The sequence below is a fragment of the Saccopteryx bilineata genome, chromosome X (assembly GCF_036850765.1).
Source record: "Saccopteryx bilineata isolate mSacBil1 chromosome X, mSacBil1_pri_phased_curated, whole genome shotgun sequence".
NCBI classification, from domain to species: domain Eukaryota; kingdom Metazoa; phylum Chordata; class Mammalia; order Chiroptera; family Emballonuridae; genus Saccopteryx; species Saccopteryx bilineata.
The window spans coordinates 95618056-95738411 of NC_089502.1; the positions used below are offsets into that span (position 1 = coordinate 95618056).

At 37.7% G+C, this 120356-nt stretch overlaps 2 pseudogenes; both read right to left on the reverse strand.

The window, feature by feature from the left end:
* Nucleotides 1-66056: 66056 nt before the first annotated feature.
* On the reverse strand, nt 66057-109185 carry LOC136317732 (citrate synthase-lysine N-methyltransferase CSKMT, mitochondrial-like; annotated as a pseudogene).
* Nucleotides 76651-76769, reverse strand: LOC136317902 (U2 spliceosomal RNA; annotated as a pseudogene).
* Nucleotides 109186-120356: the final 11171 nt, after the last annotated feature.

Below are 120356 nucleotides of genomic sequence, written 5' to 3' on the forward strand. Positions count from 1 at the left end.
CATAAATTAGTTTGACTTCACTGAATTGATGAACCATTTTTGTTACGTGGATATGACCTTTAGAAGTTCCGTGAAAGAACTGCAAATTCAGGCACACTTTGCATAAACTTTTCAAACTGAAAGTGTAATCAATTGAGAGCATGACAAAAAGTTTGAAGCAAATATCCAAATATTTCAGAAAACTGCTTAGAAAAGAATTTTCACATTTGAAGCTTTGTTAACATAAACGCATAATAATGAACCTTATGTCTTGGTAACAGTTTCAAAAATTGAAGGGAAAAAGCAGTAACTTGTCCAATGTTTCTGTAGCAGATGCATCCTGATGACATTTTTCCAAAGCAGATATTACAATAATTTTCTTTTTTCACCCTTAAATTCTATGCAAGCTGTTAACCAGCTATACAAATTTAAGATCATGGAAAATCTAGACAAAGATATTAGATGAAATTTCTCACTAAGAAAAATCACGAATTAGTAAAGTCGATGGGTTAACATTTAAAATCTTAAAGACAATCATTAGAAATCCCATGAGAAGCACTATTGCAGTATGCGGATATCTCTTTACCCCTTCTCCTCCTGCTCTCGTCTCAGAAGGCTGACCTGAATAGAGCACATTAGTGGCACCATTGCTCTCTGGCTTTGAGCTTAGCCAACAAGCAGTACAAAAAGATCAAAGGAAGGAAGGAGAGTGAAGTTATGGTTCTTATTCTCCTAGCACTCTCCTTATAGGATCACCTTAGGTTAACTGGGTTCCTCAACAGAAGATTCTGTTCTTCTCAAGGTGCCCCTCTCTTTCCCTCTCTCTTCCTCATCTCACTGGGCCTAAAGATGGTAAAGGCTCACAACTGTCAACAGCTTCAGGGTACCGCACTCTCTCTACTTCTTGCCCCACAACTTTGTTGACAGCCAGCTTATTAAATCATCCTCAAATTATCTTTCTTAGAGAATAAATGCTTTTTGTTTCTTGCTGGGACCCTGACTGATACACATGGAATAATTTACATGGTAGTAAATTTACATTCCATTGCTGAAAATTATAATTACAATTATAAGCAAGATGGTTATACCTATAGTTAAGTGTTGTTAATCATTTGGGTTCTGGGGCCAGAATGCCTGGGTTGAATCTCAGTTCTGATACTTCCTAGTTGTCTGAGTTTTGGTAAATCATCTAATTCAGTGATTCTCAATCCTAGGGCAGTTTTGCTGTAAGTAGAGACCAAAGATGCTGCTAAGTATTTTACAATGCATAGGATAGCCCCACAGCAAAAAAATTACCTGGTTCAAAATATCAATATGCTGAGGTTCAAAACCTTGATGTAACCCTGTGTGCCTTGTGGGTGCAGTGCAGAGTGCATTCCTAGCAGCTGTGGCTGATGCAATGCTGTGAGAATACTCCAGCTCACAGAACCCTCCTGGGCATACCCAGGAAGGAAGCTTGCCCGCTATAAGGAAGTGACTTAGCGTCAACCATGCAGCTCCCTGATTTTTTCAGCCATTGGCTATGAAGGATATGCTGTAACATCCTATTGGCTGAACTCATGTATATAAGCTAGCTTACTTCCTGAATAAAGTGGATCTGCGTCACCGAACCTGGTGCCCGGAGTCGGGTCTTTGCATCTCCGTCATCCTCACCCCTGGCAGTACTTGTCCACAACTGGTGCCCAACATTGGGCAGGGACCTAACCAGCATCCAAGGGATGGGTAAGTGACCCTCTGCAATGGGAAACCTTCTCCCTCACTCCCGAGCCCCCAAGCTTGAGCCCTCTATGCCCTATTGCAGAGTAGGCAAGTTAAAGTTAGTGAAAAGGACCTCTGTACTTACTGGGAAATTCTCTCTGGTCTCAATCCCTGGATTGAGGACGTGCCACTCTGGGACACGAATACTTGGGCCTGAGCTCTCCGATGTGTTCATTTGGCTGAGGTACATGAAGAACAAACCTTCCCTCTCGGCCTCACTCCTGCCTTATTGGCAATACACGCCTGCTTGACCGGTGCTCCTGCTGGGGACCCTCCGCCAGTCCCTAAGGTCCTACAGGCTACTCCTCTTTCAGAGGAACCCCTACCTCTGTATTTGCCTCCCTCTGTAGAGGAAAATAAGGGTTGGGCCTCCGAGTTTGATGGACTTACAGCCGAGCGTGCAGAAACAAAACTAGATACATTAGAAACTACACCATCAACTCTACCACCCAAAGTAGCAGAAGTCGCTACTTCCGCATTCCCTGCCGGGGCTCAATGCCCCACCCCAGTCTCTCAGATGCCATTTTCTCCAACACGTGTTCCTGTTGCAGACCCATGGGCCAGCCTATATGCCCCCATGTGTCTTTTTTCTTTGTCTGTCTGTCTTGTCTATTTTTCTGTATCTCTCACCCTCTCTCTCCTCTGCCCCTCTCTCTGAAATGATGCTGGAAGGACCCAGCCACGGCACAGTGGCAGGGATCACACCCTCTTCTAATGCAAGGGAGAGGTTATGCTTGTGTTTTTCAGCCAATTTGGATCCCAGGAACACCCCAACCTGCTTGACAGGGTTTCTTGGGCACCCACTAAGTGCTTCAGTCTTCACCCATCCAAAGCCACAGCCCTGGCCTCCTCCACACCAACTATGCCTGAGGGGAGGAGGTCCTCAGTGCTCCAGAAGAAGACCTCACAACTGGCATGCATGCCCCATCACCTGGGGGGATATGGAGGCTTTGACGGGGAAGGCCCAGAGAATTGCCCCTGATGGGCCCCCAGAACCTAGTGCTCTGTTCTTGCTTATGTGTGCTATAGTAACTGCTGACTCCCAGACGCAGGCAGCAGCAGCCTGGGGCTCAAGCCTGGCAGCGTGAACTGGTGTTTCCAGTTCTTCATCTTTGGAGGATGAGGAGAATTGGGCTAGAGTTGAGATTTGCAGACTCCAGAGGTAAACATTGGCAGCTGCCACGGGAGGCTGAACGGAAGCCAGGCTTGCATCACCAAGTGGCTGCTGGAATGGCAGGGAGTCCCTGCTAAGCTGCTGGTTGGTTTGCTGACATTTTGGGATATAGAGGTGCATGCCATCATGCTCTCCAGAGCAGAGATAGAAATGCTGACTGCCATTGCCATGTGCTCCTCTTTGGGACAGTGTAAGACCTGCCAGGATGGCAGGGATGAAGGGGGTGGCTGAGGCCTCATGTGCATGGACTGATTTCCTGGACTATGACCCGAGTGAGCACTGGCTCCTTTGTTGGATGGACTTATGGATTTTGGACAATGTGAAATGCTCTGATGGGGGTGGGGGGCAGCTTTCCTGGAGGCCCTTTCCCTGCCCCGGGAAGCTTTTCCCATGGCTAGAAAGAAGTCCAAGGGCATTTTGTGCTTTTGGCAAAGTGCTCAGAGACTGGTGAAGTGTACCTCTGTAATTGTTGAAATTGTATGATTTTTCATGTTGTTGTAATTTGTGTAATGTGCCTTGCAACCATATGCAGTACGCAGCCCATGGCAAGTCATCCATTCTGTGTTGGGACACTGGTACCTTTGTGGGAAGGGGGCATGCATGGACCTACGTCCATTTTTTACAATCAAAATGGAACTGTGTTTAATGGCACCTAGAAGGTCTCTGTAACACAATGGGAGGAAAATGACATCCCGACCCCTAAGAGGAATCCCCTGTTTAAGACCCCCCATTCGATTTCCTAACTAGTCAAACATTACAGAAGCTTGCCTCATTGTTTAATCCAGCTAATCTATTAGCATATAGTATAATAAGTATTATAGTTGTTTTAGTTCTACTAGGATTCCATTGCATAATGCGTAGCATTCAGAAGCTACAACAGCATTTGTCATTCATCAAGTCCAATTGGCCTTAATTAAAAGAGAAGGGGGAGATGTGGGGGAGTGCAGAGCGCATTCCTAGCAGCTGTGGCTGATGCAATGCTGTGAGAATACTCCAGCTCCCAGAAGCCTCCTGGGCATACCCAGGAAGGAAGCTCACCCGGTATAAGGAAGTGACTTAGCGCCAACCACGCAGCTCCCTGATCTTTTCAGCCATTGGCTTTGAGGAACACGCTGTAACACCCTATAGGCTGAACCTGTGTATATAAGCTAGCTTACTTCCTGAATAAAGCGGGTTTGCATCACTGAACCTGGTCCCCAGAGTCGGGTCTTTGCATCTCTGTCATCCTCACCCCCGGCAGGACTTGTCCACAATGCCTTAGTTTCTTAATCTTTAAAGTGGAGTTAATGTTAACATATACTTCACAAGATTGTCTAAGAGTTGAATATGCTAATACATGTGTAACACTTAGAACAAGGCCTGGGATGTAGTATATGCTCAATAAATGTAAGGTGGCATCACCATCTTCATCATCATCATGGGGATCTCTAAGAGTCAAAGCACAAAGACAACTTGTTCAAAGGCAGATAGTTATAAATTCATTATAAAAGACAACTAATTCCACTATAGCACTAAGAAAGCAGAGATTTTATCTGGCTTTATTCTACTGCATCTCAAGCACCTTCATGTCAACATATATTTTATTTGATGACTATATTCAATATGGCATAAAATTCCTAGCATTCAGTAGATAGATTCTCAATAGTAGTGGTGGTTGTGGTTATAGTGAATGTTATGCTAATATATATTTTGAGCCTAAAAATAAGCACTAGTATATATCCTCTTTCATTTTTGCTCAAATCTTATTTTTATTCACTAACTGTTCAATAACTCAAGGCCAAGAAGAAACTGACAGATAAGCTATATGATTTCTTTTTTTCTTTTTTAAGTGAGAGGAGGGGAGATAGAGATAGACTCCCGCATGTGCCTTGATTGGAATTCACTTGGCAACTGCCATTGGGGCTGATGCTTGAATCAACCGAACTATCCTCAGCACCTGGGGCCAATGCTCAAACCAATCCAGCCACTGGCTGTGAGAGGAAAAGAGAGAGATAAGGGAGAGAAGGAGGGGAAGAGAAGCAGATGGTCACTTTTCATGTGTGCCCTGACCAGGGATTGAACCAGGGATATCTGCACACCAGGCCAACACTCTGTCCATGGAGCCAACCAATCAGGGCCAAGTTATATGATTTCTTAAACTACAGAATGCATGTTCATGTTATTCATGTATTTTTAAAAGTTGTTGATTTAGAATATTTCAAGTAGCAGTTTTTAAATCTTTAATTTTACCTTTCTTCAGTCCAACAAAAGGATTTAAGCTGGATTGACATTTTGAAAAATTAAGCAAGATGATAAGGGAAAGGGAAATAAGGGTAGAAAAAATTGATGAAATAAGAATTTAAGTTAGAATCCCTCCAAAATATTCTTTAGGACCCGGTTCACTTGATATATGGCCACAAATTTGGCAGATAAATGCCCAGAGTCATTTCTGATCCATCATATATGTCACAGGGCCATATAGTGAAAAAATTATCAGAAAATAATTATTATTCTTAGCGATGAAACATAAGACAGTGTTTTTCCAATACAGAGGACAATAAATTAATCTCTTTAATCATGAGTTTTAAGTCTATAATTCCTGGAGCTATTCATTCTTTTTTTATTGAATTTATTGGGATAACATTGATTAATAAAACTATATAGGTTTCAAATGTACAGTTCTATAATACATCATCTGTATGCTGTATTGTGTGTTCACCACCCCAAATCATCTCCTTCCATCACCATTTCTCCCCCAATACTTTCTTCTACCTCTCTCCACTCCTCTTTCCCTCTTGTAATCCCTATACTGTTGTCTATGTCTATGAGTTTTTTGTTTTGTTTTGTTTTTTGCTTAATCCCTTCATCTTTTTCATCCAGCCTGGGGCTATTCTTTATAATGTCTTGCAGTATAAACCAAAGGTGTAGTGCCACAGCACAGTCCAATAAAAGCAACTCTACAAAAGGCTAAAATAACACAGTTCACATAGAAATCTCTCTCATAGCCTCCCTTTGGACTGGGCTCAAAGATCATTTTAAGGAGTGGCCAGATAGGATGTTTTTGAGACAATCCTCTTTAAGCCATATTGCTCACACACAAATTTAGCTAAGGCTTACGGAATTTGTGGTCATAGCTGGTGTGATGACATTGGTGACAAACAGGTGCAAACAAATGTTCTTTAGTGGTCAGCTCATTAGGTGATAGAGGTGACAGCAGCTGATGGAATTGAGCAGCTTAATGATGACAAAAAAATTATTTCACCCTGACCAGGCGGTGGCACAGTGGATAGAGCATTGGACTGGGACATGGAAGACCCAGGTTTGAAACATTGAGGTCACCGGCTTGAGCAAAGAGTTACTTGGTCTGCTGTAGCCCCCCAGTCAAGGCACCTATGAGAAAGCAATCAATGAACAACTAAGGTGCCGCAACAAAGAATTAATACTTCTCATCTTCTCTCTTCCTTTCTGTCTGTCTGTCCCTATCTGTCCCTCTTTCTGATTTTTTCTGTCACACACACACACACACACACACATACACACACACACACACAAATTACATTTATTAAGTATTTCTTTGTGCCAGCCATTGTTCCAAGGGTTTTTATAAGCTGTTAAATCCTCACAGCAATCTATGAAAGGAGTACTATAGTTAAATTTCACATTTCACAGATAAGGAGATTGAAGAGTTAAGGTAAGTATTTGCCCAAAGTTATAAAGTTACTAAGTAACAGCACAAGAGTTGGACATGGCAGCCTGGCTGCAGAGCCCACATGTATAAGATCTATATCATGTGCATCAGAAAGATGCACGTCCACTTCATCAAGTGGTTAGGGCTCCAAGGTCAGCTCAAGTCCTACTTATCTTAAAGCACTGCTACAGGGTCTAGTGCACAGCAAACTTTCACTCAATTTTTTATTTCAAGAAAATATGCATACACTACAGAGACAGCAATGCAATTGTTGTGTATCTTTATACAAACAGTCACTGCCTTCAAGAGGCAGAATGGAATCTCCAGAAAGTTTAGAGACCACAAAATTCAAGGTGAAATGTCAAATTCTCCAGACAGGATATTGGATAAAGAAGACTTAGATGAGTGAGAGTTATTAAATCAGGAAACTGTGTGGAAGGTGTGGCTCCAGATGGGCTGAGAGAGAAGGAAAGAGAAAAAGAAAAAGAAGCAGAGGGAATATTCAAGCAAAAACTTAGCACAATGCCAGGCATGTTCTAAGTGCTTTACACACATTAACATATTAATGTTCACTACCACCCCACATGAAATAGGGGCTATTACTTCTCACCTTTCATATGAAGAAACTAAATACAAATAAGTTAAGCAACTTGACCAAAGTCACACAGCTAATATGAGGCAGTCTTTTTCCAGACAGTGCTCCTAATGTCCAAGCTGTACTGCTCTCTAGAAAGTGGAAAGTGGGTTTCCTGCAGTGGAGCAGACAGAGGTAGAGATGGAAAGGTAATAGACAGTAGAGAGGCCAGATTAAGTTGTTGCTAAATATGGATGTTTTAAAAGGCAGAAAGTCAAAAGTCAGGAGAGCCTCAAGCCAGAGGTTCTCTAATGCACATTCCCTGCTCTTAGGTGATAGGATCAAAGGAACTATTGCTGCATAACAAACCATGTCCAAAACTAGTGGCTTAAAAAAATAACTATTTGTTTTCTCACTGTTCTGCAATCTAATTGGAGAATGGCAGAGATGGTTTGTCGGCTTTATGTACTGTTACATGGGGTCAGTCATACAGCTACATTGAACAGGAAGCTGGTCTGAAGCTGGAATATCCAAGATGGTCTCATTCACACATTTTATATAAAGATACACCACAATTGTATATCCAGCCCCTCAGCCTGAGTGGCAGGAGTAACTGAACACCTTAGTTCTTCTCTATCTAACCTCTCACTCTTTCTCCATGTGGTCATCCATCATTCAAAAGTCTAGCTCAAGTTTCTCTATGTAACAGTTGGTTTCCAAGAGGATGAAAGCTGGAGTCAACAAGTTTCTTGAGGCCCAGGCTTGGAATTGGCACATTATTTCTGCCATATTCTATTGGTCTAAGCAAATCCCAAGGTCAGCACATTTCAAGTGAAGGAAAATAGACCTCCCTTCTTAATGGCAGGTGCAACAAGCATATATGAGAAGAAGAAAGAATGTTGGCAGCCATCTTTGCAAACAATCTACTTTAAAAACCAATGACACCAGAGGCCTCTGGATATTTTGCTCTTGTTCTCTCACTCTTTCATGCTCTGTCATGAGTGACATTCTCTCCGTGGATCCATAATTTCATTGAAGGACATCATATCTATATCCGCAGTATGCTCAGTCTCATCTAAAAAACTTCTGAGCTAAGAAGAAAGCATATCCAGGCTGTCATCAGTAAAAGTCATTTCAGATGTTACAGCTGTTCCATGAGAGAGCTTGGCTCAGGTCAGGGAGAGTCAGAGCACTAATGGCCAGTAAGCACTCTATAGCTTAAACTGAGAGTGTACTGTGAGGATTCTGATTTTATTCTAGGGTACCAGTGGGCCAACTAAGCCATCTGGAAAAATCCTGCTACCTGCCCCTTTTGTATATAAAGTTTTGTTGGAGAACAGCCATACTCAGTCATTTATGTACTGTCTATGGCTACTTTAGCACTAAAATAGCAGATTGAAGTAGTTGCAAAAGGAACTGCATGGCCCCCACACCTAAACTATGTACTAACTGGCCCTTTAGAGGAAAAGTTTGCCAACCATGACACTGGGATAATATTAAGTGATGGCACGCTTTCTTATACACTGGTACCTTGAGATACAAGTTTAATTCATCTGTAACCGAGCTCGTAAGTCAGTCAACTCGTATACCAAATTTCTCCCATTTAAAATACTGAAATAGATTTAATCTGTTCCAGCCCTGTGAAACATCCCCAAACCATCCTAAATTATGAAAAAAGACATGTTTTTAATAAAAAAACACACATGTATACTTTACCAATGCATAACAAAATATACGAAAAAAAGAAAAGGTGTTATTTAGTACTGTATTCTTACCTTGGAGACAGACGAGTGTGGCTAACGGAGGTGAATGGCGGAAGAGAAGGGAGGGTGGAAGGGATGCAGGCACTGTAGACACATAAACTAAAACTGCACTTTCTTAACACTAAATGTAAACTAAAACTGCATTTTCTTTTCTTTAAACAAAACTAAAGCTGCACTTTCTTTACTTAAAATGAAACCACAAAAACTTAATTGTAAAAAAATGCACTTTCTTAACTTTAAACTTAACCTAAGCTTAACATTACACACAATATTTTTCATTTAATCATCACCTGTTTTTGCCTTTTTGGCTGCACTTTTGGCACTTTCACTTGCAGGACTTTTGAATAAAAATCTATCCGAACAGGTTTGCTTTTGCCTGCCTTTTAAAATGTTACAGAAATGTGACAAACAAGTGTCATTAAAAAGTGCTGAAGCACGACCAGTTGAAACTTTTTCTGGATGTTTCTTTTCAATGAAACTTGAAAGCTTCTCCCACATTGCCAGCATGTCTTTAATTTCACTTGTAGAAATCATTTCCTTCGACTCTACCTCCTCCTCACTACTAATCTCTTGCAGAAGCTCCATATATTGCATCATCTGTAGCTCCTTCAACTCCTTAGTTGAGAGTTTCTCCTCATGTTCCTCGACAAGCTCCTTTATGTCACCCTCATCTACCTCCAGACCCATTGACTTTCCGAGGGACACAATCTCCTCCAACGCTTATACCTCGGTCTCGATCTCTGGTTTGAATCCTTTGAAGTCCCTGTCTACAACAACATCAGGCCATAACTTTTTCCATGCCAAGATCAAGGTTTTTCTTGTAACCTCTTGCCATGCCAAGTCAATAATGCGTAAACATATCACAATGTTGTAGTGATCTTTCCAAAACTCTTGAAGGGTTAGAATTGTATTCTCAGTCACCTCAAAGCAGCGGCAGAACAAGTGCTTTGTGTAAAGCTTTTAAAAGTTGGAAATGTTTGATAGGTGGCAAGATTGAAGTCATGTTGGGTGGGAGGTAGAGGACTTTCACGAATTTGAACTCATCAAGAATATCATCTTCACAGATATATGAAAAGATGCTCATCTTCTTTAGTTATTAGAGAAATGCAAATCAAAACTGCAATGAGATACCACCTCACACCTGTTAGATTAGCTATTATTAACAAGACAGGTAATAGCAAATGTTGGAGAGGCTGTGGAGAAAAAGGAACCCTCATACACTGTTGCTGGGAATGTAAAGTAGTACAACCACTATGGAAGAAAGTATGGTGGTTCCTCAAAAAACTGAAAATAGAACTACCTTATGACCCAGCAATCCTTCTACTGGGTATATACCCCCAAAACTCAGAAACATTGATACGTAAAGAAACATGCAGCCCCATGTTCATTGCAGCATTGTTCACAGTGGCCAGGACATGGAAACAACCAAAAAGCCCATCAATAGATGACTGGATAAAGAAGATGTGGCACATATACACTATAGAATACTACTCAGCCATAAGAAATGATGACATCGGATCATTTACAGCAACATGGTGGGATCTTGATAACATTATACGAAGTGAAATAAGTAAATCAGAAAAAACCAGGAACTTCATTATTCCATAGGTAGGTGGGACATAAAAGTGAAACTAAGAGACATTGATAAGAGTGTGGTGGTTACGGGGGGAGGGGGGAAAGGGAGAGGGAAAGGGGGAGGGGGAGGGGCACAAAGAAAACTAGATAGAAGGTGACAGAGGACAATCTGACTTTGGGTGATGGGTATGCAACATAATTGAAAGACAAGATAACCTGGACTTGTTGATCTTTGAATATATGTAACCTGATTTATTGATGTCGCCCCATTAAAAAAATAAAATTATAATAAAAAAAATAAAAATGAAAATAAAAAAGAATATCTTCTTCAAGACCAGGCGGGTGGGCTGGAGCATTTTCAAGGATTAGTAATGCTTTCATAGGGAGTTTATTTTCTTGAAGATATTTCTTCACTGCAGGACCAAAGACAAGATTTACTCATTCAGTAAAAAACTGCCGTGTAACCCATGCCCTAGCATTGGCGCACCACATAACCTGCAGTTTTTCTTTAAGAATCTTGTGAGTCTTAAAGGTTCGAGGATTTTTGGAATGATACACTAGCAGCGGCTTTACTTTACAGTCACCACTAGCATTTGCACACAATGCAAGGGTCAGACGGTCCTTCATGGGTTTATGGCCTGACAGCTTCTTCTCCTCTGCAGTGATGAAAGTCCTCCGGGGCATTTTTTTCCAAAACAATCCTGTTTTGTCATAGTTGAACACTTGTTGGGGGATGTAGCCTTACTTTGCGATAAGCACAGCAAAACATGCAATGTACTCCTCAGCTGCCTTAACATCAGCACTTGCAGCTTCACCATGCCTCACCACCGAGTGGATGCCAAATCTCTTTTTGAAATTTTCAAACAGCCGTGACTTGCCTTAAACATATCTTCTGCTGCCTCTTTTGAGGTTGATGTTTTTTTCTTCTTTAAGTCGCCGTAAATAATACATGCCTTTTCGCATATTACAGTCTCTATCCCTGTGTTCCCTGCCAGCTCTTTCTTTTTCACCCACACCAGCAGAAGCTTCTCCATTTCTTCATGGATATTTGTCCTTAATTGGGACAGAATTGTAGTTCCTTTCACTGGATTTGTGCTTTTGATAGCATCCTTTTGTTTTAAGGATGGTACAAATTGTAGATGTATTGAGGTCCTACAGCCTTGCCAGTTCAATTACTCATACACCACACTTATGTTTTTCTATTATTTCTTACTTTACTTTTATCAACATCATTCTCTTCTTCTTCTCACCACTGTTCTTTACACTCACTTTTTTCAGCGCCATGATAGCACACAAAAATGTTAGTAAAAAATGCAAAAATGATGCAAGAATGAGTACAGTGCATGAGATTCAAGTTGATTTTGTGGGTAACACGTGAGAAATAATGAGATGCTGGTGTTGTGCTGCTGATACTGGACCTGTGTGCCAACGTGCCAACTAGTGGCAGCTTCCCAAATCATGATTCATATCTTGGAATTTCACTCGGATCTCGAACAAAAATATGGACCCAGTTGCAGCTTGTATCTTAAAAATTTATATGTTGGTCTGCTTGTATCTCAAGGTACCACTGTACTTGATTTTGTTTCCAGAAATTGAACTAATCTCAATGTTCACATCTAAGCTGGCAGAAATAGGCAGTGTTTGGGCCAGTTCATACAATGCCTTGAAGAGGAAGAGAATGTAAAACTTTCAGTTATAGAATTTTAAGGTACAAATCTAAATGATGCTTTTAAGTCAAACAAATTTTATGCCCTTTGCACTTTTAGAACTTGCCCTCAAGGCGTCATGGAGTGTTCTCTCCGTGTAAACCTCACATTCTTTCCAGAAAAGAGAGTTGCAGTTAAGTTTTCTATGCTCAGATTGTCTTTTTAAGTCACTCATTAGGAAAACTGGCTATACTCAGTGGATAGTCACCAAATCAATTTACAACGCACAGAACACAACAGAGCTCTTAAACTCTGTTAACCTAGTAGTACTTGAACTTTCTCAGGAAATGCAAGGTAATTATATAAGCCTTCCCTTTTGCCTTCACTTAGTTGTATAAATGAAAGGTTTAAACAAAAGAACCCTAATTTTTAAAGAATATTTAAAAGTGCAAAATTGTGTTTTCCCATTGAAAAATTATTTTGACCATTTTTTCATATGCAAAATAAACTCAAAGATAAAAATTAATATCCCACTATCTTGAAACCCTTGAAGTTCTGCTCTCATGCTATAATCATACAGGGTGAGGCTGACTGTAGAGCCTGGAGCCAAAGGAAGTTATAGCAACTACAGGAAACCCTACTAAAGCATGATGGAGAGAAAGAAACACATTGGCTCTACCCTCCTCCCAACTCCAGTCTTTGCTAGTGTCCCTCTTCTCATTGCCTGAAGCTACCCAGGAGCCATCAGGCAAGGGAGCCTGGGAAATGTAGTTTCTTAAAGTACGGTACAGAGCAGACAAAGGTCAGTGAATGGTTTGTGAAGACTACAAGCATTCCATTCCGTTCCTCAGTTCACTATGTTCATTAGATTCCGCATATAAGATCATATGATATTTGTCTTTCTTTGCTCGGCTTATATCACTTAGCATAATAATCTCCAGGTCCATCCCTGTCATTGCAAAAGGTGAGGTTTTTTTCTTTTCCACATCCACATAATATTCCAATGTTTATACATACCACTGCTTTTTTATCCATGCATCCACTTACAGACATTTTGGCTGTTTCCAGATCTTGGCAATTTTAAGCAATGCTGCAATGAACCTGGGGGTATATATCTTCTTTTGAATTAGTGTTTTGGGATTCTTAGGATATATTCTTAGAAGTCAGGTAGCTGAGTCATAAGGTAGTTACATTTTTAAGTTTTTGAGTAAATGCCATAGTGTTTTCCACAGTGGCTGCATGAGTCTGCATTCCCACCAGCATTGCTGCAGGAGGGTTCCCTTTTCTCCACACCCATGCAAGCATTTGTTGTTTGTTGATTTGTTAATGAGAGTTATTCTGACAGGTGTGAGGTGGTATCTCATTATGGTTTTAATTTGCATTTCTAGTGACAAACAGTTTTTCATATACCTACTGGCCATCTGCATGTCCTGTTTGGAGAAGTGTTTAGTTTTGGAAGTTCTTTATAAATTTGGGTTACTAACCCTTTATCAGACATATCAGCGAATATATTCTCCCACTGAATGGGTTGTCTTTTATTTTGTTAATAGTGTCTTTTGCTGTGCAAAAGCTTTTTAGTTTGACATAGTCTCATTTGTTTATTTTATTCTTTATTTCATTTGCCCAAGGAGATATATCAGCAAAAATATTGCTACAAGATATATTGAAGTCTACTGCCCATGGTTTTTTTTATTTTTATTAATTTTAATGGGGTGATATCAATAAATCAGGGTACATATATTCAAAGAAAACATGTCCAGGTTATCTTGTCATTCAGTTATGTTGCATACCCATCACCCAAAGTCAGATTGTCCTATCTCACCTCCTATCTAGTTTTCTTTGTGCCCCTTCTCCTCTCCTTTCCCCTCTCCCTCCCTCCCCCCCTCCCCTCCCCAGTAACCACCACACTCTTGTCCATGTCTCTTGGTCTCGTTTTTATGTCCTACCTGTGTATGGAATCATACAGTTCTTAGTTTTTTCTGATTTACTTATTTCATTCTGTATAATGTTATCAAGATCCCACCATTTTGTTGTAAATGATCCGATGTCATCATTTCTTATGGCTGAGTAGTATTCCATAGTGTATATGTACCACATCTTCTTTATCAAGTCATCTATTGAAGGGTGGCCAAGACATGGAAACAACCAAAAAGCCCATGGTGGGGTGTTTTTTTTTTTTGAAGATTTTTATAGTTTTGTGACTTTCATTAAGTCTTTTATCCATTTTAAGTTTGTTTTTGTGAATAGTGTAAGTTGGTAGTCTAGTTTGTTTTTTTTGCATGTACTTGTCCAGTTTTTCCAACACCATTTATTAAAGAGACTGTCTTTGCTCCATTGTGTACTCTTGCCTCCTTTGTAAAATATTAGTTGAACATAAAGGCGTGGGTTTACTTCTGGATTCTCTGTTCTCTTCCATCAATCTGTACGTCTATTCTTATACCAGTACTAGGCTGTTTTGATTACAATGGTCTTGTAGTATAACTTGATATCAGGAAGTGTGATTCTTCACACTTTGTTCTTCACTTTCAAGACTGTAGAGGTTATTCAGGGTTTTTGTTTTTGCTTTTGTTTTTTGGTTCCATATAAATTTTTGAAATGTTTGTTCTAGATCCATAATGTATGCCATTGGCTTTTTAATAGGAATTGCACTGAATTTATAAATTACTTTGGGTAGTGTAGACATTTCAATGAAGTTAATTCTTCCTATCTATAAACACAGTATATGCTTCTACTTAAACTACCTATAGTTTTTTTATGTACTATTTTCTAGTAGCTGTGTCTCTTTTATATTTCTGTCAGTTGTTTTTGTTTGATGGTATTCCATATTTCTCTCTTCTGTTTCTTCCTTTTTAAGCTATGTGTTTCAGTATTGGGTATTTCATGTGTAATTACTGTTAGGTTATAAAGAAAAAATATGTATACAACAGTCCTTTGTTTTATGATTGCTTCTGCATTCCATCCTCCTTTACTTCCTCAGATGTTTATACTTTCCCTTTTTATATTTTAGTTGTCAAAGATTATTCTTATTTTATTGTAACTTTGTTGAAGCTCTTACTTGTAGTTTTTTGATTGTTTATTTGTGTGTGTGTGTGTTCTTTGTATCCAGCAGAATAACTTTCTTGAGTATTTTCTTCAGTGAAGGTTTTCTGGTGATAAATTCTCTCAGATTCTATATACCTGGAAAAGTATTTATTTCTCTTTCCCATTTAAAAGATAACTTTGGTAGATATAGTTCTTGGCTAGTAATTCCTCTTTTTCAATACTTTTTTCTATTTTTTATTGATTTTAATTTATTGTGTTTACATAGATTCTAGTGTTGCCCCTTATGCATCCCCCTCCCCCATATTCCCCTCAACATCTCCCTTACCCCCCTCCCTACAGTGCCCTCCCCCCTTCCCTTCAGGATTATTCAATCCTATCATCCCCCTTCCCTCTGTCCTCTTTTACTCGGGTCCCTTTGATCCCTCATCTGTCTCAATTCTGTTCCTCAGTTCACATTGTTCATTGGATTCCTCAAATGAGTGAGGTCATATGATATTTTTCTTTCTCTGCCTGGCTTATTTTACTTAGCAAAATAGTTTTCAGGTCCCTCCATGTTGTTGCAAAAGTAAGATTTCCTTCTTTTTCATGACACCATAGTATTCCATTATATATAAGTACCATGGCTTTTTAATCCACTCGTCCACTGATGGACACTTGGGATGTTTCCAGATCTTCGCTATTGTGAACAATGCTGCCATAAACATGGAGATGCATTTCTCCTCTTGAATCAGTGATATGGTGTTCTTGGGATATATTCCTAAAAGAGAAATGACTGGGTCAAAAGGCAGTTCCATTTTTAATTTTTTGAGGAATATCCATACTGTTTTCTACAATGGCTGCACCAGTCTGCATTCACAACAGCAGTGCAGGAGGGTTTCCTTTTCTCCACATCCTCACAAGCACTTATTCTGTGTTACTTTGTTGTTGAGCACCTTTCTTACTGGTGTGAGGTGATATCTCATTGTGGTTTTAATTTGCATTTCTCTAAGGATTAGTGATGCTCAGCATTTTTTCATATGCCTATTGGCCATCTGTATGATCTCTTTGGAGAAGTGTTTATTTCTTTCTTTTGCCCATTTTTTGATTGGATTGTTTATCTTCTTGGTGTTCAGATTTACAAGTTCTTTATAAATTTTGGTTATTAACCCCTTATCAGACATATTGTCGAATATGTTCTCCCATTGTGTAGTTTGTCTTTTTATTCTGTTCCTACTGTCTTTAACTGTGCAAAACTTCTTAGTTTGATATAGTCCCATTTGTTTATCCTGTCTTTTATTTCACTTGCCCGTGGAGATAAGTCAGCAAATATATTGCTGTGAAAGATGTCAGAGAGCTTACTGCCTATGTTTTCTCTAAGATGCTTATGGTTTCATGGTTTACATTTAAGTCTTTTATTCATTTTGAGTTTATTTTTCTGAATGGTGTATGTTGGTGGTCTAGTTTCATTTTTTTGCATGTAGCTGCCAAATTTCCCCAACACCATGTATTACAGGGACTGTCTTTACTCCACTGTATGCTCTTACCACCTTATGGTCAAATATCCATTGACCATAAAGGCATGGGTTTATTTCTGACTTCTCTGTTCTGTTCCATTGATCTGTATGCCTGTTCTTAAGCCAGTACCAAGCTTTTTTAAATACAGTGGCCTTGTAGTATAACTTGATATCAGTCTGTAATGCTATGAACTTCCCTCTCACTACTGCTTTTGCTGTGTCCCATAAATTTTGATTTGTTGTATGCTCATTATCATTCATTTCTAGGAATTTTTTATTTTTTCTTTGATTTCATTTTAACCCTTTCATTATTTAATAACATGCTATTTAGTTTCCAAGTATTTGAGTATTTTTCAGTTTTTCTGTTGTGGTTGATTTCTAGTTTCATGTAATTGTGATCAGAGAAAATGCTTGATATGATTTCAATCTTCTACAATTTGTTGAGACCGCTTTTGTGCCCTAACATGTGGTCTATTTGAGAGAATGTACCATAAGCACTTGAAAAGAATGTATATTCTGAGGTTTTAGGGTGAAAGGTTCTGAAGATATGTATTAAATCCAGTTGATCTAATGTATCCTTTAATTCTGCTGTCTCTGTTAATTTTCATTCTTGAGGATCTATCTAGTGATGTTAGTGGGGTATTGAAATTCCCTACTATTATAGTATTGCTATTGATCTCGTCCTTTATATCCATCAAAGTCTGCTTTATATAGTTGGGTGCTTCTATTTAGCTGCATAGATATTTATAATGGTTATATCTTCCTGTTGGATTGCTCTCTTTATCATTATGTATGACCTTCTTTATCTCTTACTATATATAGCCTTTGATTTAAAGTACATTTTGTCTGATATAAATATTGCTACCCTAGCTTTTTTTCATTTATATTTGCATGAAATATGTTTTCCACTTTTTTACCTTCAGTCTATGTGCATCTTTTATTTTGAGGTGTAACTCCTCTAGACAGCATATGTATGTGTCCTGTTTTCTTATTCACACAGCTATCCTATATCTTTTGATTGGATCATTTAATCCATATACATTTAAGCTTATTATTGATATGTAGTTGTTTATTGCTATTTTATTCTTTAAAGCTATATTTCTCTTTTACTATATATTTTTACCCCTTTGCCATCTGTTTAGAACAGCCCCCTTAACATTTCTTGCAGCATTCGTTTGGTTGTAATGAATTCTTTGAGGGTTTTTTTGTCTGGGAAGTTTTTTATTTCTTCTTCAATTTTAAACAATAGCCTTGCTGGATAAAGTAGTGTTGGTTGTAGGCTCTTGTTCTGCATTACTTTGAATATTTCTTGTCATAGATGTCATCCTTATGGGGGCTCCTTTGTAGGTGATAGCCTTTTTTTCTCTAGAAGCTTTTAATATTTTCTCTTTATCTCTTTGCTTTGGTATTTTAATTATGATGTGTCTTGGTGTAGATTTCTTTGGGTTCCTCTTTAATGGAATTCTCTGTGCTTCTTCAACTTGTGTGTCTTTTTCCTGCATCAATTTAAGGAAGTTTTCAGCTGTGATTTGATTGAACAAGGTCTGTATCCCTTGTTTTTTCTCTTCTTCTTTAGGAACCCCTATGATACAGATGTTATTTCCCTTCATGTTGTCACAGAGCTCTCTTAGAGTTTCCTCAAACTTTTTGAGTCTCTTGTTTTTGCTGCTCTGCTTCCGTGCCTTTGTTTATCTTGTTTTCTAACTCACTGATTCAATCCTCAGCTTCATGCATCCTACTTTTAATCCTTTCAGTGCAGTCTTTATTTCTGATATTGTATTTGTCATTTTTGACTCATTTTTTATTATTTCAATGTCCCTTTTTATACTTGCTATCTCTTTATTTAAGTGCTCGTTATGTTCATCTATTGTTGTTCTAAGATCTTTGAGCATCCTAACAATCATTATTTTAAACTTTGCATCCAATAATTTGGTTATATCAGACTCATTCAAGTTCTTCTCTGGTGATTTCTCTTGATTCATTAGAATTGCATTTCTCTGCCTTCCCATTTTGTCTGTGTATAAGAAGGGTGTGGCCACAGGAGTCCAATCAATGTGGCCTCTGTTACTTAGGTGTGGTCTGTCTGCAGGCTCTCCACCCCCTCTGCCACTGCCTTGGGCATTTGGGTAAGGGTGTTGCCGGCACCAGAATGCTACAGCTGTCGCTGTGGTTTCCACCTCTCCTCCGTGGGTAGGGCCATGCACCTATGCTCTGCCGTGGGTCTCTGCCTGTTCCCCAGCTTTCATCCCACCCCCATGGGCAAGGCTGCACTTGCACACTGTGCTGCAAGCTCTGGCTCTTGGGGCAGGTCTCTGCAGTTCCCCTTTCACCTTTCCCCTGCAGTTGGAAAGGGACTACTCTTGCTTACCCTGCCTGCAGCCAGGTTGGACTGCTTTCATGTGCCCCTTCTGCCCCTGCCAGTCAGGAATGAGCTCACACCAGGCCTTAGTCATGGCTGACCTGGCTTCTACCCCCACCAATGGGACAGTGCTTCTGTGTCCCAACACCGCCTGCCCTCTGGTGAGCCCTCCGCAGTGTGAGTGGGGGCAATGCTGCTCAGACCTTAGCACTCAATACTGTATTCCTGAAGGCTCCCTCCTTCTAAGTGACTCTGCTCTGAGTGCCGCAGGAGAGCTTGTTTGGCTGACGTCCTGCTTCTTTTTGCTGGTATTGCTGTTTCCAGGGAAAATATTCACTTTAGATTTGGGGGGTGACTCAGCCCAGGGGTTAGGGTAGCTGTTCCTCAAAGTGTTTCTCCCTGTGTCTCCTAGATTACATTCTCTTCTTGCTACTCTGGTCCTCTCAACTCTCCTAGTCTCCCAGAGTTCTGGTTGAGTGGTTGTGGAAGAGGTTTTCTGCACAGTCCCTTTAAGAAAAATCTTGGGTCTGAGAAATCTGTCTCTTTCTCACAAACAGTATCCTGGTTTGTTTGGTTTTTTTTTTTGCAGCCAAATCCTGTCCATACACCTCTTCTAGTCTCTGGGGTTGTAGGCTGGGGCTTTGTTCCTGGTACCCAGGACCCTCCCCTCTCTGCTAAACTCACTTCCTGCCATGCGAGTCCCTGTGGGCTTCCATTTGCTCCTGGGAGCTGGACAGCCCTCTTTGTGTTTCTGCTTTTCCTACCAGTCTCAGTGTGGCTTCTTCAGTGTTCCTTGGTTAAAGAATCTTCTTATTATAGTCCAAAGTTCATTTTTCCATATAATGGTTCTTAAAATTAAGTTGTAATCCACTTTGGTTCTGGGAGATGGAAGTTGGTACATCCACCTACTTCATTGCCAACTTGCCATTCCCCTCAATACTTTTGAATATTTGTGTCTACTCTCTTCTGACTTGTAAAGTTTCTACTCAGATATCTGATGATAACTTGATGGGCCTTGTTTTATACATTATGTTATTTTTTTTCCCTAGCTGCTTTAAGAACTCTTTCTCTGTCATTGATTTTTGACAGTGTTATTATGTTGTGCCTTGGAGAAGGTCTGTTTGGGTTAAGGTAACACAGCAGTATTTTTACTTCTTGAATTTAAGAATTTAACTCTTTCCACAGGCTTGGGATATTCTCATCAATTATTTGTTTGAATAAGCTCCCCATTCTTTTCTCCTTCTCTCCTTCTGATATGCCCATTATTGTTATATTGCTTTTTCTGATGGAATCAAACAATTCACATAGAGCTTTCTCATTTTTAAAAATGTTTGAGTCCCTCTTTTCTTCCATATTTATCTTTTCCAGATGCTTAGTTTTTATAATCACTTTCCTTTTTATTTTATTTTTTAATTTATTTATTTTACAGGAGAGAGAAAGAGAGAGAGAGAGAGAGAGAGAGAGAGAAGGGGTGAAGGAGCAGAAAACATTAATTCCCATATATGCCTTGACCAGACAAGCCCAGAGTTTCAAACCAGCAACCTCAGCTTTACAGATCAACACTTTATCCACTGAGCCACCACAGGTCAGGGTCTAATTGCCTGCTTTTTGATGTCACTGATTATCTCCTGTATTTTACCTCTTCGATTAACTAAACTTGATGGTTTATTTTTCAATTCATGTATTGAGTTCTTCATCTGTGTTTTTAAAGTTTCAATCACCTTGGTGCAGTACTTGGTTTGTTTTCTGAGCTCATTAAATTGCTTATCAGTGTTATCTCAAATGTCATTATATATTTTCAGAACTTCAGTTTTATATTTTCTATCATTTAATTCCAAGGTTTCAATGTGATTGAGATTACTTTCTGAAGATTTTTTATTATCATTCTGGACTGTGTCTCTTTCTTGGGAAGTCATGGTATTAGTTTTCTTCTGTCTTGATGGTATTTCAGAGTGGTATTGTTAAGAATTCAAGCCAAAAACAACAAAAAAATTAAAATAAAAATTAATGAAAAAATAAATAAACAATGAAAAGGAGAAAACCACAAATCATCAAAGAACAAAAAAACAAAAACTCAGAGATAAACAAAACAAAGAAAAAAATGTAAAACAATAGAAAACACAAAAAAACCCTAAGCTGACTAAGGATTGGTTTGCATTTGCAAGAGATTTTATTATTTTTTCCAGTAGGTAGCACTGATTACAAGCTTTAGCTCTGTAAAATCTCGAGGCTAACCTCCACTGAGATGTTGCTTTTGCAATGGTGAGATGAGATGTATTGTGAGAGTTTTATGGCTTTAACAATGGCTATCTCAGGCCTCTAGGCACTCTTTCCTTTATCTCAGTAGACCAGGGGGACAAGACATAGAACACCTTGGTTCTTTAGAAGAATGAGTGTCCCTGTATAACTAGCTGTGAGGTGTGTCTCTGTCACCCTCTATAGCTTACAAGGGGTGGAAGGGAAAGTCTGGGAGGCTGGGAACCCCTACTTTGTATTTCTGTGTCTCTGTCCTAAGCCAGTTTCCAGCAGATCCTGAGAACACTGACAGTGACCCCATGATTTGCTGCCACTTTGGTTGAGTATCTCTCCAACTGCCCCCCAATGTCTCTGCTCTTCCTGGCAGAATACAACTCAGACACTCCAAGTTTCTCCCCTTTCCAGAGCCCCACCATGAGTGCTTCTCATCTTCTGCTCCTCCACTTTGTTTGTACCCTTCCCACCTGCCCAGGTGGAATTCCTTCACTGCATTATAATGGTTCAATTTGTTGAAAGTTCAAGGGGAAAAATCAAGTGTCTCTCATGCCACCATTACTCTTGAGTCAATATTTTTTTAAATACTCATTTGTACAATTCCAATACAGTCATTTAGAAAATGAAAAACCAAAGATTTTCTTATATTTAATGCTAGACATTTTAATGATGAATATTTGTAAAAAAAAAATTGTATGAATAGCATGATTTCATACATAGAAGAAGTACTTCTAAGTGAGAAATGGAAATCTCCAGATAAATAAAACAAAGACAGATCTAAAGAGAAAAATGATCTGATTGTTAGATTTGAGTTTTAACATTAACACAGGCATAACAGAAGGAGGCCAGAAGGGAATACAGAAGATTTGGGTCCTGAGGAAATTGCATTGAAGAATCCCTAATTTAACCAACCCAGTACCACTTATCTCTGGATTTCATGTATAAGATACACCCTGTTTCAAAAAAATTTGGAGTCTAAAAACGGGTGCATATTACATAGTGGTTATCACTCATTTGAGAAGTATGACATGCCCTAACTGGTTGGCTCATCAGTAGAGTGTCAGCCTGGCATGTGGAAGCCCCGGGTTTGATTCCTGGTCAGGGCACACATCTACTTCTCTACTCTTATCCCTCTCCTTCATCTCTGTCTCTCTCTTCCCCTCCCGTAGCCAAGGCTTCATTGGAGCAAAATTGGCCCAAGCGCTGAAGGCAGCTCCATGGCCTCTGCCTCAGGCACTAGAATGACTTCTACTGCAACAGAGCATCACCCCTGGTGGACATGCAGGATGGATCCCAGTCGTGCACATGTGGGAGTCTATCTGACTGCCTCCCTGTTTCTAACATCAGAAAAATACCAAAAAAAAAGTGAGACATTTCAAATGCCATAGATGGAACTGAGAATGAGGCAGTATATGAAGACAGTGATTCGTCATGAGACACAGATGAGGACAAGCGAATGCATGGACATTTTGAAAGTGATGAACGGTTGTATGAATTTTATGATGAGTAAAACTTGAGTTCAATAACTTTATGTAATACATTTTTTCCCAAATTTTGGGCCCCAAAATTAAGGTGTGTCTTATAATGGGAGCATCTCATGCATGGGGAAATACATTATTTTTTCTGGATTTTTAAGCCAGCTGTAATTGTGTGTTCTGCTACATTTTAATCTTATTTGATATGATCTCCATTTTACATACTGTTATTGTCCAATATCTTAATCTCATTATATTATAATGCCCTTTAATTAATCATCATTAAAAATAAGAAGCCATTATTTAGCTTACTTACATATTTACCAATTTTTTTGTTTATATGCTTCTATCTAATTTCTTGTTTCTTTATTAAAATATCTTTCTTCTCATAAAAATACTTTGTTTTTTTCTCTGCAATAATTTGTTAGTAGTAAAATTGTCTGTCTTTGTCAATAAATGTTTTTTAACCCTCTTGATTGAATGGTGGTTTAGCTGTATAATGAATTCCTTTGATTTTTAGGAGGCAAGAAACTAGAATTGTCATATTCTATATAATTTCAGAGCCTTGAAAAGATGGACAATTAGTAATAGGTAAGAAAAGAAAACAGTCAGCTGCTGGCACAACTGACAATGAAAAGCCTTTATTTTCTCTCTCTCTCTTTCTCTCTTCTTCCTTCCTTCCTTCCTTCCTTCCTTCCTTCCTTCCTTCCTCTCTCTCTCTCTCTTTTCCTTCCTTCCTTCTTTCTTTTCTCTTTCCCTAGTTTCAAAACACAAAAAATGTCCAGGAACCCCCAAATGAACATTAACATAAAAATTCTTCCCAGGCTCTATTGCTTTGCAGAAACAAATAAAAAAATGCTTTGAAGGCTTATATCCCAAGTCTGAGATGCAGAGGATTGCACAGCTAAAGCTCCACTGACATTGAGTTTAAACTTCAAATTACAAAACATAAAAGAAAAAAATTTCATTATAAGTAGAAGTGAGCACACAAATAGCAACTCTATATTCCCAAAGTACTTCAGATACTAGAATAACTTAATGCAAAAATAAAATAAGAATGTTTAAAATAATTAAAGACATAAAGCAAGCACTGTATCCATAAGAACCAGTCACTATTTAAAAAGTAGCAAGCAGATTTTTGAACCAAAATAACTTCCTATGAAATAAATATATAATTATTAAAATTTAAATCTCAATAGAATTTTAAATCAGATTTAACACTGCTGAAGAGCATTATTCAACACTCTGGAGAGTATATATGAAGAATTTACTCAAAATACAGCATAGCAAGATAAAAAAATAGAATATATGAATTATAGAGTATATAAAAAAGAGGTTATAAGATATCAAGGATAGCATTAGATAGTCAAATATATCTTTAACAAGAACTACCCAAGAACAAAATAGGAAGACTGTGGGGGTGGTAGTATAATGAAGCTTTAATATTTTAAGACATAATGGCTGATGATTTTCTCTATAATCATTAAAGTCATAAATCTCAGTTTTAAGAAGCACATCTATGCCGAGAGGAAAATATAAAAACAAACCCAAACCTAGACACATTGCAAAGAAATATCAAAAGACCAAAGTTATATAGATCTTAAAAGCCAACATTGAAAAATAACAAAGGATCTTTAAAACAACAATTAAATTGAGAAGCAATATTACAACAGTAATGTTAGTGGCCACATGATAATGAAATAACATTTTCACAGGGCTGAGAGATGATATCTATCAGGTTGGAATGCAATATTCAAACTAAATCATCATTTAATCAAGACATTTTTAGTGAAAGACTGAGAGAATCTAACATAAAAAGATCTTTGCTAAAAATGAAGCAAAAATTATGCTACCAGAGATGAAGACAGACATTTCATATTGATTAAGAGGTCAATTCATCAAGAAGACATATATTCTAAATGTATATGCACAAAACAACAGAGCTTCTAAAAAGATGAAGCAAAACCTAAAAAGAACTTTAAGAAGAAATAGACAAATTTACAGTTATTATTCAAGAAATCAAGTATACAGAAAATCAGTAACAATATCAAAGATTTAAATGTCATAGATCTACTTGACATAACTTATATTTATAGAAAACTATACTTAACAACAGAATATATATTCTTTTCAAGTGCACATGGAAGAGTCATCAACACTGATCATATGCTATACCATAAAAGTCTCTATAAATTTAAATGGATTTACCTCTGACTACAATGGAATAAAATTAGAAATAAGTAATGAAAAGAGAACTTTAAAACTTTCTTCAATATTTGGACATTAAACAGTATACTTTAAAGAATCCCACAAGTCAAAAACAAAATCAAAAAGCAATTCAAACTGAATAAAAATAAAATAAATTTGTGGAATACTGTTAAAACATTGCTAAGAAAAAGATCTATAGGTATAAATACTTATTTTTAGAAAAAAAGAAAAATTTTTAAATCTATTATATGTTTCCACCATAAAAAGCTAGAAAAAGAAAACAAATTAAAAGAAAATGACAAAGATAAGAACAGAAGACAGTAACAATCAATAAACAACTGGAAACTAAAATGTTAAAAAATACAACTTACAAGCAGCAACAAAAAATAAAATATGTAGGGACAATTTTAACAAAATGTTATAAACCTCTACGCTGAAAAATGAGAAAATATGGTTGTAAGAAATTAAAGAAGACATAAATGTAGAAAGATAAAATGATTACTGTTTGGAACATTCAATACTGTTAAGGCCTAATTGTCACTAAAATGATCTAGTGATTTAATGAATCTCCATCAAAATCCAAGCAGACTCTTTATGACAAACTGATAAACAATTATAACATTTATATGGAAATGTACAAAGACTGAGAATATCCAAAATATTTTGGCAAACATGAATAAACTTCAAGATCTTACAAGATTTGTAATAAAATTATTGATCAAAACAACATTTTATTGGACTGAGGAAAGTCATATAGATTAATGGGACATGCAAGAGAGTCCAGAAATAAGCTCACACCTATACGGTCAATTGATCTTTGGAAAAGATGACAAAGTAATGTTGGAACAATTTTATATATCCATATTTTAAAAAGTAGAACTTAGTGCCCTCTACATTTATAAAAACTAATTCTAAATGAACGATATATTATAATATGAAAGTTAAACTATAAGACTTAAGGAAGAGAACATAGGAAAATGTTGATAAATTGAACTTCATCAAAATTAAAAATTACTATTTAAAATAAATCTTTAAGAAAATAAAAAGAGAGGGCAGCAAGATGGCAATAGAGTAGACGAACATACCGACTTCCAATTCTCAGAACCAAAGTGGATAACAACTTAATTTCAAGGACAATCATCTGGAAAAACCAACTTTGGACTAAATTAAGAGGACTCTTTAAGCAAGGATAACTGAAGAAGCCATACTGAGACTGGTAGGAAAAGTGGAAACACGGAGAATGCTGCCAAGCTCCCGGGAGCAAGCAGCAGCCCAGAAGACTCGTGTGGCGGGAGATGAGTTTAGCGAAGAGGGGAGGGTTCTGAACCACAGAAATGAAGCCCCAGACTGCAGCTCCAGAGCCTAAAAAAGGCATATGGACAGTATTTAGCTGCAAAACAAGCCAGGATACTGTTTGGAAGAAAGAGACAGGTTTCTCAGACCCGGTATATGTCTTAAAGTATCCATGCAAAAAACCTCTTTCATAGCCACTCACTGGGAGCTCTGGGGGACTAGGAGAGTTGAGAGAACTGAAGTAGCAGAAGGAGAATGTAATCTAGGAGGCACAGGGAGAAACATTTTGAGGGACAGCCACCCTAACCCCTCGGCTGAGTTACTCCTCAAATCTAAAGTGAATGTATTTCCTAGAACCACCAATACCAGCAAAAGGAAGCAGGTCAGCAGCCAAACAGAAGCTCTGCTGCTGCAGTCAGAGCAAGGAATCGCTTAGAAACAGGGAGCCATCAGGGAAAAAGTATTGAGTGCTAAGGTCTGAGCTGCATTGCCATACCCAAACTGCTGAGTGCTCGCCAGAAGCTGAGACTTGAGAATGGAAGCAGAAGTTCAGCCCCTACTGTGGGTCCAAGGCTTGCAGCCCTGGCACATGAGAGCAGACTTGCCTGTGGGAGCAGGGTAAAGGCCAGGGGAAAGCCAGAGCTTGCAGCTCAAATGTGTGAATGCAGTCCCACCTGCAGGGGCAGGGCAAAGGTTGGAGGCTGACAAGGGCTTGCAGCCCAGGCACATGAGAACATTCCCGCCCTCAGGGGCAGTGTGGAGGCTGAGCCAACCAAGGCTTGCAGCCTGGGCATACAAACACAGTCCCACCCATGGAGGTGATGTGGAAACTATGGTGACTGCCACAGTGGGCAGGCGCCAGTAACACCCATACCTGCATTCCCAAGGTGGTGGCAGAGGATGTGGTGGGCATGCAGACAAACCACACCTAGGGAACACAGAGGCCACACCCATTGGACTCCAGTGGCCACACTCTTCTTATACACAGACAAAATTGGAAGGCAGAGAAATGCAACCTCAATGAATCAACAAGAGAAATCTCCAGAAAATGGTTTGAATGAGACAGAAATAACCAAATTTCCAGATACAGAGTTTAAAATAATGATTGTTAGGATGCTCAAAGAACTTATAGCAACAATAGATGGACATAACAAGCACCTAAATAAAGAGATAGCAAGTATATAAAAGGACATTGAAATAACAAAAAAGAATCAATCAGAAATGACAAACACAATATCAGAAATGAACACCACACTGGAAGGAATTAGAAGCAGGATGGATAAAGCTGAGGATCAAATCAGCTAGTTAGAGGACAAGATAAACAAAGGCAAACAAGTAGAGCAGCGAAAACAAAAGAGACTCAAAAAGTTTGAGGAAACTCTAAGAGAGCTCTGTGACAACATAAACAGAAATAACTTCTGCATCATAAGGTCCTTGAAGGAGAAGAGAGAGAACAAAGAATAGAAAATCTAATTGAAGAAATCATAGCTAAAAACTCCCCTAAATTGTTGAAGGAAAAAATCACACAAGTTCAAGAAGTACAGAGAGTTCCATTAAGAATGAACCCAAAAAGGCCAACACCAAGAAATATCATAATTGAAATACAAAAATTAAATGATAAAGAAAGAATACTAAAATATGTAAGAGAAAAGCAGTCTATTACCTACAGAGGAGCCCCCATAAGGACAATATCTGACTTCTCAACAGAAACATTAAAGACCAGAAAGGAATGGCAAGAAATATTCAAAGTAATGCAAAACAAGAACCTACAACCAAGACTTCTCTATCCGTCAAGGCTATGATTTAAAAGTGAATAAGAAATAAAAAGCTTCCCAGACAAAAACAAAACAAAACAAAACAAAAACCTCAACAAATTCATTACAACATAACCAATGCTACAAGAAATGTTAAGGGGCCTGCTATAAACAAAACAAAAACAAAGGGGGGATCTAGTAAAAGAGGAATGTACATTTAAAGAATAAAATGGCAATAAACAACTACATATAAATAATAACCTTAAATGTAAATAAATTAAATGCTCCAATCAAAAGACATAGGGTATCTGAGTGGATAAGAAAAGAGGACCCACACATATGATTATAAAAGACATACTTCAGTACAAAAGATACACATAGACTGAAAGTAAAGGGATGGGAAAAAAATATTTCATGCAAATGGAAATGAAAAAAAAAAAGCTAGGGTAGGAATACTTATATTAGACAAAATAGACTTTACAACATGCTATACTAAGGAATAAAGAAAGTCACTACATAATAATAAAGGGAGCAATCCAACAGGAAGAGATTACCATTATAAATATCTATGCACCTAACATAGGAGCACCTAAATATATAAAGCAGATTTTTATGGGCATAATGGGTGACATCAACAGCAATACTATAATAGTAGGGGATTTCAATACCCCACTAACATCACTAGATAAATCCTCAAGAAAGAAAATTAACAAAGAAATAGCATCTTTAAAAGACATACTAGATCAGCCCTGGCCGGTTGGCTCACTGGTAGAGCATCGGCCTGGCGTTCGAGAGTCCCGGGTTCGATTCCCAGCCAGGGCACACATAGAAGAGCCCATCTGCTTCTCCACCCCTCCCCCTCTCCTTCCTCTCTGTCTCTCTCTTCCCCTCCCGCAGCTCCATTGGAGCAAAGATGGCCCGGGCGCTGGGGATGGCTCCTTGGCCTCTGCCCCAGGTGCTGGAGTGGCTCTGGTTGCGACAGAGCGACGCTCCGGAGGGGCAGAGCATCACCCCCTGGTGGGCAGAGCATCGCCCCTGGTGGGCGTGCTGGGTGGATCCTGGTCGGGCGCTTGCGGGAGTCTGTCTGACTGTCTCTCCCCATTTCCAGCTTCAGAAAGATACAAAAAAAAAAAAAAAAAAGACATACTAGATCAACTGGACTTAATAGATATCTTCAGAACCTTTCACCCCAAAGCAGCATAACATACATTCTTTTCAAGTATTTATGGTACATTCTCTAGGATAAACCACATGAATTTGTTGAGATCACTTTGTGATCTCAACAAATTTCAGAAGATTGAAATCATATCAAGCATCTTCTCAGATCACTATGGCATGAAACTAGAAATCAACTACAATAGAAAAACTGAAAAAGATTCAAACACTTGGAAACGAAATAGCATGTTATTAAATAACAAACGGGTTAACAATGAGATCAAGGAAGAAATAAAAAAATTCCTTGAAGCAAATGAAAATGAACATAAAATAACTCAAAATTTATGGGACAGCACAAAAGCAGTCCTGAGAGGGAAGTTCACAGCACTACAGGCATACTTTAAGAATCTAGAAAAAGCTCAAATAAACTATTTAACCCTGCATCTAAAAGAACTAGAAAAAGAACAGCAAATAAATCCCAGAGGAAGTAGAAGGAAGAAAATAATAAAGATCAGAGCAGAAATAAATGACATAGAGGATAATAAAACAATACAGGAAATCAATAAAACAAAGAGCTGGTTCTTTGAAAAGGTAAGCAAGACTGATGAACCTTTAACCAGACTCACCAAGAAAAGAAAGAGAGGAATCAAATAAATAAAATTAGAAATGAGAAAGGATAAGTAACAACTGACACAGCAGAAATACAAAGATTGTAAGAAAATACTGTGAAGAACATTATGCCATAAAATTAAACAATCTAGGCAAAATGTATTAATTCCTCAAAATATATAATCTTTCAAAAATCAATATACAAGAATTAGAAAACCTAAACAGACCAATTTTATCAAATGAAATTGAAACAGTTATCAAAAAACTCCCAACAAACAAAAGTCCTGGGCCAGATGGCTTCACAGGCAAATTTTACCATATATTCAAAGAAGAACTAACTCCTATTCTCAACCTATTTCAAAAAATTCAAGAGGAGGGAAAACTTCCAAACTCCTTTTATGAGGCAGGCGTATACTGATTCCAAAACCAAACAAAGACACTACAAAGAAAAAAAAGTATAGGCCAATAACCCTGATGAACTTAGATGCTAAAATTCTCAACAAAATATTAGCAAACTAGATCCAGCAATACATGAAAAAAATCATACATCATGATCAGATGGGATTCATTCTAGGGAGACAAGACTGGTACAATATCCACAAATCCATCAATGTGATTCAACACATAAACAATGAAAGGATAAAAATCACACAATAATATCAATAGATGCAGAAAAAGCATTTGATAAAATCCAGCACCCATTTATGATCAAAACTGTCTGCAAAGTGGGGATACAGGGATTATACCTCAACATGATAAATGCCATTTATGACAAACCTAAAGCCAATATCATAATCAATGGGCAAAAATTAAAAGAAATCCACTTAAGATCATGAACAAGGCAGGGGTGCCCCCTTTCACCACTCTTATTCAACATAGTTCTGGATGTCCTAGCCACAGCAATCAGACAAGAAGAGATAAAAGACATCCAAATTGGAAAAGAAGAAGTAAAACTATTATTATCTGCTGGTGATATGATACTGTGCATAGAAAACCCTAAAGTCTCTGTGAAAAAACTACTGGATGATAAATGAATTCATCAAGGTACAGGATATAAAATAAATATTCAGAAATCAGTGGCATTTTTATGCACTAACAATGAACTGTCTGAAAGAGAAATTAGAAAAACAATTTCCTTCACTACTGCAATAAAAAAATTAAAGTACTTAGAGTAAATTCAACCAAAGAGATTAAAGACTTGTGCTCAAAAAATTATAAAACATTGAGAAAGGAAATCAGGAAAGATACAAACAAGTGGAAGTATGTACCATATTCATGGATAGAAAGATTAAACATCATTAAAATGTCTATATTACCCAAAGCAATCTATAAATTCAATGCAGTTTCTATTAAAATACCAATGACATACTTCAAAGATATAGAATAAATATTCCAAAAATTTATATAAAACCAATAAAGAACACGAATAGCCTCAGCAATCCTGAAAAAGAAGAATAAAGTGGAGGGGTATCGCACTTCCTGCTATCAAGTTATACTACAAGGCCTTTGTACTCAAAACAGCCTAGTACTGGCATAAGAACAGGCATACAGATCAATGGAACAGAACAGAGAACCCAGGAATAAACCCACAGCTATATAAACAATTGATATTTGACAAAAGGAGGTAAGAGCTTACAATAGAGTAAGGTAGTCTCTTTAACAAATGGTGTTGGGAAAATTCGACAGGTACTTTCAAAAAATGAAACTGGATCACCAACTTACAGCATTCACAAAAATAAACTCAAAATGGATAAAACACTTAAATGTAAATTGTGAAACCATAAACATCTTGGAAGAAAACATAAGCAGTAAACTCTCTGATATCTCTGGTAGCAATGTTTTTGCTAATTTATCTCCACAAGCAAGTGAAATAAAGGACAGGATGTACAAATGGGACTATATAAAACTAAAAAGCTTTGCACAGCAAAAGACACCATTAACAAAATAAAAAGATAATCCACAGAATGGGAGAACATATTTGCCAATAAGTCTGATAAGGGGTTAAGAACCAAAATTCATTAAAAACTTGTAAAATTTCACACCATGAAGATAATCCAATAAAAAAATGAGCAAAAGAAATGAATATACCTTCTCCAAAAAGATCATACAGATGGCCAATAGGCATATGAAAAAATGTTCAACATTACTAATCATTAGAGAAGTACAAATTAAAACCACAATGAAATACCACCTCACACCTGTTAGAATGGTGCTTATTAACAAAATAGCACATAATAAGTGCTGGAGAAGATGCGGAGAAAAGAGGACCCTCTTTCACTGCTGGTTGGAATGTAGACTAGTGCAGCCACTGCAGAAAACAGTATGGAGATTCCTCAAAAATTAAAAATGGAACTGCTCTTTGACCCAGCTATCCCACTTTTAGGAATATATCCTATGAATTCCAAATCACTGACTCAAAATAAAAAATGCACCCCCATGTTTATTGCAGCATTGTTTATTTACAATAGTCAAGATCTGGTTACAGCCCAAGTGTTCATAGTGGTCCAGTGGATTAAAAAGTTGTGGTACGTAAACACAATGGAATACTACATGGCCGTGGGGAAGAAGGAAATCTTACCTTTCTCGACAACATGAATGGATCTGGAGACTATCATGCTAAGTGGAGTAAGCCAGGAAGAGAAGGAAAAATATCATATGACCTCACTCATTTGAGAAATCCAATGAACAATGTGAACTGAACAATGGAACAGAGGCAGAGGCAGGATCAAAAGGACTAGAAGGAAAGTATAAGAGAAAATGGAATCAAAGAAAAGAAAGAAATTAATGAAATTATATATACATAACACAGCATTATAGAGAACAGGACAGCAAATTCTGGAGGGGAGGGGGGGAGGTATTGAAGGGAGGGTGCATAAGGGGGGCCCAGGGGAATAAGGGGCTGAGGGGAGATATATTTGGTGGGACACTTGAATCTATGTAAACACAGATTAAAATCATAGATAATAAAGGAAAATAAAAAGATAAGCCACAAACTTGGAGGAAATATTTACAATTCAAATATCTGACAAAAGACTTTTTATCTAGAATACATAAATAACTCCTACAACTCAATTATAAGAAGAAAAACAAACCTCTTTTTAAAATAAAAAAAATATTTGACTAGACCAGGAATTCTACTCCTAGACATTTGTACAAGAGAAGGAATATGTCCATACAATGCTTTATACATGAATGTACGTAGAAGCTCTATTCATAATAGCCATATAATAAAAACAACTCAAATATGCATTAATTGGAATGAATAAGCAAATACTACTTAGTAAAAAGAATGAACTACTGATACATACAACAATATATGTGAATCTCAAAATTCTTAGGCTGAGTGAAAATGGCTAGACACAAGACAGCAGAATTCTGTATGCTTCCATTTACATAAAATTCTAGAACTATCAAATTTAATCTATATTGACAGAAAACAGGTCAATGGTTGCCTGGAACTAAGAGTGAGAGGGGAATGAACTACAAAGAGTCAGGAGGGAACTCTGGAGTGGGGAGAATGAAAATATTCTATATCCTGATTGTGTTGGTGATTACTGGTTCCAGTAACAATTGTCAAAACTCATCAAATTGTACACTTAAAATACTGTTGTAAATTACAACTCAATAAAGTTGATTTTTTTTTCAAAAAAGAAATTTTTGTGGTGGGGTTGTTACTAGTCAACTTGGCTAGGCTGAACTCTATTTTCCAATATTCCATTACTTGTATGTTTTCATTTAGAGTGACCCACAAAAGAGATTTTTTAATTTTTATTCTTTAATGTTTATAACAGTTTTATTTGTAATAGTCAAAAACTGGAAACAATCCTTGTCCCAAATGGAAAATGGTTAAACTAATCATGAGCCAATCATATCATGGAATTCTACCCAACAATAAAAAAGAACAAACTATTAATACATGCAAGTTGAATCTCCAGAAAATTATGCTGAAAGAAAAGCCAATTTTGAAGGTTATATACTATATAATTCCATTTATGTAACATTCTTGAAAAGAGAAAATTATAGAAGTGGAGGACAGATTAGTGGTTGCTAAAGTTGAAGAAGGTGGAAAAGAAGTGAGTATGAATGTAAAACAGCAATATGAGAAATTCTTGTGGTGATGGAAATGTTCTGTATCTGTGTCAATGTTAATGTCCTAGTTCTGATATTGTATTATATAAATGTTATTCTAAAATGTTACTATTGGAGGAAACTGGGTAAAATGTAAAAGGGATCTCTCCATTATTTAGTACAACTGCATGTGAAATGGATAATTATCTCAAACTACAGTTTTAATTAAAAAAGAATTACTCTAGCCTACTAAATTGACATTACTATATTGTGTTCTGAACTTAAAAATTTATCATAGGACTTGAACTATTTGTGAAAACTACAGAAGTGGATTAAGTACAAACTGGGCTACACATAACACTGTAATGCACATCAGTTTACACAAGTGGCACCAGCAACCATGAACCTGTCCAGTTCCTTTGCTGAAGGTTATCCCTGGTCAGACACACTTTTTTAAGGTGTTCACACCAGAGTCAATCCTCCATTTTCCTATAGCCACTCTGAAAGCCGCAACAAGAAATTTCCCAAAGACATGGAAACTTGTCAGTATTCAGTCTAATCAAATGTAAAAGTTCTGTGAAAACTGAATGTCAGCCTTATTTACAAAAATCAAATGTTTAAACACCTAACAAATTCTCTGCCAGTTAAAGTGATTGTTTCTAGTGTGTGAGGGCCTAATATAGAGAATAAAATATATATAATATATTTTATATAAATATGAGAGAGAGAGAGAGAGAGAGAGAGAGAGAGAGAGAAGGACATGTTTCAAGTGTTTTTCTCTCCCCAAAATATAATACGGTCACATTAGAAAATGATTTTAAACACACTGTAATAATGGACTGCCAAAATAATTGCCACAATGGAGAAAAAAATTTTTTTTAGAAAACTCTTTTCCAGGTATAAACATTTCTTCAACCCTATAAAGACATTTTAGGGAAAAAGTCAACATATAAAGTTAATTTTTCTATACTTTGATTAAAACAAAATGTTTGCTGAAACTCTACAATATTAAACATTTCAAATAAAATTGGTGAGTAAAAGCATAACCCTCTTCTGAGTGACAACTGAGAATTTTAATTGGAAAAATACTGTAATCTATAAATAGGAACATCCAAAACATTTAATCACTTGAGCACTTGATTTTTCCATGTCCTTTGCATGTAGATTAAACAGACCACAGGAAATTTCAAGACTGACAGCAGAATGTCTCTATTTTCAGAATCTTCTTCTCCACTACAAACTGCAGATTTTGCAGATGAGCCTACAGATGTGCAAGGACAAAGTTTAGCCAACATTTGGAGGAGCCCATAGTTGAGAGCTCAATTTAGTTGAAAACATCCAAACGTATTATGGAAACATCATACTATCACCTGTCATTTGCATCATGGGAGTGCAGACCAGGGATGCTCCCTTCATGGCAGGTATGAGCCCCAACAAACAGGCAATGCGATTACCACAAGGGATTTAGACAGTGATGGGCCAAGAGATATTCTTGAGTGAGATTTGGAGAACATAAGTGAAACAACAGCCATTTTGTAATCCACACATTTTTACTTGTATTCTGGCTCACCTTTCTGGTGTGAGGCAGTAGAAGCAAGTGATCTATCAAGATCAGAGGCAACAAGAACTAACATGGATTTCAGTCTGTCCTCATAAGCTCCACCTTGTGTTGGCACATTATGACTTGTTCTTGCTCTCACCTAATTTTTATCCATCTTCCCTTGCTGACAGCTTGTCCCATCAAATTGAATTTCCAGCATGAGATATGAACATAACAACCTAACAGAGACTATTTTACTAGCTCCTATGGTCGCATAAGGTTAAATCCCTGTAACACACACACACACACACACACACACACACACACACACACACACACACACACACTCATTCCTTGTGATTCTGCTTTGCTGATTAAATCTTGACTGATAAAGACCCTTTAGAAAAAACTCCATCATTCAACCACAATTTCATTGTTATTAAGTCCAATATGTTCCAAAGAATAAAAGTATGTGGTACCACTATAAATTTATATTATATAAAAAGGAAAAAAATAAACTATCTAAAAATCTGGTAACTCCTAGAATCATTATTTATTTAATTTTTACATTAACCCACCAAAAATATATGGATTGGTTAACAAAGAAGGACAAATGCAATAATAGGGAAAACATGTGGGAAAAAGGGGGATACCACAACTATGCTAATAATAAAGGCCACTATACTTATGAGAATAGGAGATGGGGAAGTGAGCTCCCTGATAGCCAAGACCCAGTGAGAAAGAAAACAAAAAAAATATTTGACTAATTTGTATAAACTTATTCAAATTAAAATAAGAAAAAAAATAAAATAAGGAAAAGTAATTATTGCTGTCCTTGTTTTTGCAACATCATGTGGTCATAGCTGATGTTTATAACTACATTCTTCTACTCCACTTTCCATATTCCCTTTACTCTCGTGGCTCTTTACCTGGAGGAATTTTTCTGATCCCTGGGTGAGCTGTCTGCATTGAACTCTGCAACAAAGAGTCCAAACACCAAGGTCAGAGGTGATAAAAACTGACATAGGTTTCAGTTCATCCTTCTGGGCTCCAACTTGTGCTTGTGAGTGCAGTCTTGTTCATTTTTTTCTAGCTTTATTGAGATATAATTGACTGTGAGTTTAATCTTGTCCTTGACTTTCCCAATTTACATCCATTTTCCTTTCTCACCACTTTTTGCCCTGGACTTCAAGCTTCAGCATCAGCTAGGACTACAGACTTACAGAGACAGCTTAACCACCTTCTACAGTTATGTAAGAATAAATCCTTGTAAGAAATACATATATTCTAGTGTTTTTTCTTTTCTCATGGAAAGCTACTAACATGAAACATTATGAATACTCCCTTTAAACTTAAGAACTAAAAAAGGATCCCTACTATCACTACTTTATTTACTATTGTATTAGTGATTCTTGCCAGTGAATTAAGAAAAGAGAAATAATTAAAATAAACTAGAAATTGGGGGGGGGGATAAAATAGATATTAAATATAAAACTGTGGTAATTTTCAGATAACACAATTATAGTGTTGAGAAACTATTAGAAATGAGATTGTTCGGCAAAGTTGTTAGATATAAAATCCAAGTACAAAACCAATTGTCTTCTACACCAGCGCTAAAATAATTATAAAATGTAATTTTTGAAAGATAACATTTAACATAACAATAAAAACTGATTCTTTTAAATAAAGCTAATTTATAAGACATTTATAAAGAAAATGCCCTATAAAACCTGAAAGACAAGTTAAGTGACAAATATAAAAGATAACAAGTGGTAAGATATACAATATTTGTACATGGGAATTCTCAGCATCATAACAATATAAAGGATCCCAAATGACATCAGAGTAATGGCAGTGGAGAGATACTCCTGATCTCTCCCCTTGAAATTTCAACAAACTAAAAAACAATAATGCAGTGATGGAACCCCAGCTGGGCTCATAGGCATGCCTGAAAGATCTGTAAACCAAATGGACAAAGGTGGGATGGGTTGAGAAAGGGTATGAAAAGAAAAACCTGAAGTGATTGTATCTCCTTTTGCCTAAAGGAGTGGTGAGATAGAGGGGCAGAAGGGAAGAAACTAAAGTGCCCAGAGCACAAGGTTACAGCCAGTAATACCACAGTCTGCCTGCATCCTGCACTCAGCAGAGCAAAAAAAACCACTAAAGTGCAGAGAATGGTAGAGACACACCCCACAGCTAACTTTCCAGATCCATTCTCTCCTCTGAAGTACAGAGGTGCTCTGCATCACCAGGACTACTAAAACACAGAGAGGAGTGCCTAAAACCCTGAGATTGCCATTGCTAGAGTCATGAAGCCAGAAAGCTGAAGCTGTAAAGCCCTCACAACATGCCCCATGTACCAACGCAACTATAGCACTGCCTACATCATTATGACAGCAACATCTCAGTGGAGCTAAAACTTGTAATACAGTGACACCTACTAGAAGAAACCTCTCAAAACCATTTTTTTCTTTTTCTGTTTTTTCTTTTTCCTTTTTATTCTTTCTTTTATCTTTTGAATTTCATTTTCTTAAATTTTTATATTTTTTACTTTTATTGATTGTGGGTGTTTTGTTTCTTTTTTATGGTTTTTGGTCTTTGTTTTTTGTGGTTTTTCTTCTTTATTTGTCATAATTTTTTAAATTTTTATTGTATTATTTTAATCTAACTTATTTATGTTTTTAGATTTTTTTGTTATGGTTCATTACAATGTCACTCTCAAATGCCAACAAGAAAGAATACATCAAATACCATGTCTACACAAGACACAAACAGTTCAGAAAAAAAAAATGGAAACTTTCTAGAAAAAAAAAATTTAATCACATCAAAACCTTGGAGTTAAATGATACAGAATTCAAAATTGAAGTTCTGAAAATACTCATTGAGATGCAAAAAATAGGCAAATTAATGAGCTCAGAAAGAAGATTAAAACTTAAAAAAAAAGAGATGAAAAACTCAATACAGTGGTACCTTGAGATACAAATTTAATTTGTTCTGTAACCAAGCTCAAAAGTCAGTCAATTCATATATCAAACTGCCAATACTGGACCCATGTGCCAACATGCCAAATAGTGGCAGCTTCTCAAATCACAACTCATATCTCAGAATTTCGCTCAGATCTTGAACAAAAATATGGACTGAGTCACAGCTTGTATCTTAAAAAATTCGTATGTTGGTCTGATCATATTTCAAGGTACCACTGTAAATGAATTGAAGACTGAGGTAGCAAGCTTAGCTGATAGAACAAGTGAGATAGAAGAAAGAATCACTGACATTGAAGACAGGCAACTAGAGATGCTACAGAAAGAAGAGGACAGAGACTCACAAATTTTAAAAAAAATGAGAGAGTTCTGGAAGAATTGTCTGACTCCATCAGAAAGAGTAACATAAGAATAATGGGTGTATCAGAAGAAGAAGATAGGGCGAAGGGAATGGAGGGCCTATCCAAATAATGGAGAAGAATTTCCCAAATCTATGGAAAGAGTTAGAACCTCAAATCCAAGAAGTAAACAGAATGCCGAGTTACCCAGACACAAACAGACCTACCTCAAGGCACATTGTAATAAAATTATCAAAAATCAATGATAAAGAAAGAATCCTCAAGGCAGCTAGGGGAAAGAACATAACCTACAAAGGAAAGCTTATTAGATTATCATTAGACTGCTCAACAGAAACTCTACAAGCCAGAAGAGAGTAAACCCAAATCTTCAAAGACCTGAAAGACAGGAATTCCCAGCCAAGGATACTATATCTACCAAAGCAATCCTTCAAATATGAAGGAGAAATAAAATATTTTCCAGACATACAGAAGCTGAGGGAATTTATTGCCAGAAAACCACCACTACAAGTAATACTCAAGGATGTTATTAAACCAGATAACAGAGAACAAAACAAATCAAAACTCCAATAAGTAAAAGCTCCAATAAGGGGACAATAAAAATAAGAGTAATCTGTGACAACAGTAACAGAAAAGGGGAAAGGATAAAGATCTACAGTAGCAAAGAAAGATAGAGTGCAGAAGCACTCATAAGAAAAAGAACTCTGGGAGACGTCACAGTGATGGCGCGGTAGGAAGCGATACCGAAAATCTCCCCATAAACTCAACAAGTTCTTCAACCAGAAACAGAAAAACCTATCCTTGGAGTCTTCAGATGCTTCACAACACACCCGAAGGTAGGATCGAGCGAAAGAGTGGCTAAATATATGGTCAAACTCCAGGGGAAATAAGGAGTAAGAAATGCTCCGCCTTCCTCTCTAATCCAAACAGGATGGCTTTCACTGAGAACTGAGAATATAGAAACTAAGGCGGGCATAGGGAGTGAATAGTTCCAGGCTGCGGTACAAACAGCCAAACCAGGCTGTGGCACGGAGATCCAAGCCGTGGAAAAACCTGGGCAATTCAAGCTAACACGCGCGCGCCAAACCCAGACAAAGAAAGACAAGTGGGGCAGCCATTTTCCGTATCTCCTGGTTGGCGTGGTTAGTGGGCAAGAGATTCCTATGAAAACTTCAGGGGTGGGCGCCACCCGTGCTAACCCACAGAGAAGCAGAGTCAGAGGCCTCTGTGTGGGCAAAAAGCAGCATCTCCTAGGAGCCCCAGCGCCCTGAGGGGACCGGGCACAGGGAGGGAGCTGGAGCCAACTCCAACAGCGGAACTTTTCTGTGCGGGAGGAGGGCATTCTCGGAGTGAGAGGCATCCCGCCCGATCCTCATAATCTGGTCAGTGCGCACGCACGCAGAGTGGGCAGGAGATTCCTCCGAACTCCTCAGAGGTGGGCGCCCGTGTTTTCCCTCAGAGGAGCAGAGTCAGAGGCCTGTGAGCGGGCCAGGAGCGGAAGCCCCAGCGCCCTGGGAAAGCCGCACGGGGACAGAGCGAAAGCCAATTCCAACCCAGTAACTTTTCCATGTGGGCAGAGAGCTTTCTTGGAGTGAGAGGCGTCCCGCCTGAAACTCATAATCTGGTCAGTGCACACACAGGAAGAGTGGACAGGAGATTCCTCCGAACTCCTCAGAGGTGGGCGCCCGTGTTTTTCCCACAGAGGAGCAGGTCTGTGAGCGGGCCAGGAGCGGAATCTCAGGCAGCCCTAGCCCCTTGGGAAAGCCGCACGAGGATAGAGCGAAAGCCAATTCCAAAGCTCGATCTTTTCCGTGTGGGTAGGGATTTCACTCGAAGTGTGACCTGTCTGGTCTGACATCCTGGTGGGTGCGCACGGAGAGTGGGCAAGAGATTCCTCCGAACGCCTCAGGAGTGGGCACTCGAGTTATCCCACAGAGGGGCAGAGCCAGAGGTCTTTGAGTGAGAGGAAGCCACGCTTGATTATGCTGGCAGGTCTGACTGACTGAGCCTTATTCAGAGCCCTGTGCTTAGTGGGAATAGAGTGGGGAGTTGCCAGCTCTTTGAGACTCTTACTATCCAGGCAGAGGCAGCAGCAACCCCATAGCTGGATTATCAGGCTTCTAATTGTGGAAGGAAAGACTAGGAGAGAGGCTCCAGGAACACTCTCACAGTGAGAGATCCTCTCACTGTTGGAGCCTATAAACACTAATGAACCTCGACTGCCAACGAGACTGAAGCCCAATACATGACATTACCATAGAGAATTATCAACTGCAAACCTCTTCCAGAGCGTGCCACAGGGGCAGAACCCGGGGTACAAAGTCACCGACCAGAAAGACAGAAAAGAAAAAGCAAGATGACAACCTCTCAAAATCAAGAATAATCTGCAGATTTTATAACCTATCCCATTGTATTATATTTGTTCGTCTGTGTCTCTTTTCTTCATTCTTGATTTTTTTTTTCTACTCCAATTTGGTCATTTAATTCTCTCTCAGTCTTACTCTCGCCTCTCTTTGAACTACACTACCCATAAGTGTTACATCTCCCATTATCTTTTCTTTCCTCCTCCTTTCTCTCTTTGAGGGTTGCAATCCAAAACCCCTAACTCTCTCTTTCTCTCTCCTCCTTTTTCTTTTTTCTTCTTTAAGTTGTTCCATCTTTTCTCTCTCTCTCTCTCTCTCTTTTCTCCCTCTATATTAGTCTCTTCCTCTCTCCTTTACGTCTTCTCTCATTCAAACTTCAATAACGAACAAATTATCTTATCTGGGACGCAAACTTAAGTTTGTGGCATTTTGGAGGGTTTTTACTTCACCTTTTTAACACATTAGCAGTGCTCCCATCCCTGGCTCTCCATTTTATCTAGTTCTTGTTCCACTAAATACAATAGTAATTTTTTAATTTTCCACCCCTTTTTCCTGTTTCCCTCTTATTCCTCTCATCATAACTCTGAGTCAGCCAACACCTAAAAGCAAATCATTTTATTCTTGACCCAAATTTTTTCCTAATTTGCTTTTTGTGGGTCTATACTGCTCCCCCCTTTTTTATATATAAAAATTTTTTCTTGTATTTTTTTTCTTTTTTTTCTTTTTCTTTTACCCCTATATTACTTCTCCCCAACTCAGGCCCTCCACTACAGGTATTGTTTGTTCTATTTAGTACAATATAATTCACAGTTCATCACAAGATTTTCTCAAAAAAGAGGGGAGAGGAAAGGAGAGGAAAAAAGGAGGGGAACGAATTATTCCCTTTTTTTCCTCAAATTTTTATCTTATTTTATTTTTCTTTATTTAATGATTAATTTTTTTAAAAAAATGCGCAATTTTTTATTTTTATTTTTATTTTTTTATCCTTTTATTCCTTATAAAATCTCATTAATACTATCAAGAAAACCACCCTCAGATGCCATTAAAGAAGAGAAAATCGAATATCATGGATACAAAAGAAAGAGAGGTAACACAGAGAGATGAGGAAAAATCTATGGAGAAAAAATTTAAGATATTGGAAACCTTGGAGTTAAACAACAGAGAATTTAAAATAGAAATTCTAAAAATACTCAGAGATATACAAGAACACACAGAAAGGCAATTTAGGGAGCTCAGAAAACAACTAGATGAACACAAAGAGTATATCTCCAAGGAAATTGAAACTATAAAAACAAATCAAACAGAGATGAAAAACTCAATTCATGAGCTGAAAAATGAGGTAACAAGCTTAGCTAATAGAACAGGCCAGATAGAAGAGAGGATCAGCGAAATAGAAGACAAGCAACTTGAGGCTCAACAAAGAGAAGAAGAAAGAGATTCAAAAATTAAAAAAAATGAAATAGCCCTGCAGGAATTATCTGACTCCATCAAAAAGAATAACATAAGAATAATAGGTATATCAGAGGGAGAAGAGAGAGAAAATGGAATGGAGAACATACTCAAACAAATAATAGATGAGAACTTCCCAAGCCTCTGGAAAGAAATAAACCTCAAATTCTAGAAGCAAACAGAACTCCAAGTTTTCTTAACCCCAACAAACCTACTTCAAGGCACATCATAATAAAATTGGCACAAACCAACTGCAAAGAAAAAATTCTCAAGGCAGCCAGGGAAAAGAAGAATACAACATATAAAGGAAGGCCCATTAGATTATCATCAGATTTCTCAACAGAAACTCTACAAGCTAGAAGAGAGTGGACCCCAATATTTAAAGTCCTGAAAGAGAGGAACTTTCAGCCACGAATACTATACCCATCAAAGCTATCCTTCAAATATGAAGGAGAAATAAAAACATTCACAGATACAGAAAAGATGAGAGAATTTATCACCAGAAAACCCCCACTCCAGGAAATACTAAAGGGGGTTCTCCAATCAGATACAAAGAATAAAAAAAAAACAAAAACAAAGCCACAAGTAAAAGCTCCAAGAAGAACATAACAAAACCAACTTTAAACTGTGACAACAATAAGAAAGGGGGGGAGAAGATGAAGATTAACAGTAGCAAAGGGCGATGGAGGGCAAAAGTACTCACAAAATAGTTCGCTACAATGAACAGGGTAGGGACCCTTTTCATTACTTAATGGTAACCACCATTGAAAAAACCACCACAGAAGCACATGATTTAAAAAAGATAGCAACAGAGGAAAGATGTATGGAACACAACCAAATAAAAACAAAAGATAGAAAAACGAAGGAGAAGAATCAAACAAGGCATAAAACTAACAGAAAGCAATCTATACAATGGCAATGAGGAACTCACAAGTGTCAATAATTACACTAAATGTAAACGGATTAAACTCACCAATAAAAAGGCACAGAGTAGCCGAATGGATCAAAAAAGAAAATCCAACTGTATGCTGCCTACAAGAAACTCATCTAAGCAACAAGGACAAAAACAAATTCAAAGTGAAAGGCTGGAAAACAATACTCCAAGCAAATAACATCCACAAAAAAGCAGGCGTAGCAATACTCATATCTGATGATGCTGACTACAAGACAGCAAAAGTACTCAGAGACAAAAATGGCCATTTCATAATGGCTAAGGGGACACTGAATCAAGAAGACATAACAATTCTTAATATATATGCACCAAACCAAGGAGCACCAAAATATATAAGACAGCTACTTATTGACCTTAAAACAAAAACTGACAAAAATACAATCATACTTGGAGACCTCAATACACCGCTGATGGCTCTAGATCGGTCATCCAAACAGAGAATCAACAAAGACATAGTGGCCTTAAACAAAACACTAGAGCACCTGGATATGATAGACATCTACAGGACATTTCATCCCAAAGTGACTGAGTATACATTTTTCTCCAGTGTACATGGATCATTCTCAAGAATTGACCATATGCTGGGCCACAAAAACAACATCAGCAAATTCAGAAAAATTGAAGTTGTACCAAGCATATTTTCTGATCATAAAGCCTTGAAACTAGAATTCAACAGCAAAAAAGAGGAAAAAATCCCACAAAAATGTGGAAACTAAACAACATACTTTTAAAGAATGAATGGGTCAAAGAAGAAATAAGTGCAGAGATCAAAAGATATATACAGACAAATGAAAATGATAATACGACATATCAGAATCTATGGGATGCAGCAAAAGCAGTGATAAGAGGGAAGTTCATATCACTTCAGGCATATATGAACAAACAAGAGAGAGCCCAAGTGAACCACTTAACTTCACACCTTAAGGAACTCGAAAAAGAAGAACAAAGACAACCCAAAACCAGCCGAAGAAAGGAGATAATAAAAATCAGAGCAGAAATAAATGAAATAGAGAACAGAGAAACTATAGAAAAAATTAATAGAACAAGGAGCTGGTTCTTTGAAAAAATCAACAAAATTGACAAACCCTTGGCAAGACTTACCAAGGAAAAAAGAGAAAGAACTCATATAAACAAAATCCAAAATGAAAGAGGAGAAATCACCATGGACATCGTAGATATACAAAGAATTATTGTAGAATACTATGAAAAACTTTATGCCACTAAATTCAACAACCTAGAAGAAATGGATAAATTCCTAGAAAAATACAACCTTCCTAGACTGAGTCAAGAAGAAGCAGAAAGCCTAAACAGACCTATTAGTAGAGAAGAAATAGAAAAAACCATTAAAAACCTCCCCAAAAATAAAAGTCCAGGCCCAGACGGCTATACCAGCGACTTTTATCAAACCTTCAAAGAAGACTTGGTTCCTATTCTACAGAAAGTCTTCCAAAAAATTGAAGAAGAAGGAATACTTCCAAACACATTTTATGAGGCAAACATAACCCTCATACCAAAACCAGGCAAGGATGGCACAAAAAAAGAAAACTACAGACCAATATCTCTAATGAATACAGATGCTAAAATACTAAACAAAATACTAGCAAATCGAATACAACAACATATTAAAAAAATAATACATCATGATCAAGTGGGATTCATCCCAGAATCTCAAGGATGGTTCAACATACGTAAAACGATTAACGTAATACACCATATCAACAAAACAAAGAACAAGAACCACATGATATTATCAATAGATGCAGAAAAGGCTTTCGATAAAATACAACACAATTTTATGTTTAAGACTCTCAACAAAATGGGTATAGAAGGAAAATATCTCAACATGATAAAGGCCATATATGATAAACCATCAGCTAACATCATACTAAATGCACAAAACTGAAGGCTTTCCCCCTTAAATCAGGAACAAGACAGGGTTGTCCACTCTCTCCACTCTTATTTATTGTGGTACTAGAGGTTCTTGCCACAGCAATCAGACAAGACAAAGAAATAAAAGGCATCCATATCGGAAAAGAAGAGGTAAAGGTATCACTTTTTGCAGATGACATGATCCTATACATCGAAAACCCCAAAGAATCCACAAAAAGACTTCTAGAAAAAATAAGCCAATACAGTAAGGTCGCAGGATACAAAATTAACATTCAGAAGTCAATAGCCTTTCTATATGCCAACAATGAAACATCTGAGAATGAACTCAAAAGAATAATCCCCTTCACGATTGCAACAAAAAAAATAAAATACCTAGGAATAAACATAACAAAGAATGTAAAGGACTTATACAATGAAAACTATAAACCATTGTTAAGGGAAATCGAAAAAGACATTATGAGATGGAAGAATATACCTTGTTCTTGGTTAGGTAGAATAAATATAATCAAGATGGCCATATTACCCAAAGCTATATACAAATTTAATGCAATTCCCATCAAAATTCCAATGACATTTTTTAAAGAAATGGAGCAAAAAATCATCAGATTTATATGGAACTATAAAAAGCCCCGAATAGCCAAAGCAATCCTAAAGAAAAGGAATGAAGCTGGGGGCATTACAATACCTGACTTCAAACTCTATTATAGGGCCACGACAATCAAAACAACATGGTATTGGCAGAAAAATAGACACTCAGACCAATGGAACAGAATAGAAAGCCCAGAAATAAAACCACATATATATAGTCAAATAATTTTTGATAAAGGGGCCAACAACACTCAATGGAGAAAAGAAAGCCTCTTCAACAAATGGTGCTGGGAAAACTGGAAAGCCACATGCAAAAGAATGAAGCTGGACTACAGTTTGTCCCCCTGTACTAAAATTAACTCAAAATGGATCAAAGATCTAAACATAAGACCTGAAACAATAAAGTACATAGAAGAAGACATAGGTACCAAACTCATGGACCTGGGCTTTAAAGAGCATTTTATGAATTTGACTCCACAGGCAAGAGAAGTGAAAGCAAAAATTAATGAATGGGACTACATCAGACTAAGAAGTTTTTGTTCAGCAAGAGAAATTGATAACAAGATAAACAGACAGCCAACTAATTGGGAAATGATATTTTTAAACACCTGCTCAGATAAGGGCCTAATATCCAAAATATGCAAAGAACTCATAAAAGTCAACGACAAACAAACAAACAATCCAATAAAAAAATGGGAAGAGGATATGAACAGACACTTCTCCCAGGAAGAAATACAAATGGCCAACAGATATATGAAAAGATGCTCATCTTCTTTAGTTATTAGAGAAATGCAAATCAAAACTGCAATGAGATACCACCTCACACCTGTTAGACTAGCTATTATTAACAAGACAGGTAATAGCAAATGTTGGAGAGGTTGTGGAGAAAAAGGAACCCTCATCCACTGTTGGTGGAAATGTAAAGTAGTACAACCATTATGGAAGAAAGTATGGTGGTTCCTCAAAAAACTGAAAATAGAACTACCTTATGACCCAGCAATCCCTCTACTGGGTATATACCCCAAAAACTCAGAAACATTGACTTGTAAAGACACATGCAGCCCCATGTTCATTGCAGCATTGTTCACAGTGGCCAGGACATGGAAACAACCAAAAAGCCCATCAATAGATGACTGGATAAAGAAGATGTGGCACAAATACTATATGGAATACTACTCAGCCATAAGAAATGATGACATCGGATCATTTATAGCAAAATGGTGGGATCTTGACAACATTATATGGAGTGAAATAAGTAAATCAGAAAAAACCAGGAACTGCATTTTTCCATATGTAGATGGGACATAAAAGTGAGACCAAGAGACATTGATAAGAGTGTGGTGGTTACGGGGGGGAGGGGGGAGAGGAAGAGGGAAGGGGGAGGGGGAGGGGCACAAAGAGAACTAGATAGAGGGTGACAGGACAATCTGACTTTGGGTGATGGGTATGCAACATAATTGAACTTTAAGATAACCTGGACATATTATCTTTGAATATATGTATCTTGATTTACTGATGTCACCCCATTAAAAATAAATACAATAAAAAATTAAAAAATAAAAATAAATAAAAAAAAAAGAAAAAGAACTCTGGTATATATAAACATTTTTCTCTTAAAAACCTAATGGTAACCACCCACAAAAAAAGCCACTACTGAAACACACAGCTTAAAAAAGAAGAAACATCAGAAAGAACTATAGAATATCACCAAACAAAAACAATTGAAAGAAACACATAAGAGAAGAACCACAAAAGATACAGAGCTCCCAGGAAACAAAACATAAAATGGCTTATATCAAGAATCAAGCCTGACCAGGCAGTGGCATAGTGGATAGAGCTTCAGACTGGGATGCAGAGGACCCAGGTTCGAGACCCCAAAGTCGCCAGCTTGAGCATGGGCTAATCTGCTTTGAACAAAGCTCAACAGCTTGGACCCAAGGTCACTGGATCGACCAAGGGGTTACTTGGTCTGTTGAAGGCCCGCAGTCAAGGCACATATGAGAAAGCAATCAATTAACAACTAAGGTGTCGCAACGTGCAATGAAAAACTAATGATTAATGCTTCTCATCTCTCCGTTCCTGTCTCTCTGACTCAATCTCTGTCTCTGTAAAAAAGAAAAAGAAACAAAAAATTGGACAACTTAGGTGAAATGGATAAATTCCCAGAAACATAAAATGTTCCAAGACTCAATCTAGAAGAATCAGAAAACCTAAACAGACTGATTGCAAAAAATGAAATTAAGAGTTATCAAAAAACTCCCAACAACCAAAGGTCCTGGACCAGATGGCTTCACAGGTGAATTTTACCAAATATTCAAAGAAGAACTAATACCTATCCTTCTCAAGCTATTTCAAAAAATTCAAGAGGAAGAAAGACTTCTAAGCTCCTTTCATGAGACAAGCATAATCCTCATTCCAAACCCAGATAAAGACACCACAAAGAAAGAAAACTATAAACCAATATTCCTGATGAACATAGATGCTAAAATTTTCAACAAAATATTAGCAAACTGGATCCAGCAATACATTAAAAAAGTCATATATCATAATCAAGTGGGATTTATTTAGGGGAGGCAAGCAGGTACAATATTAACAAATCAATCAATGTGATTCATCACATAAACAAAAAAAGGGATCAAAATCACATGATTATATCAATAGATGTAGAAAAGCATTTGATAAAATCCAGCACCTATTTATGATAAAAATTCTCATCACAGTAAAAAAAGGGGAACATACCTCAACATAATAAAGGCCATCTAAGATAAACACACAGCCAACATCATACTCAAAGGGCAAAAATGAAAAGTAATCCCCTTAAGAGCAGTAACAAGGCAGGAGTGCCCCTTTTCATCACTCTTTTTTTTGATTTTACAGAGACAGAGAGAGGAATGGATAGGGACAGACAGACAGGAAGGGAGAGAGATGAGAAGCACCAGTTCTACACTACAGTACTTTAATTGTTCACTGATTGCTTTCTCATATGTGCCTTGACCAGGGGCCACAACAGACTGAGTGACCACCTGCTCAAGCCAGTGACCTTGGGGTCAAGCTGGTGAGACTCACTCAAACCAAATGAGCCCACGTTGAAGCTGGCGATTTTGGGGCTTTGAACCTGGATCCTCCATGTCCCAATCTGACATTCTATCCATTGCGACACTGACAGGTCAGGTTCACCACTCTTATTCAACATACTTCTGGAAGTCCTAGCCACAGCAATCAGACAAGAAGAAGAAATAAAAGGCATCCAAATTGCAAAAGAAGTAAAACTATCTCTTTTGCTGATTACATGATATTGTACATAGAAAATACTAAAGTCTTAGTTGAAAAATAAATTCAGCAAGGTGGGATGATATAAAATTAATATTCAGAAATCAGTGGCATTTTTATACACCAACAGTAAACTCTCTGAAAGAGAAATTAAGGAAAGAATCTCCTTCACTATTGAAAAAAAAGTACAAAGGAGTAAATTTAAACAAGCAGGTAAAACACTTGTACTCAGAAAATTATAAGACATTGAAAAAAGAAACCAAAGAAGATACAAACAAGTGGAAGCATATACTGTCTTCATGGACAGGAAGAATAAACATCATTAAAATGTCTACACTACCCAAAGCAATCTATAAATTCAATGCAATTCCTATCAAAATACCAATGGCATACTTCAAAAATAAAGAATAAATATTCCAAAAATTTAAATGGAACAAAAAAAAACAACCAACACAAATAGCCTCAGCAATATTGAAAATGAAGAATAATGTGGGAACCTGGACTTGTTATCTTTGAATATATGTATCCTGATTTATTGATGTCACCCCATTAAAAAAATAAAATTATAAAAAAAAAGAATAATGTGGGAGATATCACACTTCCTGATATCAAGTTATACTACAAGGTAAAACAGCTTGGTACCGCCATAAGAACAGGCATACAGATCAACAGAACAGGACAGAAAAACCAGAAATAAATCCACACTTTTATGGCTAATTGATATTTGACAAAGAAAGTAAGAGCATATAATGGAGTAAAGACAGTCTCTTTAATAAATGGTGTTGGAAAAATTGGACAGGTACATGCAAAAAAAAATGAAACTAGACCACCAACTAACACCATTCACAAAAATAAACTCAAAATGGATAAAAGACTTAAATATGAAATCATAAACATCTTGGAAGAAAACTTAAGCTGTAAACTCTCCAATATCTCTCGTAGCAATATTTTTGCCAATTTATCTCCACAGGCAAGTGAAATAAAGGACAAAATGAAGAAATGGGACTATATGAAACTAAAAAGGTTTTCCACAGCAAAACACACCATTAACAAAATAAAAAGACAACCCACACAATGTGAGAACATAATTGCCAATACGTCCAATTGTTGGAAGTAATGGTTAATAAAAATTGGTTTAAAAAAATTTGGTTAACATACACTGTTGGTGGGAATGTAAAGTAGTACAACCATTATGGAGGAAAGTATGGTGGTTCCTCAAAAAACTGCAAATAGAACTACCTTATGACCCAGCAATCCCTCTACTGGGTATATACCCCAAAACCTCAGAATCATTGATACGTAAAGACACATGTAGCCCTATGTTCATTGCAGCACTGTTCACAGTGGCCAAGACATGGAAACAACCAAAAAGCCCTTCAATAGAAGACTGGATAAAGAAGATGTGGCACATATACACTATGGAATACTACTCAGCCATAAGAAATGATGACATCAGATCATTTACAGCAAAATGGTGGGATCTTGATAACATCATACGGAGTGAAATAAGTAAATCAGAAAAAAACAAGAACTACATGATTCCATACATTGGTGGAATATAAAAACGAGACTAAGAGACATGGACAAGAGAGTGGTGGTTACCAGGGGTAGGGGGAGGGAGGACGCAGGAGGGAGGGAGGGAGAGAGTTAGGGGGAGGGGGAGGGGCACAGAGAAAACTAGACAGAGGGTGACGGAGGACAATCTGACTCTGGGTGAGGGGTATGCAACATAATTTAATGACAAGATAACCTAGACATGTTTTCTTTGAATATATGTACCCTGAAATATTAATGTCATCCCATTAACATTAATAAAAATTTATTAAAAAAATAAAATTAAATTAAATTAAAAAAATTGGTTAATAACCAAAATTTATAAAGAACTTCTAAAACTCAACACCAAGAAGGTAAAAAATGCAATTAAAAATGGGCAAAAGAATTGAATAGATCCTTTTCCAAAGAGGACATACAGATGGCCAATAGACATATGAAAAAATGTTCAACATCACTAATCATCAGAGAAATGCAAATTAAAACTACAATGAGATATCACCTCACACCTCTCAGAATGATGCTCATTAACAAATCAACACACAATAAGTGCTGGTGAAGGTATGGAGAAAAGGGAACCCTCCTGCACTGCTGGTGGGAATGTGGACTGGTCCAGCCACTGCAGAAAACAGTATGGAGTTTCCTCAAAAAATTAAAAATGGAACTGCCTTTTGACCCAGCTTTCCCATTTTTAGAAATATATTCTAAGAATACTAAATCACTGGTTTAAAAGAAGATATGCATTACCATGTTTATTGTAGCATTATTTACAATAGCCAGGATCTGGAAACATCCCAAGTGTCCATCAGTGGACGAGTGGATTAAAAAGCTGTGGTACATTTACACAATGGAATACTACATGGCTATGAAAAAGAAGGGAATCTTACCTTTTTGCAATGGCATATATGGACCTGGAGATTATTATGCTAAGTAAAATAAGCCAGGCAGAGATATCATATGATCTCACTTAAATGTGGAATCTCATGAAAAAAGTGAACTGAGGAATGGAAAAGAGGTAGAGGTGGAGTCACAAGGAGCAGAGGGACAGCTGTCAGAGGGAAGGAGGATGAGGTGATGGGATCAGAGAAGGTGAAAATATTAGTAATATTATATATACATGACACATAGACATAGACACAGATAATAGGACAGCAAATCCCAGAGGGAAGGGGGAAGGAGTTAGGGGGAGGGGAGAAAAGGGGGTGTAATGGAGACAAGAGGGTGGGGATGAGGGAGTTATATTGAGAGGGACATTTGAATCCATATTAACACAATAAATTAAAATTAATAAAAATTTTAAAAAGGAAACAAGAGAGGGATCCCAAGTAAAAAACCTAATATCACATCTTAAGGAACTAGAAAAAGAAAAGCAACCCAGAGTAAGCAGAAGAAAGAAAATAGTAAATTTTAGAGCAGAACTAAATGAAATAGAGAACAAAGAAAAACTATAGGAAAAGTTAATACAACAAAGAGCTGATTTTTTGAAAAGATTAATTAAATTGACAAACTCCTGGCTAGACTCACTAAGGAAAGAAAAGCTTCATATAAACAAAATCTGAAATAAAAGAGGAGAAATGACCATAGACATCATAGATATACAAAGGATCACAGTAGAATATCATGAAAGATTATATGCCACCAAATTCAACAGCCTAGAGGAAATGGATAAATGCCTAGAGCTATACAATCTTCCTAGACTGAGTAACAAAGAAGTGGAAAACCTAAATAGACCTATAAGAAAGGAGAGAATATAAACAACTATCAAAAACCTTCCTCAAAATGAAAATCCAGGACCAGATGGCTATAGTGAATTCTACCAAACATTCAAAGAAAATTTGGTACCTATCCTTCTCAAAGTCTTTCAAAAAATAGAAGAAGAAACAATACTCCCCAATATATTTTGTGAAGCCAATATAACCTTGATACCAAAACCTGAGAAAGACAACACACACAAAAAAGAAAACTACAGACCAATATCTCTAATGAGTGCAGATGCAAAAATTCTAAACAAAGTACTAGCAATTCAACTACAACAACACATTAAAAAATAATATATCACGATCAAGTGGCATTCATTTCAGGAGCACAAGGATGGTTTATCATATGGAAATTGATCAAAGTAATACACCATATCAACAAAACAAAAAAACAAAAACCATATGATCTTATTAATAGATTCTCAAAAGACATTAGATAAGATACAATATCTCTTTATGTTTAAAGCACTCAATAAAATCAGAATAAAAGGAAAGTGCTTCAACATAATAAAGACCATATATGATAAATCATCAGCTAATATCATACTAAATGGTAAAAAACTGAAGGCTTTTCATATAAAAGTGGGAATAAAACAAGGCTGCCTACTCTCTCCACTCTTATTCAACACAGTACTGAATTTTGTCCAAAGCAATTTAGGGAAAAGAAAGAACTAAAAGGCAAAATAAACTCAAACAATTACTTTTACAATTGCATCAAAAAATAAAATACCAAGAAATAAACTTAACAAAGGATTTGAAATATCTGTATACTAAAAACTACAAAGCATCATTGAAATAAATTGAAAAAGACACAATGAAATGGAAAAAAATTCCATGTTAAGGGATCAGAAGAATCAACATAGTTAAAATGGACATATTACCTAAAGCAATATACAAATTTAATTCAATAACCATTAATATCCTAATGTCATTTTTTTAAAGAGTAGAAGAAAAAAATCACTGGGTTTGTATAGAAGCATAAAATACCTCAAATAGGCCTGACCAGTGGTGGCGCAGTGGATAAAGCATCAACCTGGAAATGCTGAGGTCGCCGGTTCAAAACCCTGGGCTTGCCTGGTCAAGGCACATATGGGAGTTGATGCTTCCAGCTCCTCCCCCCCTTCTCTCTCTCTGTCTCTCCTCTCTCTCTCTCTCTCTCTCTCTCTCTCTTTCTCTCTGTCTCTCCCTCTCCTCTCTAAAATGAATAAATAAAATACCTCAAATAGCCAAAGCAATCTTTAGAAAAAAGAATGAAGCCAGAGGTATCACACTGCCTGACTTCAACTTATACTACAGAGCCACGATAATCAAAACAGCATGTTATTGGCAAAAGAACAAATAGACAGACCAATGGAACAGAATTGAAAGCCCAGAAATAAGACCACATATGTATGGATAAACGATCTTTGGCAACAGAGCCAAAAACACACAATGCAGGAAAGAAAGGCTCTTCAATAATTGGTTCTGAGAAAATTGGAATGCCACATGCAAAATAATGAAACTTGACTATGCTATACCGTGTCCTCATGCACAAAATTTAATTCAACATAAATCAAACACCAAAGTATAAAATCTCAAACAATAAATTACACAGAAGAAAACTGAGGCACTAAACTTATGGACCATGGCCATAGAGAACATTTTTTTAAAGACTTTATTGATTTTAGAGAGCAGATCAAAAGAGATAAAGGTGAAAAGGGAGTGGGAGGAATCAACTCATAGTGGTTTCTTCTTGTACATGACTTGATTGAGCAAATGCCCAGGGTTTGGAACTGATGACCTCAGCATCCCTGGCCGATGCTTGATCCACTGCACCACCATAAGTCAGGCCATAGAGAACATTTTCATGAATTTGACCCCAACAGCAAGGGAAGTAAAGGCAAAAATAAATGAATGAGACTATATCAAACAAAAAAGCTTCTGCATAGGTCTCTGGCCTGATAGCTCAGATAGAGCATAACCCCAAAGCTCAGAAGTTGTCAGTTCAGTCCCCAGTCAGGGCACATACAAGAAGTAGATTGATACTTTTTCTTGTCTCTCTTTTCCTCTATCTCTAAAATCAATACAATAAACCTTTTTTAAAATAAATAAAAATTAAAGAAAAAGCTTCTGCACAGCAAAAGAAACTGACAACAAAACAAAATGTCAGCCAACCAAATGGAAGATAATATATACAAACAACAGCTCTAATTAGGACATAATAGCCAAAATACATATAAAGAACTCACAAAACTCAGCAACAAACAAGCAAACAATTAAAAAATAGGGAGAGGAAATGAACAGACACTTCTTCCAAGAAGACATAAAAATGGACAACAAATATTTAAAAAGATGCTCATCTTCACTAGTTATTTGAGAAATGCAAATCAAAACCACAATGAGATACCACCTCACACCTGTTAGATTGGCTATTATCAACAAGACAGGTAATAACAAGTGTTGGAGAGGCTGTGGAGAAAAAGGAACCCTCATTTACTGCTGGTGGGAATGTAAACTGGTACAGCCATTATGGAAGAAAGTATGGTGGTTCCTCAAAAAATTAAAAATAGAACTATTACATGACCCAGCAATCTTTCTACTGAGTATCTACCAAGAAAACTTGAAACATTGGTACATAAAGACACATGCACCCCCATGTTTATTGCAGCATTGTTCACAGGGGCCAACACATGAAAACAACCTAAGTGTCCCTCGATAGAGGATTGGATAAAGAAGAAGTGGTACATATATACAATGGAATACTACTCAGCCATAAGAAATGATGACATATTGCCATTTATGACAACATGGATGGACTTTGAGAACGTTATACTGAGTGAAATAAGTAAATCAGAAAAAGCTAAGAACTGTATTATTTCACACATAGATAGGATATAAAACTGAGACTCATGGACATAGATAAAAGTCAAGTGATTACCATGTAGAGGGGCTTAGGGGAAGGGAAGAAGGGGGAGGGAGTTGGGAACTAAAAAGAACAAATATACTGTGACAGACAATGATTTGACGTTGGGTGATGGGTGCACAACATAATCAAACAGCTCTAATGCTATAGAATTGTTTACATTAAACCTATGTACTTTTATTGATCAATGTCACTCCTTTAAATTTAATTTTCTAAATAAAATTATAAAAAAAACATTTTATAACTTCTGTATGAAAAAGACACAAAGAAAATGACATAAACTACAGGATTTTTTTAGTTTTCACCTTTTAAATATACATACTGAAATATGTATGACTAAAATGATATGATATCTGCAACTTTCTTCAAAATAACTCAGGAAGCAAAAGGATAAATTAGTGGGGGGTGGAGTGAAGGCTGGAAGCAAGTTGGGTATAAATTAAATAAGATTGACCAAGAGTTGATAATTGTTAAAGTTAGGTAATGGATACACAAAGGTTTATTATACTATTTTCTTTAGTTTGGTATAATTTGAAATTCTTCATTAAAAGATGTTCTAAAAAGAGATAAGGGGAAAAATAGATGATACTTAAAAACAAAGTCAAGACACATCATGTAAGAGTGTTTTTGTAACACATAATTTATAAAATATTGGTTATCTCAACACATAAAGAACACCACTGTATCAATAAGAAAATGACAATCTACCCATTAAAACAATGGCCAAACATTTGAATAGGCAATTCACAGAGGAAGAAACCCAAATGGGCAATGATTGTGAAATATGTTCAAAGATCAACTGCCCTTATAATCAGGAAAATGTAATTTAAATATTATTTTACACACAGTGAACTGGCAAAAAATTAACAAACATAATTCTGAAAATACTAAGTGATGCTGAATATCCAAACCTGTAAGAGCCTTCAGATGAGTAGTTTGGAAAGCACATTGACCATACATTAACACAGTTGATTATGTATCTACTCAATAACCCAAGATTCTATGTGTCCACATACATGCTGAAGACACTCTCCCACAAGTGCCCAAGTAAATATGTATATGTGTTTACTGTAACTGGGAAAAAAGTGGAAATAAATTTCTCTTTCATCAATTTAAAGATCAATAAATAAATGCCAACAATAGTAATTTTTTGGTTGATTCATATATTATGAGAATGATGCACACAGACTTTAAGATTCTGATTTTCTTTAGTAGTGAAAAGAGGATGTTGATGCAAGAAACATCCAGACCTGTAGAAATGTTTTTATCCGTTTGAGACAAGCTGAAGACAACTGCTGAGAAGCAAATCTCAATAGACTGAGAAAATGCTTTGGAGAATGGTAATCTTGCACCTTATTTTTTTAATTCATTTTTAGAGAGGAGAGAGAGAGACAAGAGAGAGACAGAGAGAGAGAAGGGGGGAGGAGCTGGAAGCATCAACTCCCATATGTGCCTTGACCAGGCAAGCCTAGGGTTTCGAACTGGCGACCTCAGCATTTCCAGGTCGATGATTTATCCACTGCTCCACCACAGGTCGCACCTTATTTTATACATTAGAATAAATAGAAGAGATCTAAGGAGGATTATGTAAAATCCAATGGTGATAAATTAAGGTGGGGATAAAAAAAAGTGGTAAATCTCTGGGAATAAATAAAAGGTAAAATACAAACACTTCTTTTATATTGTTGGGTATAAGATAGTTAATAATGAACATTTACAGCACGTAGAGATGGTATTTTGGGAACAAGATAACAATGAGGGGTTCTGTAGTCTGTGCTCTAGTTCTGTGGGTGGCCCAGAGGGGTCTGGAAAAGGAAATTATTCTGACATTTTAATGGTATGTTACTTTAGATGAAAAAAAGACCACAACCAAAACAAAACAAAACAAAAAAACAATAGACTCACTTAAAGTGAAGATTGACGTTTGTCAAGGAAACTACAAGCCTAAGACAGGACTACCCACCATGACCGTTTTTAATTAGGAATTTTTATGTTCAGACCATCCTATATGGTTACATTTGGTCTCTGAGTTTGTAAGGCCCACCATGCAGACCTCCACTGAGCTTGTCAAGTTTAATGGCCCCTTTTCTATCCACAAGGGTAAGGGAAAAGGATAAAACTTTAGCTACAGAAGAAATTTTATTTTACTTTATTTTATTTTATTTTATTTATTTTATAGAATAAAGTCACCAAGGCCAATGTTAATGTCTGTTCTCTTGTGGTAAAGGATATGAAAGTGTTCATTATTCTCTGTCTTTTTGTATGTTTTTACATTTCTGTAATAAAATGTTTTAAAACCAACATATCTTTACCTTTTTTTATTTGTACCATGCCAAATGATAAGAGGGACCAGATCATTTTGTCTTGTCTCCTGTAAAATATCTATTTTGGGCCCTGGCCGGTTGGCTCAGTGGTAGAGTGTTGGCCTGGCGTGCAGAAGTCCCTGGTTCAATTCCCGGCCAGGGCACACAGGAGGGGTGCCCATCTGCCTCTCCACCCCTCCCCCTCTCCTTCTTCTCTGTTTCTCTCTTCCCCTCCCACAGCGAGACTCCATTGGAGCAAAGATGGCCCGGGCGCTGGGGATGGCTCCTTGGCCTCTGCCCCAGGCGCTAGAGTGGCTCTGGTCACAGCAGAGTGACGCCCTGGAGGGGCAGAGCATCGCCCCCTGGTGGGCGTGCCAGGTGGATCCCGGTCGGTCGGGCGCATGCCGGAGTCTGTCTGACTGTCTCTCCCCGTTTCCAGCTTCAGAAAAATACCAAAAAATAAATAAATAAATAACTATTTTGGCATACCTTAAATAAGGCTAAAATCAGACACAGCTAGAACACTTGAACATAGTTAAATATTCATTTAAAATAATTCATTTGGAAAAATGCAGCTATGGGCAATATTTACCTTATCTTAATGTAAACATTTGGCTTGGCATTTATAAGAGCTTAGAGCTCCATGAATGTGTAATTATAAAACACTTTCAGAGTTTCTGGTCTAGTTTAACATCTGAGCAGGTGAGACATTTTCTCAACAAACAGACCACAAAAGAAAATATGGATGTGAAGCACAGGGTGACTCAGGTGTGGAGGCTTCTACTTTCCTAGGGAAAATGCATTTTATTATTGCCCATTGCAAGTTCTAAGACATTTTAATGTTATCTTAGTGTTCCTTTTGAGCATTGTCTTGCTTTTGTGTTAATTTAAGAAACAATTCATTACAAGGAAACACCCATGGTGATTACTGGAGCCCCAATATCATGTCTTAAGAATCCTAGGGCTATAGACAGAAATCCCCGAGAAAGCAGGCCTCCAATGCAATTATACTGTATAAACCAGCATCCTCAAATACCTTCATTATGTTTTCCCTCAGTCGGTAAAAGATTTCTCCCCCACTGTCCTCTCATGCATAAACATGCCCCGCCCCCCAAGTTTGACTTAATCAAACTTGGGCTTTGCAGTATCAGGATCAAAGAACAAATGGTTAGGTCATGAAAACATTATGTAGCATCCCAAGGATGTGTCACTTTTTTGTCAGCAGAGTTTTCCCCAAGAGCTCAAACCTCGTTACCGGTTTAGTGGGGTTGCTATAAAGCATAAAATACACAATGGATTAAAAAGGTAAGAAATGAATCACGGATTTTTTTTTTGTTCTTCAGAATTAAAGCTCTAAATTAAATGAGGAAGACAAATGCAGCACAATCTCTGAATTATCATTATTTTTTATGTATCATTTCAGCACTCACTGTTGCCTTATCTCCTGGAGGTTGAAACTGACAAAGAGGCTGAATAACTTCCTGTTAAGTCAAGAAGATTGAAACTCGAATGTTTGGAACAGCCATTCTATAAAATATGTTTGTTTTTATTGCTTTTAGCTTTTGTTCAGTAGACTATCTTGTTAATTCGATAAAAAATTTATGAAGGGGAATAAGTAATGAGTAAGCTTCTTTAAGCTCTTTGGATGAAAGATGCTATATATAAAATCAAAATATACTATGTTGCATTATTATCTTATTTCATAAACTCTGCAGCATAAAAAGCTGCAAATAAAATCCTTCAATGGTTTCAAAAGTATAAACATTGTTTTTCTGATCCTGAAAACAGATCTCAGGATTTTTGTGAAAGTGGCAACCCCTATTTTTTGTTGCTGTTCAAGTTTTGTATGCTCAGAGGCAGATATTGACAGGTAAAGTTTAGAGTTGTGTGGATGGAGTGCATGCATGTGTGTGTATGTGTAAGGGCACTCAGATGAGAAATGGATCATACATAGAGTGAATCAGACATTTGATTAAATATCAGTTTATGGTCCATATTTATTTCTGGCTGCTAGTGTGTATTGCTACTTGGAAATTGGTATATTGGTTTTCTTTGTTTGTTTGTTTTTTAATAGACATTTCATTAGGCTAATTTTCAGGGTCCAAAAGTTAAAAAATATTTTGTGCCTTGTCATCTTGTGACATCACCGAAATTTATATGGCATGCTCCAGAATTAAATCATTCAACAAAGATAAATTGAATGCTTTTATGGAATTCTCACATTATAATTCCAAGCTATGTTTGGTAAATTAGGAATTTTAATACAAATTTAATATCCTGATGGTATTCAAGAGGTGATGGAGGCAATGCATTTGTGAGTCAAAAGTTAAGTGACACCTGACCAGGCAGTGGTGCAGTGGATAGAGCATCGGACTGGGATGCCGAGGACCCAGGTTCGAGACCCTGAGGTCGCCAGCTTGAGTGCGGGCTCATCTGGTTTGAGCAAAAGCTCACCAGCTTGAACCCAAGGTTGCTGGCTCGAGCAAGTGGTTACTCGGTCTGCTGAAGGCCCGCGATCAAGGCACATATGAGAAAGCTGTCAATGAACAACTAAGGTGTCACAATGCACAACGAAAAACTAATGATTGATGCTTTGCATCTCTCTGTTCCTTTCTGTCTGTCCCTGTCTATCCCTCTCTCTGATTCTCTCTGTCTCTGTAAAAAAAAAAAAAAAAAAAAAAGTTAAATGACTCCAAGGACGTTAGTGTATGTCAAAAAGTGCAAGTAAGTAATATGAGGAATAAAGGCTATGTATTCAGAAGCAGAAGTGAAGAAACTGCCAAAGAATCCAGGGTAAATGGTAGAGCAGAATCATCAATTGGTGGGACAGAGATAGTGAGAGTTGAGAGTCTGGCTGGAACAGAGTTTTCTGGAAGAGAATAGGCGATAGTACATCCCATTGAAATATCGTCATAAATAGTTCTCCATTTTCTCCCTCAATTATAATTATTCTCATTATTTTCCATTAAGCTCTCTTCCATTTTCAGTTTTTATTCTCAATTTATGTCTAAAAATATGAATATGCATACTGCCCAGGATGGAGATACACAGTTGGTCTTGCTTTTCCAATAATGTAATTGTTGGAAACAAAAGAATAGGTGGTGATATGCAATCTTGGTTGATAATGAAAATGTTTTAAATATTTTATTTTATTTTATTTTACATGGGATTTTTTTCCCTAACTCTTCTTCATCCAACTCATGACACTGTTAGCATCTCTGGAAAACACCTTATATTTTTGTTATATCTTTTTCTAAGTTTGTCCATTTTAACAGTCCGGATCTGCTGTCAGCAGTTTTGAAACTTTGATTTAAAACAAAATCAAACAGATTTGTAAAAATAAGAACCCTCATACATTGCTGGTGAGAATGTAAAATGGTGTTACTGCTGTGGAAAACAGTTTGGTGGTTCCTCAAAATGTTACACATAAAGTTACCCTATGACCCAGCAATTCCACTTAGTTATATACCCAAGAGAAATGAAAACATATGTCTACACAAAAACTTGTACACAAATGTTCATAGAAACATTCCTAGTAGCCTAGAAAAAAGCAGAAATAACTCAAATGTCTATCAACTGATGAATAGATAAAAAATGCATATCCATGCAATATAAATTTTTAATTTTTAAAAATTTTATTTTTCAATTGCAGTTTACATTCAATATTATTTTTTGTTCATTTCAGGTGTACAGCATAGTGGTTAGACAACCATATACTTTAAAAAGACATCTCCCATGTATTTCAGGTAGTCAACTGTCACCAGTTATAACAATATACTGACTACATTTTTCATGCTGTACTTTACATTCCTGTGACTATTTTGTAACTACTACTTGTACTTCTTAATCCCTTTACCTTTTTCACCCAGTTCTTTAAGCTCCCTCCCATCTGGCAAACAGCCTATTCTTATATCTACAAATCTGTTTCTATTTTGTTTGTTGGTTTATTTTTTTCTTCAGACTTATTTCACTAGCATAATACCTTCTAGGTCCATCCATGCTGTCTTAAAATTTTCAGTCTTTTTTATGGCTAATATTCTATTATATATATCTACCACAACTTTTCTATCCATTCATTTATTGATGGGCACTTGGGTTGCTTCCATATCTTGGCTATAAGCAATAGAATATTATTCAGCCCCAGATGGGCAGAGCTTTACCCCCTGGTGGGCATGCTGGGTGGATGCCTGGTTGGGCACATGCAGGAGTCTGTCTCTCTGCCTCCCTGCTTCTCACTTCAGAAAAATACAAATATATATATATATATATATATATATATATATACACACACACACACACACACACACACACACACACATATATCTGTATATCAAGATAGATAGATGATAGATAGATAGATAGATAGATAGATAGATAGATAGATAGATAGATAATAGATAGATAAAAGTTTAAAAAAATGATTTGAATAGTGACAGTATTATTGGAATGAGCCTCTGGATTCTCATCAGACACAATATCAGGGACTTTACATAGATTACTCCAATAAATTCTTTCAATAGTTCAGAAAAAAAAATTAGTTCCATTTTACTGATAAGGTCAGAGAAGCCAACAACATGCCCAAGTAAATCCAAGTGTCCTGAGGCAGGGCTAGTCTTTCGGTCTCCAACCTGCTGATTCTCTATGGGATCAATTCTGTTATAAATGCTCTCATCTTTGTTTTAAAAGTTAGTCATTTTTCTTTACTTTCAGAGTGTTTTATAATTATATTTCCTAATTATATTTGTTGTGTAAATGTACAAGCTTAAAACTGGGCCACGTCTTCCTCAAATATATGGGACACTTCTGCTTTTCTAAGCTTCTTTTCTTATCTCCTCATTTCAGATATAAATCTACATCTTAAGTATAACCTGGCAAGAGTTGAGTGCAACACTTCTCTTTTATAATAACACCAAGAATTTCACATTTACCCTGTGTCAAAATTATCACAAATCCAGAGTCAGTGGAATCCAAATTAATGAGGGCTTGCTATGTTTCTTCTGGGAGCTGCTTGGAAGACCCCCCCTGTCAAACACAATCTAGGTTGACGCCTTATCCACTGCGCCACCACAGGTCAGGCACAAACACAATCTAATGCTGTTTTTCAACTCATAAAATTAGAAAAACATAACTTAAGGGAGCAAGACCAAAGAAAGGTATTAGGAGGATAATGTCAAAACCTGTAATAAAATTTAAACCATGGATATAGCTAGGGGAACTGTTCATCCATGAATGAGCATATTAGTGTAAATTAATTAAATAAATTAATGAGGTCTATTAATTGGCTTGATTCCTGTAATCTGGTAAAATGCAAACAGTATCTTCTTTTTATTGGCTTATGGACTACCTGAATGAATACCACCAGAACCTTTGAAAAAGCGGGCTTGACTTAAAAATAAGACAATACTTTAAATCTTTTAGGAGAGTCACATTGAGGGTTGCTTAACCACTTGGCTTAGAGTTGTGGGTTCCTGGAATTAGTAAGAGTAATAGTAATAGTGAATACTTACATAGTACTATATATGTGTCAAGTACTGTTCTAAGTTGACTCACTTCATCTTCATAGTTGTGCAAGATATTATCATTACCACCACTTTACAGGTGAAAAGATCAAGACATAGGTATGTTAAGCATTTTGCCCAGAGTCACACAGCCAGTAAGTAGTGAAACCAAAATTTAATTGTCTTCTAAATAATTACACTACCCAACCTTTCTTTATCTTATGCTGCGTGTAGTGTGAAGTAGCATGGCAGATAGAACAGGGCTGGTAGCTAAGGACAGGCTCTTTTCCATATGCCAGAAAGATTTTGCGCAACAATCTATTTGGAAAAATAAAAGTGTAAATCTTCAAACACAGATGATTGAAATGATTTGCCTTCTAATGAGAGAAAAAGAGAGAGAGAGAAACTAAGCCTTTTTCTCCCTTGCTAATTGATTCCTTTTGTGGTCAATTTCATTATTGTTCCTATCTCATCCTCCCTCCCTATCTTCATACCCCTTGCTGTGTAACTTTGTGGTTCTCTCACTAGAGATGAAATCGATTTTTCCACTCCTTGAATTCAGTCTCAGCCAAGTGATTCAGTTTGGCGGAAGGGATATTAGCAAAAGTGATGCAAGCAGTGTCTTGAAATGTGCTTGCACAGCGAGGTTGGTTTCCTTTAACTGGCCACAACAGGGGAGCCATCAGGTCCAAGGAAGGTGGAGCAGACCTCTGAGCCAAACCCAGCTGAGCCCAGCCTGAGATGTGTGAGTGAAAAGAAATGATTGTTTAAGCCACTGGATTTTCAGGTGCTTTGTTTCACAGTAAGATTGTGGCAATAACCAATGGATAACTCGCTCCATTTTCTAAAATTTTAAGTACCAATTCCTCCCACTCATGAGCACACTATGACACATTCACCTACATTTAATTACAAGAAAATACAGCCATTTCCCCCTCTTTTATTACCTTTCTCCTTAATATGGCTTTATATCCCTACACTCATCTTTTTTTTTTATTCCATCTTAGCACTTCTTACAGACTTCCACCTAATCCACAATTGCCTCTGTGATGGGATTGGTGACACTCTGATCCTGGAGCCACAACTGATCACCATGTCTCTCTGTTCTTATGCACACTGTGATATTATTGGGTTTGGTTGGTTGGTTTGTTTTAATTTTTAGTAAAAGGCTAATGATTTATTTGATCTGAAGTGAAACAAATATCACAAATTTATTTTATCTTTTCAAAACTTTAATATATCAGGAATATTTTTCATTATCAATAGGTGCTTTACCTCCTCTCCCCTTACCTAGGCTCAACATGTAGCCCCTTACCCAGGCTCAACATGGAGCCCATTGGACCACAGATCTCCCTTCAGAACCTTTAACTCAGAACTCAGTTGGGAGCAGGAACAGATAGAGCAAAATGACTCCTAAATTCCCAAGGACCCAGGGTGTCAGGAAGTCCCCATTCCCTCTGGGTCTTCTCTGGAACCCAGCAATAGGCTCTATGTCTATAGAAGCCACTTTGTAGAAAACTCCCATCTGTCTCCCAGGAGCTTTGAGAGTGAGTATTGTTTGTACTCTCCTCCTTGAACATTTCACCTAGGTTTGTTTATGAAGCCTTATACCCATCCTTTCACAGTGTTTCCCTTTACAAGTGAGAAAATGAGCTTAAAAGTCAGGGCACTGGGTCACACAAGTTAATTAACGCTGGGATTTGGATCTGCTGCTTTTAGGAGTTCCAGTTAGTTGGAGGTGGGGAATGATTCACTTGTACTTTTTCTATTCAAAACTCATTTTAAGCCTGGTCATATTAAATGTTTCAACTATCATTGTATGTAATCCCTATAATTCTAGGTATTATTCCTACTTGCTAATGAGTAAACTGGGGCACAGAAACAGTCAATACTAGCAAAGTTAGGTTTGGGTCCAGGGCCCCTTACCAAAAACCTCAACTAGCCAGGTTGAACTTTAGGTAACCGGGAGCTGACTTTCCACGTGAGCAATCCTGATTGATATCTTACCTCCATCCGACCCTGGGGATCCTGACAGTTAGTCATCCCTCTCATCACTTAACTGAACATTCTTTACTAGGTCAGCACCACCTTCCCTCTCCAATTGCTTAACCACCACAGGTAACAGAAGATTTCCCCCTGCAGTGAGAAATACAGTCAAACTCAGTCTTACATACAATGAGGCTTTTCATCCTCTTGCTGCTGAAGCCACTAGGGTCTCAGCCCATCTGTTCACAGATGCATAAATAAACATAAAATGTGCAGGGCCTTGTGCATCCCTCCTTTGGTGATCTAACAATAAGGCGACCAACATTTTTACAATGAAAAGGAGGACAAAAATAAATTGAAGAAAACAGTATCATAAATAAAAGAAACATTTTATTCATTGCAACAATAATACACCATGATATGATAAATGAATAATAAAAAACATTTGTAATATTTTATATTGTCTATGCTTACATGCCTATTAATTTTTAATAAAAATTGTAAGAAAAAAGTACTCATTTAGATACAAATACGTCACGTCACATGCAATGGATCAACTCTGCATCGAATGAATACGAACATTTACAGATTATTCTTCCAATATCAAAAAGGAGGACATGTAGGAGGACACTTTTCAAGGGAGGATGGAACTTACAAAAGAAGGACTGTCCTCCCTAAAGGAGGACAATTGGTCACCTCACTAATAAGCACCCAGCTAGAAAATGTGGAAGCCAGGACTGAAATCCTCATTTTACAGCCATGTTGCAAAGGCAAAGTTCTTCACCTCTCCTCACCCAATGAAAACTCTAAGGTCAGAACTAAAAATCTTTAATGAGAGCCTTGAACAAGGTAAACAAAGTAGATGACGCCCCTGAAAGGGCTTAACTTCTGCACAGTCACAGTCAGCCTTGGGATCCTTGTCCCAGACAAAGGTTCTGTTGTGAAGCTGAAACAGGGATCCCTAGGGGCTTAGGACCTTCAGACATTCTGATAGCAGCTGTTAAATCCCAGGCAGACTACCTCTGACAACAGCATCCCAGGTGCCCTTGTCCAACCCTAGCTGGAAGGAGGCAGAGGAAGTCATTGGTTCAAGGTTCTGGGCATCAGCGTGCATGAAGCAAAGGGGGGAGACAGAGTGTGAGAGCACAGGGGTGTTTGGCCTTGGCCACCTTCCAAGATGCCGTTTGTAAAGCCAGTAGCCATGGCCACTATCACAGCCACCTGGCCTGTGCAAGTTCGCGTTTGATTCAGACAGACAATAATGAAACAGTGGAGCCAAGAACTGGTGGGCTGTTACCTTTAATCCTAGCTCGCACCTGGCAGGCAAGAAATACACACAGTGGGAAAACACTTCCCTTTCCATTTAGGGCTCCCAAAGTCACTGACTCATCTGAGTGTTCCTAGTATCAAAGGCCCCACCAGCCTTATTCACCTCTGTTCCCCATCTCCTTCTCTCTGCACAAACTGGCTTCTCCTTCAGCACTCTGCCATCTTGGCTACCTCTCCTCTGCAATACTAATGGCAGGAACTGAACAAGTGAGAGCCCCCAGTCTGCTTCATTTTATAGTGTAGAAAATTAAAGCCTTTGAGCCAATATATGAATAAGGAAGTCTCTGATACAAAGCCACTAATCTGAGGTATAAATGGGATTCCTCATAAGAGTGCACCACCCCTTTTCATGCAACAGTCAAGGGTGTGGGGAAAAGCTTAGTTTTGAGAAGCTCTTAGTATTAGAAGGATGTTGAAAAGATCTTAGTATTAAAAGGGTGGAAAAGGCTAAGTCTTTTTTTTTTTTTTTTTAAATAATTTTATTTTTTTAATGGGGTGACATCAATAAATCAGGATACATATATTCAAAGATAACAAGACCAGGGTATCTTGTCGTTCAATTATGATGCATACCCGTCACCCAAAGTCAGATTGTCCTCTGTCACCTTCTATCTTGTTTTCTTTGTGCCCCTCCCCCTCCCCCTTTCCCTCTCCCATTCCCCCCTCCCCCCCGTAACCACCACACTCTTATCAATGTCTCTTAGTTTCACTTTTATGTCCCACCTACGTATGGAATAATGCAGTTCCTGGTTTTTTCTGATTTACTTATTTCGCTTCGTATCATGTTATCTAGATCCCACCATTTTGCTGTAAATGTTCCGATGTCATCATTTCTTATGGCTGAGTAGTATTCCATAGTGTATATGTGCCACATCTTCTTTATTCAGTCATCTATTGACGGGCTTTTTGGTTGTTTCCATGTCCTGGCCACTGTGAACAATGCTGCAATAAACATGGGGCTGCATGTGTCTTTACGTATCAATGTTTCTGAGTTTTTGGGGTATATACCCAGTAGAGGGATTGCTGGGTCATAAGGTAGTTCTATTTTCAGTTTTTTGAGGAACCACCATACTTTCTTCCATAATGGTTGTACTACTTTACATTCCCACCAACAGTGTATGAGGGTTCCTTTTTCTCCACAGCCTCTCCAACATTTGCTATTACCTGTCTTGCTAATAATAGCTAATCGAACAGGTGTGAGGTGGTATCTCATTGCTGTTTTGATTTGCATTTCTCTAATAAGGCTAAGTCTTATAACTAAGCCTTAGGCTATAAGGACCTTGCCAGCTTACAGCCTGTCTCCCACACCCAATGCAAACTATAAGCGAGCAAACATATACATCATATTTACAAACTTATTTGACCAACACCATTCATTTGGGCCACAGCTGCAGGAGAGAAGTCCACTCCCAGCATGTCCACAGGTTGCAGGCATTCAATATAGAAGTCTGTACACAAGCTCGAGGTCCCACAGCCTATGTCTAACACCAGCAATAGACAGGCAGCCTGGGCCCCCTACAGCAGTGGCAGTAGAAGCCCCTGGACTTCTTCATACCCAAAGAACCAGTCTTAGTTGGGGACACCGACCAGATGGAGCTAGGCACAGAGCTCATCTGTTGGGTAAATGTTGTAGTAATATAATGTTATAGAAATTAAATATATAGAAATATAAAAAACAAAAATATGGAAGATACATAAAAGTAATTAAAATATAATATTAAAAATAATTAAGAAAATTAAATAAAATTATGCCATCTGGATAAGAATTAATATAGTGGGAGACATGATAAACAGATTCTGATTTTCGAGCTGCGCCCAGTTAGTGTGTGTGTGTGCAGTTATACATAGATAAGAAGTGGCTTGGTGTCATAACGTTGTAAGGTAACGTAAATAAGAACATCTTAAAAAGTGGTTTGACATAAACATTTCAGTAGATTAACATAAAAGGGGTTCCCTGCGAGGAACTCCCAAAAAGGTGGTGTTTGAGGTGATAATCCTGTAGATTGACACCTGTTAGAAGGCGTTGACCAGAAAAGGTACTAAAGCTGAGGGGCCTCCTGCTGCAGTAGTCACGTAGACTCCAATGTTGATATGGACTCTCTCCACACCTATCTGAGCTCTGACCAAGGACAGCCAAGAGGAACATGCCAACGGGGTCCCCTTAAGCTGTACCCAGGCACGCCAAAAGGATTTGTGAGAAATAAATTGCCTGTGTGATTATTGCAACTAACTCTTTGTTGATCTCATGCTTTTCCTCCGGTGGCAGTTAGTGTCAGCACTTATCAGTAACATCCTCATAGCCACCTCAAAAGTAGTCTCGAAGAGGCTGCCAGCCTGCTCATAAGCAGGTGTCCCGCTGAACGGGGAAGTTGAATCAGGGATGCCTGATCAACGTAGAACTTGGGCTCTACTGGGATAGTAAACAAGTGTTTTTAGGTTTGCTTGCTTGTGTTGGGGCAGCACCATGTGTGTATAGTCCATGGAAGGCTGTGGGTGCTTGCCCTCAGGGCAGCAGATTGCAAATTGCAGATTGCCTTCTTGCTTGGGAGGGTCCATTGTTTGCTATTTGCTGGAGAAGGGTTTTTTCCCCCAGCCTGCTTTGGGCTGAGGAGTGCAGAGAGAGAGAGAGAGAGGGAGAGAGAGAGAGAGCTGAGGAGTTTGGGAGCCCTGAGATTTCCTCCCAGCATGTTTGGCTAGGGACTGCTGAGGCTGGTGGGGGCCTATGAGTCCAGAAGAGTCTAGAGAGAAAAAGGGAAGCGGTCTTCCCTGCCTGTTTGCTCATTTGCCGTTAGGAGACTTAAATAAACAAAACAGTCCACCATTTTCTGACTTCACAGTTCCTTTATCGTCTGCTTAAATCCAATGAGAACCTGCATCTACATGACCATGGTCACGGGCTTTACATCATCCCAGAGGCAGCAGTCTACTAGGCAATTCCTGGCCAGGGAGCCAGTGGACTAGAGTGGAAGTCATGTAATCCAGCGCTGAGTTCCATTAAACCACTGCAAAAACAATGCAATGTAGCCCATTAAGGCACGGTGCATCCCTGCAGCCATGGTCCCCATGGAGGGTTCCACACAGTGTGGCCGTGGGGAGATGTTGGCAAAGTCATCCAGAGAACCTGCTGAGCAATGTTGAAATGTCGCCTGCTCTGTTGCAAAAGCCTACTACAGTAAGAATGTCTCTTATTGGTTGCAACCAGAAGTGGAAGAGGTGGGACATATGACAACTCTGGCTCCTGGAGCCAGCTTCACAGACTCCGTTCCCCATCCTCCAAAAGCTTTATTGGTTGAAATAATCCAAACAAGTATGTTTAGGAGAAAAATTCAGAGGTCAGTGTTCAAAAACTAAGAGCTCACCAATTCTCTAAGGTTATGAAGTGCTCCTAAGGGACCGTAAGTGATTTCCAACAGGTCAGGATTTATTCAATTATCTACTACCCGTCCCTTTTCAGTAAATGTGCCTATAGCTGTCATTTATGTTTTGGTGGAAACTTATGTCACTCTCTAACAGAATATTATACTTAAGTCACTCTTCCAAAAGAATTTATATTTAAATAATTTCAAACACACTCAGAAAAGCTGCAAGAATATTACAGTGAAATCCCAAACTTCCTTCACACATCCAGCAATTAATATTTTGCTACATTTGCTTTATTATTGTTCTTATTTTTCTTGTTCTTTTTCTCTATATTTTTCTTGAACCATTTGAGAATAAGTTGCAGATTTCATGCCCTTTTACCCTTTAATTCTTCAGTGTGCATTGTGTAAGAACAGTGACATTCTCTTACATGCTCACAGCTAAAGTATTTAAATCATAAAATTTAATGTTGATGTAATACTATAGTCTGATATCCAATCTGTGTTCGAATTTTGCCAATTGTCCCAATAGTATCCTTTAAGATATTTCCTCTGGATTTCCTGAATCCAACTCAGGATCACAAATTATAATTAATTGGTATGTCTATTTAGTTTTTTATCGAGAACAGCCCTTTAGCCTTTCTTTGCCATTTGTGACATCATGGTATTAGAATTGTACAGGCCTGTTATTTCCTAGAATGTCTTTCAATTTAGTATTATCTGAGATTTCTTCATGGTTTGATTCAGGTTTTGCATTTTTAGCAGGAATACTACATAGGTGTCATTTACATTTTAAAATCTATTTCTAATTGTGATGAAGACAATATGTAATAATTATATTATATTAAAGACTATCAGCTGAAGAATTATTTTTGAGGGAGGAAAGAGTGAGCCTATATTTGAAGCCAGTATTATTTCTCTGTGGTATAGTCATTGTGATATAAAAAAATAGTATAGTTTAATAAGAGCATACTATAATTTCTTTCATGAAGTAGTCACAGGAAGATTTGGCTTAATATAAAAAACTTCCTAAATTTTAAAGCTGTACAAAGATGTCTTTAATTTTGTTAATCCTTAAACTTTAAAAATGTCTGGTGGGGAAGGCAAAGAGCTCTTTTAGGTATCAGACAAGGAGTGGACTAGATGACCACTAAGGTACTTTCTGACCCTGGTATGTGTTCCACGAAGGCTGATATCTGCATTCACTCTAGCTTTCTAATTGCTGGCAAGACATAACTCTGAATCAATGGGAAAGTTTTTAGTACATCAAGAATCTCATATCATATGAAAAGATGCTCAATTTTGCTCAAAATTAATAAAAATTAAGACTGTGTTGTATACCATCTTTTACCTATGAGATTCGCAAAAATCTAAAAGTATAATAACACAATGTGTTGGTGAGGATATGGGGAAATAGTCTTACATATTACTGATAAGAATACAAATTGGTATATAACTCCTTTGGAAAGCAATTTAGAAACAAATACCAAAATATATATTTATTTTCCCTTCAATGAGCTATTAAATGTTGGGGAATTTATTCTACAGCTATATTACACACATGAAAATAATGTAAGCACAGGTTACTCAATGCAGTACTGTTTGTAACTGCAAAGGACTGAAAAAATGGAAATATCTGTCAGTAGAAAATTGATGAAATAAATGTTTCATTGCCAATCAATAGAATATCATGCAGATGTAAAAAAAACGGAGTGGTAAGGGGGAAACAGTCTATGTACTGATTTAGTAAGAACTCTAAAATATATTCAGTGGAAAAAATGCAATAGTTTTATTTCTTTTAATTTTTAAATTTTATTTAAAAAATTAACACGGAGACACTTATTAATAAGAGGACATAGGTTTCAGGTAAATATTTCTATTAGCATTTGAACTGTTGATTATCTTGTATACCCATCACCCAAAGTCAAATCATTTTCCGTCACTTTATATTTGTCCCTCTGTATACCCTTCCTCCCCCTACCCCAACTCCCTCCCCCACATTTCCTTCCCCTGCTAACTACTTTGTTCTTATCTATGTCCATGAGTCTCAGTTTATATCCAACCTATGTGTGAAATCATATAGTTCTTATCTTCTTCTAATTTACTTATTTCACTCATTATATTGTTCTCAAGGTCCATCCATGTTGTTGTGAATGGCAATATGTCATCATTTCTTATGGCTGAGTAGTATTCCATTGTATATATGTACCATATCTTCTTTATCCAATCCTCTATCGAGGGACACTTTGGTGTTTCCATGTCTTGGCCACCATGAATTATGCTTCGATGAACATGGGGGTGCATGTGTCTTTACATACCAATGCCTTGGGGTTTTGGAGGTAGATACCCAGTAAAGGGATTGCTAGGTCATATGGTAATTCCATTCTTAATTTTTTGAGGAAGCACCATACTCTCTTCCATAATGGTTGTACTAATCAGCATTCCCACCAGCAGAGAATGAGGGTTCCTTTTTTACCACAGTCTCTCCAGCACTTGTTATTACCTGTCTTGTTAATAGCCAACCTAACAGGTGTGAAGTGATATCTCATTGTAGTTTCGATTTGCATTTCTCAAATAGCTAGTGAAGATGAGCATCTTTTCATATATCTCTTGGCCATTTGTATGTTATCTTGGAAGACATGTCTATCCAGGTACTCTCTCCATTTTTTAATTGGCTTCCTTGCTTGTTTGTTGCTGAGATTTGTGAATTCTTTATATATTTCGGCTGTTAATCCTGTATCGGAGTTGTTGTTTGCAAATGTCATCTCCCACTTAATTGGCTGTCTTTTTGTTTTGTTGTTTTTTTATTTTTTGGTGTGCAGAAGCTTTTTATTTTTATATAATCCCATTTATTTATTTTTGCCTTTACTTCCCTTACCATTGGGGTCAAATTCATAAATTGTTCTCTACAGCCAAGGTCCATGAGCTTAGTACCTATGTTTTTTTCTATGTAATTTATTGTTTCAGATCTTATATTTAGGTCTTCGATCCATTTTGAATTCATGTTTGTGCAGGGGGACAAACTGTAGTCAGGTTTCATTCTTTTGCATATGGCTTTCCAATTTTCCCAGCACCAATTATTGAAAAGGCTTTCTTTTCTCTATTGTGTGTTTTTGGCTCCTTTGTCAAAGATTATTCACCCATATTTATATGGTTTTATTTCTGGCTCTCGATTCTGTTCTACTGATCTGTATGTCTGTTTTTCTGCCAATGCCATGCTGCTTTGATTATTGTGGCTTCAAATTAATATAATTTGAAGTCAGGTAGTGTGATACCTCCAGCTTCATTCTTTCTTCTCAGGATTGCTTTGGCTATTTAGGACTTTTATAGCTCCATAAAAACCTGATGATTTTTTGCTCTGTTTGTTTTAAAAATTACATTGGGGTTTTGATGAGTATTGCATTAAATTTGTATATTGTTTTGAGTAATACAGCCATTTTAACTGTTTATTCTTCCAATTCATTAACATGGAATATTTTCCATTTCATTGTGTCTTTTTCAATTTCTTTCAATATTTTGTAGTTTTCACTATATAGGTCCTTCACAGCCTTTGTTAAGTTTATTCCTAGGTATTTTTTTGTCATTACTGAAACTGTAAAATAAATTTTTTTTAGTTCATTTTCCAATGTTTCATCATTGGCATATCAGAAAGCAGTGGACTTTTGTATATTGATTTTGTACCCTGCAACTTTACTGTATTGGTTTATTGTTTCTAATAGTTTTTTGGTGAAATATTTGGGGGTTTCTATATACAGGATCATGTCATCTGCAAAAAGTGATAACTTTACTTCTTCTTTCCCAATACAGATGTTTTTTATTATTTTTTTCTTTTGCTTGATTGCTCTGGATAAGACTTCCAGAACTATGTTGAATAAGAGTGGAGAGGGTGGGCAACCTTGTCTTGTTCCTCATTTTAGTGGAAAAGCCTTCATTTTTTCACCATTTAGTATGATATTAGCTAATGGTTTGTCATATATGGTCTTTATTAGGTTGAAATACTTCCATTCTATTTTTATTTTATTGAGTGTTTTAAACATAAAGGGATGTTGTATTTTATCGAATGCCTTTTCTGCATCTATTGATAGTATAATATGATTTTTTTCCTTTGATGATGTAGTGTATTATTTTTATTTATTTCTGCATGCTGAACCATCCTTATGCTCCTATAATAAATCCCACCTGATCATGATGTATTATTTTTTTAATGTGTTGTTGTATTGGATTTTTGCATCTGTATTCACTAGAAATACTGGTCTGTAGTTTTCTTTTTTATATGTTGTCCTTGCCAGTGTTTGGTATCAAAATTATACTGGCCTCATAAAACATGTTAGGGAGTATTGCTGCTTCTTCTATTTTTGGAAGACTTTGAGAAAGGTAGGTACCAATCTTCTTTGAGTGTTTGGTAAAATTCACTAGTGTAGCCATCTGGTCCTGGACTTTTTAGGAGGGATGTTTTTGATAGTGGTTTCTATTTTTTCCCTGCTTATAGGTTTATTTAAGTTTTCCACTTTTTCGAGACTCAGTCTAGGAAAGCTCTAGGAATTTATCCGTTTCCTCTAGGTCAGTGGTCAGAAAACTCATTAGTTAACAGAGCCAAATATCAACAGTACAATGATTGAAGTTTCTTTTGAGAGCCAAATTTTTTAAACTTAAACTATATAGGTAGGTACATTCCTTATTGAGGAAGCTCCCGCACGTGGTATTTTGTGGAATAGCCACACTCAAGGGGCCAAAGAGCTGCATGTGGCTCGCGAGCCTCAGTTTGCCAACCAGGGCTCTAGGTTGTTGAATTTGGTGGCATATAATCTTTCATAATAATATTCTACTGTGATCCTTTGTATATATATGATGTCTGTGATGATTTTTCTCTTTCATTTTGGATTTTGTTTATATGAGTCCTTCCTCCATTCTCCTTAGTGAGTCTAGATAGTGGTTTTTCTATTTCATTGATCTTTTCAAAGAACAAAGTCTTTGTTGTATTAATTTTTCCTATAGTTTTTTTGTTCTCTATTTCATTTAGTTCTGCTTTAATTTTTACTATTTCCTTTATTCTGCTGACTTTGGGTTGCCTTTGTTTTTCTTCTTTTAGTTTCTTAAGGTGTGATGTTAGGTTGTTTACTTGGGATTCTCTTGTTTCTTTATATATGCCTGTATTAACATAAACTTACCTCTTATTACTGCTTTTGCTGCATCCCAGAAATTTTGATATGTTGTGGCGTCATTTTAGTTTTCTATACATATCTTTTGATCTCTGCTTTTATTTCTTCTTTGTCCCAGTCATTTTTAGGAGTATGCTGTTTAATTTCCACATTTTTGTGGGTTTCTTTACTTCCTTTTTATAGCTGAATTCTAATTCCAAAGCCTTATGATCAGAAAATATGTATGGTATAATTTAAATCTTCTTAAATTTGTTTATGTTAGTTTTGTAGCCCAATATATGCTCTGTCCTTGAGAATGTTCCATGCACACTGGAGAAGAATGTATAATCTGATATTTTGGAATGAAATGTCCTATTAATGTCTATCACATCCATTTGGTCTGGAGTGCCATTTAAGGCTGATATTCCTTTATTGATTTTCTGTTTGGATGATCTATCTAAAGCAGACAATGGTGTGTTGAAATCTTCAAGTATGATCGTGTTTTTGTCTGCTCCTATTTTTAGATCAGTTAGTATATGTCTTTTATATTTTTGTGCTGCCTGTTTTGGTGCATATATATTAAGAAGTGTTATGTCTTCTTGATACAATGTCTTCTTTATAATTATGAAATGTCCATCTTTGTCCCTGGTTACCTTTGTTGTCTTGAAATAAGCATTGTCAGATATGAGTATGGCTATACCTGCTTTTCTTTGTGTATTATTTGCTTGGAGAATTGTTTTTCAACCTTTCACTTTGAATCTACTTTTGTCCTTGCAGCTTAAATGTATCTCTTGGAGGTACCATATGGTTGGCTTTTGCTTTTTGATCCAGTCTGCTACTCTGTGCCTCTTTATTGGTGAGTTTACTCCATGTGCATTTAGGGTAATTATTGACACTTGAGGATTATGTATAGCCATTTGTTTTCTGATAATTCGGTGTCTTGTTTGGCTCTCTTTTTTTTTTTGTTTGTTTGTATCTGTCAGTTGTTTTTGTTTGGTGGTGTTCCATACTTCTTTCCCTTGTTTCTATTTTTTTAAGCTGTGTGTTTTAGTGATGGCTCTTTTATGGGTGGGTACCATTAGGTTATTAAAAAAATGTTCATATGTACAAGAGTCTTTTGTCTTATGAGTATTTCTGCACTTTAACCTCCTTTGCTATTGAAGATCTTTATGCTCTCCCCTTTTATGTTATTGTTGTCACAGATTATCCTTGTTTTTATTGTGACAATGTTGGAGCTTTTACTTGTACTTTGGATTTTTTTGTTCTTTGTATCTGGCCAAATAATCCCCTTGAGTATTTCTAGCAGTGGGGGGTTTCTGGTGATAAATTACCTCAGCTTCTGTATGTCTGCAAAAGTTTTTATTTCTCCTTCATATTTGAAGAATAACTTTAACGGGCATAGTATTCTTGGCTGGTAATTCATCTCTTTTAGTATTTTGAATACTTTGGGTCACTTTCTAGAAAACATGATTCTATAAGCCACTCTCTTCTGGCTTGTAGAATTTCTGCTAAGAAGTCTGATGATAACATAATGGGCTTTTCTTTATATGTTATGTTCTTCTTTTCCCTAGCTGCCTTAAGGATTCTATTTTTTTCATTGATTTTTGACAATTTTATTATAATGTGCCTTGAACATTTGGGTTGTGGTAAATCAGATATTAAACTGATAAGAACAGATACTACACTTGATCTTAGCCAAAAGGCCAAGAAATGATTGTAATAGTTTTTATATGCTGAACAGTTATTATTCTATCTTTTATTTGGTATAGAAAGAAGGAGACTAAAAGTCTATATGCATGTTTTTGTGTCCATGTACACCCTAATAACAATAGTGAGAGCAGATGTCTTAGCAGATGGGGAACAAGGATTTGTAAGAGTCTTTCACTGTGTATCCTTTCATACTTCAGGTTTTTGAATAACACGAATGTATTACTTATACAAAAACTAAACTTAAAAATAACTAGAATGAACATAAAATTCTAATAAAACAAAAAGCAGCAAATCAATTGTTTTCTTTTCTGCCTACCTAAAACATTGTAGGCAGAATTAACTGACTAGTTTAGGCATATGAAATCCTAGCTCCTTGCTTCTGGTATGAACAAACTTGGAGGGATAATTTACTTTCCAGAATTCTCTACAGTATCAGGCTGAGACTGGTACTTTGTTTCAAACTTCAGGCTTTTCAGTTTATTCCTCTTTCATGCCCTACTTCTCTCACCTCCTTACTGATTTCTCTTAGGAGGACTTCCTTAGTAAATAATTTGTATATGAATCCATGTCTTGGGGTCACTTTCTAGAGAACATGATCAAAAATACACATTTTATCAGATTTGGAGTAACATGAAGCCAAAATTTCATTTTTCCTAACAGATAAATTTCAGAAACTAGGCATCATTTTATAAATTCCAACCTCATTTTTCATACATTACAAATATTCCAGACTATACCACATTATGTAATTATTTTATGATGTACAATAATTTTAATGCTTTGCTTTTATGAGTAAATGGGCATTATCATGCACTTAATCATATTACCAATTTAGTTCATGTGAAAGTCCTGCCCTTAGGGTCTAGTATTTTAAAAGACTGTATAAATGGCCCTGGATGGATAGCTCAGTTGGTTAGGACATCTTCTTAAAGCACAGAGGTCGCTGGTTCAATGCCTGGTCAAGGCATGTACAGCAACAGATTGAAGTTCCCATCTCTCTCTTGCTCTCTCCCTTCCTCTCTCTAAAATCAATAAAATAAGTATTTTTAAAAAGACCTTATAAATGGAATTTACAATGTTTCAGATAGACCAATACAGAAATAACAGCAACAACAACAACAAAAAACCTCACATTATCTTGGGTTACCTGTTAACCTCCTGAAGCATTAGATCTGATTATCTCTATCATTACTTCATTCAAAGTCAAAGTAGAATGCTGCTAATTTAACAATTGCATATTTGCATTTCTTGTCATAAGAGTTCATTTTTAAAAAATATAAAATGTCTTTGCTCTTAGAAAAGAACCAGTTTCTTGGGCAAAATTTTCTCTTTCCACCTTTTCCATAATCATCACCTTAGTATTTAGAATTTTTCCTTAGGTAAGGGCTTTTGTTAAATGATCATTTTAAAAATCATCTTCAGTGCAGCAAAAGTAAGAGAGGACATTTTTGCTGTTTATATCCTTCTTATTTGAGACAAGAGGGATTAACATCTAGATTACAGGTCAGCAAATTTACTACTGCCTACAGATTTAGCCTACTGCCTGTTTTATGCCCTCATCCTCAAACCACCTCCATGAGCTAAGAAATCATTTTTACATTTTTGCATCTTTGAAAAAAATCAAAAGTAGAATATTGTTTTGAGATGTATAAAAATTATGGAAAATTCATATTTCTGTGACCATAAATAATTTTTTATTAGAATACCACCTCACTCATTTGTTCACATATTGTCTAGGGTAGCTTTCAGTTGAGTAGTTGTGATAAAGACAACTGTCCTTGGAAATGACCTTTTGTGGTAGGCAAAAAAATGTCAATGTCCCTCCTTCTCCTGCTTTATCCTTGGAACTTGTGAATATGGATCTTTACATAGCAAAAACTTTATTTAGCAAATGTAGTTAAGGATGTGAACTTTGGGATGGAGAGATTATGCTGGATTATCTAGGTTAGCCGATCTAATTATATGAGCCCTTAACAGCATAGAACTTTCTTCAGTTAGAGTTAAAAAGAGACATTACAAAAAGAAAAGTCAGAGAGATTCTGTGTGAGAAGGATTTGACATGCTGTTGCTGATTTGAAGATGGAGGGGACAATGTGACAAAGAATGCAGGCTACTTTAAGGAGGTGACAAAAACTGACAACCAGCAAGAAAATAGGGGTATCCAGCCACAGCAAACAGCATTCTGCCAGCCACCTAAATGAGTTTGGAAGCAGATTCTTCCCCACTGAGACTCCAGGAACATGGTTCTGGACCAACTTTACTTCAATCTTTTGAGATACTAGCCAGCTAACCCCCATCTCCCCCCACCCACTGTGTTGACTTTGGACCAGAAAACTGTGAGTTGTAAATGAGTGTTGTTTTAAACCACTAAATTTTCAGTAATTTGTTTCAGCAGTAATAGGAAACTAATACATTCTCAAAGCCCACAATATTTTCTATTTTGCCTTTTCCAGAGAAATTTTCCCAAACCCTGATCTGAATCCTTGCTTCTCAGACCAGCAACATTAGTGTTACCTAGGAGCCTGACAGAAATGCAGAATCTCTTCATTAACTCATTGGTAGGAATCCTTTCACAATGTATATGTGCATCAAATCTTCACATTGTACACTTTAAATATCTTACAATTTTATATGTCAGTTATACTACAATGAAGCTGAGGATTTTTTGTTTGTTTTTAATTTTTATTTATTGACTCTAGCCAGAGAGGAAGAGACAGGAACATCAATCCGTTCTTGTATGAGCCCTGACTAGGGACCGAACTGGCAACCTCTGTGCTTTGAGCCAATGCTCTCACCAATGGAGATATACAGCCAGATCTAAAGCTGAAGCTTAATATATTAAAATTAAAAATCTTAATACTCATATGATATATGTTCATTTTGTGACTTTATCCAATTAAAAAAAAAGAAATGCAGAATCTCAGACCTCACTGAGACCTACTTTAACAAAATTCCCTAGGGCATTCTATTGCATTTAAAATCTAAGAAGCAAGCCCTGGCCAGTTAGCTCAGTCAGTTAAGAGTGTTGTACCCAAGTGACAAGGTTGTGACTTCCATTCTGGGTCATGGCATATGGGAAGCTACCAATGAATGCATGATTGAGTGGAACAACAAATGAATGCTTCCCTTCCCCCTCCCCACTCTCTCTTAAACAAACAAAAAAACTAAAAAGTAAGCCCTAGCCAGATTCAGTGTATTAGAGTGTCATCTCAGAGCTTGGAGGTTGCCAGTTCAATTCCTCCATCAGGGCACATACAAAAACAGCTTGATGTTCCTGTCTTTTTCTCCCTGCCTCTGTAAAAAAAATCTAAGAAACATTAGTGAGGCAGAAAGGAAAGTTAAAATAGGGAACAAAGGTCTCAAGTTCTACCCTTCCCTTTACCATCTTGGCTGGAACATCATAGACATGACTTTTATTTATTTTTATTTTTTTAATTGATTTCAGAGAGAGGGAGAAAGAGAGACAGAGACATCAATCTGTTCCTGTATTAGCTCTGACCCAGGATTGAACTCACAACCTTTGCCTATCAGGATGATGTTCTAACCAATGGAGCTATCCAGCCAGGGCACAACAAGACTTTTACTAACCAGCTTTTCTCCCACTTCCCTCTTCCCAATATCCTGTAGTTGAGACAAAACCATTCTCAACCATATTAGATAGTCATATTGAACTAAAGGTGACCAATAAGGCCATAATATCTTCATAATAACTGTGCTTTTAGGACCACCACCCCCTAAATCGCCATGACAGTTCTGGGAGGACCAAAAAAGAAATCGTTATCTGGAGAGGAGGAATAAGAATGAGCCTTGTCAGCAGTCACCCATCAGCATCAGAAATCAGAAGCCAAGGACTACCTTTTCCCCCCAACCCTTGCCTACATTTAGTGGAAATCTTTCACCCAGACCCCATCGGGTCATCTCAATTTTGGAGGTCACCCACTCTCACTTCTTGAGTATGTACTTTTGCTTTAATACTTTTACTGTCCTTTGCTAAATCTTTCCATCTCATTCGTGAATCTTTTCTTATGTGGAGACAAGAACCTGAACCTCGCTATCACCAGGATGCCCATATTGGGTTGAGGTCTCCCTTGGACTCCTTAGATGACATCACTAGTCAGGAACTCACCTTGTGGTTGTCTTAGCTGGCACCAATATGTGCTTAGCTTCCTTTGTCTGGACAGAGAGGTAAACAGATGTACATAGAAACAATGGTTTTAGGGGAAAGCTGGAAGTTGGACTTGGCTGGATATTTCATAGTTATCATCACAGTCACAAGCATCCTCATTTTCATCCTCAGCATTATTATCACTGTGTTCATCATCACACCAAAGCAACATGAAACACCTACTTCCAGATTTTCCACTGCAAATTCTTACTGTATATATTACTTGGATCTTTCAACTCCCCAGAAAACCACTGTATCAGTTCCTTAGGGCTGCTGTAACAAATTACCACAACTATATGGCTTCAAACAATAGAAATTTATATTCTTTACTGGTCTGGAGGTCAGAAGTCAGAAATCAAGGTAACATTTTTCTAGAGGATCTAAGGGAGAATCTGTTGCAGGTTTCTCTCTTAGGTTCTGGTAACTGCTGTAAAACTATAGCATTCCTTGGCTAGGAATACATTCATCACTCCAACCTCTGCCTCCATCTTTATATTACCTCCTCCTCTGTATTTCTAATCTCCCTTTGCCTTTCTCTTATAAGGACATCTCTCATTAGATTTAGTTCTCACCCTAAATACAGGATAATGTCATCTCAAGATCTTTAACTTAATTGTATCTGCAAAGAACTGTTTTCCAAATAAGGCCACATTCACTGGTTCTAGAGGTTGAGGTAAAGGTTTTCAGTTGTAGGCATATCTTTCTGGAAGCCACTACAACCACCATTAAGTACCATTAACTGGTTAATCAAAGCAAAAATGACTCACTGAATGAGGAAAAAACCATCCTTAATGAGTCTTAATAAATATCTCAAAATCAGAAAACGAGCAGAGGCTAGTTAGACAAGTTTAAGGCTTGGTGTAGGTGATTGTAAGAGAGGTCTTATAAGGTGAAGTACTGGTTATGATTGGGCAGGGTTTAAGACACAATAAATTTAGACTGGAGAACACAGTGAGAAAAGCCTTGATGATTTAGCTTGTCATTTAACAGCCTGGGTTCCCACAAAGATAAACTTCTTACAAGCCTCAGGCTCAGTCTTCTGCATAATAAAAACCTTACTGGAAAGTATGCAGATGAGGCCTTTTCAGTCATTTATACCTACACAAGAATGAGTTTCCGGCCCTGGCCGGTTGGCTCAGCGGTAGAGCATCGGCCTGGCGTGCAGGGGACCCGGGTTCAATTCCCGGCCAGGGCACATAGGAGAAGCGCCCATCTGCTTCTCCACCCCCCCTCCTTCCTCTCTGTCTCTCTCTTCCCCTCCCGCAGCCAAGGCTCCATTGGAGCAAAGATGGCCCGGGCGCTGGGGATGGCTCCTTGGCCTCTGCCCCAGGCGCTAGAGTGGCTCTGGTCACGGCAGAGTGACGCCCCGGAGGGGCAGAGCATCGCCCCCTGGTGGGCAGAGTGTTGCCCCTGGTGGGTGTGCTGGGTGGATCCGGTTGGGCACATGTGGGAGTCTGTCTGACTGTCTTTCCCTGTTTCCAGCTTCAGAAAAATAAAAATAAAAAAGAATGAGTTTCTTTGACAGCTTTCTGGAGGTCAGTTTGATAAAGAAAGATGACCTTGAAACCTAGGTCCAAGCTAAGGGAGGAAGAAACAGCACAGGTTTTAATTTTTTTTGTTTGTTTGTTTTTAAACATAATTCTACATTTGATTATCCAACCAACTGACCTCTTTTCATGCAATAAAGCAAAATATAACTCTCTCATTATGCAGTTAACAGTTTACATATTAAATGTAATTGAGAAACAAATGTGTGTTACAGCCACTTATGTATAGACATCACTTTAAAAACAGATTACTAACTTATTATCTATATTCTTTTACTTTTCCTTCTACATACTCTTCATTAGTAAGGGATTTTGTCTCGTTTGTCACTCAAACCCCAGAACTGTGCCTGGCACAAATACAGTGTTTGATCAAAATTGTAATATGGATGAAAATAGACCATAACCATTTATATGAATACATTAAAATACCCTAGCAAACACTTCTCCAGAAAAGACAAAAAGCCAACAGATATATGAAAAGATGCTCATCTTCACTTATTAGAAAATGTAAATAAAAACTACAATGAAATACCACTTCACATCTGTTACATTGGCTATTATCAACAAGACAGGTGAAAAAAACTGTTGGAGAGGCTGTGGAGAAAAAAGAACCCTCATTCACTGTTGGTTAGAATGTAAACTGGTACAACCATTATGGAAGAAAGTATGTTCAGTCCTCAAAATATTAGGAATAGAACTACAATATTACTCAGCAACCCCTTTACTGGGTATCTACCCCCCAAACTCCAAAACATTGGTATGTAAAGACACACGCACCCCATGTTCATCAAAACATTATTCATGGTGGCCAAGACATGGAAACAACCAAAGTGTCCCTTGATAAAGGATTGGATAATGAAGATATGGTGTGTGTGTGTGTGTGTGTGTGTGTGTGTGTGTGTGTGTGTGTAATGGAATTCTACTCAGCCATCAGAAATGATGACATATTGCAATTCACAACAACACGATGTATCTTGAGAACATTATACTGTGTGAAATAAGTAAATCAGAAAAAGTTAAGAACTGTATTTCACACATAGGTTGGATATAAAACTGAAATTTATGGACACAGATAAAAGTGAAATGGTTACATTGGGGAGGAAGTGAGGGGAGGGAACTAAAGAAGGACAAATATACAGTGAAAGAAAATGATTTGAGAGAGAGGGAAAATGGCAACAGAGTAAGCAGACATTTCAACTCCCACCTCCCAGAACCAAAGTGGATTACAATTTAATTTAGGAACAATCATCTTGAAAAACCAACTTTGAACTAAACTAAAAAGAATCTATAACCAATCATCACCAAAGAAACCACACCGAGCTTGTAGGGAGGGCTGAGATGCAGAAAGGGCTGCCCCACTCTCAAGAACAAGAGGCAGTCTGGAGGGTCTCTCATGGTGGAGTGGGTTGCCTGGAGAGTTGTGGCTCCTCAGCCCCAGGACCAGAACCACAGCCTGCAGCTTCAGAGACTAGAGAAGGTGTACGGACAATGTTTAGTTGAAAGAAGAGCTGGGTTACTGTTTGCAAGAGGAAGGCAGAATGGTCAGACCCAGGCTCTGCCTTAAAGTGATCCTGCAGAAAACCTAGTTTACAGCCACTTGCCTGGGGCTCTGGGAACAGGGACCGCTGAAAGAACTGGAGTAGCAAGAGGAGAGGGTAGTCTCAAAGGCACAGGGTGAGATGTGGGGGACAGCCACTCTGACCCCTGTACTAGGTAACTCCCCAAACCTAAAGTGACCATTTTTCATGAAAGAACCAAGCCAGCAAAGTGAAGTAATTATCCTGCCCACCAGAGGCTCTGATGCTCCAGTCTGTGCAACGGGATGCTTAGAAGCAGGGAGCACATCAGGGACACAGGTCTTGAGTGTAGAGGTATGGGCTACATTGCCCCCCCAACTGCTGAGTACCCTCCAAAGGGCAGGAGGACCTGGCTGTGGCAGTGGTCATGGCACATGGTCTGCATGGTGGAGGGGGGCAGAGCCCAGCAAAGCAATTTGTGCAGTGGTGGAGGGGAGTGGAGCCTGGCGGCCCACACAGCAGTGGCAAGGGGCAGAATCTGGAGAAACTCCTGGAATGCCTGCATGGGGTAGAGCCCAGAGAGGTAACCCTCACACCTGTAGGGGGAGGAGCCAGGCAAGGCGAGGAGTCCACCGCACCTGCAGGGCAGCCCAAGCATAGGCCTGCAAGCCTACACACACAGCAGTGTTGGTGCCTGAGTGCCCGAGGAGGTGGCAGCAGTAAGGGGCAGACATAAAGACCACACCTCAGGAATAAAGTGGCCTCAGGCTGGCCAAGAGTAGATAAAAGCCAGCCTATAAATGCAACTATTATTAACAATGGCATCAGGGTCCATCAGAGGCAGCCACTAATTCTGGATTGCCTGTAGCTCCAAGTACATTGCTAAGGGCCAGTCATAAGCATTGACTCCCACCAGTCTACACCAGGTTCAGGCCAGGGAGGTCCAGGGCTCCTACATTCAGTGGACAGATACGGAGAGCATCAGATCAGGACCTAACAACACTAATTAGAGTGGTATCTTAAGGAAAGGCTCCTGACATCTGACCCAGCTATGGCATAGAAAATGCTGACACAAATAACAAAAAGAGCAGTAGCAGCAGACAAGTACCCCATAGCAGATTACAAACAACAGCTGATGCCAACACAAGAAGATCTAGACACAACACAACTAAAAACTGAAGGCAGGCAACATCAACCCTATACTCAGCTAGCTAAACAAACAAGACATCCAAAGAGGCAATCTATACAGAAACAAAATGAGAAGACAAAGAAATGCAATTCCAATGAATCAACAAAAGAAATCACCAGAAAAAGAACTGAATGAAATGGAAATAACCAAGATACCAGATGCAGAGTTTAGCATAATGATAGTTAGGATGCTCAAGGACATGGAGCAACAATAGATGGACATAATGAGCACCTAAACAAAGAGATAACAAGCATAAAAAAGGACATTGAAATCATAAAAAGGAATCAGACAGAAATGACAAACACAATATCAGAAATGAAGACTACATTAAAAGGAATCAAAATCAGGCTGAATGAAGCAGAGGATCAAATCAGCGATTTAGATGACAAGATAAGCAAAAGCATGGAAGTGGAACAGCAAAAAGAAAAGAGGATCAAAAAGTCCGAGAGCCCTGGCCGGTTGGCTCAGCGGTAGAGCATTGGCCTGGCGTGCAGGGGACCCCGGTTCGATTCCCGGCCAGGGCACATAGGAGAAGCGCCCATTTGCTTCTCCACCCCCCCCCTCCTTCCTCTCTGTCTCTCTCTTCCCCTCCCGCAGCCAAGGCTCCATTGGAGCAAAGATGGCCCGGGCGCTGGGGATGGCTCCTTGGCCTCTGCCCCAGGCGCTAAAGTGGCTCTGGAAATGACAGAGTGATGCTCTAGAGGGGCAGAGCATTGCCCCCTGGTAGGCAGAGCATCGCCCCTGGTGGGCGTGCCGGGTGGATCCCGGTCAGGCGCATGCGGGAGTCTGTCTGACTGTCTCTCCCCGTTTCCAGCTTCAGAAAAAATACAAAAAATAAATAAATAAATAAAAAAGTCTGAGAAAACTCTAAGGGACCTCTGTGACAATATGAAGAAACACAACATGTGCATCACAGGGATTCCTGAAGGCTAAGAGAAAGGACAATGTTTAGAGAATCTGATTGAAGAAATCATAGCTGAAAACTTCTTAAAATTGATGAAGGAAAAAGTCACACAAGTTCAAGAAACACAGACAATCCCATTAAAGAGGAACCCAATGACACCTACACCAAGACACATCATAATTAAAATACCAAAACTAAGAGAAAAGAAAGACTACTAAAAGCTGAAAGAGAAAATCAGTCAATCACATACAAAGGAGCCCACATAAGGATGACACCTGACTTTTCAACAGAAACACTTGATGCCAGAAGGGAATGGCAAGAAATATTCAAAGTAATATAAAACAAGAGCCTAAAACCAAGACTTCTTTATCCAGCAAGGCTATCATTTAAAAATGAAGGAGAAATAAAAAGCTTTCCAGACAAAAAAAAACAAAACAAAACAAAAAAAACAATTTAATGAATTCATTACAACCAAACCAATGCTGCATGAAATATTAAGGGGCTTGTTGTAAAGAGAACAAAAGCGGGGGGAAAATCTAGTAAAAGCAATATGTAAATTTAAAGAATAAAATAGCAATAAACAAATACATATCAATAATAACCTTAAATGTAAATAGATTAAATGCTCCAATCAAAAAACATAGGGTAGGGTAGATGCATGGAAAAGAAAACAGGACCCGTACATATGCTGTCTACAAGAGAACCGCCTCAAAGAAAAAGAGACACACAGACTGAAAGTGAAGGAATGGAAAAAAATATTTCATACAAATGGAAATGAAAAAAAAGCTGGGGTAGCAATACATATATCTGACAAAATAGACTTTAAAACAAAGGCTATAGTAAGGGATAAAGAAGGTCACTACATAATGATAAAGGGAGCAATTGAATAAGAAGATATAACCATTATAAATATCTGTGTGCCTAATATAAGTGAATCTAAATATATAAAGCACACTTTGATGGACATAAAGGGTGACATCAACAGCAATACTATAACAGTAGGGGATTTCAATATCCCACTAACATCACTGGATAGATCCTCAAGAAAGAAAATTAACAAAGAAACAACAGCCTTAAATGGCATACCAGATTTACTTGTATTTAATAGATATCTTCAGAACCTTTCCCACTAAAGCAGTGGAATATACATTCTTTTCAAGTGCTCACAGTACATTCTCTAGGATAGACCATATGTTAGAACACAAAACAAGTCTCAATATATTTAAGAAGATTTAAATCATATCAAGCATCTTCTCTGATCACCATGGCATGAAAGTAGAAATCAACTACAATAGAAAAATGGAAAAACATTCAAACACTTGGAAACTAAATAGCATGTTATAAAATAATGAATAGGTTAACAACAAGCTCAAGAAAGAAATAAAAATATCCTTGAAACAAATGAAAATGAACGTACAATAACTCAAAATGTGTGGGACACAGCAAAAGCAGTCCTGAGAGAAAATTACATAGCATTTCAAATGTGAGTACTTGAAAAGAATGTATATTCCACTGCTTTAGTGGGAAAGGTTCTGAAGATATCTATTAAATACAAGTAAATCTAGTATGCCATTTAAGGCTGCTGTTTCTTTGTTAATACTTTAAAAAGGAAGAGAAAGCTCAAATGAACAAAAACTAGAAAAAAAGCGAGTAACACCCAGAGGAAGTAGAAGGAAGAAAATAATTAAGATCAGAGTGAAAATAAATGACATAGAGGCTAAAAAAACAATACAGAGGATCAATAAAACAAAGAGCTGGTTTTTTGAAAAGGTAAAAGATTGATGAGCCTTTAACTAGACTCACCAGGAAAAAAAGACGGACTCAAATAAATAAAATTAGAAATGAGAGTGGAGAAGTAACAACTGACACAGAAGAAATAAGAAGGATTGTAAAAAAGTACTATGAAGGACTGCATGCCTCAAAATTAGACAGCCTAGGTGAATTGGAAAAATTTCTTGAAACACATAATCTTTCAAAAATCAATGTGGAAGAATCAGAAGACCTGAATATATCAATTACAACAAATGAGATTAAAGAAGTTATAAAAAGAACCCCAACAAACAAAAGCCCTAGGCCCAATGGCTTAACAGGTGAATTATACCAAATATTCAAAGAAGTAACTTCTATCCCTCTCAAGCTATTTCAAAAAATTCAAGAGGAGAGAAGAATTCCAAAGTTTCTTTTATGAGGTGAGCATAATTCTCATTAAAAACCAGGCAAAGACAATACAAAGAAAATAATTATAGGCCAATATCCCTGATGAATTTAGATGCTAAAATCCTCAACAAAATATTAGCAAACTGGATCCAGCAATAATTGAAAAAAATTATACATCATGATCAAGTGGGATTTATTCTGGGGAGGCAAGGCTGATACAATATTCACAAATCAATAAATGTGATTCATCATATAAAGAAAAGAAAGGAGAAAAATCACATGATAATATTAATAGATGCAGAAAAAGCATTTGATAAAAGCCAGCACCCAATTATGATCAAAACTCCCAGCAAAGTGGGAATACAGGGAACATACCTCAATATGATAAAGGACATCTATGACAAACGCACAACCAACATCATAATCAAAGGGCAAAAATTGAAAGCAATCCACTTAAGATCAGGAACAAGGCAGGGTGCCCTCTTTCACCACTCTTATTCAACATAGTTCTGGAAGTCCTAGCCACAGCAGTCAGACAAAAAGAAGAAATAAAAGGCATCCAAATTGGAAAAGAATAAGTAAAACTATCATTATTTGCTGATGATATGATACCGTACATAGAAAATCCTAAAGTCTCAGTCAAAACAATACTGGACCTGATAAATGAATTTAGCAAAGTAGCAGGATATAAAATTAATATTCAGAAATCAGAGGCATTTTTATACACAAACAATGAACTCTCTGAAAGAGAAATAAAGAAAACAATCCCCTTCACTATTGCAACAAAAAAATAAAGTACCTAGGAGTAAATTTAACCAAGGAGGTTAAAGACTTGTACTGGGAAAATTATAATACATTGATAAAAGAAATCAAGGAAGATACAAACAAGTAGAAGCATATACCGTGTTCATGAATAGGAAGAATAAACATCATTAAAATGTCTATATTACCCAAAGCAATATATAAATTCAATGCAATTCCTATTAAAATACCAATGACATACTTCAAAAATATAGAACAAATATTCCAAAAATTTATATGGAACCAAAAAAGAACACGAATAGCTTCAGCAATCTTGAAGAAGAAGAATAAAGAGTGTGGTATTACACTTCCTAATATCAAGTGATACTACAAGGCCATTGTACTCAAAACAGCTTGTTACTGGCATAAGAACAGGCATACAGATCAATGGTACATAACAGAGAACCCAGAAATTAACTCACACCTTATGAACAATTGATATTTCACAAAAGAGGTAAGAGCATACAATGGAGTTAAGACAGTCTCTTTAACAAATGGTGTTGGGAAAATTGAACAGCCACCTGCAGAAAAAATGATACTAGACCACCAACTTACAGCATTCACAAAAATAAACTCAAAATGGATAAAAGACTTAAATGTAAATCGTGAAAGCTTAATCATCTTAGAAGACATAGGCAGTAAGCTCTCTGACTTCTCTCGCAGCAATATATTTGCTGATATTTCTCCACGGGCAAGTGAAATAAAGGACAGCATGAACAAATGGGATTATATAAAACTAAAAAGCTTTTGCACAGCTAAAGACAGTATGAACAAAATAAAAAGACAAACTACACAATGGGAGAATATATTTGACAATACATCTGATAAAGGGTTAATAACCAAAATTCATAAAGAACTAGTAAAACTCAACACTAGAAAGATAAAAAATCCAATAAAAAATGAGCAAAAGAAATGAATAGACATTCTCCAAAGAGGACATATGGATAGCCAATAAGTAGATGAAGAAATGTTCAATATCACTAATCACTAGAGAAATGCAAATTAAAACCACAATGAGATACCACCTCACACCAGTCAGAATAGTGCTTATTAACAAAACAACACATAATATGTGCTGGAGAGGATGTGGAGAAAAGGGAACCCTCCAGCACTGCCGGTGGGAATGCAGACTGGTGTAGCCACTGTGGAAAACAGTATGGAGATTCCTCAAAAAATTAAAAATGGAACTGCCTTTTGACCCAGCCCTTTCATTTTTAGGAATATATCCTAAGAATACCAAATCACTGATTCAAAAGAAGAAATGCACCTCCATGTTTATTGAAGCATTGTTTACAATAGCCAAGATCTGGAAACAGCCCAAGTGTCCATCAGTGGATGAGTGGATTAAAATGCTATTGTACATATACACAACAGAATACTACGTGGCCATGAAAAAGAAAGAAATCTTACCTTTTGCAACAACATGGATTGTGGACAAGTCCTGCCGGGGTGAGGACAATGGAGATGCAAAGACCCGACTCCTCCGGGAACCAGGTTCAGTGATGCAGATCCACTTTATTCAGGAAGTAAGCTAGCTTATATACACAGGTTCAGCCTATAGGGTGTTACAACGTGTTCCTCAAAGCCAATGGCTAAAAGATCAGGGAACTGCGTGGTTGGCACTGAGTCACTTCCTTATAGCTGGCGAGCTCCCTTCCTGGGTATGCCCAGGAGGGTTCTGGGAGCTGGAGTATTCTCACAGCATTGCATCAGCCACAGCAGCTAGGAATGCGCTCTGCACTCCACCCGCAATGGATGTACCTGGAAACTATTATGCTAAGTGAAATAAGCCAGGCAGAGAAAGAAAAATATTATATGTCCTTACTCATTTGAGGAATCCAATAAACAATGTAAACTGAGGAACAGAATAGAGGCAGAGGCAGGATCAAAGGGACCAGAGGGGACGTGGACAGAGGGAAAGGGGATGAGAGGATGGAATCAGAGAAGGGAAAGTGATTGGTGAAATTATATATACATAACACAGCATTATAGAGAGCCCAAAAGCAACTCTTGGAGGGAAGGTGGGAGAGCATTGGAGGAGGGGTCAAGAGGGATGTTTAGGGGAACACGGGGGTGGGAGAATGTATTTGGTGTGACACTTGAATCTATGTAAACACAATAAATTAAAATCAATAAAAAAAGAAAAGAAAAGAAAATTATTTGACTTTGGGTGATTGGCACACAATGCAATCAACAGTTCAAATGCTATATAGATGTTCACCTAAAATCTATGTACTCTTATTGATCAATGTCACCCTATTAAATTTAATTTCAAAATAAAATTTAATTTTAAAAAATATGTTAGAATATACAGACATAAGAGTCAGGCAGAAAATGTCTCCTGCTCATTTATATCTTGGTGATCAAGTAAGTCAATTTCTAATTAGAATCTATTCAAATTCCACTGATTATGATAAGGATTTTGGAAGAAAAGGTTGAAATAGAAGTTTGAAATAAAAATATATAATTTGGCTCCTATTTTATTCTCAGAAGATTTAACGTAGAGTGCACTGTAAGTGCATCTAAACTGCAGGATGAAGCTAAACCTCTAAAACCAAATAACAATATGTATGATTCAGATTGTTTTTTATAACAAAAATGGAAGCTGGGTTGTACAGTCCTCTTTGAAGCAGTCAGTATGCATTAAAGCAGAGAAAATTGTTGCAATGATTGATGTTAATGTAGCACAATTCTGTCTTTAATAAGTGAAATTTTCTCTTAAAAGAAATCTAAAATATCTTGAGAGGTTGTCAAGAAAGGAGAGAGCTCAGCTTTGTAGGAGAAAAGGTAAAATAATGCTCTTAAGGGGAATTTTGAAGAGTTTTAAAGTTGACTAATACTTTAAAAGAGCATTTTGTGAACTTATTACAAACTCTTCATTATTTCAGCTCTCTCAAAGAGCTCAAAAGATTTTTTAATGCAAAATAAAGAGGATATCTTTCTTTGATGTTTCTTAAATATCTGACTTTTTGAAAATAGAATAAGTAGATTTGAAAACCAGACATACTTCCAGGCTTCCCAATTATTTAAATGTTATTTTGTGTGATTCAGATAATTCAGCAATCTATTTGTTGCTATTTCATTTTGTTCCATATAATTTTTATCTCATACAGAAAATATTTGTATTAGTGTGTGCAAAAATGCTTTAGTAACTTCTAACATATTCCAAATTTAAAATGCAATCTAATCCTTCTGTGATATTAGCACCCATCACAATTTCTTCATTTTTTTATTATTAAATATATAGAAGTGACATTTGTTCACAAAATTATACAGATTTCAAGTGTATAACTCAACAAAACATCATCTGCACACTGTATTCTACAACCATCACCCCTAGCAAAACCTCTTTCCCTCCCCATTCCCTCCCCTTTTTCTCAGCTCTGCTTGTCCTTCACCCCCTTTTCCCTCCAACTATCAGGACACTGTTGTCTGTGTCTATGTATATGTATGTACATACATATATACTTACATGCACACACACATATACATACACATATATGTAAACACATATATGTTTTCTTCTTAATCCCTTCACATTCTTTCATCCAGCACCCCAACCTCCTTTTCCTCTGACAGCTGTCAATCTGTTACATGTATCATGCCTCTGTTTCTATTTTGTTTGTCAGTTTGTTTTGTTTGTTAGATGCCACATATAAGTGAGATCATATGGAATCTGTTTCTCTTACTGGCTTATTTCACTTAGCATAATCTCTGAGTCCATCCATGCTGTCACAAAAGGTAGGATTTCTTTTTGTGTGTTTGAGTAGTATTTCATTATGTGAATGTACAACAGCTATTTTATCTACTCATCTACTGATGGGCACTTGGGCTGTTTTTAAATCTTAGGTGTTATAAATACCGTAATATTACAGTGAACATAAAGGTACATATATTGTGTTGAGTTAGTGTTTTAGGTTTCTTCACATATAGTCCCAGAAGTGGGATCGGTGAGTCAAAAGGTAGTTTCATTTTTAATTTTTTGAAAAAAATTTCATACTGTTTTCCACAGTGGTTGCACCAATCTGCATTCCCACCAGGAGTATACAGGGTTCCTTTTTCTTCACACCCTCACCAGTACTTGTGGCTTGTTGATTTATTGATGATAGCCATTTTGACAGGCATGAGGTGATATTTCGTTGTGGTTTTAATTTGCATCTCTCTGAGAATTAACGATGTTGAGTATTTTTTCATATGTCTATTTGCCATTTGCATGTATTCTTTGAAGAAGTGTCTGTTCAGGTTCTTTGCCTATCTTTCAATTGAGTTGTTTATCTTCTTGGTGTTGAGTAGTATCAGTTCTTTATATATTTTGGTTATTAACCCTTAATGAAATGTATCATTGGCAAATATGTTCTCCCATTCAGTGGGTTCCCTTTCATTTTGTTGATGGTTTCTTTTGTTGTCCAAAACTTTTTTGTTTGATGTAGTCTCATTTGTTTGTTTTTTTCTTTGTTTTCTTTGCCCAAGGAGAAAATATCTGCAAAAATATTGCAACAAAAAATTACTGAGCCTGACCAGGTGGTGGTGCAGTGGATAGAACATTGGCCTGGGACATAGAGGATCCAGGTTCAAAACCCCAAGGTCACCAGCTTGAGCATGGGCTCATCTGGTTTGAGCAAGGCTCATCAGCTTGAGCCCAAAGTTACTGGCTTGAGCAAGGGGTCACTTGGTCTGCTGTAGCCCTCCAATCAAGGCATCTATGAGAAAGCAACAAATGATTAACAAAAGTGATGCAATGAAGAATTGATGCTTCTCATCTCCCTCCCTTCCTTTCTCTCTGTTCCTGTCTGTGCCTCTCTCTGTCTCTGTCACACACAAAAAAAAATGACTGAAATTTTACTGCTTATGTTTTCTTCTAGAATTTTTATGGTTCTATGACTTACATTTAAATCTTTAATCTATTTTGAGTTTATGCTTGTGTATAGTATAAGTTGGTGGTTTACTTTCATTTTTTAGAAATTATCTATCCAATTTTTCCAACACTGTTTATTGAAGAGATTGTCTTTACCCTATTATTTGTTCTTGCTTTCTTTGTCAAATATTAATTGTGCATAAAAGTATGGGTTTTTTTAAAAAAGGCCTGACCTGGTGGTGGCACTGTGGATAGAATGTTGAACTGGAACGCAGAAGGACCCAGGTCCCAAACCTTAAGGTTCCTTGTTTGAGTGTGGACTCATCTGGCTTGAGCACAGACTTACCAGCTTGAGTGCAGTATCGCTGGCTTAAGCATGGGATCATAGACATGACTACATGGTCACTGGCTTGAGTCCAAAGGTCTCTGGCTTGAAGCTCAAGATTGCTGGCTTGAGCCCAAGGTCACTGGCTTGAGCAAAGGGTCACTTGCTCTGCTGGAGCCCCCCAGTCAAGGCACATATAAGAAAACAATCAATGAACAACTGAGGTATAGCAACAAAGGATTGATGCTTCTTATCTCTCTCCCTTCCTGACTGTCTGTCTCTATCTGTCCCTCTCTCTGTCTCTCTTTCTGTCTCTGTTATACACACAAAAAAAGTATGGGTTTATTTCTGTGCTCTCTATTCTGTTCCATTGATCTATATGCCTGTTCTTGTGCCAATACCATGCTGTTTTGACTACTATGACCTTGTAATATAGTTTGATACTAGGTAATGTTATACCTTCAAATTGTTTTTTTTCTCAAGGTTACTGAAGCTATCTGGTTTTTTCACAGTTCCTTATAAATTTTTAGAATATTTATTCTAGATTATTAGTATTTTAATAAGAATTGCAATGAATCTGTAGATTGTTTTAGATAGTATAAATATTTTAATCACATTAATTCTTCCAATCCATGAACACAGTATATGCTTATTTGTATCTTCCTCAATTTCTTCTTTAAGAATCTTGTAATTTTCTGACTACAGATCTTTTACTTCCTAGGTTAAATTTATCCTTAGCTACCTTATTTTTTGTTTCAAGAGTAAGTGGAACTTTTTCTTAATATCTTTTTCTGAAAGTTTATTATTGGTATATAAAATGTTACAATTTTCTGGCCCTGGCTGGTTGGCTCAGTGATAGAGCATCCACCCAGTGTGTGGATGTCCTGGGTTCAATTCCTGATCAGGGCACATAGGAGAAGTGCTCATCTGCTTCTCCACCCCTCTGCTTCTTGCCTCTCTCTCTCTCTCTCTCTCTCTGTCTCTCTGTCTCTCTTCTCCTCCTACAGCCAAGGCTCAATTGGAGCAAGGTGGACCTAGGTGCTGAGGATGGCTCCATGGCCTCTGCCTCAGGTGCTAAGAAGAGCTCAGTTGCTGAGCAACAGAGCAACATCCCAGATGGGCATAGCATTGCTCCCTAGTGAGCTTAGCGAGTGGATTCTGGTTGGGGCATATGCAGGAGTCTGTCTCTCTGCCTCCCCTCCTCTACTGAATAATTAATTAATTAAAATGTTACCATTTTCTGAATATTAATTTTGTATCCTGATACTTTGATGAATTCATTTATTAGATCTGGTAGTTTTTTTTTGTGGAATCTTTAAAGTTTTCTATATATAATATCAGGTCATCTGAGAATAATGATAATGTTACTTCCTCCTTCTTAATTTGGATGCCTTTTATTTCTTCTTCTTTTCTAATTGCTGTGGCTAGTACTTTCAGTACTATGTTGAATAAGAGTAATGAAGGTGGACATCCCTGTATTTTGTCCATTGAATATGATATTGACTGTGGGTTTATTATATACAGCCTTTAGCTGGAACAGCAATACTTATTATCAGACAAAATAAACTTGAAAACAAAGGCCAAAACAAGAGACAAAAGAAGTCACTATTTAATACTAAAAGGATCAATCCAGCAAGAAAATATAACCCTTGTAAACATGTATGCACCTAACATAAATGCACGTAAATATATAAAAAAATCTTGGTGGACATTAAGGGCAAGATAGACAGCAATACAGTCATAGTAGGGTATTTTTAACACCCCATTGACATCGATGGATATATCTTCTAAACAAAAAATCAACAAGGCAACAGCAACCTTAAATGACACACTGGATCAGATGGGTTTAATTGATATTTACAGAACATTTCATACCAAAGGAGTAAAATATACATTTTTCTTAGGTGCACATAGAACATTCTCAAAGGTAGACCACATGTTAAAATACAAAACAAGTCTTAACAAATTCATGAAAATTAAAATCTTACCAAACATCTTCTCTGACCACAGTGGTCTCAAAATAGAAATCAACTACAATAAAAAAAATTGAAAAATATTCAAACACATGGAGGCTAAATAGCATGTTATTAAACATTGAATGGGTTAACAATGCAATCAAGGAAGAAATCAAAGGTTACTTGAAAACAAATGAAAATAAACACATTAACAACCAAAAATCTATTGGACACAGAAAAGCAATCCAGACAGGGAATTTTATAGCATTACAAGCCTACCTCAAGAAGCAAGAAAAAGCTCAAATAAACAATCTAACTTTACTCTTAGAAGAACTAGAAATAGAACAACAAAGAAAGCCCAGAGTAAGTAAAAGGAAAGAAATAATAAAGACCAGAGAGGAAATAAATTACATAGAAACTTAAAAAAAACAAACAATACAATAGATTAATCCCTCATTCTTTGACAGGACTATGGTTCAGTATAAAACAATGTAAATGAAAAGAAAGGATCTTTTTCTTCACTGTGTTGTTACTATCAGTTCAACTCCCCAGGTATCTGATGCATTTAAGGCTATCTGAAAACAAATCTTAAAAACAAAAAAGAGAGAGAGAAAGTCAGTGCAAACCTTGTATCTTCTCTTTAAAGTTTCAATTTAGACACCCCAAAATAATATACATTCTCCATATAATCACTGTTAAGAAGAATCATACAACATTTGGAAACAGGCAAAAAAGGTAGATATCACATCCTGTCAGTATCATGTGCAGTAGAAGGTTTACCTAAGGATTTCTAGGGAAATGTTTGCTCACTTTTAGCATTAACTAAGGTCAAAGATAAACTGAAGTTATGTGAAAACTTAAAGAATTTTGTCCAGTAGAGGTACAAATAATTTCTGTCTAGTAGGAAAGATAAACCCAAAGGTAGTAAGTTTTTGGTCCTATAGCAAAGTTTTGTATTTAACCCAGTTATTTTATTCTAACATTTTATTAAATACTTATATATGCCAAGCTCCTCACATGTTCTTTAAACCAACCAGTCTTAATATCCTACTGTTTTCCACATTAATCAATAAGTTGAATAAAATGTTTGGCATGTGTTCCTTTTATATATGTATGAGTCAGGATTTTATTATTTGTGAAAATTTTACCTTAGTGCCACTTAATACCTCACACATCCACATGCAAGCAAGTAGCTTCTGGACTACCCCATGAAAAAGAATGCAAATCAGAAAGAACTTCAATATGAAAAAATGAAAAATTTCTGAGGTAAGGGAAGAGTTATCTTCACTTTTCAAAGAGAAAAATATAAATCAGTCACCTTAGAAACCAATGTGGCACTAACTTTTATTCAGCATTCATTCTGCTCCTTTTGTTAGGAAAAGAGAAGGACTGGGTTTAAGCAGTAGAGAAGTGTAAGGGATGCCTTGTTTGTAAACTAGAAGGTTAGTTACAGTTCTTTTCTCATTGAAATCCCTGAGATGCTTTAGCAGCTCAAGTTTAGCTGATATGCTGAGAGCACTTCATTTCCTTTTTTCTGATTAAAAAAAAAAAGTTAAATCATCACTTAGTTTCCTCAGTTACAACTCTTATCTCCTTGCCTATCCCCATTTTCAAATGTCACCGGAGTCATATTTCATCTTCAGCAAGCATTTAATTATTGCTTACCAGTGTTTGTCAAATGGGAATAAGCCATAAGCCATGTTCCCTCCCCTTAAGGAAGTCACAATCTCAGAGTAGGAAAGGGCAACAAAGGAGCACAGTGGACACAGGTCAGTGGACGCCAGAGGGACCGACTGGAAGAATCTGTTAAGATTTGTCCACTACTAAAAGTACTTAATTCTAAAGTGAGAGACAAGGGAAAGGGGTTTCACCTTAAGGAGAGTTCCACCATAAAGAATAAAGACAGTGGGTTGAAGTCCACTGGACTGTCAGTTATTTTTCTAAGAAAGGAGTCAAGCAACTATAAATTTAGTATTCTAATTTCAGAGACTATGTAAGAGCTCTTAAGCTATTTATTTATTTAGAAACCATTTTTTTGAGAGATGCAAATTTTGTGTTATTTGAATTTTCAATTAACATAAAACATTAACACACTCTTTATTATTATTATTTTTTTATCCATTGATTTTAGCAACAGAGGAAGAGAGAGAGAAAGAAGACCATTGATCTGTTCCTGTATGTGCCCTGACTGGGGATCAAACCAGCAACTTCTGCGCTTCAGGACAATGTTCTAACCAACCAAGCCATCTGACCAGGGCAACACACTCTTACATGATGTGGTCTTATATACTAAAATTTGGCTTTCTCTTCACCTTGGGGACTTGATATGGAGAACCAAGCTCCAGAGAACCTACCAGTGGGACAGCAGCTTTGGAGAGGAAACAAAAGTCAAACATGTGGCTTGAAGGGAACTGAAAGCCTGGGATTCAGTCTGGAGCAAGAAACATCCCCTTGGTACACAAATAATGTAAGACCATATATCAGTGTTATTTATATCAATGAGCTTGCCTCTCTACTATATCCATACCTCAGGCTGCCCATGCATAACTTCCTCCTGCTATTGCCTTGAAGTTTAACAAAACTATTTGCCTCTCTGTTCTGATGTAAATGCTAGGAAATAAAGGAAAACACAAAATAAAAATCACCCATAATACCACCTCATAAATATCACACTCAGTCTCCCTCGTATAAGTCTTCCTTCTGTGTATATTTTTTACATACCTATATTAGTTTGCTAGGGTTGCTACAACAAATTATCAAAAACTGGATGGCTTAAACAACAGAAATTTATTACTTTATAGCTCTGGAGGCAAGAAGTCTGAAATTAAATTAAGGTGCCAAGAGAGGTGATTCCTTCCAAAGGCTGTGAAGGAAGGGTCTGTTTCAGACTTCTCTCCTTGGCTTGTAGATGGCTTTCTCCCTGTTTCTTTACATTATCTTTGCTCTCTGTGTGACTTTCTGTCTAAATTTCCCCTTTTTATAAGGACACTAGTCATATTGGATTAGGGTTCACCCTAATGACTTCATTTTGAGGTAACTACCTCTTTAATACAATACCCTATATCTAAATAAGGTCATATTCTGAGGTACTAGAGGTTGGAACTTCAGCATATATTTTGGAGGTACACAATTCAATCCATAACAATAACTGACATATTGACGAAACTGGTTATTCTCTGTTGCACCTTATTTTTCACTTCTCAATCTTGCTCTGTGCCTGAAAAAGCTAACTAGCTAATTTCTACAGATGACATCAATGGCCCCTTTTCCTCTGGCTTTCAGTTGGGTTGAGCTAATAGGAGATTCTGGCAAAAACACAACAACAAAAAACAAACAGAAGGCAGAAGGAGGGAAAGATGTATTATTTATTGGCTTCATTTTCTTCCATCTTTGCTGTTTCAGACCTACGGGTAGGAAATCACTGTTCCTAATACCTAGAAATCTCAACATCTCTTTTTGGTCTTCTTAACTCTATCCACCACTACTCTGTAAGTAGTCTATTTTGTTAATGTTTCTAGGTTGTCCTTTGGTATGGCATGAATTTCCTGTCAGGAACCTGACTAATACTCAAATATACAAACATTTTATATAGTTGCCATACAATTTATTCAGAAAAATATCCAAAGACTAGAAATAAGTCAAGAGGGTGGGTAAACATGTCCTTTCAATATCATACTAAGAGCATTGTGTAACATAATTATTTAATTATCGAAGAAAATATATCTGCATTTGACTTGACTGTTTACTATTTGATTAGAGTTCAGGCATTTGAAGTTATATGTTAACTTATAGATTATTTCTGTCTGGTAGAAAAGATTACTTCAAAGGTTTGGTTTTATTACCCTATGAGTTAATGAATTGGCTTGTATTTTACATAGTCTTATTCTAACATTCTTTTTTATTAATTCCTATAGATACACAGTTTATTAAATGGTCTCTGAACTGGTTTTATGATCTTACTGATTTCTTCACTAATAAATTGCATAAATGTTTGAAACATGTTTATTCTACATTAGATGAGTTTGATTTTTATTTTTTTGAAAATTATGCTTTGACATACTTAACACAGTCTGCATTATATTTTTTTACACCATATATATTGTCATCTGGTTTCACTCAACCATTCCCCAAATGTTGAGAATTTAGGTTGCTCTAGTATTTAGCTATTATAGATAAGCTTTGCTGATGATACTCACTTTTAACTTGTAGTTCACATGTAGGCAGATGTTTGTGGGAAGAATGGTAGAAAGTTTACACTTCAGGATGGTCCTGCCCTCACTTTCTTCCTTCCTTGTCCTACTCTTCATCCGATCTCACCCTATTACAGCCACCAAGGTGTCCTTTTGGAATTATAGCCAGTTTGGGCATGGTTAGTTTGGGTCATGGCCTGAGCATATTCTTTGCTAACAATAGCATTTGACATGTAATAGGTCCTTACTATATACAGACACTGTGCTACATACCTGATAAATATTATCTCCTTTGGTCTTCATGACTATCAGTCACCCAGGCCTGTTATTGTCTCCTGTTATCCCTGTGAGGAAGCTAAGTTAGGATTTAAATCCAAGTCTGACCATAAAGTCTGTGCTCTTGAGCACTAAAGTAGGAATTTACATATGTTTTGAATTACCTGAGTAAATGTATGAATGAATGGTCAAAATCCTCATAAGTGGGCTTAGCTGGAGGGCCAGAATAACAGTTTCATCAGCTAGGCACAATGCTGATTGGGGCTACATTCTCAGTCCTCTTCCTGGCCTCTTGACAGTTGTTTGCATGTTCTGCTGACCTGCTTTCTAGTTCAGGGGTTGGCAAGTGGTTCTAAAGGGCCAGACAGTAAATATATTAGGCTTTGCAAGACAAATATAGTCTCTATCACTTATTTTTTATTTCTTTTTTTAAAAACACTTTGAGAAGTATCTATTCATTTCTTGTGCCCATTTTTTGATTGGATTGTTTGTCTTCCTGGTGTTGAGTTTTACAAGTTCTTTCTAAATTTTGATTATTAACCCCTTATCACATGTATTGTTGAATATGTTCCCCATTGCATGGTTTGTCTTTTTATTCTGTTCTTATTATCTTTAGCTGTGCAAAAGCTTTTTAGTTTGATATAGTCCCATTTGTTTATCCTGAAACTATTATGTTGAGTGAAATAAGCCAGGCAAAGAAAGAAAAATATCATATGACCTCACTCATTTGAAGAATCCAAGGAACAATGTGAACTGAGGAATGGAATTAAACCTGAAGGGAAGGGGGGAGAGATATGTTGATAGGGGGGTAAGGGAGATGTTGAGGGGAATACAGGGGAGGGGGGATGCTTTGGGGAAGACACTAGAATCTATGTAAACACAATAAATAAATTAATTAATTAAAAGAAAAAACTCTTTGAAAACGTGAAAACCATTAGCTCACAGGCCACACAAACACAAGTTGTGAGCCAGATTTGGCCCACAGGTTTTTGTTTACTGATCCCTGTTCCAGGTCACTGATTCTCTTTGCATATTTGTTTAGTCTTCTGAAAAAATCCAACCATTGAATTCTTAATTTTGGTTATTGTATTTTTTTAGTTCTTGAAGTTTTATTTTAATAGTTGCTAGTTATCTGCCAAATTCTTGATATAGTCTTTTATCTCCTTGGGATAGGAAGGATAAATATTTTAAAGTTTATTTCTCATAAGTCTAATATCTGTCTATTGCCAGTATGAATGTTTCTATTTTCTATAATTTCAATATATTTTCAATTTATGGTATCTTTCTTCTTATGTGTCTCATTATTTCTTGTCAAATACTGGACATTGTATTTTTAAAATTGTTTATAGAAACAATTTGATACATGATGTTATTTTCCTCCTGAGAAGATATATGCTTACTTCAGTATAGTATCTAGGCATGCCAGCAGTTTGAGATGCCCAGAAGCACTAGCCAGGTTCAGTGACTGAGATTCCAGGCTGAGCTATAGATCTTGGGTGAGTTTACTTCTGGTTGTTGAATATAGCCCTTTGGGGTAAAGACCTTAATTTCCCTCTATCTCCTTGACAAATTCCTCAGCTTGTCAGGACTATGAAAAGTCCTGTTCAGCTTTTCACATTCCCTGCTGGAATTAGTATAAGTACCCAGTGAAAAGCAGCTTCCTGGGCTTTCTTCTGTTAGGCCATGGGCAGGTCAATCCACTTTGCACTCTAGGGTCCTCACACAGAACTTTTATATCTCAACCATCTTCTTCAGTTGTCCTGAAATCACTGTGCTTCAGCCATCCCCTAGCCTTCTATTCCAGAAGTAGGAAGCCAGAGATAAAATAAATTCTCCAGGAAAGGAATTTGGACCTTATTATTGAAAGATAGTTGAGAAGAGGCTTATACTGTCCTTCAAAAAAAAACTCCAAAGAAGATAGATCAAACCAGCAAACAAATGAAAAATAACCATTAAAAACATACCTATTAATTTGGTTTACATTTTCTACTGTAGCATTTTTCAATATACAAGAGTTGTTGAATTTTTTAAAGAAAATATTTCTAGGTTATTATTATCCATGTTATATATACTCTAAAATCAACAAGAATTGACTATATTTTGAGGTTCTTGTTGAAAAATTTAAAAAGCTAAATGAAAATTCCTTTGTGAAACAATTTTGAATTACAATTTTAACAGGATTCTTGAATTTTAAAAATAGATATATGAAGATGGTTTTCCTCTCCTCTAATATATTCCAGCTATCCAGATATTCTCTACACTGGTTCTGATGCCTAGGTAGGTTTTGCTTAATAAAGTCTTGTAGATCCTGAAAAAGAAGATACCTACTATGAAGGGCTCTGGATGGCTAACTGGGGTCAATTTAAAGAAGAAGAGAAAAGAAGAAAGAAGAAGAAGAAGAAGAAGAAGAAGAAGAAGAAGAAGAAGAAGAAGAAAAAGGGAAGAAGAAGAAGAAGAAGAAGAAGAAGAAGAAGAAGAAGAAGGAAAAGAAAGAACGAAAGAAAGAAAGAAAGAGAGAGAGAAAGAAAGAAAAAAGCCTAGCAGCCACCAAACTGCACTTCAGAGAGAAGCCTGCACTGAACTTCCTGTCTCTGCACTGAACTGCCTGCCTGCACTGTGTTGCTGCCATCTAAGTCAGCCTTTATGAAGAAATTCCACTTCAAAAACTTAGGTTTTTCCTGTCCAATCAAAGCTGCACAGCTATATTCCCATCAACATTTTCACCAACCAATTAGAGCAGCTCCATTCTGACCAATCAGGACAGTACTTTTTGGACCAAGCAAACTTCAAGGATTTGGAGTCCGCATCCACATGAGAATGGAATAATCAGGGACCACAAGCAGGGACTTCTGTTTTTGTATCAGCTTCCCTCTGGTTCTGGGAGCGCACTTTTCCTTTCCACCAAAGACTGAAAACTACATTTCCTAGCTGAAGCTAAACCCCTGAGGATAAAACACAAAAAATATCTTGATAGAGCAAAGCAGACCATCACAGAGTGGAGCAAACCAGCACAGCCCAAAGCAGACAAGCAAGGAGCAGAATAGAGTAGACCAGCTGGGAGCAGAGAGAGCTGTCTAGCTAGAGAAGGACCTGGCCCCAGGGCTTCCTCACATTCATGCTGATTTCAGCCTTGTTGTATCACAATTGAGCTGTTTTCACAGCTGTGCTGTTTTGCAATGAATAAAGTTTTCTTTGCACCCCAAATTGAGGATTCCTTTTGGCATTGAATTGGACCAAGAACCCTAGGTTGACAGCTGTTTCATTAGCATCCTGTTCTCTTTCAACGCACAAGACAATTGCATTCTTCTAAAGATGCAAGATGTAAAAAAAAATGTATATATATACCAGCGGTTCTCAACCTGTGGGTCGCGACCCCGGCGGGGGTTGAACGACCAAAACACAGGGGTCACCTAAAGCCATCGGAAAATACATGTATTTCCCGATGGCTTTAGGTGACCCCTGTGTAAATATGTATTTTTCGATGGCTTTAGGCAACCCCTGTGTAAATATGTATTTTCCAATGGCTTTAGGTGACCCCTGTGTAAATATGTATTTCCGATGGCTTTAGGTGACCCCTGTGTTTTGGTAGTTCGACCCCCACTGGGGTCGCGACCCACAGGTTGAGAAGCGCTGTATTATACTCTTGCCTGACCAGGCAGTGGGACAGTGGATAGAGCATCAGACTGGGATGTAGATGACTCAAGTTGGAAACCCTGAGGTCGTTGGCTTGAGCACAGGCTCACCAGCTTGAGCATGGGGTCGCTGGCTTGAGTGGGGGATCATAGACATAACCCCATGGTTGCTGGCTTGAGCCCAAAGGTTGCTGGTTTGAAGCCCAAGGTCCGTGACTTGAATCCAAGGTCACTGGCTTGAGCAAGAGGTCACTTGCTCTGCTCTATTCCCCCAGTCAAGGCACATAGAAGAAAGCAATCAATGAACAATTAAATTGCTGCAACAAATAATTGATGCTTCTCATCTCTCTCCCTTCTTGTCTGTCTGTCCGTATCTGTCCCTCTCTCTGTCTCTGTGTCTCTGTCACTAAAAAAAATAAAAATGACAATAAAATTTTTTAAAAAGTTATACTCTCTAATGTTATTAGGAGAAAAAAAAAAGAAACCCCTACTCTCACTTGTAAGACAGGGTGAGACCCTGATTAAGGAGCAGCCATAACCATATAGATTGTAGGCACCCTCCAGCCTGAGAAAGAGTACACCAAGTACACCACAGCAAGGGACCCCAGAGGACATAGAAAAGAATCCACACAGTAATGGTCCAGCAACTGCTTGTTGACCACTATAATGCTAGCAGCTGAGATCAGGCAGGTTCACATTGTATTCAGGCAGATAGTAGAGGAACTGTGGAGCCAGAAAACTTTGGGCCATTCCCATTAAACAGATCCTCACGACAGCAGACAAGCAAACAAGCAGGAAAAAACCACTTCTCATGGCAGCAGGAAAACAAAGAGCAAAACAGCCCCTCACAGTGATGGGCAAGTGATCCACAATTTCCTCTTAGTCGAAGTGCCAGTAGCCTTACACAGACTATGCACACATGGCTCTGCCACATGCTCATGCACTAATCATGCAAAGTGCAAATGAGCAAGCCTAACACATCTATTTTCCCAAAAACCCACCACTTTAAGGTTGCTCACATCACAATCTACACCATAGGTATCTTCCATGACAGTCCCTGTGCAAGGAGTGAGGTATTACACAGGAACAGTAGCAAACCAAATTACAAAGGCACAAGCTATACACCAAAAATGATAATAATTACAAAGGTGCCCTTCCTAATGTCTTCCTGAGCATTCTGCCCAGGGATTTAACTGGAGGTCCATCTCTAGCCTCCTACCCAAAGATAGGTGGGAAAGCCTGTATGGTCCAGTGCCATGTCTATTGTAGCCATGAAGTGTCCCTGTTGCATATCTACAACTGCATGAGAGCAGCTGTCTGGTATAGGAGGGCCTCCAAAGGTGGTCTCTCATTACTATCCATGAGCAGCCTGTCCATCTAACAAGGGAGCCATTGCCCCCCCCCAGTCACAGTTCCTGCTTCAAGAGTCCACTACACCACTCAATGATCAGTCCCAGCTCTCTGTGCAAATCATAAATCACCCAAGGTGAAAGTTCATTACAGGCAACTAGCCATACAGCTCTTTATAAATGGACCTCAGCACCTTTCTATAAGTTCTCTGTCCATTGCCACAAGCCCCATCCAAACCCCTCAGCAAGCTCACAGGGCCTGGTGGGGTCAAGCACATTCAAAGTCTGTGCTGCCTTGACAGTTCTCTTAGTTGCAAGCAAGCAAACAAACAAACGAACAAAACACTTATTATCTCCTAAGACCAACAGCTGGAGCACATTAGGAGGGAAACCAGTGGATTGCCAAATTCACATGGGGCCTCATGGTCCCTGCTCATCCTCATTAGATGGGCTCCTCAGCCTTTCCCCCTATTCAAACTGGAACAGTAGGTTTTGGGGATCCTTCTCTCCCACAGCAGTCTCAATCATATAATCCTTGCAACCGTACAACCTGAACACTAGCTATTTTTTTGGCAGCTGCTGAGGCTGCCAGTTTCCCCTATTTTTCGGCAGCTGGAACCTCTGTTTTAGTTTAAGCTGCCACCAAAGCTCTAAAATGATTTTATTAGACCTGCCCTCTAATTTCTTTCTATCTTCCCCAGTAACAATTAAATCTACCCACATCTGTATTCAAGTAACCTTTACAGACCCATTTTTCTTGCTAGTTGAGTGTGGGCAGCATAGGCCTACACAGCCTTATGCTTTCATGCTGCCTCCACCTCCCCCAAATCTGCTACTGTCTGTGTAACCACATTAATGGGCTGCCCCACATAGAGGCTCAAGTGTCCCACTAGTGCCTCAAAAAGGGATGACAGGACACTAAAGAGAATAAGGTCCTTCATCCCTGCTATAAATACTGAGGCCCATGGGACCTCAGATTAAAAGCAGTATTCTTCATACTGTAAGGTATTTTTCCCCGCTGAGAAGGAAGGAAGGGGCCAGAGCCACAAAGTGTGGAATAACAAAAGGCTTTATTGAGTACAGAGCACGCATCCCGCCCGGCAAGATTCCCTGGCCCTGAGGACAGATGGAGGCCAGATGGAGGCCAGGGAAGTCGCAAGGATTAAACCACATGGGAGATATTTAAAGGGGTCCTCTAGGGAAGTCAGACTAATATGATGTGGTGAAATCTTACTGGCTGGCAGATGGTCGCTTTTTTCCAAAGGGTTTCTGTGAAGCCTCTTTTGGTGCGCTTGGTTGTGGGTGGTCCTCCCAAAGTTTGCCACATGACCATCCCCCATTATCCATTGACCTTACATTCTGACCTTTTGTGTTAAATAGAAAAGGGGCACCATTTATTCATCTGGCTACTTCCCGCTGATTAGGGGCATCATGGGGAGGGGGAGATCAGAAGGTGGTGGCTTGGAGGGGTGTCAGGAGTAACATCTGTTTGGCCCTGACTGGAGAAACTTTGTGGATGCGGCCCTGTAGGGATTAAAAAAAAGAGTAATAGGGGATTTGTAGGGTCCAGGCTTTTGGTGAGCTAGAGATGGATGGAGTCCAGTGGTTCCGATTGCCAGTGGTCCTGTAAGGAGGCAAGCTTGAGGCAAAACTGCATGTCAGGAGTGGCATAAAAAGGGGGAAAGGAAGGGGTCCCATCCATTCCCATAACCGAGACCTGTGAGGGAATTAGAGGTCCAGAGTGTGATGGCAAAACAGAGAAGGTAGCCCCTGTGTCCACAAGAAATGAGATGGACTTACCCACTTGTTGCAGCATACCCTGGGTTCTCCAGGTCCATGCTGTGTCCTAGGAGATTGAGCGATGCACCCACCTGGCTGGATTGGCCTTCCATTTGGGCGGCTTGTCCTCCACATAGAGGCGCTGAGGAAAAGCCTGTTGCCCAAAGGGGCAATTGCTCCACCAGTGACTGGGTTGCTTGCAGTCAGGGCAGGGCTCAGTGGGCAGTCATGGGCAGGGGCCCTGCCAGGACCAATGATCCTGCTTGCCACACTTAAAGCAAGCTGCTGGTGGCTCTGCTGGTCTCAGGGTTGCCACAAGAGCTGGGGTTTGGAGTGTTACCTTCTGCTGCATGTGGGCCTGGCGAACAGCCTTGGCCTGTTTCTACTAGTTGGGACCATTAAAAACTTTAAATGCTGTGTTCACAGTTTCCGGATAGGGGTTTGGGGGTTGAGAATAAAAGGAGGAGGGCTCATGTGGAGCCTGGCACCCAGATTCCACAGGAAACACTGGAGCCAAAAGCAAGACAGGGCCAGAACTTCCTGCAAGAAAATTGGGATTAGACATCCTGAAAACTGGTGTAAGAGCCAATACCAGGCTGAGAATGGCCTGAAAGAGGAGGATTTTAAGAACACAGTGGAGAAGGGAAGGAACCTGACCAGCAGGGGAGGAGAAAGAGAGATAGTAGTGGTGAATAAGAAACAGGATTTTGCAAAGGGAGGGGAGGGGGCTCTCAGAGGGAAGAGACCCAAGCACAAAAGAGGTCTGCAGAGGGACCAGAGAAAAGTCCTGAAAGAGGGGTGCCCCTGGGGGTCAGACAGGAGGGAGAGAGGGTTGGGAGTCTGCAGAGAAGGAAAGATTAGGAGTGGAGGTTTTAGGTGAGGTTTCTCTGGCCAGAAAAAGGCCTGTGTGGTGGAACAGGCGGTACAGAGATTAAGGACAAATGCGTGAATAATTAGAAGCGGTGTATGTAAGAGATCTCCAATCAGTTCGCAGCTTTTTTGGCGATAGTTAAATTGGCGAGGGTGTTAACATCGAAAGTCCCTTCAGGAGGCTAATTCAGTAGGTTCTATGGCCTGGCCACAGCAGAGAAGAAGAACAGTTTCTTCTTCTTTAGGGAGGGAGATTCCTGTGCAGCCCTCAGTCCTTGGAGTGGTCAGATTTGAGTATTAGCATCCTAAAACTCAAGGTCTAGTCATGGACGGAAAAGATAAAGTGGATATGCTTGGGACGTCTCCACAAGCACACGCACTCAGACAGAAAGACTTCCCTGACATAGCTACGGTTTCGGACAGGGAGTCTCGGAGGAAAGAACTCAAGGGTGGCCGGACGCAGGGGACTTACCGCACAGTGCGCCGAAGTGGGTGGAAGGTTGGAGATCCTGGTTCTTTCTCGGAGGGGATGAGGAAGAGGAGTGGTCCTTGTGGACTTCAACTCTTCCTGGGTTTTTGGCACCAAAATGTAAGGTATTTTTCCCCACCAAGAAGGAAGAAAGGGGCCAGAGCCACAAAGTGTGGAATAACAAAAGGCTTTATTAGTACAGAGCACGCATCCTGCCCAGCAAGGTTCCCTGGTCCCGAGGAAAGATGGAGGCCAGGGAAGTCACAAGGATTAAACCGCGTAAGAGATATATAAAGGGGTCTTCTAGGGAAGTTGGGCTAATATAACGTGGTGAAATCTCACTGGCTGGCAGACGGTTGCTTTTTTCCAAAGAGTTCCTGTGAAGCCTCTTTTGATGCGCTTGGTTGTGGGCGGTCGTCCCATAGTTCGCCACGTGACCATCCCCCATTATCCACTGACCTTACACATACCTAGTTCCTAGAGGACTTGCTACAGCTCAGTATATGACTGCCATCAATTCACTGCCCCTAGCAAGTCTCCAGCATTCTGCCAGACTGTATGAATGTCAGTCATCACTCATTCTAATAAGGTATGGTTTCCTGGGTTGTCAGGGCAGTTCTGAAGATGCTGCCTCAAGGAGTAGTGCATGGTAATGACGGCTAATTTCTCCATCTTTGTTCTGAAGAGCATGATGCCATCCATCCCTATATCCCATAATTGCAACAACCAAGTTGCCAGGGACTCAGTGGGTTTCTGCCTGAGTTTTGCCCCTAACTCCATCAACTTTGTCTGGGTGTATGGCCAGACCACAGAGTTCTCACCTACCTGTAGAAGGGATTGTGCTTGCCTCTGAGGCACCTTTCGTTGCTTAGCTTTTTACTTTCCAGATGACCATCAGCTGGGCTCTGAGTCTTCCAATGGCAATTTTAGCCTGAACTTTCTCCTCCTTCTCCATCAACTGCTTTGGCTCTTGCAGCTGCTGGCTCTCAACCTGAAGCTAAAACTTGAACTTTTGAACCTGCAGCTGTGTCTCTAATAATTGCCAGTGCCAGCGTTCAGCTTCTAGGGCAAACCGGAGTTCTCTAACTCGGGTGGCCTCTCTCACAGAGCTTTCAGTTCTTCTCACAGGGCTGTAAAAAACACCCATCCCACAGCCCTGAACAAGAGAGCCACAGGGAACCATATGCTGGAGAAAAACAGACACTCCTCTATTCCACACATCAAGGGTGTTGGCGGCTCCATACAGATCTGATCCGAATCCTGCCCACAGCGCCAGATGTAATGCAGGTGGCTGAGCCCAGGCAGGTTCACAGTGGATTTGGGAAGATGGTAGAGGAACTATGGAGCCAGAAATCTTTGGGGCATTCCCACTTAATAGATTCTCACAATGGCAGACAAGCAAACAAGCAGGGGAATACCGCTTCTCACAGCAGCAGGCAAACAAACAGCAAAATGGCCCCTCACAGTTTCAGGCAACTGATCCGCAATCCACCCTGAGTGAAAGCACCCATAGTGTCGTGGTCCAGCCAAGACGAGTTTATTACAGCAGTGGTCCCCAATCCCTGGGACACAGACCGGTACAGGTTGGTGGGCCATTTGGTACTAGTCCGCAGAGAAAAAATAAAAAACTTACATTATTTCTGTTTTATTTATATTTAAATCTGAACGATATTTTATTTTTTTAAATGACCAGATTCCCTCTGTTACATTCATCTAAGACTCACTCTTGACGCTTGTCTCGGTCACGTGATACATTTATCCATCCCACCCTAAAGGCCGGTCCATGAAAATATTTTCTGACATTAAAACGGTCCGTGGCCCAAAAAAGGTTGGGAACCACTGTATTACAGGGTCTTTGAATGGGAAAAGATATGGAATTAAATAAATGATAGAGAGTTAAAGATATATACATACAGATGGGTTTGGGAGGACAGCAGGTTGAACAGTCTCTACTCCTCCTTAGTTGATGCAATGGCGGCTCCCAGAAGCGCCTTCATTTTTATTCAGGGAAAAAACGTGGTCCATTAGCAATTCAATTGTTTCCAAGACAACTCAAAGACAACCCCCACCATACCAATCAAATCTAACTTTACACCAATAAGAAACTAGCTTCCAGTGTCTTCCGGAGAACATGGGTGGGACAAGCGAGAATCAGGTATAGTTCTTTGTTAACTTAGGCAGGTGAGGTTGGGGGTTGGGCCCAGCACCTCTGTCCCCTAAATATATCCAAATTACAAAAATACCCTGTTTATTTATTCAGTCCCCAACACATAGCCTTACACAGGCTATTCACACATGGCTCTGCCACATACTCATGCACTGATCATGCAAAGTGCAAGCGAGCAAGCCTAACACAGCTGTTTTTTCCAATAACTACTGTCCTACAGTTGTCATTTTAAGGGAAGCATGACAACTGTGGTCTTCATCTTTGGCTGGGAAAAAGTCTCTGTTTATAAAAATAAAGACTAAGATAAAAGGTTGTTACCTGAGGTGACCTCTTTGTCCACACTAGCCCAGTGATTAGCTGGAGGAATGGGGGAGGGTGGAACATTCCTCATCATTGGAGGAGCATGTTCACCTCACAGTTTCCACAGTGCAACCGTCACATGTCTGCCCCTCCTCTCCACTACTTACTGTCTCAGATTCTGATACATAGGGTAGGCAAAAGTAGGTTTATAGTTATGTACAAAATAGAATTTATTCTTGCATTATTATTTATTAATTATTATAATATTTTACACATAAACAACTACAAACCTACTTTAGCCCAACCCTGTACTGGCCAAATTGGGTGGGTGTAGGTCTCGCCAGATGATCCAGATTTGCTGAGCCTCTCTTAACATGCCCAAGCCACACCCTCACTTTTATTTTATTTTATTTTTTTTGAGAACTACTGGTCTGATCTTACATGGTTTTTCCTCTACTGGGTATTCTTTATCCTGACCTATGTTTGCCTAACTATTTAAAGATTGTCAAAAGTTTTCTGAAAACCTTCCTTCCCCGGCATACACTGTCCTGTGTCTAGGTGAAATGGATTTGTGAAGATGCCATTCTGGTACACAAGAAGAGCCAAGGACCTGAAGTAATGTTCTAAATGTTTTCTTTATTTAGCATTTTTCAGATTTGGGTTTTCTATTTTAAAGATTAATTTCTATAACAGTAAAATTCCCTCTTTTTGGTGTACTCTTCTGTGTTTTGGTAAATGCATACAGTTCTGAAATTACACTATAATCAAAATATGGCCTGACCAGGCTGTGGCGCAGTGGATAGAGTGTCAGACTGGGATGCAGAGGACCCAGGTTTGAGACCCTGAGGTCGCCAGCTTGATCACGGGCTCATCTGGTTTGAGCAAAAGCCCACCAGCTTGGACCCAAGGTCGCTGGCTCCAGCAAGAAGTTATTCAGTCTGCTGAAGGCCCGTGGTCAAGACACATATGAGAAAGCAATCAATGAACAACTAAGGTGTTGCAATGCGCAATGAAAAACTATTGATTGATGCTTCTCATCTCTCTCTGTTCCTGTCTGTCTGTCCCTGTCTATCCCTCTCTCTGAATCACTCTCTGTTTCTGTAAAAAATAAATAAATAAAAATTTAAAAAATATATATAAAAGAATCCTATGGCCCCAAAGATAACCTCAGTGAGAAACCCTGAGGATTCACTGCACCACCTCACCCGCAGGTGTTGTAAGTACCAAAAGTTACAGAATCGATATTAATATTTTAAGAGACTTAAAGAACATTTTATTAATTTGGGTTAAGGTGTGCAGAGAGATTTTGTGAATGATCACTGTACTGTGTGATTGGCATAAAACCAAGATGGCCCTTGGCATTGTATTGTAAATGCAAAGGGAAGGAAAACATGGATTCCCTGACATTCCACCGCACCTGTGGGGAACGGGGTGGGTGGCTGGCCAGGTGCAGGAAGAGAAAAGCCAAAATAAACCTTTTCTTATAATGATGAGCCATTTGCGGGCATTTGTCCCCACGGAAACTACCTCTCCCATATGAATGCATACAGTTGATGTGTGTGACTCTGGACAGAGAGATGGCGGATGGACATTGGAAAATATAGGAATGTCTTTTAATATGTAAAGAGACATCTTTCTATCATTGTGTTGACTTGTAAATTTTGTTTTCTCCAAAAGAATGTATGGCCTGCAAATTGAACATGGTCCTATCATATTAAAGGGCATATGACTATAACCAATAGTGGTAAAGGACACCTAATTACAATATTTGCTTCTATACTTCCCACTTACAAAACTATAAAAAACTAAGTAGAACAAAGGGTCGGCGCGCTCTCCCTCAAATTTCTGTTGGAGTTGCTGCCGCTTGGCCAAGCTAAACAATAAAGCTTTAGTGTGTAATCGACAAATTTTGTTTATTTCTTCAATGTTTTGAGTCCCTCCGGATTAGGTTTAACACTCAGGTCCCATTGTAGTCAAAACTTCTCCCTACTCCCAAATCCTGGAAACTATTAATCTATTCACTGCCCCTATATGTTTGCCTTTTCCAGATAATCATATAAGTGGAATCATAGAGTATGTAGCTTTTTTTGTCTGAGTTCCTTCATTTTGCATAATACATTCCCCAAGGTTTTTACGTATCAGTAGTTAGTTCTTTTTTTTATTACTGAAGAATGTTCTATGTACATTAGTTTGTATAAACATTCATCCATGAGGGATATTTGGGTTACTTTTACGTTTTAGTAATTATGAATAAAGTCTGAGTTTATTAGTGAACAGGTTTTTGTGTGAACATAAAATTTCCTTTTTTCATGGTAAATATACTGGTGTGAGATTGTTGGGTTGCATAGGAAGTATATGCTTAATCTTATAAGAAACTGCCAAATCATTTGCCAGAGTGGCTGTATCATTTTCATACATTCTCATCAGCAAAGTATAAGAGTCCAGTTGCTTCTCATTCTCACCAGCACTTAGCATTGTCATTATTGTTACAAATGTTATCCATTACAATAGGAGTGGAGTGGTATTTCACTGTGGTTTTCACTTAAATTTCCCTAATGACTAATGATGCTGAACTTCTTTTCATGTGATTATTTGCCATCAATGTATCTTCTTTAATGAAATGTCTCTTCAAATTCTTAGCCCATTTATCAGTTGAGTTGCTTGTTTTCTTATTATTGAGTTTGAAATGTTTTTGTGGATTGCTTTTTCTTTTTTTTGAGAAATAACTCACATACCATAAAATTAACTCTTTCTGTCTATAGTTCAGTGGTTTATTTTAGAACATCTTCATCACCTCAACAAGAAACCCCTTATCCATTAGCAGAACAATGTCCGTTCTCTCCCCAGCCCCTGGTAGCCACTAATCTACTTTTCATCTTGTAGATTTGCCTATTCTGGACATTTTATATAAATGGAATTAGACAATATGTAGCTTTTGTGTCTAGCTTTATCCACTTAGTATGTTTTTAAGGTTCATCTATGTTGCAGCATGCTTAAGAATTTCCTCTTTATGGCTGAATAATCATCCATTGTATGGACATACTACATTTTGTTTATCCATTTGTAAGTTTATGGACATTTGGGTTGCTTCCATTTTTTCACTATTATAAGTAATATTGCTGTAAACATTCATGTACAAGATTTTGTGTGAATTTATTTATTTATTTTTTAGAGAGAGAGAAACAGACAGAAAGACCAACAGGAGGGGAAATAGATGAGATGCATCAACTCATAGTTGCAGTGCTTTAGTTGTTCATTGATTGCTTTCTCATATGTGGCTTGATCAGGGAGCTCCAGTCTAGTGACCCATTGTTCAAGCCAGCGACCATGGGGTCCTGTCTATGCCATGATCAAGCTGGCAATCCCGTGCTCAAGCTGGTGAGCCTGTGCTCAAGCCAGATGAGGCTGCACTCAAGCCAGTGACCTCGGGGTTTCAAATCTGGGTCCTCAGTGCCCTAGCTCGACACTATATTCACCGTACCACCACCTGGTCAGGCTGGCCATGTTTTCTCCTGGGTATGCATACAACTAGGAGTGGAATTGTTGAGTCATATTGTAACTGTATATGTAATGTTTTGAAGAACTGCTAAACTTTTCCATAACAGCAACACCATTTTACATTCTCACTAGCAATATATGAGGGTTCCAATGTTTCCCCATCTTTTCTAACACTTGTTATTGTCTGTCTGTTTTATTTTGGCCATGCCTATGAGTAGAAAATGGTATCTTACTGTGGTTTTGGTTTGCATTTTTCTAAGGACTAACGAGGTTGAACATCTTTTGTTCTGCTTATTAGCTACTTGTATGTCTTCTTTGAAAAATGTTTACTCAAATATTTTCCCATATTATTAACTGGGTTGTTTTTATTGTTTAGGTTAAGAGTTCTTTAATTTTTTAATACAGGTTTCTTATCAGATATAACATTTGCAAGTATTTTTCCAACTTTGTGGGTTGTCCTTTTACTCACTTAATGGTGCCCTTTAAAGCACAGAAGTGTTTAATTTTGATGGAGTTCAATTTGTTTGTTGTTTTTCTCTTTTGTGTCATAGCTAAAAAAATCATTGCTTAAACTAAGGTCATAAATATTTATGTCTCATTTTTTCTATCAGTTTTATTAGCTCTTACATTTAAGTCTTTGATTCATTGATTGACTTTTATATGTTGAACCATCCCCACAATCTGGGACAAATTCTACTTGGTCATGATGTATAATTTTTTTTGTCTGTTACTAGCCTTAGTTGGTTGGCATTTTTATGTTATTGTTGAGGATTTTTTTATATATGTCCATAAAAGATACTGAGTCTGTAAATATCTCTTCTTGTAATATCTCTGGTATTGGTGTCAGTAATCCTGAACTCAGAATGAATTGAGGAGTGCTCTTTCCTCTTTTACTTCTTTAGAAGAGTTTGTCAAGGATTTATGTTAATTCTTCTTTAAATTTTTGGTAGAATTCACCCGCAAAGGCATTTGGATCCAAAATTTTCCTTGTAGAATATTTTTTGATTACCAATTCAATTTTTTGCTTGTTATAGATCTATTCATATTTTCAATTTCTTCTTGAGGTACTTTTGGTAGTTTGTACTTTTCTAGGAATTCATGCATTTCACTTGGATTATCTAGTTTGTTAGCATACCATTGTTTATAGTATTCCCTTATAATATTTTTTTATTTCTGTAACATTAGTAGTGATGCCTTCCTCTTTCATTCCTTTTTAGTAATTTTTCCCCTTTTTTGCTTAATCTAGCTAAAGGTTTGTAGAGTTTGTTGATCTTTTAAAAGGACTCACTTTTGGTTCTGTTGATTTTCTCTCTGTTTTTCTGTTCTCTATTTCACTCCTTTCAAATTGTGCCAATTTTATGTATTATATTTCAGGGCTCTTCTGTTAGGTTCATATATATCTATCAGTGTTATTATATTTTCTTTGGTGAATTGATCTTTTAACATTATAAAATGTTTTCTTTGGTCTGACATGTGGTGGCGCAGTGAATAAAGTGTAGACTTGGAATGCTGAGGTTGGTGGTTAGAAACCCTAGGCTTGCCCAGTCAAGGCAAATATGAGAAGCAACTGCTATGAGTTGATGATTGTCCTCTTTTCTATCTCTTTCCTCTTTCTAAAATCAATAAATAAAATCTAAGAAAAATTAAAATTAATTAATAATTTAATTTAATGTCTTCTTTGTTGCCAATAAAAATTTTTGTCTTAAAGTTTATTTTGTCTAATAGTACAGCCATTCCAGCTCCTTTTTAGTTACTGTTTGTATAGTACATGTTTTTCCATCCTTTTACTTTCAATGTATTTGTGTCTTTGAGACTAATGAGTATCTCTTGTAGACAGCATAGAGTTGGATCATGTCTTCTTATTCATTCTGCCAATCTCTGCTTTTTTATCAGAGTGCTTCCAGAGAATTGCCAAGAAAAGTTGTCTAATACTAATTCTCTTGGGATAGTGCTTTTGGGGAGCTCTAAACCTCTCTGTTCTCAGTGGCTATTAGGTTGATTGTTTTCACAGCTATTGTTTTTGTGAAACAATAGGTTGTCAAGGCTTCTACTGAGGTAAGAAGGGAACAATTTTATGAGGCAAATTAAGATATCACAAAGCTCCCTAGTCTTATTTAGATTCCATACTTTTTCTTGAATAAACATTCCTCGAATTGTTGCAAACTTTAGATACTTTTCAGTGTTCTGAAAAAGTTGATTTTGACCATTTTTGTCAGTATTCTCATTGTTCCTATGGAGAAGCAAATTTTCAGAGGTCCTTAGTCCATCATTTCTACAGATGTCGCTTCTCCAAATCTCCTTTTATACCTAACCACCCTTAAGGAAAATATGTCAAATGTTTATTTGTTTAGGAAATGAAAAAATATATATCTATATATTTTTCTACACTGTAAAAAAAAACCTGAAAACATCTTAATAGGTAGGCATATTTCAGAGATACAAATAAGGAACAGAGAATAAATTTTATATAATTCAGAAAGATAAGGAGCAATTTGTAACAGTAGAGCAAAGCCACAGATTTTAATTCCATACATAATAGAATTCAACAGGTTAATGCATCCAAACTCCAAATTCTCTGAACATTTTTCTCTTAGTACCTGGATCTTTCTAAAATACTATGTCAGTTTTTTATTGCTGCCATAACAAATTTAGCACAAACCTAGTGGCTTAAAGCAACACCATCTATTTGCTCACTGTTCTGTATGTCAAAAGCCTAGGCAAGTTCAGGTCTTTATTACATTCTGGGTCTCATAAAACTGAAATTAAGGTTTCAGTCAGGCTGTATTTCTCTCTGAAAGATCTAGAGAAGATTTCTTTTCTAAGCTCATTAAAATTATTAATGAAATTCAGTTCATGTGATTAGACTAAGCTCACTGAAATAATCTCCCCATTTTAGGGCCAACTGTGCTATGTAATATAACATAATTAGGGGAGTGATCTCATTGTATTCACAAGACCAGAGTTTAGGGCATAAAATCTTGAGAGAGCCATAATTAGAATTCCGGCAACCTAAGTAAAAGCTGGTTTATTTGCAAATTGGTAGGCCCAAGTGCAAATTTGAAGGCAAGATGTATGCTTACACAGAAATAAATTTTCGCCCAAATTTTAACTTTGAAAATTTGCAAACATACAAAAAAGTGGGAAAAATAGTATAATGTATACACACACACACACACACACACACAAACACACACACACATAACTACCAATAGGTTGAAGAGGTTTAAATTTTTTGCTATACTTTATCCATCTATCATCTATTTATCTATCTATCTATCCATTATCTCTCTATCATCTATCTATATACATACATACATTACACAAGTATTATAATATCACACTCTTGAACACACATCTCCCAAGAATACATTTTGTCACCACAATGCCATTATCATATCTAATTAATGATTATTTCCTTATAGTATCTATTATGCAGTTAGTATTCAAAATCCTCTAATTGTTTAAAAATGTTTTTATAAGTGCTTTTTAAAGAAATTGTCTAAAATTTATAAAATATATTTCTCATGCTATCACTTTTGCGTCCTTTAATCCAGAACTGTCCCCATGTCTTTTTTATTTACATTTCATAGACTTTGAAGAAACAATATCAATTTATAGTCTTTTGGAATGCCTTACATCATTCTGAATTTGACTTCTTCTTAGTGGTATCATTTAATTTATTTTCCTGGACCTTGTATTCCATGTAAAAAAGTTGATTTCAGAGCTTATGCCATTTTCTTCATATCATTCTAAGAGTACAAAATGTCAAACTGTCCCACTCTTAGTGTTGTAAAGTTTGATTACTGAGTGAAAGTGGCAGCTATTAGATTTCTCCAATGGAAACTTATGCTTTTCCTTTTATAGCGAACAAGTTTTATGATAGTGACAATTTGGCACCATGAAGTTATTCTGCTCACCAACAGTCTGACATATAATAGTTGTGCATCCATTGAAAATCTGTTACTTAACCAATTGTGTCACTAGGACTTGCACAATGGTGATTTTCTAATTTTTATCATTCTTCTATGTTTATCAGTTGTAATTCTTCTGTAAAGAAGAAGCTTCTACCTTCAGTTAAATAGAGGAAATACTAAATTTTTTCAAAGTACAAATTTGCAGAGAAAAAGTTGACGTAGAAATCGTCAGTGGTAGCAAATGAGTGTTTCTCTTTTCTTTTTTATTAGCAATATAAGTTTATGAATTCTATTTATTTTATTTATTTATTTACTTATTTTTTAAGTGAGCAGAAGGGAGATAGAGAGACAGACTCTCACATACACCCCGACCAGGATATACACAGCAGCTGCCATCTGGGGCTGATGCTCGAATCAAACAAGCTATCCTCGGTACCTGAGGCTGACACTCAGACCAACTGGGCTAGCCTCAGCACTCGAGGATGATGCTCAAACCAGTCAAGAGAGAGAAGAGGGAGTGAGGGGGAAGAGAAGCAGATGGTCACATCTCATGTGTGCTCTGACCAGGAATTGAACCTAGGATGTCCACATGCCAGGCCAATACTCTATCTACTGAGCCAACTGGCTAGAGTATTTATTTATTTATAATCAATTACATTTGTCATTATTTTTATCATCATCATTATCATTATTTTTTTGACAGATACAGAGAGAGCGTCAAAGAGAGGAACAGATAGAGACAAACAAGAAAGAGGAGAGATGAGAAGCATCAATTCTTTGTTGTGGCACCTTACCTGTTCATTGATTGCTTTCTCATATGTGTCTTGACTATGGGATGGGGCAACAGCAAAGTTAGTGACCCCTTGCTCAAGCCAGGGACCTAGAATTCAAGCCAGCAACTTTGGGCTTCAAGCCAGTGACCATCTGGCTCAAGCCAGCAACCATGGGGTGATGTCTATGATCCCACACTCAAGTCAGGAACCTCTTCCTCAAGCTGGTGAGCCTGTGAACAAGCCAGATGAACCTATGCTCAAGCTGGTGACCTTGGGGTTTTTTGAACCTAGGTCTTCCACATCCCAGTTCAACACTTTATCCACTACATCAGCATCTGGTCAGGTCCATTGTCATTATTTGCTGCTCAAATTGCTCAGTCAAATTGGCCAGTGAGAACCCCATCAATGTGAAGCCAATGTCTTTTTGAAATGACTCATTCATCATGGAGGTGTTTTTGTTTTAGTTTTGCTTTCTGACATTAGACAACCCAAGATTATCTTAAATTTTTCCATCACTAGATCTGGAATCAGGTATCTCTTTAAGAAGCTTTGATTTCTTTTAGTAGGAATTGGAAATCAGAAACCAACATGTAGGTGCAAAATGTTCTTATTGCTGTTGGAGACAGGGGCATGGATTCCAGACTACAAGTTACCAAACATAGCAAACTGTGCTCCTTAAACCAAATCAATCCCACTGCTTGTTTTTGTAAATAAAGTTTTATTGGAACACAGTCACATTCATTAGTTTACATATTATCTGTGGCTGCTTTCATACAACAACAGTGGAGTTGAATAATTACAACAGAGAGGATATGGCCTTGAAAGACTAAACTATTTACTATTCAATTATTTACAGAAAAAGTTTTCTGACTATGATTTGCTGTGTAGGAAGCATGGTACAGAGTTGTAATTACTCATAGATGAATTTTAGAAGGAAATTTATTATGATTAATAACAATA